The sequence below is a fragment of the Podarcis erhardii genome, assembly GCF_964252035.2.
Source record: "Podarcis erhardii genome assembly, chromosome: 5".
Classification (NCBI taxonomy): Eukaryota; Metazoa; Chordata; class Lepidosauria; order Squamata; family Lacertidae; genus Podarcis; species Podarcis erhardii.
The window spans coordinates 14,413,118-14,535,851 of record NC_138509.1 but is presented as its reverse complement, the minus strand read 5'-3'; the positions used below and the strand labels follow the sequence as shown (position 1 = coordinate 14,535,851).

Below are 122,734 nucleotides of genomic sequence, written 5' to 3'. Positions count from 1 at the left end.
GTCTGAGATGAACTACTGCATGGGAGGATTTTCACAGGATGGGAGGAACTGGGCCAGTAACACAGAAATAGCAGGGCCAGCCCACCCATGAGGCAAAGTGAGGAGACTGCCTTAGGCAGCAGGATCCACAGGGCAGGAATGCATCACCCTCTGGTGGTATGGTGGCAGTGACAGCTGTAGTATACTGCTTGAAGGCCACATCTTCTGCCTTCTCAGCTTCCCTGCAACATGTCGCCTCTACAACAGCCTTTTGGCAAACAGGAGGCGCTGCTGACTCCCACTCGTTCCCAATGTAGAAACCCACAGCGAAGCCTTACCAGTGTTCCCTCCCTTGATCCTGATGTAGCTCTTCATTTCACCCTTCTTCCCCGGGGCACCGTTTTGTCTTAGGCTGGCCCTGAGGATTGGAATAGAGATGGCGTAGGCTATCTCTGATGTTGGGAGATGGAGTAGGCTATTCCCTGATGTTGGGAAAGATGGAGGGCACAAGGAGAAGGGGATGACAGAGGACAAGATGGTTGGACAGTGTTCTCGAAGATACCAGCATGAGTTCGACCAAACTGCGGGAGGCAGTGGAAGACAGGAGTGCCTGGTGTGCTCTGGTCCATGGGGTCACGAAGAGTCGGACACGACTAAACAACAACAGGCTATCTTTGGCTGTCTCCTAAAATCAAACCTAGAAGTTAGAAGGACCTCTTCCTAGTGTTCCTTTCTAGGCTAGCCTGGGATGATGGGGGCACACACTTTCTTTACAAATGCACTGGGGGTCCTTATCTAAGGCACATTAAGCACGCACCACTCTAAGCAGCCATACTTCATTTCCTCTTCCATATGTATTTTCCTCCAGGAAATTTGCTATGAGAGATATTCTGCACAGTGGTGTTTTTTGTTTTGTTTTGTTAAACCTGATCTGAGGAGTTTGCTCAGACCCTGGAACAGACCCTGGAAAATAGTATCACCTGAGATGGTCAGGTCAAAGGGCTGGGAAAATAAAGATCTGCCTGCTGCAAGATCTTAGTCTTCTCTCACTTCTCCAGATGTGTTGTGCCTTCCCAGGGGAATAGTATCACCTGAGATGGTCAGGTGAGAATGCACATCTTAAACCTTTTAACTCTGATCTGCTGCTTGCCTTTACAGGCTGCCTCTGAAAAAAAGAATTCAGACTCTGTAAAAAGAACTATGTTAAACATCTGTGCATAAACTTTATTGATATTCATAAATTATACAGAACCCAGGTTCCTTAACATCCACAGTTTGCTGGGTGGCTTTTGATAACATCACCACAGAATTAATACACACCAAGGCATGGACGAAGATTCCACAGAGGTCCTGTGTTCTAAGGCACAGGACTTAAAGTGCAAAACAATGCTCAATGTTTCCCTGTTATCTGAAAAAGCTACTTTAGGCACCAATTTGGTAGTCTGAAATATAAAATAATCATAAAACCAGTAATCTGTCTGGGCAGATTTCGAAGGAGTTACTCCATTGTGTACCGTGGCTGAGCTTCCACTGTACTGTGAGTGGGATTCAACAAAGCTTTACTCGAAGTACACCCATTGAAATTTATGAAAATCGCTGAGTTAGGTCCATTAATGACAGTGGGTCTACTCTAAGTAATACTTAGTTGAATACAGACCTATGCCATCTCCAGTCTGCCTGCCTGAAAGCGTCATTTGTTACCTCATTTGTAGATAAACAGAGAAAAAGGTCCACTTGTAGGTATTCCATTTTCATGTTGAGGGATTGCCACCTTTGATCTGGTGCTATTAAGAAGGATGAATCGCATAATCCTGAAGAAGCTCAGTGTGTACTTTCCTCTGCCGTAACCAGTTTGTTATGAAAAGCCATGACTGCCAAGAGGACAGCCAAATTCTTGTTTTTTCCCTGTCCCCCTCGGTTTGGTTTTTCAAAGAAACCTGTGCCAAAATTATTCATCTGACGGGGCGGAGTGAGGAAAAAACCTTTGCCGGATATTCAATATTATTAAAAGTCAACCTTAAGAATAAACACCATGCATTTTCGTATTCAGCATCCTGAAGATTTAGCGCGGCATTTCACGACCTCTCGGAGGCACAGGGGGAGGAGGGCAGAAGTTGTCACTGCTAAAAAGCCTACAGAAAAACATTTGAAAAGCAGAGCATAAGCATAGCTTTGGAATATTACACATGCTGAACTTCAAAGGCAAGGAAACAACAGAATGTCTTTGCGGTTTTTATGTGAATCACCAACTCAAAATTGAAACAGAAAAGCTATTATTAATATTCTTACTAATGATGTCAGTCCACATTTATTTATAAAAATATTTATATTCTACTAGTCATATAAACTATCAGACCAGCTTACAACTGTTTTACATAAAGCCATGTAATTAAAACCATATAAATGTTTGTTTTTAATTGCCAGAAAAAAAGTTTGGCAACAGGGGCTTAAAGGTTAAAACAGAAGGAGGCTGGATCGGTTTCTTGTTGCTGTCAAATGAGTCTTGCCAACTTAGGAGACAACCAATGTGACTCTGGCAGATGATCTCAGTGATTCAGCTGGGATGTAAGTGGTTAGGCAGTCCCCAAGGACCTAAGTTGTTCAGGACATTGTAAATTAATACAAGGACCTTGAACCTGGGTCCGTATTATCTGGGTAGCCTGTTCAGATGTTTTAACCATGGGTTCGCATGTTCTCAACCAGAAGCTCTCATCTGGAGTCAGGCTGCAACATCCTGTACCAGCTGGAGCTTCCAAACGAAGCCCAAGGCAGGTCCACATATTGCTGTAATGCAGCCTCAAAGATACCAAGGCATGGGCCACAGTGGTCAGGCTCTCTCTGTCCAAGAACAGATGAAGCTGGATCACCAGACAGAGCTGGTAAAAGGCACTCTTAGCTTTTGGGCCTCTAACAGCAGAGATGAATCCAAGACCAGGAGTAACCCCAAGCTATACACTTTCTCCTTCAGAGGGAATGCGACCCCATTCAGAATGGGTAACTTGCCAATCTCCCAGACACGGGAACTACCCACCCAAAGAGCCTCTGTCTTCCCATGATTCAATTTATTGGTCCTCATCCAATCCACCACTACCTTCAGACACTGATCCTGAGCTTTCACCACCTCTCCAGTTTCAGATGTTAGAGATAAATAGAGCTGTGTGTCATCAGTATACAGATAATAATTTTATTATTTATACCCTGCCCACCTGGCTATTTAACATATCAATGTTAAGTAGTGCTAGGGAGACGATAGTACCCTTTGAAACTACATAGCATATGACACTCTATAGAGTAACACAAACAAAAGAAACAGGCCCCTGCCCTGAGGTGCTTACAGTGTTGACAGTGGGGGGGCAGAGAAAAGGGGAAGAATGAGGGAGCAAAGCATGGAAATATGAGCAAATCCACTTATGCATACATGCAACTTCGTTTCAAATTTCGATAAAACTAGAGGACTAGGTCAAAAGCTTTACAAAAAGAAGTGGTTCAAATATAAAACTGGCTTTTACCTCACTGTGCAATTGGAACAAAAGTGAAAGAAATACTGAAAGAGATCACTTTACAGCAGCTATTTATGACTTCCAACTCTTTTTATATCTGCATGCTATTTATAATCAGCACACTAAATATTTTTACTGACGATACGGAAATGGCAAAACAACTGGCTTCCACGAGCCTTTTACATAAGTCAAATGGTTGCTTTATTTCCCTGAAGTTTTGATAGGCTCTAAATTGGCGAAAGAAAAGGGGGAGGGCTGTGTTTTGTGTAAACATCCCTCCAATAGCTTCCTGTCTGCTCCTGGATCCAGCAGGACTTCATTGTCCTCCTTACCATCAAAAGCCTCTATGACCTTGCCCCACTTACTTCTCCACATGTCTTCCTGTGATCTTTGCTTGTCCAGGTATACCACCTCAGACATCTGATGGTTTCCTGCTTCCTTGAAAGAAACTCTGCCCTTGCTGTCACTTATGCCTAGAACTCCCTCCCATAACACCTTTGTATGATTATCTCCCCTACTTCCTTCAAATCTTTCCTCAAAAACCACCTTTCCCGCAAAGCCTCTGGCAGGACCCCCTAGTTCCTATGTCCTACCATACCTCCATCCGTATTAAGCCTAAGCAGCTGTAACTGGAACAAAATAATAATCGCATAGTCTCTTGTTTATATCTGCCACCATCGCATTTCGTCTCTCCGCCCCCCCCCCCCCGTTTCTATCTTAGATTGTAAGCCCCTTGGGGCAGAGACCTGCTCTTGAGGTAGATGACAGTAGAAAGGTAACTATCATGATATTAATAACAGCAACAACAACCTGCTGGTAACTCGAGGGGGTATCTTTGGAGGTCTTGCAGATGGTCTGTCTGGCGGCTGGGTCCCAGGGTTGAAATTTCTCTTTACTTCTGGTATTTCATTATCCTACATAAAGATGTGAAAGTAAGCTTTCCCCACAGCATTTCCTTGGAAAATACGCAGCCACATCATTTGTGTGTTTTTGGTTTTTTTTGTGTGTGTGTGTTTTTCCAAGCACAGTTCAAAGTGTTGGTTCTGACCTAAAAGGCTTTGGCCCTGTATACCTGAAAGAGCATCTCCACCCGCATCGTTCAGCCGGACACTGAGATCAAGCTCCGAGGGCCTTCCGGTGGTTCCCTCCATGCAAGAAGTGAGGTTACAGGGAACCAAGCAGAGGGCCTTCTCGGTAGTGGCGCCCGCCCTGTGGAATGGTCTCCCATCAGACATCAAGGAGATAAATAACTATCTGACTTTTAGAAGACATCTGAAGGCAGCCCTGTTTAGGGAAGTTTTAAATGTTTGATGTCTTACTGTGTTTTAATTTGTTGGAAGCTGCCCAGAGCGGCTGGGGAAACTCATAATAATAATAATAATAATAATAATAATAATAATACACGATACATGTTTGCATTGCCTAGGACTATGCTAGATCTGCCTTCAGGCCTTCTTCTGTGAATGAATCAGTGTGCTACACAACACAGAACGCTGCCTTAAACCAAGTACTTATAATTAAGTACTTTGGAACTACCATCTAACTAGTTCATTGATTCTGAAGTTTTATATACTGCCGATGGATATGCAAAGCATTAGCACAGTAATCTAAAACAGAACAAACGGGGGCAAGGGGAACCCTGTGGTTCTTAGTCCTCTGGTTGATGGCAAAGGCAAGAGTGGGTTTCTCTTCAACTTTGCAGCCCCAGAGCTCATGGCATTAGAAACAGTGTATTATTTCAGGCACGGTAGGGCGTATCATGGCCCCACACCCTGGTCCTTCTCATATGGATCTGCTGGCACAAGATCCCATTTCCCATAATATTGTCCCTGGGAGACAAGAGTGCTATTCTGCCAAAGCGGTCTTTTTCTTTCTCAGTTCCCCTCAGCGAAGCCTTCCAGTGTCACCACAGCATCAACAGTCCCGGCTTGGTGCCTCAAATTAACTCTTCCCGCTACTCCTTTATCAAGTTCTATGCCAGGGTTAGGGGACCTGTGGCCCTGCAGGTACAGTTGTTGGGCTCCAACTCCTATCAGCCCCAGCCAGATTGCCCAATGGGCAAGGATGGTGGGAGTTGTAGTCCCAATGCCTCATCACTGCTCTGTGCGGCCTGTTTGCCATGTATTCTAAGCCCCCAGTCAAGAGGCTACTGCTTGTACACTGAAACATGCATTTCTGTAGCTTTAGTGAGGGATCAGGCCAGAGCAGTTGTGCAAGTTTGTTAAGAGAAAATTTCCAGTGAGAAGTGTTACCTCGTTGTCTCCATCCATCCCACTGCTGGCACTCAGTATACTTCGTGTACTGGATCGATTGCTTGAACTACCTGGTTAGATGAGGAAACAAGCCCAGTTAGGGATTTTCAAGCATTTCATAAAGGGTCCACACATTCATGTTTTCTTGTGAGGAACCACCTTCCAATCCTTTCCCCTGGCCCTGAAACCACCATTCCGCTTATTCCTATAATTTCTGAATTAGGCAAGAGCTCTGTATGAAGTTATTTCTTCTTACCTCTCGGTTTCTTTTTCATTTTGTGTCATGTGTCTGTTAGATTGTGAACCTTTAGGCAGGGACTGAATTATCTTTCAATATGTGTACAGTGCTTAGAGAATTGCATGTACTGAGAAACAGGCTTTATACATGTTTATCTTACAGGTAAATGGATCAAAGAGGGAAGGCTTTTCCAATTCCCCTCGGAACAGCGTCAAGGAGGTGTGGAATTCTGCACCAGAAAATTAAATTATTGCTATTGGATGAAACTGCAGCATGATGAAACTCAAACTTTTGCCGATCAGCAAAAGGAAAACAAGGAAGGAAAACATGTTTTATGTTTGGTTATCTGAATCTGTGGTGTGTATAGCGAGGTTTGGGTACTAATTCCTCATGTTTGGATAAGTGAATTTTTGCATAGGAAACATTCATAAAGCGCATAAACAGACTGAGCAGTAAGTTCAGTGAGGGTAATATAGAGCAGTGTTTCCCACCCTTTGGCCTCCAGCTGTTTTTGGACTACAACTCCCATCATCCCTAGCTAGCAAGACCCAGTGGTCAGGGATGATGGGAATTGTAGTCCCTAAACAGCTGGATACCAAAGGTTGGGAAACACTGATATAGAGCATTGGCTGGGAAAGCAACAACTGCTAAGTGCTCCATCCCTAATGACTAGAAATCCAAAGCATCCTTGCCTCTCCCTAGATGGCTTCCTGGTTGTTTACTTACTAGTAGTACTTGAGGCGCTTTCTGTTTTCCAGTCCCCTCGCCTGATTTCTTTAATTGGTTGGTAGAGGTTTTTCCGAGGATGAGCTTCATAAATGCTACACTCTGGTTTCTTGGGGAATTTTTGAGAATGGCCAGCAGGGACAGTGATTTCCAAATCTAGGAAGAAAAAGTCAGGAGTCAAGGCAAGGCAACTTATTATTACTATTAAGGTAAAGGTAAAGGGACCCCTGACCATTAGGTCCAGTCGTGACCGCCTCTGGGGTTGCGGCGCTCATCTCGCTTTATTGGCCGAGGGAGCCGGCGTACAGCTTCCGGGTCATGTGGCCAACATGACTAAGCCACTTCTGGCGAACCAGAGCAGCACACGGAAACGCCGTTTACCTTCCCGCCGGAGTGGCACCTATTTATCTACTTGCACTTTGAGGTGCTTTCGAACTGCTAGGTTGGCAGGAGCAGGGACCGAGCAACGGGAGCTCATTATTAAAACACATTTATTCAAAAATTACACTTCAGCTTTGTCCCTTTGGCAGTGGGCAAAACTTTTTCAAACTGGAAGTTATGCCTCGTTGCTCATCTAGTACCTTCCTTGGCATCCGCAGCTAAAATTCTGATTCTGCCCCAAACAAGGTAATTCCTCCTGCACTTTGGAAATCTGTGCATAGTTTGTAACCAAATCTTGGAGGGGAAAAAGGCTCCCGAATCGTGGAAAGAAGCATTCATCTCACTTATACCGAAGACAGAAACTGAGAAACATCAAGTTAAGAACTACCGCCCTATATCACTCTTAAATGTGGATTATAAAATTTTTGCAGACATTTTAGCAAAAAGATTTTAAAAAGTGTTGCTAGAGGAGATTCATAAGGACCAAACAGGCTTTCTCCCAGGGAGACATATGTCAGACAATGTGAGGAACATTATAGACATTTTGGAACTATTGGAGACTGACATAAATAGAAAAGCAGTTTTGATTTTTGTGGATGCGGAGAAAGCCTTTGACAATATTTCTTGGAGCTTTATGAAGAGGAATCTCCAAGGGATGGGGGTAGGCCAAAACTTTGAAAACGGTATAGGTGCAATATACTCTGAGCAAAAAGCTAAATTAATCGTGAATGGTGTAGTTATGGATGAGATCCCAATAGAAAAAGGGACACGACAGGGATGCCCATTATCCCCTCTATTGTTTATATCGGTCCTGGAGGTGTTATTGAATATGATTAGAAGGGACCAGCTGGTTGAAGGAATACAGCTCGGAGCTAAACATTATAAGTTAAGAGCATTTGCAGATGACCTGGTTTTGACTCTGCAAAGGCCAGAAGCCAGTACAAAAAGAGTTTTAGAAATAATTGAAATATTTGGTCAAGTGGCAGGTTTTAAATTAAATAAACAGAAGACAAAGGTGCTGGAAAAAAACTTAACGATGGGGGAAAAAGATAGTTTCCAAAGGGAAACTGGTTTGGAAATAACAAAAAAAGTGAAATATCTGGGGGTGAATTTAACATCTAAGAATGTGAATTTATTTAAAGATAATTATGAGAAATGTTGGTTGGAAGTTAAGAAAGATCTTGACATATGGTCTAGGTTGAGACTCTCCTTGTTAGGCCGAATTGCTGTTATCAAGATGAATGTATTGCCGAGATTGTTGTTTTTATTTCAGACATTACAAATTCTGGATAGGATGGACTGTTTCAAGAAGTGGCAGAAAGATATATCCAAATTTGTCTGGCAGGGCAAAAAGCCCAGAATAAAATTTAAGATTTTGACTGATGCAAAAGATAGGGGGGGTTTTGCTCTGCCGGACTTAAGACTTTACTATGAAGCAGCAGCTTTCTGCTGGTTGAAGCAATGGCTACTTCTTGAGGATACAGACATTCTAGACCTGGAAGGGTATGATAATAATTTTGGCTGGCATGCATATTTATGGTATGACAAGGCAAAGGTTTATAAAGGCTTTAAAAATCATATTGTCAGGAAAGCTTTGTATAATGTTTGGAATCAATATAAGGATTTGTTGGAAAGTAAAACACCCAGATGGTTGTCACCAATGGAAGCTAGAGCGGTGAAAAAACTTAACATGGACTCTAATTGGCCAAAATATTGTGAAATTATAGAATATGATGGTGAAAAGGTTAAATTACAGAGCTTTGAGAAACTAAAATCCAAGGTTCAAGACTGGTTACATTATTATCAGATAAATGAGACTTTTAAGCAGGACAGGAAACTAGGATTTCAGAAGGAGAGGTCAAAATTGGAAACAGAATTGTTAGAGACCAATACTAAGAATCTGTCTAAAATGTATAACTTGTTGCTGAAATGGAATACACAGGATGAAACGGTTAAATCAGCTATGATCAAATGGGCACAAGACTTAGGTCATGATATTATGTTCGCTGACTGGGAACAGTTATGGACCACAGGCCTTAAATTTACGGCATGTAGTGCCTTGAAAGAAAACATAATGAAAATGATCTATAGGTGGTACATGACCCCAGTCAAGCTTGCAAAGATATACCATTTGCCCAATAATAAATGCTGGAAATGTAACGAATGTGAAGGAACCTTCTACCACCTTTGGTGGACCTGCCCAAAGATTAAGGCCTACTGGGAAATGATCTATAATGAAATTAAGAAAATCCTTAAGTGGACATTTGCAAAGAAACCGGAGGCTTTTCTCTTGGGCACGGTCGGCCAATTGGTACCAAAGAAAGATAGGACATTTTTTATGTATGCAACTACAGCAGCAAGAATCCTTTTGGCAAAGTATTGGAAGATGCAAGAATTACCTACTCTGGAAGAATGGCAGACGAAGGTGACTGAACTTATGGGACTGGCAGAGATGACCGGCAGAATCCGTGATCAGAGGAGAGAGACAGTGGAAGAGGACTGGGAAAAATTCAAAATATATCTTAAGAACTGTTGTAAAATTTCAGACTGATAAAATGTCAAGGGATAAGAAACAGAGAATTACAGCTGTAAATGTTTAAGTTAAGAAAACCTGAGGGAAGTTAAATATAAAAATGGAATGAAGGATTGCTAAAAAATTGGAAACAAGGGTGCAGTGAAGGGGAGGTATGGGGAAGTCATGTGTTGTTTGTGTATGTTTTTTTTGTGTTTTTGTTTGTGAAAATTAATAAAAATTATTTAAAAAAAAAAAAAATGGAAATCTGTGCATAGGGCTGCTTGGATTTTCCACTGATGTCTCTTCTCCGCCCTCACCGATTCTGTGCAAGTAAAGGATCCCTGGATGGTTAAGTCCAGTCAAAGGCAACTATGGGGTTGCGGCGCTCATCTTGCTTCAGGCCGAAGGAGCTGGCGTTTGTCCGCAGTTTTCCAGGTCATGTGGACAGCATGACTTAAACTGCTTCTGGCACAACAGAACACCGGGACGGAAGCCAGAGTGCACGGAAACGCCCTTTACCTTCCCACTGCAGTGGTACCTATTTATCTACTTGCACTGGAGTGCTTTTGAACTGCTAGGTTGGCAGAAGCTGGGACAGAGCAATGGGAGCTCACCCCGTTGCGAAGATTCGAACCATGGACCTTCTGATCAGCAAGCCCAAGAGGCTCAGTGGTTTAGACCACAGCGCCTCCCACGTCCCCTTCAGTAATACAACAGGCAAAATTGGCATCTAGTAGGCACATCCCTGTAGTTACAATAGCCACCGCTGCACCAGTCCAAACCATACATTTTCCACCAGTGTCTTGCTATCATAAATGATGGCATTTGACGAGCTACAACGCCAGTGAAAAGAACATAATGTTAACCAGTTGCTATTTGGGTAGTCTTGATATGCTTGTGCACATACAGCCTGAGATATTCCTGCCCTCTGTGTGTCAAATGACAGTAACCACAGAAGAAACGTTGTTTTGCCTTGAGTCTTTATCATACTCTCTTTATCCACAATCTTGTTTGCATCCCAGGACTTTCACAAAAATGTATACATCAACTTAGAATTTATGGGAGTTGTTTAGCCTTCTGAAATGTAAAGATTGTACTAAATTAACAAAAAATGAGTTATTGAGAGAACACCCATTTAGCAGTGATGCTTTCAGGTTTGCTCCCATATTTGAGGCTCTTAAGATTGCTGGGGCCTGTTTTGTTTTTGCCTCGAAAGCCTCTGTCTTACAATCAGACCCAAGTCAAAAGAGGTTAGAAAACCAACTAGAAAACCATTACAACAGAGTGCACCATGGGCTAACTAAATAAATGCACAAGTGGAACTGCTTCTGCTTTTGCATTGCGACTTCCCCCTGCCCTTGTGCAGGCTCCATAATGTCCCCAAATCTGCTGTGGAGGGTTGGGAAAAACCCCTAAGAGATTTAGGCAGAGCACAGGGGGAGGAGAGGGGGGGGGTGCCCTTAAAATATACTACAAGAGGAAGTTGTTCCGCTCATGCAAAGTAGCACTTAGCAAAATGTTGCGTACAACCCCTTAGCTCCACCACACTTGGCTACAGACCAGGAGTGGGAGACGTCCAACTGCTGCACTTTTCAGCATGGTCACCAATTAGTCAAGCCCTTTACCTGCATGTTTGCCAGCCTTTTGCTTCTCAATTTGCCGCCGAGTGATGCTGTCACGTAATCTTTTCAGGTTTTCCTGGAAACGCAAAATGTTATTTTCAAGGATCTGAACAAACATATACAACTATTCATAATGGTTTGCAAAACTGGCAAGATCTAACTGAATCCGAGGTAGATAATCCCATTTCTTCTTCTAATACGTGGGCCTCACTGTGTAAGATTTTAGGAAAGAGATTCTAGTGATCATGAACCAAGATTTAACTATTTATCAGCAATTCTCCATAGCCTCCAGTCCATGTTGTTCTGATCTTATAAACTGATTGCCCTGTCCATACCCTTTTTTGTGAGTCCTCCTAGCTATGATGTAATGGTTCTAGGGGGTTGCTCGTGCGTAAGTTGGCGCCACACCTGGCTGGGTTATCTGGGTGAACCCTTTCTGTCCGGACAGCCACCCATCCGTGGCTGTCTCAATCGCTGGCAGAATCCGTCAGTGGGTGTTTCTTAAACTTCTTCCAACAAAGAAGTTCTTTGACGCCCAGTCTCCTCCTACTCTCCCTGCGCGGAAGTCTTCTGCGCAGGGAGGGTGTGGGCAGCGGAGGACCCGTGCTCTCCCCGCTGGTTTCCGGCGAGGAGTCCTGGAGCCTTCTCTCTGATTGCCCCATCTGCCCCCCTTCTCCACTGGTGCTACGCTGATTTCCTTCCCCAGCAGATGGGCTGCCTCTCTCCCTACTGGGACCCTCTCCGGCATCCCTCTGGAGCCTTCCCTCCGCCTCTGGCTCCGATGGCAGTTCCCTGACATATGACTCCATAGGTGCCGAATGTATTTCAGGAGGGAACGCAGGAAATACTTGTGTAGCTGATGAAGTTTGACCCACGTTCAACACGCAATCAATAGCAAAATGAGTTTTGCAGCAATTTGGTGCGGTTAACCAAGATTGTGTTACATACTCCAAATATTCCCCCTTTCCAACCATTTCTGATTATTAGCAGACTCCAGTATGGGCACAACATCTGGCTTCTCTCTTAGCCTGTAGCTACTTGCATATTTTTTAAAACAAGACCACCCATCAGTGTGGGTTCAAAGACAAGGCTACAGTACAGCTGGGTACTATGGGCTTGTTTGTACAAGGGAGATGTTTGGGATGGTTAGGGATGGTGACATTTTCAAGGGCTTGAAATGCAGGCTCCATCCTCGCAGACTAGTTAGCTCTAATGCAAGTTGGACAATGTTCTCTTTGAGCTTGCTGTGAGTTTAATTGGGGCTCCTGCCCCAAATACCACATTTGCAAATGGAGCAGCAGAGCAGAAGCCCTCAGCTGTGAAGAGCTGTCATCCATTTGACAGGGGAGGGACAGGGAGGGGAAACCTACTAACCGGACTCTGCCAGGATTCCTTGCAAATCCCCTCAGGTTCTTGTGAGGAAAGCTTCCAAAACTCAAGATCGTTTTTGAGGTGGAGAGGCTCCGTCCATCCCTAGAGATTGTCCTCATTGTCCTTTTTGTTAAAGACACATTTGGGAATACTAAGACGTTTTAGCTTCCAGCTCCTACAAGCTGAAACCACTGCCCACTTGGCTCTGCATTCTGAATTCCACTCTGGTTTCTCTTCAGATCGTATAAATCTTTCGCCTTTCACTATGCCAACTTATGGAAAGGCGCAGAAGAGAAAACAGCAGCTTTTTACCTTTCCCAGCAATGACAACAGAAAGACAAAGAAAGAATTACCGTATTTTTTGCTCTATAAGACTCACTTTTTCCCTCCTAAAAAGTAAGGGGAAATGTGTGTGCGTCTTATGGAGCGAATGCAGGCTGCGCAGCTATCCCAGAAGCCAGAACAGCAAGAAGGATTGCTGCTTTCACTGCGGAGCAATCCCTCTTACTGTTCTGGCTTCTGAGATTCAGAATATTTTTTTTCTTGTTTTCCTCCTCCAAAAACTAGATGCATCTTATAGAGCGAAAAATACGGTATGTGTGGTATGTGGTAGGGTAGAATCAGTAATGCTGTTGCTTTTTATATTTCCCAATGAAAAGCACTTTTTGACACACACCTGCTGAAAGCGAAATGATTCCGACCGCTTTTTCTGATTCAGCTGCCACTCCTTGAAACAAAGGACAGCTTCATCTACAGTGAGCATCCCCAGTTTCACTTGCTCCTGTAAAGTGATGAGTTGCCTTTGGCCTGGGGTTTTCATCCCAGCAAACGGGTCATATATACTGGTTTGTGGCTGAGCCTTTGGATCTCTGTCTGCTTGCTCTGGAATGGAAACAAAGGAAACACTTGGAAAATATCATCAGAACTCCTATTAGAATAAACAAGTTCCGTTTTAAATACTGAAATACTAAATAAGGTGGGTAACAATGTGTAATAGAAAAAGAAGCATGAAATTAGGTTAAAGGCGTGTGAAAGAAAGTAATAGAAATGGAAAGAAATTGCAACTGAGTAGATTGGAAGTCTAACACAAAGGTGGGGTGAGGGGTGGTGGATGGTGATGGGAAAAGGAATTATCTGTGGGATTGAGTGTGGGTATGTTTGAATATTTTTAAGGATTGTATGAAATGTATGTTTGTATGCTTGTATATTCGCAATATGTGTGTATTAATGCTGAATTATTTTAGCAATAAAAACTTTTCCCAAAAAAGAGAGGAAAATATCATTTTTTTAAAAAGCAAAACACTGCTAGATGTGTCATGTGGTTCAGTTCAGGGATGGTGTTTGAAAAGGGCTGAGGGGCTGCCAGCTCTGCAGGCAAGGGGTGACATAACTGGGTTTGTGAGGCTCGGGGGTTGTTCCCCCACAGGGGAGCTGCACAAATAATGTTGTTGGTCAAGGGAGCCGTGGACTCAAAAAAGCTGAAAACTTCTGCTTCCAAAAGTATATTTTAAGGGAACACCTAGAGCACATCATTGCTTTTCTAATCCAAATGCTTTTGCTACTGCCAGCCCACTCACTTCTCTTATTTATTCCACTACAGCAATTTTCACAGCTCATCTACACTTAATATGGTAAATGATATTAAGCATGAATGGAAGTCATACCCAAGAATTAGCCTGTCAGGCAATGGGAAGAGTCGCTATAACTCCGACTTACCTTTCCTAATATTGCCTGTAGACACGTAAAGGTTCCCAGGTTTCTCCTGGTGCTTTCCTGCAAAAACTAAACAGTGGCAAGCTATTTAAGCCATGAGACAATACGGCAGATCCAGACCAAACTTCAGTCAATGCAACTATTAGGAGAAATCCCATTCTAAGCAAAAACAACAACAACAAACCCAAAACACTTGAGTTAGCTGATCGGCAGATCAGTGTGGGAATCAGCCTGCCAACTTCCATTGGTCTACAGACAACACAGTAAGACAGATGCTATACTCATCAACGTTGCCATCTGTTGCCAACACTCACTCAATAAAGAATACTATTGCAGTCTATGAAAATCTGAATGATAGAACATACTGAAGACTGCTATGTTTAAAGGAAAAGGAATGGGATGAGATGTACCAGCATTGTGATTTGCAGTTTGAAAATTACAGAAGCTGATTTAAAAATAATAATCAAAGGTTTCACATGAAAGAAGGCCATATTAGAAAGAAACGTAACTCCTGCCATTGCTGCTTGCTTCTCATTTTAGGGTGGTGCCCAAACGCTGCTATGGTGGCATCTTGCATTTCTATGGGGAGTTCCGATTTCTACCCAGGGAACATTTCAAAATTTAATTTGTGTTTGATTTTCATTTACTTTTTAGAATTAAAAAATAATAATCTGTAAACTGGACTACAAAACAGGATTTACACATTCTGAATAACTGAATGAATGAATGGCTTCTCCAATGAGAACACAGAAATCACCTAGCGAGGCAATGAGAAGATGGTTCTAGAGTAGGGATGCCATATTTCAAGAGGCGAAAATCCAGACACAAAAAGTTTTTAGCATTCTTTTTAGGGCAATCGTCCGATAGCCCCTCCTCCACCGCCACCAAGCCTGGGCCGCCCCCACCAGAGCCAAAGTCTGAACCAGAAACACCTGCACACAATTTGTTTTATATACCGCCCCCCCAAATCCAGGACATTGGCTTTAGATTGCAAAATTCCCTCCGGATGGGCATGTACGGGAATTGCTGGAATATTCTAGAGGAGAGCCTAGATCAGCACTTCAAATGCTGTTTCTGCTGTTCAAACACTACTTCTACTGGCTCTGGCAAATCTCACAAGACAAGATCTGGAAATCTCAAATAGATAAAAAGGAACTAGGTTCACACAACCAGGTTCGCCTCATTTTTTTTCAATCCGCAAGAATGGGCATGTTGCAGACTGGGTCACCCTCTCAGGCCCCAGCAAAGTGTCCTCATTCCTCTCACGCTTGGGCCCTGACACAAGGAGGTTCTGGATCATATAAACAGGTTTGTTCTCTCCACGAGTTCCTCCCAGGAATGAACCTAACTGTGGCCTTGAATGTTCCTGGAGGTGGTCGTATGTTGGCTGTTAGTTGCCTGGACAGGCCGAAATAATGGGAGCTCACTTCTGTTTCCCTTTTATTTTCATTCCTTTGGTATTTGGCAAATATGTTGTTGGGACCCGGAAGACTAGACAAAACCTCTTTTAAAAAATAAGAAGCATAATTCTTTGAACTCAACTATAAGCATACAAGCTGTGAGTTTTCCTATCCTAGGCTGTATAAAAGGTAAAGGTAAAGGTACCCCTGACCATTAGGTCCAGTCGCAGACGACTCTGGGGTTGCGGTGCTCATCTCGCTCTATAGGCCGAGGGAGCTGGCGTTTGTCCGCAGACAGCTTCCGGGTCATGTGGCCAGCATGACTAAGCTGCTTCTGGTGAACCAGAGCAGTGCACGGAAACACCGTTTACCTTCCCGCCAGAACGGTACCTATTTATCTACTTGCACTGTGATGTGCTTTCCAACTGCTAGGTGGCAGGAGCTGGAACCGAGCAACAGGAGCTCACTCCGTTGTGGGGATTCGATCCGCCGGCCTTCTGATCAGCAAGCCCTAGGCTCTGTGGTTTAAACCACAGTGCCACCTGTGTCCCTTCCTAGGCTGTACAGCCTACAGCAAAGATGGAGAATCTGTGGTCCTCTTGACGTTGCTCTGCAACTCCCATCATGGATGACCACTGACTTGGGATGATGGGAGCTGACGTCCAACAACATATGGGGGACCAGAGGTCCCTCATTCCCTCACTACAGGCTTTTGCAAAACAATGTTGAGATAATTCTGCTTCCTCAGTCACCTTTATAGATGTATGATTCTTTGTCCTGTGGTTTAGTGGAGGGATCAGGTCTCGGAACAGGGACAGGTGGCCTATTGACCAATTCCTGAGGAAAACTGTCCTGTTCCACCGTGTGATAGAGTTCTTCATCTTCACAATCATGGTATATATCCTCTTTCGGTTCTGGTACATCCATGCTCACACCTAGAAAACAAACTCATAATTAGAAAGAGGGAAACTCATGCAGAGTGAAGCAACTGTGTGCATTTAAGTTTTACATAACTTGTAGAGTGTGGGGTGGAGAGAGCTTTTATATATCTTATGTTAGTCTGAATATTTTTGTTTTGTTGGCTATAGAGTCATTGAGGGAATCTCTAATATTGGACCCGCTTTATTTGAACATATTTACCCCTGCATCACTCTGAACGAAAGCCAAGGATTGCCTTAGCGTGTCATTTGAACCCAGGTTCGTGTGTAAGCTATCTCCACGCTGATGATGAGTGTTATGTAGTGAAGTTTCACCCTGGGCCAGCAGGGGGATACTGTATATAGTTTTCACTCAGGTCTGTTGATAGTTTTCCCTCAGGTCCGCGTCAGTTATTTTAGGCGGGAACTCTGGGCTGTTGTTGTTACAATGTTGACAGCCGGCTGCCTATAAAAGCAGGCCGGCTGAGCTGTTTGCAGTCAGTTCTATTCCAGCTTACGAAATAAAGAGCTACTTGGAGAAATCGCTGTGTCGTCTGCTATGTCAACCCACAACATAACACTGGCGACGAGGATGGGATGGATGGACATCAGAGCACAGCCAGATGCGGCCAGCCTCTGAACTGAGCTGAATCACTGAGCTGAATCACAGAGCGAAATCACTGAGCGAAATCACTGGACAGAACCAATTCAGAGCTGACTGTTCTGGCTAGAGCACTGTGTTCCATCCATCGCCCTTCACGCCGGCATCGGAATCATGGCTTCACTTGTGCCTCTACCGCCGTTTGCGCCAGCCTCTGAATCATGGGATTCCTACCTCGCTCGGTTCGACTGCTACCTCCAAGCCAATGAGCTGACAGCAGTATCAAAGGATCGTAAGCGGGGCCTATTCCTCAGCCTCTGTGGGCCTGAGGTGTTTGAGACGGCCCGAGCATTGGTTGCGCCCGAAGCAGTCCAGGCAACACCATGGGACACGATCCAAGAGAAGCTCCGCAACCACTACGCACCAAAGCCGTCCAAGATTGCTGCCCGCCATGCGTTCTACCACCGGAACCAGGCAGAGGGGGAGTCAATCAACAACTACACCACCGCCCTGCGACAGGCTGCAATGCACTGTGAGTTCCGAGACTTAGACGATGCCCTGATGGATCGAATCGTCTGCGGGGTCCGGGACATCCATCTGCAACGGCGTCTCCTCGCCAAGCCAGACCTCACGCTGCAGAAAGCCTTTGAGGAGGCTGTGGCCTCAGAAGCTGCTGAACGCTCCGCCCAGGAGATCAGCAAGTGCAGCAGCCCGCTTCTTGCTAGGGAGCCAGTTCCGGTGCATCATGAAGAGGCCAGCAGTGATGAGGCATCCTCCAGTGAAGGCGATGACGTGCACCAGACAAAGCGGGAGCACAGGAAGTTCCAACAGAAGTCCAAGGGCCAACCGGAATGTGCCGGCTGCGGAGGCAACCATTCCCGTGCCAAGTGTCGATTCAGAGACGCCATCTGTAGGAAGTGTTCCAGAAGGGGCCACATCGCTAAGGTCTGCCGATCGGCTCCGTCTGACACCCCCCCTTCATCAACTCGCAAGTCCAAGCCTTCACTCCAGTCTGCCAAGGAAAGTTGTTTCGCTCTCACCAACTGCCGCTGCCCGTCTGGAACCACGATTGGCCAAACCGACTCGCCTACGCGACGCAAGCTGAACGTCACAGTGCTCACTGAAGGAGCTCCATGTGACATGGAGATCGACACCGGGTCTGCCCTGTCCATCGTGTTGTGGAGCACCATCAAAAGACTGGTACCCAGAGTGTCCAAAAGGCAACTCGACTCTCACCGCGTACACCTGAGAGACTACCAGGGAAACGACATTCCCGTGGTAGGCGTTGGCCGGTTCCGGATTGCCTTCAAGGATTTTTCGGGCCTGCTCCGGTTGGTGGTGGTCGAAGGTCAGCGGCCAAGCCTCCTAGGGCTAGACTGGTTTGATGCCCTCGGCCTGGAAGTCACCGGCATCAACTGCATCTCTAATGCAGAGACTGAGGGTCTGGTCAAAGACTTTGCCGAGGTTTTTGACGGCACCTTGGGGCAATATACAGGTACGCCCATCTCCTTTAGCCTTGATCCACAAGTCGCCCCCATCAAGCTAAAGCCACGCCGGGTTCCCTTTGCTCTCAAGGCTAAGGTGGACGAACAACTGGACAAACTGATCGCCCAAGGAGTTTTGGAGCCGGTTGACCACGCCAAGTGGGAAACCCCCATCGTCACGCCTGTCAAGCCAGATGGGTCGGTGAGAATCTGCGCTGACTACAAGTGCACGATCAACAAGGCACTTCAGCAGCACGCTTATCCGGTTCCTGTTGTCCAACACCTGCTGCATTCCCTGGGTGAGGGTAAGGTCTTCGCTAAGCTGGACCTTGCCCAAGCCTATCAACAACTGCCAGTCGATGATGCCACTGCTGAAGCCCAGACGATCGTCACCCACCGGGGGGCATTCCGTTGCCGCCGGTTGCAGTTCGGGGTGAGTGTGGCTCCTGGCATTTTCCAAAGCCTTATGGAGCGTCTCCTGCAAGGGCTTCCGGGCATGGTACCATATTTTGATGACGTCTTGGTGTCTGCAGACTCACACCAGCAGCTGTTCGAGCGCCTCCGTGCCGTGCTGACCAGGTTCCAAGAGGCCGGGCTCAAGGTAAAGAGGGAGAAGTGCCAGATCGCCGTTCCACAGGTAGAGTTCCTGGGCTATCTTATCGATGCCCCGGCCTTCACCCGACCACATCCAAGATCCGCGCTATCCAGCAGGCCCCCACCCCAAAGAACAAGACGGAGTTGCAGGCATTCCTGGGGCTGCTGAACTTTTATAACATGTTCCTGCCCCACAAAGCCACAGTGGCTGAGCCTCTTCACCGACTCCTTAGTACAAAGACGCCTTGGGCCTGGGGTCATCGGGAGACGGCGGCCTTCAACGCGGTTAAGGCTCTCCTTTCATCAGACAGTGTGCTGGTACAGTACAGTGAATCCAGGCCGCTGGTCCTTGCCTGCGACGCCTCACCTTTTGGCATCGGTGCTGTCCTTAGTCACCGTTTTCCAGATGGAAGAGAAGCACCACTCGCCTACTTTTCCAGGACACTATCTCTGACGGAACGGAATTACAGCCAGCTCGACAAGGAGGCATTGGCACTTGTGGCTGGAGTGAAGAGGTTCCATGAATACCTCTATGGCAGGACTTTTGACCTCATCACTGACCACAAGCCACTCCTGGGCCTCCTCGCCGGTGATCGTCCAACTCCACCGGTCCTCTCGCCACGCATGCTGCGATGGACTGTTTTCCTGGCTGCCTACCACTACCGGCTCGTCCATCGCCCGGGGAAATCGATGGGCCATGCTGACGCCCTCAGCCGTTGCCCTCTTCCAGCATTTGTGGAAGACCCGGCTCCAGCTTCATCGCTCCTCCTGATTGAGGATCTTCCGGCAGCGCCTGTATCGGCTGCCACTGTGGCCTCCGCGTCTGCCCAGGATCGCACCATCAGCCGGGTGCTCAACTGGGTGTGGAGGGGGTGGCCACAAGGGCCTTTTGCATCGGAGTTCCAGCCCTTCACAACCAGACAACATGAACTCTCAGCTCATCGCGGCTGTCTGCTGTGGGGAGACCGCGTCGTGATTCCCCAGGGACTCCGTCAGCGCGTCCTGGAGGCTCTGCACGTTGGCCACCCGGGAATTGTCAAAATGAAGGCGTTGGCTCGGTGTTACGTCTGGTGGCCTAATATGGACGATGCCATCACTGCCTGGGTGTCCGCCTGTCAAGCGTGCCAAGAGTCGAGGCCTGCACCACCGGCAGCTAAGGGACACACCTGGGAGACGCCAAAGACACCCTGGTCGAGGGTGCACATTGATCTGGCTGGCCCCTTTCACGGCCGGACCTTTATGGTAGTGGTGGACGCCTATTCCAAATGGCTGGAGGTCGCCCTGATGCCCTCCACCACTACCGAAGCTGTCATCCGGGTGCTGCGAGGCCTGTTTGCAACGCATGGGTGTCCTGATGTCCTTGTCTCTGACAACGGACCACAGTTCACGTCAGGCACGTTTGAGCGGTATCTTTTGGGACTGGGCATCCGCCATGCCCTAACGGCACCCTTTCATCCATCCAGCAACGGGCAAGCGGAAAGAATGGTGCGCTCAGCAAAAGAGGCACTGGCGCGCCTGGACCGGGGAGACTGGCATGAGCGGGTCGCCGAATACTTGTTCGTGCAACACATCACCCCTCATGCGGCCACAGGGAGGAGTCCTGCTGAACTGCTTATGGGCCGCCGCCTCAGGTCACCGCTCGACCGGCTACACCCGGACTTTGCCGTGGCTGAACCACCAGGCTGTGCCAACGCGCCACGGTCATTTGTCCCAGGAAACCAGGTCTTTGCCCGGAACTATGTGGGGGACATTCCTTGGGTGCCAGCCACAGTAGTGGGAGTCACTGGACCTCGCTCGTACCAGGTGGCACTCGAAGACGGACGCTTGTGGCGACGGCACATAGACCAGCTTAGGCGCAGGGTTGGGGACTTGGACACTACCGAGGTGCCCCCAACTGCGCTTGCGGCTCCAGAAGAGACACGTACAGATGGCGAGGCCCCACCTACACCTCCCTCGCAAACTGCCAGCGTGGAGCCGAACCAAGCCGCTTCAGAGGGTCTGCCAGACTTACCACAGACTCAGACCACTCCACTTGCGGAGGCTCCACCCACAGCAGCGGATCCAGGGGAGTTGGTTCCAACGCCATCTAGGGTCGCACCACAGCCTCAGCAAGAACTGTGTGGCCCCCCGGACTTGGCTACCAGTCCCCGGCGGTCTGGCAGAGTTCCCAAGCGCCCAACTTATTTAAAGGACTATGTTGTTGGACAGGTATCACTGTTGGTCTAAGTATGGGAAATGTAACCGATATGCTTTTGTGCCTAATTGAACCATTACGCGTAGTGCTGTATATAAGGAAACCATTACGATTGTAACTAACGCCTTATCTCGGTGGGGAGGGGTGTTATGTAGTGAAGTTTCACCCTGGGCCAGCAGGGGGATACTGTATATAGTTTTCACTCAGGTCTGTTGATAGTTTTCCCTCAGGTCCGCGTCAGTTATTTTAGGCGGGAACTCTGGGCTGTTGTTGTTACAATGTTGACAGCCGGCTGCCTATAAAAGCAGGCCGGCTGAGCTGTTTGCAGTCAGTTCTATTCCAGCTTACGAAATAAAGAGCTACTTGGAGAAATCGCTGTGTCGTCTGCTATGTCAACCCACAACATAACAATGAGCTTTGACCAAGAACAAGCCTTGGCTACAGCTCGCAGTTAGTGATAAAATTTGTTGTTGTTAATAAAATTTGTATATCCTCCTTCATCTGAAGATCCCAGGGCGGTTCACAACATAAAAATACAAAATATGAATACAAAATAGATTCTAAAATGAAAACAAAACAAAACAATAACCCCCTCCCACAAACATATTTAAAAGGCCATAGAATGCTAATCAGCAAAAGGCCTGGTTGAAGAGAATTGTTCTCGCCTGGCACCTAAAGACATGCAGAAGAGAAAGAAGAGTTTGGATTTGATATCCCGCTTTATCACTACCCTAAGGAGTCTCAAAGCGGCTAACATTACATTCTCCTTTCCCCTCCTCCCCCACAACAAACACTCTGTGAGGTGAGTGGGGCTGAGAGACTTCAGAGAAGTGTGACTGGCCCAAGGTCACCCAGCAGCTGCATGTGGAGGAGCGGGGAAGCGAACCCGGTTCACCAGATTACGAGACTACCGCTCTTAACCACTACACCAGCCTTCCTGGGGAGAGCCTTCCACAAACTGGGAGCTACTGTAGAAAAGGGTCTCTCTCATATTGCTATCCTCCAGATCTCTTCATAGGGAGATCTTAACTCTGAGCCTTCCTCTCTGCATATGCTCACCTTCTAAGAACTTGCGCATCATATAGGCCTTTGTTGTCCGTGCGGAGGAGCTGCTGGTCTCCGACTGAAGCATTTCTACGTCTGAAAACAACAACGGACAAACATCATCCACTGGGTTCTTGGAAAAGCTTCTCTCATCAGCATCTAAGAACAACTGAGACATGACTCCCATTGACAGCTGCTGAAAGGGGAAAGCTGCTCAAAAGGCTCCACGGCACTGCAAATTGAGGCTGAAATGGGTGAAACTGACTCCACCACTACCCATGTGAACGAACCCACGTTCCTGTTGCGGCACCACAGCTCTTGATTTTGTTTTGGATGGGGGAAAGCCAGGTTTGCAGTATGAGGGTTCTCCTGCATTCAGTGTTGCATCAGGATGCTGAGATAGTGGCTGTGCACATGCACTGCTGAGCTGTGCATGTTGCTGAAAAGTCAGGTCTGCCTATGATAGCACTGTTACAATATAGAAGCAATGCAGCTGCAAACTGCTAGCTTGAAAGCAAACATGATGGGAATGTTGGGACTGTCCGTGGGAAACAGAGGGACAGTCAATTCACAGTGCGAAGCACCGGAATTAGCTCAGAGTGTAATATGAGCTCTTCCATTTATTCCTGTCCAGGAACTGCAGGAAGTGTTTGTCACTAGACTGCTGGAGTTTGATGAGAGCAGTCATGTTTTTTGTAACGCTGCAAAGACAGAAATAAAGGCATGTAAATACGTTTCTGTCTATCTCTTTCCCCTGCCGGGGGGGGGGCAGGAAAGAGGGGGGGGGTGTTCTTCTCACGCTGAGAAGGATCGCCTATTGCGACCTAGCCTGGATCTTGCTGGGGAATGCAGCCAGGGAGGTCAACAGGAGATCAAGCCGGGTGCCTGGGAGAATTGCCAGTTTCTCCTGATATGGGCTTGATTTCCGATATCCACATGCCCTAGTGACACCCCGATCCAGATTGGATTATTATTGCAATGTGCTCTACATGGGGCTACTTGTGAAGAGTCTTTTGACATTCCCACTGGTCCAGAATGTGGTAGCAAGTGTCTTAGTCAGCACTGTCCACTCTCAAGGGATATAAATTTAATTAATATAGGCCTAGGACCCTTGTACCTACGGGACTGCCTCTCCTAGTATGCTCCATGGAGGACCTTAAGGTCCATGAATAGCAACACCCTAGTAGTCCTGGGCCCTAAGGAAGTTAGATTAGCTTCAACTAGAGCCAGGGCCTTTTCAACACTGGCTCCGGCCTGGTGGAACGCTCTGCCTCATGAGACCAGGGCCCTGCAGGATCTGATTTCTTTCCACAGGGCCTGTAAGACAGAGTTGTTCCACCTGGCCTTTGGCTTGAAGCCAATTGGATTCCCTCCCCCTCTTTCTTTTTCCTTTTTCCTTTCTCCTCCTGTGATGAGGATGCATTTTAATATTTTAATGTTTCAATATTTTAATGTTGTATTTTAATCTTGTTTTTAAGTTGTATTCATTCAACTTGTTTTTATTATTGCTTGTTAGCCGCCCTGAGCCTGGCCTTGGCTGGGGAGGGTGGGGTATAAATAAAAATTATTATTATTATTATTATTATTATTATTATGGTAAAAAAATTGCCCATGGGACCACCATATTACACTCATCCTGCAACGGCTGCATTGATTACCAATCTGTTTCCAACACAGTTAAAAGTGTTGGTGATAACCTCTGAAGCCCTAAATGGCCTGGGTCCAGGGTGTTTCACCCTGTTTCAGCTTGCCCATTCCCTAAGAGCTGGTAGCAAAGCCCTTCTCTGTGCCCCACCAATGATGGAGGTGCAGTTGGCTGGGATGATAAGAAGGACTTCCTTGATGGCTGCACCCAGACTGTAGAAAACCTTGCCCTGCTAGGTTTATCTGGCCCACTCCCTTGCCATTTCTGGCGAAAATGTGCTGAGCCTGCCTTGATATTGCTGTTTTATCCTGGAACGTAGTACTTTGACTGCTGCAAGTCACTCTGAGTAATGCAAATAAATAAATAATCCAGTGGTAAGGTGAGTCATTTCCTCATACCTACCAAACAAATTCATCCAGAGGCCACGATCTGAAAATTCTTTGTTTCTAATTTCCAATGTTGTGTGCATTTGGGCTTGAAACAAGGTTAGAACATTCTGTGTTTTGAGCTCCTCTGTGTGATACCCTGCCATGTTAGGTACAGCCAGACCCAGTTTATTTACTGATCTTTGCAATGCACTTCCTTTCAATCTGAGTAATTTACCAGTCCTAGAGAAGCTGTTAATTGACACTGGGCTTTGTTCAGATCTTTTTTGTTTCTTTGCTTTTTTGGATAATGCTTTCAAGGTATTTTTCATGGTACAGAAGATACATTTTGAGAAAACAATTGTTACAACAGTAAACAACTATTAACTTGTTCTGATAAAATGCTTTGTCTAGATCTTGATCAGGCATAGGAGGAAGGAGACGTTTCATTCTACTTACAGCAATACACGGTGGCAGCCATGACAAACTCTTTAGTCTGCCCTTTAATATCTAAATTTAGCTTAGTGGATAAGGAGTCCAAGTCCGATTTATTAAGCTCATGTAAACTGAAGGAATTCTGAATCTCCATAGGAATGGCTTGTTAAACCATGGAAATGTATATGAATTCTGTAGGTGATTCTGAACCATTTGTGGAATAGATACATTGATTATTACAGATATGTTGATACTAACTCTAAAGCCAGACGCACTTCTCTCACTAACTCTAAAGCCAGACGCAACATTCTCTAATTCAGGAGTGGCCAATGTGGTGCTGTAAGACTATAGCTGTTCTGAAAGCATCCCAAACAAATAAAAAACTGCCAGTGTCTGCTTTTAGTTAAAATAATATAAAAGGTCCGTATTGTTAAAGCTATGGTTTTCCCAGTAGTGATGTATGGAAGTGAGAGCTGGACCATAAAGAAGGCTGATCACCGAAGAATTGATGCTTTTGAATTCTGGTGCTGGAGGAGACTCTTGAGAGTCCCATGGACTGCAAGAAGATCAAACCTATCCATTCTTAAGGAAATCAGCCCTGAGTGATCACTGGAAGGACAGATTGTGAAGCTGAGGCTCCAATACTTCATGAGAAGAAAAGACTAACTGAAAAAGACCCTGAAGTTGGGAAAGATTGAGGGCACAAGGAGAAGGGGACAGCAGAGGACGAGATGGTTGGACAGTCTTCTCGAAGCTACCAACATGAGTTTGACCAAACTGCGGGAGGCAGTGGAAGACAGAAGTGCCTGGTGTGCTCTGGTCCATGGGGTCACGAAGAGTCGGACACAACTAAACAACAACAAAATATATAATGCCCTTACTGGTCCATGGCATTACAGCTGTATCTTTTAAAAGAATGCTGTTCAATTTCCAACATTCATATTAGGATTCCAGCCATGCCCTCAGCAACACCCATGAGCAGTCAGATCATATCTCTGGGACAATAATGGAACCTTGAGTTTATGAGATAAGGGAAACGGATTCCAGAATTAGATCAATCCTTTTGGAAATTAGAATAAGATGCACACTTACTTATCTTTCCACACACATGCTATTTAAGGCTCTCCAGGTGTCATTTAAGTTGATCCCTGGCTACACCTATTTAGCAACCTGCCTAAGTAACATCAGGGCTGCCCAAGAAATTTTGCTGCCTGAGGCAAAGGACAAGAAGGCACCTTGTCCCCTTTGGTGGAGGCAGTTAAGAGAAATTAAGAAGAGAACCAAGAGATTAAAAGGGATCAAGAAAGAATGAAAACACAGAAACTCAAGAGAATATACTTGATAATATTGCACTTCTGGAATTAAAACAAAAACGCTATGTCTGAGAGGCATTCCAGAGCATCAGAATGAACAAATCAGGGTCTTAATCATAGAACATCAAACTCTTGGAGATGGAGGAGGAAGAGCTGAATAAAGAGATAGATAAAGTTTTCAGATTAAAGTCTCCATATGTCAAGGCTAAAAAACTACCAGGGGACTGTTTAGTGATATTTAATACAAGAAGCATCAGAGACTACATTCTCCAAGCCCATTTCCAAAAATCATTACAAATAGAGGAACAAAGAATTATCATCTTAAAGGAGATCCCCAGAAGGCTATTGAAAAAGGGACCAACTACAGATTCTTGATGGAAGCACTGAATAAGTGTTCCATTCCACTGGGAATACCGTTCCCCTATAAGGGTAAAGAAACACAAAGATGTGTCGAGTCTATGTCTCAATTGCCTAACGGTAGGGTCGCAAGCTTATTTCTAACTTTCTCTTGTAGTATGTAATTTAAAAGTATGAAGCCCCCTGTTAAGATTACTCCCCCTGATCAAAAGGCTTTGAGGTCTTGGAAGTTTGAACTTGTTGCTAAGATTATAGTCACTTCTCTGTCAGAGATGAGCTATGGGCAACAGCCTGAGATGAGCCAAGAAAACAGAAAGCTGTCAGACCAGAGGGCAAACTGGGGGGCATTTTGACTCAGCGCTACTTTACAGATGCTGTTCTCTTACAGCATCATATAAACGTGGAGCTTAAGAGCAACAGGAAGACTATACATACACAAGTCCTCAGTAGTAGCACCAGGAACCAAGCCAGCCATGGATTCGTAGAGCTCCTCATCACAGCCAGGGTTCAGAGAGCATTTCATCAGCAGGTCACTGGAAAGGTGAGCCATGGACTCATAAACAGAGTCATCTTCCTCGCCCTGCATCAGCTGCTCCTTTATGTGGCTTTTCAGCAAGTCTGCTGTCTCCTAGAAGGTGAAGAAAGAAAATCAACAGACCCACCGAGCCAGTGGTGGTGGTGAATGCCATTGAATCAATCTAAGAACATGCCCATGTAACCAATCCGAAACATGACCCCTCCTACCACACCTGAGTCTTTATATGCAGTGGAGCGTTCATGGCAGGGCAGAACTTTAGGGTGGAAGTCAGCAGAATGAGCAGAAAGACCACCATAGAAGGGAGCAGTCTAATCTTACTGCATTTTGTTCACTAGCTGACGCCAACAACATTTCGCTACACAATCATCAGCTAGCCAATTTTGAAACACATATAAGCAAATTTACCCCTTTCCTTTGCAGTCACGCACCTCTAAACTTCATGAAACGGCAAGGTGGGTGGGTTGGTGTTAAATCATTATTTTACCGCATTTCACTTTCTGCACCTTCCACCCTCTAGGGCTGCCCCGATTCCGTAAAAACTGCAACCCCTCGATGGCTGTCTTTCCCACATTAAGGTACCTCACTGCCCATTATATGTGGAAAAGGAAAATGTCACAAGTGATGCTAAATCAGGAACTATCATGTCTATGCGGAGAATAACATTCAGAGAAGAGGGTGGGTCTCCTGCAAAGGCCTAAGCCATACATTAAATCTTTAAAGCATTCCTGTCTCAGAAATTCCAGAAAAGCAGAGCAAAAAGGTGCTGTTACCTTTCACCTCTGCCACTGATCCACAGAGACACCAACCTGCCTGTCTCCCACTGACAAATCCACACTGCTTCTGCTTGTGCTTTCTCTATCTACTTGAAGATTTGTTCAACATTGTTCACAGGTGTCATTTTTACTCCTACAAACACTGAAGTGTGCCAATATCTCCAGGCCCTAATTTCACAAGTATCATCTTCTCTAGATCAGGCATAGGCAAACTTGGCCCTCCAGATGTTTTGGGACTACAGCTGCCATCATCCCTAGCTTACAAGACCAGTGGTCGGGGATGATGGGAGTTGTAGCCCCAAAACATCTGGAGGGCCAAGTTTGCCTATGCCTGCTCTAGATTCTAAAGCAGTGTTTCGCAAACTTGGGTCTCCAGCTGCTTTTGGACTACAACTCCCATCATCCCTGACCACTGGTCTTGCTAGCTAGAGATGATGGGAGTTGTAGCCCCCCAAAACAGCTCGAGACCCATGTTTGGGAAACACTGTTCTAGAGTAATTTGTAGAAGGGGGTGTTGGGAGTTTTCTCCTTCAGGTTATTATTTTGTTGTCAGAAAGGAATCCTACATGTGAACTAGAGAACTTTAAGTAAAATGCATCTTCAACTTCTGGAGAATTGGGGAAGGGAACCCACATTCAATAAAACTGCAGCAATCGAATTCTTGCCCCTGCAGTGCAGTTTCTACGTGAAACACCACCCTAAGCAGTGTGAAGATTCAGGAGTCCCCGTACTAAGGTACCCCCCTCTCCACCATCCTGACAACAGGGAATAGAAGGGCAACAGCCCCTCTTACCACATATTCATCAATGAACTGCCGGAGATCTTTGAAGCCCTCATTCTCTGCAATGTTGTTGGGATAGTGACCATATTTGTTGGCAACACTGTAAGCCTGTAGGGCTCCTGGGCACGAAAGCAAGAGGGCAGTGAGGTTCTTTAGACCATATTTAGCAGAAAAGTGCAGCAGAGTTGGCAGCTCTTCATCCCTCTGGCCTGAAAAGAAAGAAGAAAACAGGCATGCAAGGTGAGTTACTTTTTTTAGTTTTACTCACGGGTGATAAATTCAGCAGTTCTCAGTCGTTATACTGTCTCGGAGCTAGTGTCGTGCCAAACCTCCAATTTCTCAGAAGGTTCCTTCCCAGGTGAAAGAAGCTTTTATTTTTTCTACCCTAATTGCAAGGTGCATTAGAACCTTGGACCTTTTGGACCAGCAGCCCAAATCATGATATACAGTCACCCCATGGGCCAACTTTCACAGATGAGTGGGGCACCCACCTGTTTATCATCTAACATCAAGGTGACATCAGGTGATGGACAGGAGGGTGGTCCTGTTCTCCTCAGCTGACCTGTAGGGGTGGAGGTGGGGATCTGCCTCCTCATTGGCTGCTCCCAGACTTTGGAACTCCTTTCCTAGAGAAATAAGATTGGTTCCCTCCTTGTTGCCCATCCACCCTGGTGAAAGCTTTCTTGTTCCAGCAGGCCTTTGGGAACTGACTGTTTTTAAGGAAAGAGATGGTGCTATGATTTTTATTGAAATGGGGTGTAAACAGTCGTACCTTGGTTCTCGAACACCTTGTGACTCGAACGTTTTGGCTCCCGAACGCCACAAACCCAGAAGTGAGTGTTCCAGTTTGCGGACGTTTTTTGGAAGCTGAACTTCCGACACGGCTTCTGTGGCTTCCAGCGGAGTGCAAGAAGCTCCTGCAGCCAATGAGAAGCCGTGCCTTGGTTTTAGAATGTTTTCAGAAGTTGAACGGACTTCCAGAACAGATTACGTTCAAGAACCAAGATACAACTCTATACTATTAGTGTTTAATTGTTTTTTCATGATTGCTTTCTTTTCTCTGTTTTTAGCTGTTTTTATTTTAGTTGCAAGCTGATCTAAGTTCATGCCAGGGGTAAAGGCAGGATTTAAATAAATATAATACAACAACATCATCATCAACAACAACATCCAGAACATTCCCTGCAGAGAAGGCACTGATTAGCAGGATTTAAAACACACACAGCAGCTGATGAGCCAGGGGGCTAAATTCTGATGTTTAACCCTTTCAGAGCACACTTGTCTCTAGAAGCAGATGTGTTACTCTCAAATGTTTGTGTTGAGCTGAGAACAAAAGTTTGTGTTGAGCTGAGACTAGGGCCCTGCGGGACTTGACATCTTTCCGCAGGGCCTGCAAGACAGAGCTGTTCCACCAGGCCTTTGGCCAGGGCACAGCCTGACCCCCTCCTTTGGCAATCCTCACACAACTCTAGCCCAATGGTTGCCATTAATCTGATTTGAATTAAATTTATAATGAAATGATTTTAGAATGTTGTATCATTTTACTGTTGTTAGCTGCTCTGAGCCCGGCTTCGGTTGGGGAGGGCAGAATATACCGTATTTTTCGCTGTATAAGACGCACCAGACCACAAGACGCACCTAGTTTTTGGAGGAGGAAAACAAGAAAAAAAATAATTCTGAATCTCAGAAGCCAGAACAGCAAGAGGGATTGCTGCGCAGTGAAAGCAGCAATTCCTCTTACTGTTCTGGCTTCTGGGTTAGCTGCGCAGCCTGCATTCGCACCATAAGACGCACACACATTTCCCCTTACTTTTTAGGAGGAAAAAAATGAGCAAAAAATACGGCAAATAAAATTTTCTTATTATTATTATTAAGACAGCTTGACCAAACCCTCTATCCTATACTACCTTGTACTGTGTGGGATGGTCAAACACGACAAACTGGCATTTCCTCTCTTTTTTTATTCCTACTTTTGTACTGTGCCTTTTCACAGAACACAATAACTTTCAAACCACCACCACACTTACATGCAACGTCTTCTTCCTCTAGCTGGTTGATCCCTAACAGGTGCAAACCACTCGCAGGAAGGTTCTTCTTCATTGACTCTGTCAGGATTTTGTCTAGCGCTTCTGTGTTGTAAGGGATTATTTTAAATGCCTGAATGCAAGGAAGGAACCCGTTCATATCAGATTATTTCAGCCAGACAGTATGTTTTAATATATCAAGAGTTCATCCATCACCTGTAAATCTCAAGAACAGAAGTCATCCCCTTCTGGGGAACTGTTTACCCACATTCAAAGGCACACCTGATATTTAAGCAAAGGTGCCACAATACTGATTGCACCATTGTCCATCTGGAGCAGCCTTTGCCAAACTGATGCTTTCCAGATGTATCAGGCTACAGCTCTTAACACAACTGTGCTGGATGAAGTTGATCAGAATTGTACTCTGATTTTAAAGTATATCTTCCAAAATATTGTAAAATTAAGGATTGCTAGAAAGATGTTGGAAAAAGAAAATTATGTGGTTTTGGTAGAAATGATACAAAGGATTAAGTAAAAATGAATTGGTGAATTGATGAAAGTGAGAACGTAAAATAACAATATATTAAAACAAATTATTAAGATAAAAATAAGGTTGGAAGGATTTGCTGAAATAACAATTTGAACTAGAATACAAAAATGGGAGGTGTGAGGAGTTCAAGGAAATAAGTAAAGGAAGAAAGTTATGTAAAGGTTTAATCTGTTCTTTTTCCTTTTTTAAATGATTGTATTTTTTATTTGTATTTTTTCTGTCTTTTGTATTTTTCTTTTTTCTTTTTTGTAATTCTTAAAATTCTGAATAAATATTATAAAAAAAACAAAAAACAGAATTGTACTCTGATATGTCTGGGAGGCCCCTGCACTGGCAAAAGCTGCTCTAGAGTCTCCCCATAGGAATCAACCCTGCGCTTAGCATGTGAGGCCTTTCTCTGTGTCCCCATTCCTTGAGAGGTTTGGAGAGTGACTATACGAGAACAGACCTTTTCTGTGGTAGTTCCCCATCTGTGGAATGCTCTCCCCAAAGAGGCTCACCTGGCCCCATGTCTTTAGACCCTGGGCAAAAACATTCCTCTCCACCCAGGCCAATGAACAGTATATGGCCTTTTAAAAGTGGGGGGGGTGGTGGTTATGACTTTTTCATGTGGTTTTATTGTCTTTTATTATTATGCTACGTAAATGTTGTTTCTAATGTTGTTCACTGACCTGGGATTGTTGGCAATATATAAACTGAATCAATAATAATAATAATAATAATAATAATAATAATAATAATAATAATATGCACACACTCACGAACTTACATTTAATGAGATTATAAAGGTAAAGGGACCCCTGACCGTTAGGTCCAGTAGAGGACAACTCTGGGGTTGCGGCGCTCATCTCACTTTACTGGCCGAGGGTGCCGGCGTACAGCTTCCAGGTCATGTGGCCAGCATGACTAAGCCACTTCTGGAGAACCAGAGCAGCACACGGAAACGCCATTTACCTTCCTACTGGAGTGGTACCTATTTATCTACTTGCACTGTGTGCTTTCGAACTGCTAGGTTGGCAGGAGCAGGGACCGAGCAATGGGAGCTCACCCCGATGCGGGGATTCAAACCGCCGACCTTCTGAGGTTACTCTTTTTATATCCCAAGGTGTCTTATCCAATTTCACACTGGAACTGAGAGGTAACAGGTTTGTGGGTGCTCCATCCTTTCTTTGAATTTAGAAACTTGAGCTACTAACTTTGCTTAATATGTAGAATAACATCCATTCAGCAGCAGCTGATGTCAGAGTCACTCAGCCTTTTCACAGTGTTCAGGTAGCCCCATCACCAACCCCATAGACCAGGGGTCAGCAAAGTTTTTGTGGCTTGCGACAGTTCACAGTCCCACAGACGCTGTGGTGGGCCAGAGTGCATGTGCAGGCATGCACAAATGCTACTTCTGGCACTCCTTCCAATCAGTGGCGTAGCGTGGGGGGTGCAGGGGGGGGCTGGCCGCACCGGGCGCAACATCTGGGGGTTAGGGTTAGGGGTAGGGATAGGGGGCGCAAATCCACGGGTTAGGGGCGCAAATTACTTGCCTTGCCCCGGGTGCTGACAACCCACGCTACGCCACTGCTTCCGATGCGGAGGAGGTGTGCGCAGCTTCCCATTGGCTGCAGAAGCTTCCTGCAGCCAATGGGAAGCTGACCAGTGTCATGGATGGTGGTCCCTGCTCTGCTCCACACCAGTTTAGCGCCGCGCACGGGAGCCGACCGAGTGGGCAGCGGGGGTCCCCGAGCGGCGGCGGGGGTCATGGGCCGGTTAAACATCCCCCATGGGCCTCTTGGAGCCCTTGGCCTTAAGTTGCCGGCCCCTGCCATAGACACCTGCTGAGGAACTAGACCTCATAATTGATTTTGTTGGTTTCTGGACTCCAACTTTCCCACTGTTACAGAGACTATCTAAGCACCTAGCCTCTTTTTTGCTTCACTGCAACAATGAGCAAGCCCTTCCTTTCATCACTGCTATTGCAAGCACCTTCCTCCACTGTTGCTCCCAAACAGAAAAAGTGAATGCTTAACTTGTGGAGCCATGGAGCAATTTTTTTCTGGCTACTGCTGCATCTAAAATATGTTTCCACATCACACAGTAGTAAACATGCTCCTTGTCCCTTCTTGAAATAGGAAATAAAATAGGAACCTAAATTTCCATTTAAATTCATAAATACCTCCATGGCTGAATTTTACATGGAAAGGTATATTGCAGTTGTTTGACAGATCTTTTTCAAGCTAATCATTTCTATTGCCACCCTGGATGTGAGTGAGTGACAGATTCTACCTTATTAGGCATACAGGGGCAGAGACGTGCATGCATTGGTACCCGCGTGAATTTGCCGTACAGCACTATGACCATCAGGCATAGCTTGTGTCTCTCAGGACTATAAGAATTATGCTGATATGCAGTTAGCTATTTTTCAAGGTTCCTCGCTGATTCAAGTTATCTCCTTTGCCTCATCTTTTAACATTTACCTGACACATAAATTCCACTGGATTTGCTGCAGTAGACAGCAAGTTGCTAATTTCTTCCATGTCAGTGTAATAGCAAATGCTCGCTTCAGCTATCATCAAATCCCCAGAAAACAATCGCAGGCATACAGCTCCAGGCGATAGGTCTGTGGGATAAGGCAAAGATTAATCAGTAACAGACAAGGTACAAAAGAAAACCCACTATGCTAGAAGAATCGATAAAGAACAATGCTCTGTGTGGCCTTCCTTTGAACACAGTTGGTACAGTTCAGCTTTCGAGGAATACTACAGAGGCTTACCTGTTGACAGGTAGTGTTTAGTTTCTTGGTGGATCTCTAAAAGCAACATCGGCTACTAATTCATTCCCTAACAGCCAATGTTACTAAGTACTAAGTACTACCTGTCAACAGGTGGGCCTCTGTTTTCCTCGAAAGCTGAACTGTACCAACCATGCCACCCAAAACCAATGGTGGAGCTGCTATTGCTATGCCTCTTTCACATGTATCTGAATGTGTGGAAGAACTTAACATGCCAAGAGAAACCTACAGGCTTCAGCAGTGGAAGCGATGACGTAAACCTAAAGTTATCGAAGAGAACAAAACTGGAAGGTCAAGAATCACCCAGCAGCACAATCAGTGCTTTCAACTTGCTTTAGCCATGATCATGTGATGAAACCAGAGAATGCAGGAAGTATTTACTCAGAACTCCTGGCCTAAACAAAGCCCAAGAAGCAGTCCTGAGTCCTTGCTATTTATTTATTTATTGGCGCTGGCCGGAGGGGGAAGCACAAGAAGGATTCAGCACTGCCACAGTCCTCTCTGGTGAGCAGTTTCAACGAAACCTGTTGCAGTTTATAGTCACCAACTCCCTTAAAAGAATCATGCATGAAAACTAAACAGGGTCCATGCCAGAGCCCCAAGCACAAGTAACTGCACTACTCAGCCCTTAGGAAAGTGAGAAAAAATTCCTACATATAGGAAGCAACTTGTTCCCGTTAAGGATTTTCATACTCTCCAGGCTGTCATTTGAATAAAAATTAACTTAGCTTCCACAACATAACCCTTCCTATTTTGAATGACAAATTTAAGTTCCGTTATGATTCTAAAATTACCACACAGCAAAAATTAAGTGCAGCTCTGGCCATTTGGCAGAATGTGGGGGAAAGAGGAAGCGCAAGACAGCTTCTGCTTCCTGTGGAGGCAGCCCTCTACACATCTGGAGCTCAGACGTCAACCAACCCATGATGATGAGACTTGCAAGCCCCCACTTCGGACGCAATGCAGCACGCTAACAGGAAGGATGGTCTAATCAGGCTGTTTTAGCTCTACTACGCTCTAGCAACTATCTATTTGCGGCTTCGTGTATACAGTTTTAGCTTCCAGTGCTCACTTTTTCGGAGCCTTCATAAGAGGACATAGTTTGTTTCACTTTCTGCTTACTTAGCTGGTGCTAAATTTGCCTCTGAGATAAGGTGAAATTCTGTTTAATGTTTTCTGCTGCAGAGAAGCGTTTTAGCAAAGCAATGCCAATTTTGGCACCTACCAGGTGCGGAAACCGAAACGGTGTACTCATTCTCTATCCTGGCCAGAACTCGCAGTGACTGGCAGCTCTCGGAGGAAAATTCCACTTCCATTTTTACGTGGCTATCCAGCTTACATTTTAGGACGATGTAAACTATTGTCTTCGCCTAGAAGTAGAGCAAAACATTTTAGAAACACAGTAATATCTGCTGGCTCTTGAATGCTGTACAGTCATTATTTATTTGTTTAGCAATACCCTTTCTCCACAAAATGTGCCCAAAGTGACTTGGAATAGTTTAAAGCGTTAAAATGTAGACATTATATATACATATACATATACACACGGACACACCCACACATATATATTCAACAACTTCTAGTTTTTTTGGCTGTAAAATCAATCCTTCTGCAGAGAAAGTAGCCCGGGATCTTGAGCAGAATCTTTAGTATTTTCTGTTTCATGCTGCACAGAGAGAAAGATGGGAGATAATGGCGGATTTCACAGAACTGCAATTGAGAAGAACTGTGTGGAGATTCTCCAATAGGTCTACAAGGTGGGATTGTAAATCTCGGCCCTTCATCTCCCTCCCTTCATTCCCTACCAACGGTGCCTGATGGGAGTTGTGGCCCAAAATACTGTGGGAGGGGAGGCAGTTGGTTGGCAAAGGCTGGTTTAAACCAGAGTTAAGCTTAACTGTGTTTCAAGGAAAATGAGGTGGGATGGTGCACAGGGCAAAAAAATCACAGCCACTTTGATCCTCTCCTCCTCCTCCCCTGCATGCTGGGAGCTAAGCCATGGTTCGGCTTAATGCTATGTCCAAAGCAGGGTTCATGGTTTGTCTGTATCTGAACAAACCACAAGTTGTTGCCAATATCAGTTCTTGGCTTTCCACTTAAGGGGGAAACAAGCCATAAGCTCAGGTCTGGAAGTAAAGCGAAAACAAGTCATGGTTGGCTTAGCTCCCAGCGTTGCAGCAGTAGCACGACTGAGGAAGAAGCAAAGCAGCCACACGCTCACCTTTAAACCATGGCAGGGCTCAGCTATGGTCTAAAATGATGTGTGAACACTTCTGCAGAGGGTCATTCTCTGTGGCTGCCCCACAGTTGTGGAACTCTCTTCCCGTATCCTAAAGGGTCATGAAAATCTAAGGCTAAAAACAAGGCTTGAACCAGAAATCAGCCAGGCTGAGCTCAAAAGCCATGGAGCTCAAAAGGACCCCTCACTAGCCTGAGGTCTGCCCCCTTATTACCTTCCTTGCAGGGCCCCTGGTTAGCCATTCTAGTGGGCAACAGTGCCACCTGCAGTGCCCGTGTACCATTTTGGATTGGCCAAAATGAAATTCAAGTTGAAAAGCAGCACTGAAAACCACTGACAGTAATCTAGTCTCGAGGTTACCGCTGCACGGATTACAGTGGTCAGGCATGGCTGCAGTTGGCAAACAAGACAAAGATGGAAAAAGGCATTCCTGGCCACAAAGGACACTTAGGTCTCCAGTGACAGAGATCTATCCAAGAGTACCCCCAAGCTACACACCTGCTCTTTCAGAGAGTGTGCAACCCCATCTGGAACAAGTAGCTTGCCAATTTCCCAAACATGGAAGCCACCACCCAAGGAACTTCCATCTCCCTTATTTATATATGCCACTACTGCGCCCCGTGTTTTGGTAGCCCAAAAATGGAAAACGAGCGAGGTCTCAACCAAAGAAGAGTGGTAACTTAAGTTGACAGAATATGTGTAGCTTGCAGACTTAACATGTAGAATAAGAGAACAAGAAGAACATATGTTTAGAGAAGACTGGAAAACGTTTATTGAATATATGGGAAATAATTGTGTACAGCTGAAAACGCTGGCAGCATTAAGATAAAGAAGTTATGTTGGATGCAATAATGGAATACTGAATAGTATAGTTTCTGTAAAAAATGCAGGGATTTATGATATGTAAAATGAACCATGGAAAGAGAAGAATGGAAGTCACTGATATTTTAAGGATGTAAAAATGAGCACTTTAAATTGTAAAAGAGAAAATTTAATAAAAATTATATACCAAAAAAAGAACCTCCATCTCCCCAGGGTCCAAACACAATTTATTGGCCCTCATCCTGTCCACCTCTGCATCCAGACCCGGATTCAAAGCTTTCACAGCCTTTCCTGATTCGGATGTTATGGAAGAGTAGAGCTGAGTGTCATCAGCATACTGATGGCACCTTGCTCCAAAACTCCTAATGATCGTTCCCAATGGCTTCATACAGGTATTAAATACCTTTAGGGAGAGAATGGTACCCTGCGGGATCCCACACCACAAATGCCAGGGGGTGCAAGGAAGACCCACTCAGTTCTACCCTCTGGAAATGACCCTGAACAGAACCACTATAATGCAGCCCCTAAGTATGTCCAGGAGGATACCATAGCCGATAGTATCAAAAGCCACTGGGAGAGCAAGCAGAGGTAACAGGACTGCACTCCCTTTCTCCCTCTTATGATAAAGCTCAGCAAGGCTGATTCAGTTTCAAAACCAGATCTGAACCCAAATTGTAGTGGATCTAGATAATCAGACATATCCAGGAATAACCACTGTTGCCCTGCAACCACCCTCTCCACCACCTTTGCCAAGAAACAGGTGTTGGTGTTTTTAATGTTCAGAGAAGTTTTTAATGTTTGATGTTTTGTCGTGTTTTCCATATTCTGTTGGGAGCCGCCCAGAGTGGCTGGGGAAACCCAGCCAGATGGGTGGGGTATAAATAATAAATTATAACTATTATTATTATTATGGTGACCGGTTTATATTTGTTACACTTTGCTGGGTCTAGAGTAGGATTTTTACGAAGTGAATGTACCACTGCCTCTTTAAAGGCAGTGGTTTTATTTAGCTTTCATTGTCGTTTTGCTTTGTTTGGTTTTTTTAAACTGTAACTGTAACACACCATGAGATTTTAACTATAAAGTTTAAAGCAATATGCAGTAAAAAAAAAAAAAAAATGCTTCACTGCAGGAAGACAAGGAAGCTGCCCCAGAAATCAAGGGTACCAAAGTGTAAATGTAGGTATGCAGCTAAATTCTGCAGCAGTCAAAAGTCCAAAGCTATTCGAGGTTCAGAGCAAAAGCTGCCTGGGTAGCTGTGGCAATACTGAAGATCAAGTCCCGAACATGAGTGTGCTACTTCAGTTGTTCCACAAGCAGGTAAAAGCAGGAACACCCTCAAAGCCAACAGAACTATTTGCAGGTGGGTTATAGCAGAACTGCGACGCCAAACACCCGCCAAATTCCTCATGTCCTCCCCATAACACAGAGAGAAATGCAATGCAATGTCCTCAGGTTGTATTACAGGCAGGCAAACACATGCAAACAATGCTGCAAATAATAATATTGGAGGTGGGAAAGGAAAATGCCCAAGAGGACGGTGTTGCTTCACATATTTCTCTAACGACACACTAGGGCAACCCTCATAGGATTGCTTATTTAGCCTAGTTATTTAGCAAGGCTCGGTTCTAGAGAATCGTAGCGTTCACAGCACAGTATCACACACACATTTCGCCCTTTCACAGCAACTTTGAAAGAATGGAGACATACCGTACCCCACAGCGAATGCGATCAGGCTGCACTGTAATTAGGCTTCCTAGTCTGGTCACCAAGTTCCCATGCTCTCGGCTCATTGCAATATTGCACGAGTGGTGTGCGTCTCTGTCGTCTTCCGCTTCTGCATCAGTCACTGAATCACAGCCAGAATCTAAGTGCAGGACAAAGGTTAGTGTTACTTCTCAATGCAGTCCAGCCAGAAGTTCGCTAATTAACTAAGAAAGTCCTTTAAAAAGAAGTCGAGTGGTTTAATGAAAGCTAGCGCTAGCAAAGGATGCACATTCTGCACACAGATGGGATTATCTTACATTGGCCTCAAGCATAAATTAGTTGGAATTAACTAATTAGTGGGCTCTTTAGCCCACTGGACTCATTTTAAGCTGCAGGTGCTAAGGCAGAATTAAGTATGGATGGATGAGTTTGTGACCGACTGGCTTCATTCACGTTCAGTTGGAAAAATGACACTTTGGGTTTTCAAAATGCCTGACATGGATGTGACGGAATCAATCTCTGATGCTTCCACTGTGCCTGCCATGTCACTCCCTCCAACTCAGGAGTGGTCAAGACACTGTGCCTGAATTTGTCTCTCCAGAGGGCGGAACACCACCCATTCCACCCACCTGTCAAGAGGCAGAAACACCTCCCCTGTCATCTAGGTCCCGGAGATGCCAGCAGGGGCATGAAAATGTGGTTCAGGCCTCCAGGCAGAGTTCCTCCCAAGTTCCTTAAGTGTCTGCCCAAGTACAGTCCAGGAAAAACAGTTTCCCCAACTTGATTCTGTATTGTTTGCACTAAGGATTAAGCATTTCACACGAGGGCTGAGCTACACATTCTCCACAGAAGACTTTTGATTTGAGAGGTGAATAGTGGGGATGGAGAACAGCAACCCCTGGCAAATTTTGAGCTGATGGTAAGTGAAACTTTGGGGTGGCTGAAACACTTAGCCTTATGAGGAACGGCTAAGGGAGCTGGGCATGTTTAGCCTGGAGAAGAGGAGGTTAAGGGGTGATATGATAGCCATGTTCAAATATATAAAAGGATGTCACATAGAGGAGGGAGAAAGGTTTTTTCTGCTGCTCCAGAGAAGCGGACACGGAGCAATGGATCCAAACTACAAGAAAGAAGATTCCACCTAAACATTAGGAAGAACTTCCTGACAGTAAGAGCTGTTTGACAGTGGAATTTGCTGCCAAGGAGTGTGGTGGAGTCTCCTTCTTTGGAAGTCTTTAAGCAGAGGCTTGACAACCATATGTCAGGAGTGCTCTGATGGTTTTCCTGCTTGGCAGGGGGTTGGACTCGATGGCCCTTGTGGTCTCTTCCAACTCTATGATTCTATGATTCTATGACTTCCCCGCCACTGCCAGGTCCTCCTGCCTGGCAGCAGCTGCCACCCCCTCCAAAAAAAGCCCCCTGCAGAGACGTTAAATAGCACCACTCTGACAGGGACTTCTGGAGGAAATGGTGGGCGTTAATATTTTTAAAGACATCTTCGTGAAATGATGCAGTAACATCACATAGTATTGCTTCAGGGAGTTTTGGCAGTGGGGGTAATAGCTAATAAAAACTCCAGTGGCAACAGCGAGTTTTAGCTACTGCATATCCACATCTACCATTCCACATCCTGAAAAATCACCTCTCCCCACCCCCTCAAATTTTGTAGCCCACGAATGAGACAGTGAAATGGAAGATTGCATTCTGACACTGCACGAACCCTATAGAACAGTGTTTGAGATTTGCTCCTTAAGGCGATAAAATCTGTGAAGTGCATGATCATCAAGTGTCACTGCTTGTGCAGGTACATTTGGACCAAATACGGAGTATTCACAAACACATAGTGTTTTTCCTTAGTTTCTCCCCCCCCCCCTTAAAGAAGATGTCTCTTTAAATATCAAGAGTACCAGTTCGAAAGAACAACTTTCCATTCATCCCAGGTCTTTGTGAGAGTGAAGTTGTTGGAGATTGTGCTTATCTCATCGAAATCGCGAGAGATCTTGCGGAATGCAAGAGGTCTCATCTGAAATCAGCGCTGATGCCTGCGCCACGTGGGCAATGCAGGTGTCATCGTCAGAGCGATGCTTTCCATTTCGCCTCAAGCGCTGAAACAGGACGCCTTGCCCCCAACAGGGGTGTCCAAACTTTTTTCAAAGAGGGTCAGATTTGATGAAGTGGACATGTTTGAGGGCTGACCAAAGTTGTTGAGGTTTTTTTAGGATCGCTGAGCTTTTTGCTTTTTTTTTTTTAGGATTTTGCCCCAGGACATATACAGTGGTACCTCGGGTTACGTACTTAATTCGTTCCGGAGGTCCGTTCTTAACCTGAAACAGTTCTTAACCTGAAGCACCACTTTAGCTAATGGGGCCTCCCGCTGCTGCCGTGCCACTGGAGCACAATTTCTGTTCTCATCCTGAAGCAAAGTTCTTAACCTGAGTTACTATTTCTGGGTTAGTGGAGTCTGTAACCTGAAGCATCTGTAACCCGAGGTACCACTGTACTGCCACGGGGACTAGATTAAATCAACCGGTGGGCCAAATTAGGCCGCTGAAACGGACTTTGGATATGTCTGCCCTAGGATGTCCAGATTGGCATTCACTGTGTCTGTGAAAACAAAGCCCTCAGTGAGGGCATCTGTTTAGTTCCTGTATCAAAGGTCCTTCGGAAACATATATTTAGATTCCTCTTTTTCATGTGCCTTCTACCGTGAAGATGTAACTATGAAAATGTGCACATGAACAGCACCAGTGACCTCAGTAGAACTTTACTGCTCCATCTGGGCTGTTTGAAAATGTGCTCTCCTGAGTGCGTTGCAAACTTCCACAGGCATATAACCTCCAACTGCAATAAGCAGGTACTAACTAGCAAGTTGTGAAACTTTGCACTAAACTACTGAACAACTGGACCAGATTACTGTGACTTTCAGACATTTTCAAATTCATGCAGTTCTTTTAATGAACCAAGCAATGTGATAAGAATCACCCACATGGTTGAACACTATGTAGTTTTCACCTCTGAAGTATCATTTTGGTTAAGTTTTTGCCTTTTTAAATCTCTGCCACAAAAGCCACAAATTCTTATAACGGGATATTTTTAGCACCGCTCTGCTTGTGGTTAAGATTCATTTTTAACTTCGTTGTGATGGTGGTTTGTATGATACCTTTAGCTCTTAGGCTTACAGACGCAGCCTAAACATGTTTGCTTGGAAATGGGTACTGCAATTTTCATTTTCTACTCAGGAAGCTTGGGGTTTGTAAACTCTTAAGATGCATGCGCTCAGAAGCAACACAATATGCTGAACTTGCAATTTACTTGTTCTCTAGGCATTCCCACTGACAAGGATCCTGTCACTTAAACTTTGGTTTGTAACAAAGCTTTCCCGCTAAATATTTTGGCAAATCGTTTGGATCATATTTGCAGCCTTAGGAATCAGCAGGGACGAGGCATCTCTTTGCAGATTTAGTAGCCTGGCTCTCTGGGCACAAGGGGCTGGGATGAATGCTAAGGTCAGTAGAATATAAACAGGAAGTAAGCATGCTTAGGCTTGAAGCCTCTGAAATGCATATGCTGAACATTCCTGCAGGCACACCTTAGCAACAATTCCTCAGCATCTTAACAACCGGAGCACAATGGCGAGTGGTGGAAATCTCACTCTGAATACAACCGAATATGTGTTAAGTCATATTTCTTCTTGTTGCTGCTGCTGTTAATTCAATTTATATACAGCCCACAGATCTCAGGGCGGTTCACAAGATAAAATCACAAAATAAAATCTCAAAATAAAAACAAAAGTAACCCAATAACCCCCCCAACACTTTTTTTTAAAGGGTATTGGATGGTTAAAGAAGAACATATTTGCCTGGCAGCTTAAGGTGCATAATGAAGGTACCAGGTGAACCTCCCAGGGAATAGCATTCCACAAACGGGGAACCACTGCAGAAAAGGCCCCGTTCTTGTGTTGCCACTCTCCGGACCTCACAAGGAGGAGGCACAGAAAGAAGGGCCTCAGAAGTTGATCTCAGGGTCCAGGTAGGTTCATATGGAAAGAGGCGGTCCTTGAGGTATACTTCTCTGCTGGTATCCTCAAGGAGTTGCCTGGTCGAGTTGTTCCATGTGGTCCAGTGTGAGATTAGTTAACCCAGATTTGGGCATGTTGAACTTTGTAGCACATGGTGACTATCTCTGAGCTGCTCTGACAAAGTCTCTTGACTTCGTAACAACTCATCAAATCTGGTTGCAGTGCCCAATGCTACATCTGGCCCAGTTTCAAGGGATCGTTTCCTGTTGGTGTGGCCCAGTGATGTGGACAGGATACTTGCAGCTGTGCACCTGAACACATGCCCTCTGGGGCTCCTCCTCTCCCTGGCTGCTTAAAGCTAGCCAGAGTGGGGTGACCAGGTGGGCCGAGGATATTGTGATTGATGCATCCTCAGAAAGAGTCCGCTCCTTAAACAGCCCACACAATGGTGTGTAGTAACTACCAGCCAACACTACTTTGGGGGGAAAGATGGTACAGAGGGTTGTGGTGGAGCAAATGCAAGTGTTCCTGGATGAAACGTCGTTCTGGGCTCAGGCCTGGAATCAGTTTTGGTCATCCTGTTGGATGGTTTTTTACTGAGAGACAGAGGACCTTGTTACTGTTACACAATCTCTCACTGGCTTTTGAGACCATTCAAAATGGTACCCACTTTGACCGAATGTTCGGGATGGGCATCGGAGGCATTATATTACAGTGCTTTTGTTCCCACCTGCATGGTCGAGTCCAAAGAGCAGCACTGGGGAAGTGCTCTTCAACTCCCTGGCACTTGGGCTATGGAGTACTGCAGGGAACACTGAGTTTTATTTCTGGGAAGGTGGAGGCTCCGTGGGTAGGCAGTTCTCATGTAGAGAAGACATGCCAATTGCCTGTTATGGAAATGCAATGACCCAGCAGTACTAAAGGGCTCTACTCTCAAGGCATGCAGATGTTTTAGCAGTTTAAGAATACCTATAGCTTCTGAAACTTCACACTTTGCTATAAGGACATTGTAATGAACGCGTGGCATTTAAGCAGCATAAATGGTATGCAGGATTGTATCACAACTGTAGTGGTAGGTAGGTTGTGCGCAAATTGCTCAATATTTGAAGTTTGGCTTTACCAAAACTTGACATTACTTTCACTAGCCCTCGTTTCTATGGTTATCAAATACTGGTATATAATAAGGTCAAATAGTGTTTTATTTTCCATTCATGCTCGCTTACTAAGGCTGGCATCACCTGTTTTCTGGCTCTTATTCTCTTGAACTTAGATGGCAGCAATACCAGAGAGTCTTCTCTGCAGTGGCCCCCAGGTTCTGGGTAATGACCTCCCCTTCAAGGTGCATTTTACACCACAGTTGCATTCTTTGCAACGATTGGTCGTGGCACACCTTTGGTCTTCTCTCCTCCTACACAGCTGTTTTGCACAGCTGTTTCGTTAACTTAATTAGTGGTTAGTTTTGTAGTTTTGTTTTATGTTATTAACGACGATTTGTACTTGCTTTTAATTGAGATGCTTTTGTAGCCAACCCTAGGACTATTCAGTGAAGGATGAGTTATATGTGCAAATAATAATTAGATAAACTGGAAGAAACACCATCCATATATGAAATGGTAATGGAGCTTCCCATAAACATTCTGAATTTATAATATTGGCAGCAATTTTCATAGGGTTTGTAAGGTACTGATGAGGTACCCATGACTGAGACAATGGAACAGGAGGCGGATGAGCGACTTAAAGCCACAGTCAAAATCCAAACATTTCCACAGGTATTACCAGGTTACCTCCTTCTGAAATAGCCTTCATGACAGCTTCGACATAGGCATCTGGGTCATCATCGTAGGTAAGCTGTTTCCACTGGGACCAGTCCTTGAAGAATTCTTGATAATTCCGACATTCTGATATTCCGCAGAACAGCTTCACCACTTTGTGGGGGGGCTGGAGAACCTTCTGCAGGCTCTGAAGGACGTCGGGGACATAGAAACTCTGCACCAGCTCAGAGGACAGCAGAATAATGATGCACTTGCTGCTCTTGAAGAGGTCCAGCTCCTCGGTGGAAATAGTAGTTCCGCTCTCCACTTGATAGCTCCAGACTTCTTGGCACGAGCGAAAGATGCTCTCAAGGTAGTTGCACCATTCACTGGCGTCGTTCCCATATAGAATCAGCACACTCTGCGCACTGGAGTGTCCTTCTGTGAGGGAATAAATAATGTAAACATTATACAAACGGAATCTTGTTTATTTGTTACATTGCTCAGTTGGTAGAGCATAATCCCACGGTTGTGAGTTTGAGCCCCATGTCAGATAAGAAGATTCCTGCAAGGCAGGAGGTTGAGTAGGGACTTGAACCCTGGTCTCCCAGGTCCTAGCCTAGCACTCGAACCACTACACCTGTGGCTCATCTTAACCTGCCCTAGTTAAATCACCAAGCTTCACAGCAGCGGGCTAGGTAAACAGGATTAGGACAGAAGTGTGTCAATAACGACTACGAACAAACCAGTGTTTGGAAACCATAGAAATGAGGTCTGGTGAAAGCAACGTCAAGCCTTGGTAAAACAAAACTTTTTAGCAATTTGAGCGCAACCAATGCAATTGAGATACAATCCTGCAAACCATTTAGGCTGCTTAAATATCCTAAAATTAAAATGACACATCTTCTGCATAATTTAGCATTCATCTCAGAATAAGTATATATCTTGATCTAGCAGTAGTTACCGTATTTTTCGCTCTATAAGACACACTTTTTCCCTCCTAAAAAGTAAGGGAAAATGTGTATGTGTCTTATGGAGCGAATGCAGGCTGCGCAGCTAAGCCAGAAGCCAGAACAGGGAGAGGGAGTGCTGCGCAGCGCTCCCTCTAGCTATTCTGGCTTTTGGATAGCCCCCGTGAAGCCTCCGTAGGGCAGCGGGACGAAGGCTCCCCGCTGCCCTGCGAAGGCTTCGCGCAGCTCTTGTGGGAAGTGGGGGGAAGGGACAGAGCGCACGGCTCTGTCCCTTCCCCCACCTCCCAGAAAAGCCCCCAAGAACCATGCTCCCTTTAAAGAGCGTGCAGTTCTTGTGGGAGATGGGGGGAGGTACAGAGGGCAGCTTACTTGCGCGTAGCCTCTTCCAGGCAGGGGGAGCCTTCATCCCCCTGACCGGGAGAGGCTTCAGCAGCTATCCCAGAAGCCAGAATAGCAAGAGGCTATCCCAGAAGCCAAATCCCTCTTGCTGTTCTGGCTTCTGGGATTCAGAATTTTTTCCCTCTTGTTTCCTCCCCCCCCCCCCCAACTAGGTGCGTCTGATCGTCTGGTGCGTCCTATAGAACGAAAAATATGGTATATCCTCTATCTTTACACTGTGCTGGAAATCGGTCAGTTACATGTGATAAATAGTTGTGAATCATCAGCCTCTAAGTAGTAGTAAATGTGGCGATTCTTTTGGTTCCGTAGACATACACAGTACATGCTCATGCACGACACATGAACTGATATTATTCTGCTCAAATCGTTGCTGTGTGTTACATGTAATCTACATTTCTTTAGAGCACAGAAAGCACTCTTCATGGAATTATTACTCCAAGAAGCTTTACACAAAAGCATCCACCAGTTTATGATGCAGAAAAAATATATGAGCCTCTCCTTTTGAACATAATATAGCAGGGATTCTCTTACCAGGCAACTGTTGGTTGAAGGAGCTATGTGATCAACAGTAGTGAGATCAACCACAGGAAGTGGTTTTCATTTCCCCATTTTTTGTTAAACTGAATTGTTCTTTTATACCTTTATGCATAGAGTCATGGGATTAACATATAATGTTGATACACTGCTAGAAAACTCAATGAAGCTCCCAGTGATTTCTGGAGCTAACAGCTCAAGCTCCTTCCTGCTGATTGCTAGATTTGGCATTAAAGATGTGCCAATTACTCACAAAATTTAACAAAAGCTTAGCCATGTGAACTTTAGCACAGCTGAAGTAAAAGAAAGGCTACCATTTGTTCAGCTGGCAATGCATAACAAAACATCTTGCAGTGCTAATAATTCACTGCAATTGTTGACAAAAGCTATCAAAGCTTCACGGCTTCTTCAGGAAACTGCACCTTGGAAGAGATCTTTGTGCAAGCTGGGAGAAAACAACTTACCTAGCTTGGAAATCCTGGAACAAACAGCAAGCTGTATAGGATTATACAACACAACAGTCCAACTATAAAACCTTGTTACCTGGTGGCCCTGGCACCTCTATACAAGAGGGAATAGGGTTGGGGTGACAGTCCTCACTTGCTAAAATGGTAAATCCTAGCACAAGCCAATTATGCCGGAAGCCTGCTGTGTGAAAAGCATGGCAGCTTAGATCAATATATTGAATTAACCTCCCAAGGCTTACTGTTTGGAGCTCTTTGTACCCCTTACAAATGCCAGGTGCTAACATGGCAGTGACAACATTCCTCATGCGACTGTCCTCTACACTTCTCAGAGCGTCCAGTCCTCCAACCCTTCCTTCTCTGCCAACTTTATTCCTTCCAATAATGGCATCCTGTCTTGAGACCTTGTGGGAGATTTTGCGGAGGTTCAACACGCTCAATGGCTCGTCTTTCTTTTCTTTCATTCCGTTTCTTCAGCAAGCATTGCTTCCTCAGGTCTCTGCTTTGCGGACAAATCTGTACTTTGTTCCCCCATCTGTTATCTACTCCGAATTGCGGCTCTGGACTTCTCCCCTCAATCTACTCCTATACCCTCCAAGTGTCCCTATTTTCCAGGGACAGTCCCGGAATTACAGAAGCCGTCCCGGTTTCTGATTTGATCTTAGAATGTCCCGATTTTCCTTTTTCCTCCCCTCCAGATCCCAGATTAAAAGTGATGTGTGTACGTAGGTGCAAAAATGGAGTCTTGTTTATACTGGGGGGGAAAATCCTGCACCAAATGAAGGAAATGGTGAAGCTGGCCGACGAAGCCCTTCCTATAATTTTTAAGGAAAAGGTCACCAATCCACTTTAAATTATTTAATTGCAGGCAACCATTTAAAAGAAAAAGAAAAAAGAAAATGCATTTAGTGCTTATTCCTTTATTGTTAATGGAACCTTGCACTGTCTACTGAGAAGTTAAGTCCCACTGAATTCAACAGAGTTTACTCACAGGTAACTGGGTAAAGACTGGGCAGCCTTACACTGCAATCCTAAGCATTTTTACTCAGAACTAAGTCCCACTGAGTTCAGTAGGATTTACTCTCTGGTATGTTCCTGATCATTCTCACAGTTTCGGTTGTTGTTGTTGTTGTTGACCCTGCCTTTCCACCTGACAGGGACACAAGGCAGCTTGCAGCTAAATTTTATTTCATTCCATATCTGTTGAAGCTGTTGTCCATAATCCCTTCCCTCACACATTTCTCTACAACAATTGTGCAAGGTAGGCTAGGCTGAGAGGTTGTCATTGGCTCAAGGCGGCAGATGAATATGTGTATATGATGTGTATGTTTGCGGCAAGGTCAAACGCGGGAGAAGCTTCCTGGTGCAGAATGTCTCTATTTTTATCGGAGAAATGTTGGAGGGAATGCACTCCCAGTCACGCCATAGCACATACCCTCTCTTGGCCTTATCAGGGGCCCTCTCTCATCAGCCCATTTTCACCTCACACCAACTTCCTTTCTCCAGCTCTTCCCTCAGCTATGTTGGCCCTGCACTCCTGCGACCTCAGCCTGCTCTATAACCCAACTTCTGTACCTAAGGCCTATGAGAGGTTCATAACCCCACCAAAGGGGGCATTTCCTCATTTTGAAAGATGCCAAACAGAAAGCGATGGGATAAGTTCCCCGTGAGCGGAAGCGGCCCCCGCAGGGAGCAAAAAGGCTTTTAAAAAGAACTTTCAGGAAGAAAAGTACACGTGGGGAAAGTTTATCTGCTCCCGGGAACCTGGTCCCATGGCGCTTTCAATCGCCCTTGACTCCTTTCTCATTTTGTAGGGATGTAGCACAGGGCTGGCCCAAAACCTTTTGCTTCCTGAGGTGAAAGACAAGATGGCGGCTCTCTTTAGTCAACATACAGAAGCTGACTGGACTGGGAAGTGATTCTTAATTCACTGCTGGCAGTGGGGTAGTATCCTTCACAATGAATGCAGTAGGTTAGCTTGCAGGGGCCAGAATATGTCACATAGGGTACATAGCTCTCTTCCCAGAGGGGAAATAAGAGAAACAGCAAGGCAGCTGCCACCACTGGCACCCAGCATCTGCTGCCTGAGGTGGTTGGTTCACTTTGCCTAATGGTAGGGCTACCCACAATGAAGCATGACTTGAGCTAGGCTATGGGTGCATTGTGTTCAGCCTTCAAAGAGGCTGTCCTGCAATTTGTGACACCTTTATTTCCCAAGCCTAATGGGTGGACCGGGCACTTCTGCAAGGTATTACAAGACTCTTAGCTGTCTATATTTTGCCATGGTTGCCTGTGTCCAGCTAATACTTCATATTGTCTTGGAAGTATAGGGTGAATAAGAACCTGACTGCATTTGATGTTGAAGATTTGTAATCAGATCTCCCAATATTTTTTATTGGCTTCAAAGCAGCAACAAGGGTCTCCTAAGTTGATCTGAGAAGTGAGTGCTGACATAGGCTTGACACTGCACTAAGTTGATACAGCATCAGTCATTCCAGCCATGATTCTTCCCATCATACATGTATAGTAGTTTGGTCCTATGTTGCTAGAACACAGCCATGATAGCTTGGGAAAGCAGGCAAGGTCTTCTCGTTGCATTAATTTATTTGAAATGTGAGCCGCCTTGAGGAATTTGATGCACTGAATGCCAAGATATGCATGCAATAAACAGGAATTAAAATAGCTATAATTTCACATACAGTTGCATTGTACTTCCTTTGTATGCACTTCTGGGTAATGTGGGTGTGATCCTCATGTGAGAATAGCTCATGCAGCTCGCCATAAGGGACATGCATGAGTTCCCCCTTTGTAAATTACTCTCACGGAAGCACACAGACAAAAAAGGAAGAGAAACTCACTTGTGCTTTCTGCCTCAGACTGCAGTCTTTAGTAGACTTGGGGATGCGCAGAAGACAATTGATTTAAATAAACCTAGTTGTGGCTGGCTTTGCACAGGGCACACATCCTATCCTGCTAATATGTGAAGCCGCCCTTGGAATGATGCTCAGTCCGATGCAAACTACCATTCTGCTGCTTACATCGGGCTACAACAACAAGCTCAGCAAGCCTGTCTAATGCCTTTTTTAAATTGGCAGCGCTCAGTCCCCAATTCAGCAGTGGAACTCGAGTGAACACAAGTGAAGCAAGCTGAGAAGTGCTGCCAAGCTTGATCACCAAAAACAATCCCTAACCACTAGTGTTACCCAATCCGCATATCCAAACAAGAAAGGACCTTGAACTGCTGATTCATAACTGTCAAGATTATTCTGAGTGTGAGTTTTAGAGGCCAGGATGGGGTAACTTCAACAGCCCAAACTTTTAACACCCTGACTACATATGACAGTCCAGGTAAAATTATACGAGAAATCTAACAATAAGAGATTAAGGCTGCAGTCCTCTAAACCCTACTGGAATCAGTGGGATTTGCTTCTAAACAGACATGTATAAAACAGATTGCGCTGTAAGACTGCAGTTCTCACTTGACAGCAAGCTTAATTTAGATGAGCGAAATTTATGAGCTAATTCCCTGAATAAATATGCACAGGATCAGGATGCTAAGTAGCAATCTTATGCAGAGACAGTCATTCTTAACGTCACTGAGCACAGGTGCGCCTAACTATGCATAGAACATGACTGTGTGCAGCACAGTTAGCTGGGAGGAAGCCCCACTGGATATACAGGGCTTGCTCTTGAGTAAACATGCATAGGATTGGGTTGCAATACAGTACTACAATCCTAAGCATCTGGTAGGACCTGAAGTCTTTGGGGCATTTCCTTCCGACTAAACATACTGCAACACTGGATCAGCAGGATGTATGAACCAACATACACATCTATATACAGTGGTACCTCGGGTTAAGTATTTAATTCGTTCTAGAGGTCCGTTCTTAACCTGAAACTGTTCTTAACCTGAAGCACCACTTTAGCTAATGGGGCCTCCTGCTGCGGCCACGACGCTGCGGCACGATTTCTGTTCTCATCCTGAAGCAAAGTTCTTAACCCGAGGTAATATTTCTGGGTTAGCGGAGTCTGTAACCTGAAGCGTATGTAACCCGAGGTACCACTGTAATAGTTGGGAAAGTGATCAAGCAGAATCACCTTTTCCACCCGTGAAACAGCCGGGGGTCTAATTCCCACCTGATCTGCATCGATTTGGTGAGATTGGTCAAAGCGCACTTTTAGGGCTTCTATTCCCGAGGTCAAACTGACCAAGCAGCCGGGTCTGGGCTGGAGAAAGGAAACACGGGGCCCGTCCAAGCCACCAAGGCTTTCCGAGGTCCTCGGGGTGGCCACCAGTTTTTTCGGTTAAGGAAGGCGCCTCAAACTTAAGATCGCAGAGCCCGACTCGTGCTTCTCCCCCCCTCCCTCTACAAGGCGGTCTGTAGGGCGGCGAAGGGAGCTTGTGAACCCCCAGGCGGCTCTGCCTAAGCCCCCTTCGCCGGGGTAGGGAGGCGTCCGGAGAGGCGCCTCCGGCTTTGCGCGCCACGGAAAGCGCACTTACCTGGAGCCGCCGCCGCCGCCGCCATGCCGGACTTCTTGGCCTCGGGGAAGCCGAGCTCCGGCCGGCAGCCAGAGGAGGAAAACCGACGGGGCTCCCGCTAATCGCGCGGGGCGCCTGGCCCCGTCGGCGCTGCGGGACAGAGAGAGGGAGAGAGAGAGAGAAGCGGAAGGGCTGGCTCCCTGCGCGCCTCTGCAAGAGTCTGGCTGAGGGCGGAGACCACTTCCCCCAGTTCCACTTTCTCCTGCACGAAAGTAAATGGGGGGGTGGGAGCCAACCGCTTCTCGGGGGGGGGGGTGGGAGATTCCCCGCTGTGGTATATCACCCTGACGTCCACTGAGAAGGATGGATTTTTAATTTAATTTAATTTTTTAAAACATAGCCCGGGGAAATAGACCCCTGCCTTGCGTTACCAGACACTAGTAATATGCAAAACAAAACTAGAACATCCTTCCCCCCCCCGGTGTGGAAAAGTCTGGGCTATGCTATTCTTGATGCGTGGGGGTTTCATACCTGACTTTATGAAGGAGGTGTTACAACACCCCTAATAAAAGGGACAGGTTATCCTATCAGACCGAACACACACCTTTACCTGTGGTTGATTTTGGTCTTGGAAAGGCAGTGCCCATCGTTGGCCATCTCTGAGCAATGCACTCAAAAGGGTGTTTATTTATTTGATTTATAGACCACCTTTTATCCAAAGTTGCCAGGGCAGTGTACAACATTATTCTAATTTATGGAGCCTAATAATAATAAAATAATAATGCAGAGCACGAGAATAACAGGCCATAGATTATTTAAGGGCCAAATGCCTGGGTAAAGAGGAGCGTTTTCACTTGGCATCTAAAGATATGTAGTGAATGTGCCAGAAGAGCCTCCCTAGGGGTAGCATTCCACAATCAGGGAGCCACCACTAAAAAGGCCCATTCTTGTGTTGCCGCCGCCCCCTCTCAGGGAGGAAGGACATAGAGAAAGGCCTTGGATGGCAAACACAGGGTCTGGGTTGATTTGTGTGAGAAAAGGAGGTCCTTAATGTATTGATGTTCAGAGCCATGTAAGGCTTTATAGGTCGGCACCAGCAGTTTTAATTGGGCCCGTTAAATAACTGGCAGGCAGTGCTGATTTTTGTTACAATTATATTCACTAAGCATTTAGAGGCAAACTGCTTTGATATTTTTTCTACAAACAAGAGATATATAAATTTTATGCAACAAATGAATTGAATTGAATTTGAAATTTCTGAAACAATATGAGAAATAAGGCATCCTTTGAAATTTACACTTATCCATATTTTGCATTGCGTTTCTCCAACCAACCAAAGTTTAAAAAATGGGATATAAAGTGAAAATAACATACAAAAAATGCACTATATAGGGGGGAATTGCTTGTAAAAATGTGCACATTAATCAAAACTTATGAATATTTAATCACAAATTGCAACAGAAATGTGAAGAACTGAATTTTAGATCAGAAAAATGAGAACCCAAGAGACCAAGATTGAAAAATCCTTCAATCCCCAGATCATTTGTGCTATGCTCCAGATCTCATGCCCTCTTGACATGACTTTTTTTTCTTTGCTTATTACACTTTTGGGCACAGTGCCAGGGAGACAGACCCCCTTCAAAGGTAAAGGTAAAGGTACCCCTGCCCGTACGGGCCAGTCTTGACAGACTCTAGGGTTGTGCGCTCATCTCACTCTAGAGGCCGGGAGCCAGCGCTGTCCGCAGACACTTCTGGGTCACGTGGCCAGCGTGACAAGCTGCATCTGGCGAGCCAGCGCAGCACATGGAACGCCGTTTACCTTCCCGCTAGTAAGCGGTCCCTATTTATCTACTTGCACCCGGGGGTGCTTTCGAACTGCTAGGTTGGCAGGTGCTGGGACCGAGCGACGGGAGCGCACCCCGCCGCGGGGATTCGAACCGCCGACCTTCCGATCGGCAAGTCCTAGGCGCTGAGGCTTTTACCCACAGCGCCACCCGCGTCCCCACCCCCTTCAAACTACCACCTTAATTTGCTCAGATACCTAGATTTGCATATATAGTGTATATACAAATTTGTTTCATGAGGCAGTGCTCCCAAGTCTTAAGTACCTAGCAATGTCCTTGATGTGAAACAGCCCATTGTATTCCTGCTTTAAAATGCTCTTATTTTCACAATCCTTGATGGGTGAGGAATACCTGTTTCTTCTGTAAATCCTTCTGTCTGATACTACTTTTCTTTCTTCCTTCCATGCTGGTCTGGTGCCCTATACTAACCCATAGGATAATAATAAGAGCTTGTTTTAGTGGTTCCCAGCCTAACCTAACAATTGGGCCAGTCTGTTACAATGCAGTGGTATACATGCTTACTTAGGAGTAAGTTCCCTATGATCCACCTACCATACTTCTGTAAACATGCACAGGGTTATGCTATGAGTCTTTTGCAGCCCAAGCATTACACAAATGAATTTCACGGAGTCCAGCAGGACTTACTATTATTATGTATTGTTAGATACAAAAAAATTGTTGCTTTATCTTGCCCACGGCAACACAAAGCAACTTACAATAAACAGACAGACAATATACCCCATATCGTTATGTTGAAAACAAGAGGAAAGAGAAATACAATAAAAACATCCCATCCATTTTCTCTCATATAAGCCTCAGTTGTTGTGAACAAAATTTCTAAGTCATATTAAGCGAAGAATTGTCAGACTAGAACCTGGGAGCTCTGGATTCAAATTCCAACTCAGTAACAAAGCCCGCTGGGTAGCCTTGGGCCAGTCACTGTCTCTCAGCCTAACCTACTTCATGGGGTTATTGTGAGACTAGTATGGAGACAGGGAGACATTACCCTAGGTTCCTTGGTGGATTATAAATACAGTGGTACCTCAGGTTACAGACGCTTCAGGTTACAGACTCTGCTAACCCAGAAATAGTACCTCGGGTTAAGAACTTTGCTTCAGGATGAGAACAGAAATCGTGTGGCGGCAGTGCAGCGGCAGCAGCAGGAGGCCCCAATAGCTAAAGTGGTGCTTCAGGTTAAGAACAATTTCAGGTTAAGAACAGACCTCCAGAACGAATTAAGTTCTTAACCTGAAGTACCTCTTTTCAGTCAGAACTCAGCAGAACTCAGTTCTGGCATCTCTCAGGTGGGCGCCATTGCCATTATAAGAGAACATGGAAGGCATTCATGGTGAGTTCCGGCACCTATTTTTCTAGAAAAATAGTGCTGAATAGAATATAAATAAGTAAATAATCTGCCATATGCACTTCTCAACATGGGTGTAGCCAGGGGGGGTGCAGTGAGGGGCAGCTGCCCCCCCCCCCAATCAAGTAAATAAATAGAAATACTTAACTAACTGACCAATTGTATCACAGATAACTCAGTTCTGCCCCCCTAACATAGTGCCTACCCCCTGTAAAATAAATCTTGGTTACACCCATGCTTCTCAACACATATAAGTGTTTAGTTCTGCCATCTCCCAACCTAATTTTGAGAATGATAAAGGCGCTTAGCATTATCTGCAGCCAATATTCCTTGGAATGTCTGTCGCTTTAAACCAGTTTAACTCTGGTTTTTGCTCTGGTTCGCGCATCAGTGTAAGAAAGAGCATTGCTAACCACATCAGAAGTCCTTCGAGTTAAGGACTCCCGCGGCACAGATTTTCCCTTTGGGCTACCATTGAAACCCTCACGGGAGCTCGCCACCTACCGCCTTTTCCAAGGTAAAGAAAGAAGTAGTCAACGTGTCGGCCGCCAGGTGTTCCTGGACTACATTTCCCATCATCCCTGGCGATATGAACTATGCTTGCTGAACATGCTATATCCATCTATGCACAAACAGTTCAATGGTCGTCTTATATTCTCGCGTAGCAAACAAATAACTAAATAAGTACCGTGGGCTCGACAACCGAAACATTCACTTCTGAAATCAAGACGCTTTGAACTTCCCAATCGTTTACGCGCTGCGTAAAAATCCCACCGCGTCGGCGCAAAAACCCCAAAGGTTGCGCCAAGCCGCTGGCGGAGCTGCTTTTTTTTATAAGTAATAATAATAAAAATAATGTGCCCAGTTAAAACCCCAAGATGCCAGACGTCTCCCAAAATAAGGGGACGCCAGCTCTCGCTTTGGTTAGAGTAACGGGGAGCGAGAGCGAAAAGTCGATTGAATTTTGCGCGGTGTCCCTTGATACTTTTTCCTATCTGTATGTTTTTTTTTTGGGGGGGGTTGTTGTTGTTGTTGTTGTTGTTAACGGGAGCCACTGCTTTTCAAATAAATAAAAAAAAACGAGAATGTGTGCTCTTGTGCACGCGCACGCTCGCGTGTCCGCGCGCGGCTTTTTTTTTTTGTTAAATATCCGGCGCCGGGCTCCCGCTTCCTTTTCCGGCGGCGACATGGCGAAGGCGCGCGTGGTGCCGAGCGACTTGTTCCCGCTGGTCTTCGCCTTCCTGCAAGAAAACCATTTCGAGGGGGCGGCGCGGGCTTTCGGGAAAGCTGCCGGCGTGGTGAGTGGAGGGGCAACGCGGGGGGGGGGGACTGTTGCTTTTCTTGGGGGGGGGGTTGGCGGCGCGTGCGCGAGTCTGTGCGCAACTGGAGGCGACAGGGATGCATGAAATCCCTGGAGAAGGGAGAGGGGTCTCGGGGGTCAAGCCTCTTTCCCCGCCAGCAGTGTGCCATAACCCCCAACATTTATCCGATGAAAATATGGAGGTCCCAAGGGGAGGTCTCCCCAGGTGAGGTGGGGGGGGACTCCATATTTGGAGGTCAGGGTTCAGATCCTGAACTGAAGGGGCTTTTTGGGGGGCGTGATGGCAGTTGCAAAGGGAAAACAGTTGGAGGGGAGCCTCCTCCCGTCTCAAGGCAGCAGATGTTTCTCCTCTCCGCGCACGTGGGGGCTAGGGGACGTTTGAGTTTTTGCAACTTCCGCCTTTCCAGAACGAGGGGCGCGAAACATTGTCACGTGGCTGGGGAAGCCAAAGGTGTGTTGGGGTTAAATTAAGAGAATTTAGTTGGCTTGGTCAGTAGAACGTGTGCAAAGTGGCGTAGAGTCGTTAAATCTGTTGCCAAGTACAGGGGTGCCTCGGGTTAAGTACTTAATTCGTTCTGGAGGTCCATTCTTAATCTGAAACTGTTCTTAACCTGAAGCACCACTTTAGCTAATGGGGCCTCCTGCTGCTGCCCTGCTGCCGGAGCACGATTTCTGTTCTCATCCTGAAGCAAAAAAATAATACCTGAGGTAATATTTCTGGGTTAGCGGAGTCTGTAACCTGAAGCATATGCAACCTGAAGCATATGTAACCCGAGGTACCACTGTACTTGGCAGTTCTATTCCATATTCATATTACTTTTATCATTCACCTGGCATTTTCAGAAGGTGAAATTAAAATTGTTTTTCTGAAAACAGTTATGTGCTTGGTAGACTTCCCAAGCTAGATGTTGTCCATTCACAAAAGCAATAGCAGATTTGAATCCCGCACAACCAGAAACATGCTTTTAAGGCCCCTCATTGAATAAATTCACAGAAATTAAGTTTCACCCCCTAAAATGACATGCCCTAATGTGGGATGGAGGTGATCTGTGGGCTTCTGTGGAAGTTAGATAATTGTTATTTATACATTAAATTTCTATACCACCCTTCATCTGAGTACCACAAAGTTTTACAAAGCAATCTTTAAGGCACCATGTATATGAGGGAGTGGTAAGTAATTGATAAAGGAGGAAGGAAATGTGCTGATGGACTGGGGCAAAGTGCATTTACTTTGAGGGGCTGTTGGGTTTGTGGGTGGGGGTAGGGAGAGTGGATTATTGAGGATGGGCGAAAGCGCCTGAAGAGCCCAAGGTGTTGGCAGCAGGAGGCTCCAAAATTCACAGCACATGGTGCTTGCTTGCAAGGAGGGCAGACTGGTCCCCCCCCCAAAAGCATCACAACTTACTGTCAAAAAGGTCCCCCCCCCCCGTATTTTATTATTTTTGCATTGTTTTCATTTCAGACAAAACAAGACCCCAATGCCGCTTCTCTCCTTGATGTCTTCAACTACTGGCTGAAGTAAGTAGTGTAGTTTTTCAGAGAGACTTGCTGCCTGTTGGTTCCAAGCAATTTTTCATTGGTTACCTGTTTGTTTGTTTTAGTAAAGCTGTTCATTGTCAGTCTCTCTCTCCCTCACTGGATGCCAAACTAGGAATATGAGTGTGGGTAGCTGAGGCAAGTCCAGAGTCTGGTGAATCAGACTCAGGACTTGCCTATAAAAAATGCTTCACAAATTGGAATAACACCAAGTAAATGGGATGGTAATGAAGGAGTATGAATTCTTTGACATCATCAGTGCCTCAAAGGAAGTCCTAACATAGGTCTAGCCTATGTTTGATTGGTTTCATCGTGTGGTTTTCTAAAGCTGTTCTAACTTGTCTCCATTGCTCCTAATGCATTGCTAAGCTTAAGCAGCCACACAGGCCCTGCTATAAAGCAGGAATTCAGGGGAGGGGGCGGAATGCCATATTTATAGCAATGCCAGAATGCAGATGGAAATTTGCAGACTGGCTGTGGGTGATCCACAAAGCACACATGGTGAGGTAATAAATATTAAAAGTCAACGGGACTACTTAAGAATAAATGTGCACAGCTGGATGTTTATGGTAAAATATCATACATGAAATGTTTATCAAACGTATTATTTTCCCCAAGAAATGTTTGCTACACCAGTTGATTCACTGGTGCCATTAATCTCATAGGAGATACTTTTCAAAGGCACATTATTCTTTGCCATCTTTATCCACATGAAGACAGGGGATGAATATGTATGTATGGATGGATTGATTGATTGATTGATTGATTGCATTTGTATGCATCTATCATGGATCATCAGGAGGTCTCCTATTCAGACAATGACCAGATCCAGCTGCTGCATATGTCTTCAGATCCTGCCCTGGGATCAGAGGAGAACCACATGTTCTTCTTTTAAACTGGTTCTGTTGACCTTGGCAAATCTAAATCCAACTGCCGAGGGATGAGAGCCACCAAAGAAAATGTAGTGTGTACATCACCTCTCAATATTGGGACAAATATATATGCCCATGCATTCTCTTTATTTGTCCTGGGTTGCTTTGTGAGAAAACTTCGTTGCAAAAGTAAGCTAAGTGTACCAATTCTCAAGCATTGGGGTGGGGTGGGGGGGGTTTTCACATTGCGCCTGTGCAAATGGATGTGGTTCTGCACATCCTGTTATTTGTGTGTGCCTGATGCACGTGTTTTTATCACGCAGCAGTGTAGCAGGGAGTGTTAATTTTTTTTAATTATTTTTTTAAATGATATTTATTAAATTTTCAACAATTACAAAAAAATATGAACATACCACGTTGAACAAAAACCAAGCAACACACCACAATATAAAAAAGAAGAAAAAACCCCAGAAAAATAAAACCCATTAAACAAAAACAAAATTAGAAAAAAAGAAAAAGCATCATATCTCCTTTCTATTCTTTCATTAGCTTGTTTCCTTGACCTCCTCACACCTCCCTTTTTTGTATTCTAGATCAGTTATCCATTTCAGCAAATCCTTTCCCTCTTTTTTAAAATTTTAGTCCTGTAATTTATCTTAATATAATGTAACTTTACTTTTCCTCCTTTCACCAATTAACAGTCAGTTATTCCCAACTCCTTTATATCATTCCTGCTAAAATAATATAATCATATAAAATCATATAATAATCATTCCAACATCCTTCTAACAATTATTAATTTTACAATGTTTCTGCTAAAAAATTGCGTTACTTTATTTAACCTTATCTTACCGTAAAACACCTTGAGGCTTAAAACTTAATGCTTATTTATACATAATTCCTTATATCATTTCTACTGAAGCCAGACAGTTTCATTCCAACATTTTCCCTAATATTTTAATCGTTAGCATGGACCAGTTTAAAATGCAGTTTCCCCTCCCCCCAAAACGTGCAGTTCCTGTTTGTGCATACTTGAGAAATCAGGAGTAACACCCGCCCACCCATGTGGATATGGAGTTACCACTACAGTGGTACCTCAGGTTACATACGCTTCAGGTTACGGACTCCGCTAACCCCGAAATATTACCTCGGGTTAAGAACTTTGCTTCAGGATGAGAACTGAAATCGTGCTCCGGCAGCACAGCAGCAGCAGGAAGCGCCATTAGCTAAAGTGGTGCTTCAGGTTAAGAACAGTTTCAGGTTAAGAACAGACCTCCGGAACGAATTAAGTTCTTAACCTGAGGTACCACTGTATTTGCGAGGGGAGGGAAGTCTGTTCAGCACTGATGCGAAGACACCCACCCTGATATCCAGGGAGTTCTGCGGTGCTCAGAAGACGGTAACAGGACCTTCTTGGTTATTCTAGATGTTGAACCAAAGCCAAGAATGAAAGGATTCCTCTCTCTCAGACAAAGTAGGTACACTGTGGTAGCCAACAATGCAGTCCTACCCATGCCTACAAGGAAGTAAACCAAATTCAGTTCAACAGATCTTGCTGGATCCTAAAACGACTATAGTTATACCTCATCCCATCTTCCTTCAGCCAGTCCTGCATTCCTTTTTGGCTGCTGTTTCTTCTTGCCTATCTTTCCCCCCACAAGATGGAGCTTTTGATTCATTAGTGAAGGAGCTAGGAGAGAGGATTTAAAAACTAAATACCGGTTGTGAGAAACCACACGAGGGGGCAGTGCTGTTGTGCTTGAATCCTGCTTGCAGGTTTCCCCACAGACACTTGGTTGGCCATTGTCAGAAGTGGGTGCTGGACTAGACGGGCCATTGGCCTAAGTAATCCAGCAGCTTCGGCTTGTGTTCTTAGGGACAGAAAACTTAATACTGTTGCCTTTCTACCAGCACCTGAGGTCACAGACGAACCTCACAGACAGCTCAGTTACACAGTAGTGACTGTGATGTTTTCTTTTAGGTCGCCTGAAGCCAAAAAAAGACAAGCTGTTCCCAATGGCCCACCAGCGAAGAAGGCAAAGAAAGAATCTTCATCCAGTTCTGACAGCTCCAGTGAAGATGAGAAGCCTCCAGCTAAAAAACTAGGTAAATTAAGCTAGTTTCCTCCAGTATACAGATACAGTGGTGCCTCGCAAGACGAAATTAATCCGTTCCGTGAGGCTCTTCGTATAGCGGTTTTTTCGTCTTGCGAAGCAAGCCCATTGACAGCGGATTAGCGCTATTAGTGGTTTAGCGGCTTTTAGCGGATCAGCTGATAAGCAGCTTAGCGGCTTAGGGAAAGGGGGGAAAAACCCGCAGGAACTCGCAAGACATTTTCGTCTTGCGAAGCAAGCCCATAGGGAAATTCGTTTTGCGAAGCGCCTCCAAAACGGAAAACCCTTTCGTCTAGGGGGTTTTCCGTCTTGCGAGGCGTTCGTCTTGCGGGGCACCACTGTAAGGTGCTTCATTCTTGGGTGTTGATTTTGCTTCTGTAAGGAGTAGCCCAGTTGCATCACTTGTGTGTGGAAACGCCTTTCTCCTCCCATTACTTCTGTCCACATTTGGATACGGGTCACTGGCTCCTTGAACAATCCAGAGCAAATAAGTTATTCAGCGCCCTTGAGTAAAGGTTCCATCAGCCACTATACCGTAATGTTTATCATAAACATAACTCAAAGCAGTTGGAAGTCCATGGCCAAAGAATATAGGTAAGGGGGGCTATAGTAGCTTTAAGGAGTCCTACTCAGCAAGTGGGGGAAAATATGGAAATCACGTAAATGCACGTGAAGGTTTTTTGGGGGGAGAAAACAAAATGCAACCCAAACTGAGGGGTGTGTTTTACACGACTGATATTAAAACTAACACATGCAGATGTTTGCAAGCATAGCTTTGTTTTAGGGTTAAAGTAATCTGTTCATAGGGTGGGAAGAAGTGGTGGTGGGGTTTTTGTGTGGTTTTTTTTTTTGATGGGGTGCTCTTTGCAATAGCAACTTTTGCTGACTGCTGTCTGCCATTAAGATAAAAAAGATGGGGCTATATTCCTTTCTAAATAACTCAGTGTTTTCTTTTTCTCCCCACCCCAAATCTAGCAGCCAAGGCTGCTGCTGTAACCAAAGTGCCGGCAAAGGCAGCTCCTGAGAGCAGCAGTGATGATTCCAGCGACTCTTCCGATTCAGAGCAAGAGAAGAAGTCGCCAGCAAAGGTGAGATTCTTGCCCTTGCTCCTCCTCTACGTCTGGAAAAGTCCTAAAGATGCCCTGAAAGCTACAAAACATGGAAACTCATATGTCTCTGTGAGCTGGCCAGCCCTGGTTTTTTTATTATTAGTGTTCTTAATAACAATGACATTCTTGTTTAGGAAAGAAAATAACGTGAAGGCGAAAAATGATTACCATGCCCCTAAGATTTATGCTTGGTCGCTTACAAAGAACTCTCAACCTTTATCCAAAACATTTAAAACATGGTGGCAGATAATTTTGGATATTGGGTGGAAGTAAAGGCCAGGACACGACGTCAGTGGAAATGAGGGTCATTCTGGAAAGGGTTTGCTAAAAAAAAAAATTGTGCTGTAAGAAATGGTTTTTAAAGGAATCGAGGGGAACCAACCGAAGTTGTGATGCCCTGTTCTCCTCCAGGGAAACTTTACTGAACAGACTATTTCCAAAGGTATTCTAGGGAACCCTGTGATTCCTCCGTAAAATCAGTAATGGTGGCAATCTTCTCTGAAAGGCAGTGAGGCCACCATTGTTCATCTTAACCTGCAATGCATAGGGGCAGAAATATGTGCTGTATATTCTAAACTGCCCTCTTGGTTCATATGGAACAGTGGTGGGGTCCAATAGTGGCCAGCGCTCTACATAAAATAAGCATGCACACTAGAACTTTTCCTGGAATCCTCTGCTATGGGTCTCCTGGTTGTTCCAAGTGTCTAGGAGTCCCTTGGTGGGTATGGATTTATTGAATCTATAATTCTGAAAGTGCTGGTTTTGAATATACTCTGTACATAGTTTGAGGGTGGAATGTTTTAAAATATGAACATGGAATAATAGAGGCGTTAAATCAGGGTTTCCCAAAGTTGGGCCTCCAGCAGTTTTTGGACTACAATTCCCATCATCCATGACGACTGGTCCCGCTAGCGAGGGATGATGGGAGTTGTAGTCTAGAAACAGCTGGGGACCCAGCTTTGGTAAACTGTGTTAAATGGTGGCCATGGGCTCTTATGAAAGCGTATTGGACTCCATCCTCCAGGCTTCTGACATGTATTTGTAACTTATTCATGAAGTTGCCAGCAAATGTACCATAGAGCAGAGAAGGGTGGAGCGCTCCTCTGCTATGACACTGGACTGGTAACATTCACATGCTTTGCTTCCCTGGGAAAACATAGAATGGGTTGATGTTGTGTGAAAAGCAGAATGGGCATTTGAGCATTTAGGCCAAGCAAGGCTGCACTCCAACTGTGCTGGTCCTGTGGGATAACCGAGAGGCGAGGTCCAAGTCCAGTCCGAGGTCGAAGGTGCAACATGGAGGTAGTCCATAAAAGCTGAAGCTGGGAGCAGGGCAGGGAGTCGGGTGAGGTCAGGAACTCTGGCAGAAAAGCAGGACAGGGTGCAGGCAGGAACTGGCTACCAACAACGTTGCTCCCGCAACTTGGGACTGGGGCTGGCTAGCTTTTATCTGCCCCAAGGCACAGGGTGGCCCCGATCCTCAGGTGACTCGCCTCTCCTGGCCTGGAGGCAAGCACTCCTCCTGCGGGAACTTAGTTCCCTCCGCCTCTCTGCCCTGAGCCTCTGCAGCTCAGGAGAGGCTGGAGGGTTACCGGACCCAGAGGCAACCTCAGCTTCCTCTGACGGGGCTGAGAGTGGAGCACCTGCAGGCAATGGGTTCTTCATCACCTCAGGAGCCAGAGCAGACTTAGCTGGTGCCTGCACCTGAGGATCCAGCACAGGTGAGGACCCTTCAGGCTCAAGCCCCAGCCACGGCTCAGCTGGTTCTGGAGGCGGGGAATCCTATGCAGGCTGGGATTCCTCAGGTTCAGCATCCGAGTCCGAATCCCAGGCCATCACACCAACTTTTGCTGAAGACAGGGTTATAGTCAACTAAATATTACGTAAAATATTACTAAAGTAATGTGACTTGTGGTGTTTACTGACTTCTCTCGTTAGAAGGGAACAGGTCTCCCGGTTAAGAAAGCTATCGTGAAAACAAAACCGCAGAAGAAACCCAGCAGTTCTAGTTCAGATTCAAGTAGCTCAGAAGATGAAGCTCCCAAAAAGCAGCAGCCAAAGCCAGCTTCTAAACCAGGTAACTCACCTGCGTTAGTGCAGAAAACCAAAATGCAGTTAACAAGTTCTCACAGGGGAGCTCTGAAAGGATTTTGTGGCTCTTGAGTTCATTGAATTACGTGTAAAACCAGAGTTTTGTTCTGTAGACGCAGCTGACTTTTTTCTGTTGCTTCTAAGTTTAGATCGTTTCACAGACGAGAGATACATAGGGCTGTCTTTGAAATGGTTTAGGAGTTCCACCTGGTCCAAGGGAGAGCTGCAAGTTTAACTGGGAGGGTGAATCAATCATGTTATGCCAGGATCATACCAACTCAGCTGCCCCAGCTCCCATTGTGTTTCTGGGCCCAATCCAGAGTGCTAGTTTTAACCTTTAGAGCCCTTAATGGCTTGGAATCGGGATACCTGAAATACCACGTTCTGTGTCACACATACTTGCCGAAACAGTGAGATCTTCACAGGCCCTACCACAGATGCCTCAGCCAGGTGATGGGCGAATATTGGGAACAGTGCCTACTAAGTGGTGGCACCATAGTTGCGGAATGCCCTTGCCCACAGAGGCTTATCTGGCGCCGACTTTATGGTAATTTTTGCATCAGGCGAAGACTTAACTCTTTTTTGTTCTCTCGGGCTTTTAAAAAAATCTCATTTTAACAAAGAGCTCATGTTCCGAACCACGGTTTATGTGCTGTGTGTTTTTGAGACTGGCTTTTATTTTCTCTGCTGGAAATGTTTCTGCTGCACCTGTTCTAGGTTACTGTGTTGTTGTAGAAAAGTAAAAGTTACAAAAGTTTTTTAAAAAGCCATTCATATCCAAAACACTGAAAACAGGGATAAAGCCTGGACAATATGAATTTCCTTTTCTAGACCTCAGGCCTGATGCAATACTGAAGACCCTCCCTCCTTTATGATAGCTCAGTTGGTAGAGAATTAGACTCTTAATCTCAGGGTCATGGGTTTCAGCAAAAGATTTCTGCATTGCGGGAAGTTGGACTAGATGATTCCTATTGTCCCTCCCATGTATCTGATTCTATGAATATATAATACTTAACGTGCTCAGAACAACAGTGGGGGTTTTTAACGGCATGATACCAACTCGTTAAGCCAAGTACAAAGAAATATGAATCCTCTTTAAAGTAAACTAAACTAATCTTGCTGAAAACAATAGAAAATGATGTTCACTGTTTTGGATCGTTAAACATATCATACCGTACAGGCCAACAAATTGAACTTGGGAAAGGGGGGGTAAAAATTATTGTAGCGCTATGCATATGCAATAGCTGGATTCGAGCTTTCTAATTTCCTCCGTGCATCAAATATTATTTGCTTTCGCAATCAGCAGCAAAAGTCACCAAAGTGACGCCCAAAATTAAAATTACCAATGGCAAAGCGGAAAGTAGCAGTGGCAGCAGCAGCAGCAGTGAGGATTCTGATGCAGAAAAGGGTCCACCTGCGAAGGTAAGCAATAGATCTTTGTATGGTGGCTAGAATTGCTAAGGCTTGTCTTTTCTGTATTTCTTGTTTGGAGGGAACTCAGTTACACTAAAGCATGGGAACTAGGCAAGCATACTTGGGGTGGAGCCTTCAGATGAGTTCTGCGGCCTATTTACACTCGGAGCACTCAAGACTTCATATGCTATTTTCGCAATCCTCTACTCAAGTCTGTCTTAGACTTGTGGCGCACATGTCCGCTCCAAAATTCAACTTAGGAACTCCTCTGAGTTCAGACAGACTTACTCTCAGATTAAGCGTGCAAAGGATTGCAGACGTAATCTTCCAGCTGTTCCCCGTGAACATGGAGAAAGTCAAAAATTTCTCTTGACTTTTATATTTTCTCCTTGCGCCCCAGAATTTCTCAGCTGATACTGTGCCTCTACTGTATTTGTATTGTGACTCCCCCAAAAATATTTTTTTGAATAAATTTTGTTAGGATTTATAAAAAGAAATCCAAAGCTTAACATCAAATGTCTCTTTTTAATCCAAAACTAAAACATTGATTTAAATGCAATAAAAAGATAGGGGGGAAAGAGAGAAGAAGGAAAACAGGGAAAGTAGAAAGAGAAAGGAAGAAGAAGAAGAAAATAGTTCAGATGTGGCTGCCCTTATTTTTATACGTTCCTCAATGCTTGCTCTGTTCTATATCATAATTCCCATAGATAGGAGTGTTGCAGTAAACCATAGCTTTGACTTTCAATGGGGTTTTGATGAAGTTCCTCACAGAAGGCTTTTAAGAGAACCTAGTTGATATGTGGCAAAAAGATAGATCCTTTTTATAGGTAACTGTTTAAAAATAGGAAACAAGAAGTAGGAATGATTGATTGACCATTCTAGGGAAGTGATTGGAAGAGCCCTCTGCCCCGCCCCAGTTTTCTATATTTAAATTGGTGCTATTTAGCAAACCATGCAAACAACAAGGTAGCAATGTTTTCAGATTACACCAAATTATTACGTTTTTGTATACGCTGGAAGCCGCCCAGAGTGGCTGGGGCAACCCAGTCAGATGGGCAGGGTAGAAATAATAAAATAATTGTTGTTGGTGCTGTTGTTATTGCTGAAGGAATCTCAAGCAGAGTTTGATGAGCTCCAAAAGCATCAAAACTGAAAACAGGATGACAGTTGAGAGAGTGCAAAGTAACGTACTCTGGGACAAAAATAACTAACTTCTGATACTGATTGATTAGCTGCGTCTATCCAGAGACATTCTCATGCTCTATTGGCCAGTTAAAGAGTAATGAGTAAGTTCACTGGGAGAGGAGAGAGATTCAGTATTCCATTCGCAGCAGAAAAGGCAAGTTCCATGTTGGGAAATGGACTGAAAATCACAGGGCAAGCTTCCTAAATTAATATAGAAATCGGATGCAGTCAGATTTAGATTACTATGGCAAGACCTTTTTCTTTTTTTTTAAGTTATGGATATAAAGGGCAGCCAGTGATCCAGTTCTATGTGTTTTCACTAGGAATGACCTGCTGAGATCAGTGAGGCTTCCAAGTAACTGGAGGACAGTAACCTCAAACTTGGCATTTGTAGCACTTATTCCTTTTTGCATGAGATCTAAGTCTGCAGCTCTTAAGCACAGTCCTTGCTATAATCAAAATGATTGATCCGTATGGTGGGAAAGGAACCGTTTCACAGGGTTATCTCCTCATCTGCAACATGGAAAATGGTCTATTATGCATTCATATAGTTCAGGAAGTATTTCTGGTGTGATTCAGTAATGCTAGCCTGGTGTAAATAGTAAGCAGGTGATGCTGTTAAGAAGAACATACATGTAGAAGCAGCTGGAGCGCTTCAAAGCTTGTGGCAGCTTAAAAGTATTAGCGGTAAGATAATGCCACATTATTCTGCCTCTTGCATTGCTGCGTCATTTTACATTGCTTACGAAGAAAGAGAGAAAAGGAATGAGCTGGTTTTCATTTTCCATCCTCTTTTGACTCCTGGTATGTAGTCCAGTCCTCCTAGACAGCTACTTTATTCATCTGACAAATTAGACTCTAGCCCCACAAAACTTATGAAACAATACGTTTGTTGGCCTTTAAAGAATATCCGTATGACTTCTTCCTGCAAGAGTCTTTAACTATCCCTCTGGAATAAATTCTCTTTTAATAGCCTTTCATGTCTCCGGCTTGTATTTGAGTTGTGTGCCTGGTAGGGTAGCAAATGGTTAGCTTTGGATTGTAATTGCTCTTCAAACTTCACCCTTAATGAATGGGCAACGGTGGGTCATCTTCTCCCCTGTAATAAGAGCGAGCCAAAGAAAACTCCGCAGTCCAAACCTGAAGGTGCTCGTCTACCCACAAAGAAGCAAAGCAGCAGCAGCAGCAGCAGCAGTGATGATTCTTCTGACAGTTCGGCAAGTGGGAAGCCAGTGTCAAAGCCCAAGGCAGGTGAGTTGCTGGCGGATGCTTAAAATCCACCCTGAAGCTCCAGTTAATTCCAGAGCAGCGCCACAAGATTATTAAATGGGACGGGGCATTTTGACCAGGTTATTATGCCAATGCTAACATACCCATCAGGGAGAGAGGACCCTGGTAACAGAATAGCATTTCCAGGGAAGTTTACCCTCCTTGTGTTCTTTTGAAGACCTTTCTCAATAGTTTTTGTAATTTTAAATCATGTGTAATTATAAATCACCCAGGGAGTGCACCATGTTTTGTGAGTGCTGTGTCGCTGTTGGTATTTTGACTTAATGGCTTTATATCTCATTTCGTATTTTATAATTCTTTTTGGGGGGGAATAAATATTATTAGGATTTCTAAAGAGAAATATAAAGCTTAATATCAAATATCCCCTAAATATTGATCTAAAACATTGATCTAAATACAGTAAGAACATAGAAAAAGAGTGAAAAAGAAAAGCAGGAAAAATTATTATTGTCCATGCCGGGTCGGTCAACCTTTGCTACTGTGTCCTTTCTTTTAGCAGATCAAGATGGTCAGCAAAAACTGTGAGGTTTTTAGCGGGGGCAATTAGAATAGGATCTATTGTTTGATTATTGGTCTAAACCCCCAAAATGTACCGTATTTTTCCCTCTATAACACGCAGATTTTTTCTCCTAAAAAGGAAGGGGAAATGTCTGTGCGTGTTATAGAGCGAATGTGTGGTCCCTGGAGCCGAAAAAGCAGGCAAAAATCAAATCGCGAAGTGGCTGCTTTCCTGCATTCTGCCTCAGGGTCTTACTGCCCACCCTCCTCTGTTTCGTTGCTGTGTTTGCTGAAACGGAACAAAGAGCAGGGAAAGCCCCTCCCCTCCAGGCAAGCTCCGGTGCTGCTGGGGGAGAGGGAGAGAGAGGGGGGAGGGAGAGAGAGGGAGGGAGGGAGAGAGACAGAGACAGAGACAGAGACAGAGACAGAGACAGAGACAGAGACAGAGACAGAGACAGAGATGGCTGGCTTGGGTGGGGGGAAACTTTTGCCTTTCTTTCCTCCAACCCGTTAAATCCCTCTCCTGCATTCTTAGCCAGCTGCTTCTCTGCACACCCCTCTAATGTCCCTTCTTTGTTTTTCCTTCGCTCCCCACTTAAAATGTGGTTACAAAGCATAGATCCACATGGATCCTCAGGATCTTTGCATTGGGTCACCCCAAATTCACCATCAGATCACATAGCATGTCCATGGCTACAGCCTGCACCAAAAAAATCACGCACCCACTGTTGCCTGGGGCTGCAATGGTGCAAAAATGTGGTTACAAAGCATGGATCCACAGGGATTCTCAGGATCTTTGCATTGGGTCACCCCAAATTCACCATCAGATCACATAGCATGTCCATGGCTACAGCCTGCACCAAAAAAATCACGCACCCACTGTTGCCTGGGGCTGCAATGGTGCAAAAACGTGGTTACAAAGCATGGATCCACAGGGATTCTCAGGATCTTTGCATTGGGTCACCCCAAATTCACCATCAGATCACATAGCATGTCCATGGCTACAGCCTGCACCAAAAAAATCACGCACCCACTGTTGCCTGGGGCTGCAATGGTGCAAAAACGTGGTTACAAAGCATGGATCCACAGGAATTCTCAGGATTTTGGCATTGGGTCACCCCAAATTCACCATCAGATCACATGTCTGTGGCCACAGCATGAAGCCCAAAAATGATACATCCACTGTTTCATTCAGAATGTTTTTTCCCTTGTTTTCCTCCTCTAAAAACGATGTGCGTGTTATGGTCAGGTGCGTGTTATAGAGCGAAAAATACGGTATTTTCTACAGTTTTTACCTCTATCTTCAGTATATTTTATTTTATTTTATTGCTATGGCTAGTGGCTAATGCAAATAAAGATTCTTCTTCTCTTCTCTAGAAAGAGAAATAAAGAAGTAATAGACAAGAGATTTTAAAAAAGAGAGAGAGAATAAAGTTCCGAAATTAATTATTTTTCGTGCTTGTTTATTGTAAAGTGCCCAATCTGTGCCTTCCTGGAATCTGTGTTAGATGTAACATGTAACATACGGGGTTTACTAGTCTGGAGGTGGGGTGAATTATAGCCCCAGCCCTCTTTCCTTCCCCAGAGTTTGCCTGAAGCCAGAGTTGGCCCTGCTGTACACAAACCACAACTGTCCCCTGCCTGCTGTCTCTTAAAGCTTGAGTAGAACATAGGCTTGCTTTCCCACCTGACAGAGCCAGAGGAAACACATGTCCTTCAAGCTCAGAGCTCGAGGGACGATGAGGAAACATGCGGCTTTCGCTGTAGCAGCTGATGGAAGGTCCAAGACTTCCATAGGCTGTGTGTCGAAGCAGAGCAGTTACAAATCTTTGTAAAAGAGGAAAAGGAGAGGCATGTGGGCCTAAGGTAAAGGCCCCTGACCATTAGGTCCAGTTGTGACCGACTCTGGGGTTGCGGCACTTTATTGGCCAAGGGAGCTGGGGTCTTGTGGCCAGCATGACTAAGCCGCTTCTGGCGAACCAGAGCAACGCATGGAAACGCCGTTTACCTTCCCGCTGGAGTGGTACCTATTTATCTACTTGCACGTTGATGTGCTTTTGAACTGCTAGGTGGGCAGGAGCAGAGAACGAGCAACGGGAGCTCACCCCATTGCGGGGATTCGAGCCGCCAACCTTCTGATCAGCAAGCCCTAGGCTCTGTGGCTAAACCCACAGCGCCACCCGCGGGCCTAGTCTGTGCCTAATAGGCACTGAGGCAGACCAAATGCCTGTCCCCTCTCCAGCTCTGAGCTGTTGGCAGACAGGGGCTTGTTTTCCGGCCCAATTCCAAGCTTAGAGCTGGAGAGCGGAGCAGGATATTCTCCCCCCCCCCCCCAAAAAAAAACAACCCCACAACTTTATGTTGTATTTCAGAGACATAGCACAAGGTTAGAGACAAGACCCTGCCACTTGGGTCTGAGAGAACTACCAGCAAGATTGACCATAAATGGTTGACTTCTTGCGGTATCACTTTGAGAAGCATATGCTCCACAGATCCTCTTGGCTAGATGATTTCACACACACACACACACACACACACACACTCACTGCAATGTGACTAGCTTCATATTTGTCTCTCGTGTTTTGGTTGTTGGCAGATCTCATTCCACCAGATTCTCTTTTGTCCCTTCTTCGCAGGCCAGTACAGCGCTGTGCCACCTCCTTCGTCCATAGAGTCAAGGAAGGGCAAAGCACAATCTCTGCCTGTAAAGACTTCTAAGAAAAAGGTGGAAAACCATGACGAAAAGGAGCAGGTGCCCAAGAAGAAAACAGCAAGTATGTATTTGTGGAGTGGAATTAAACATTAAGGTGACAGCGTCCATATCTGATGGAGGGGACTTGAGAGACAGTCCTTGTTTTGTTGCATTTTGGGCAGGGAGTTTATGCGCATGTATAAAATAGGCTCTCTGTCGGATACTGCCTAATGACTTGTTAAAACTTCCGGAAAACTAAGGAACTTTCCAAGGTTGGCCTTGGTTCTGTGTATTCCATAATTCCTGGCTTCTCTGGCGGGCACAAGGCTTTGTACCACAAAGAGAGAGGCCTCTACCAGTTGAACAAAGCCTTTCTCTGTCATGAAACATGTAAGCTTACAAGTCCCCGCAATCACTGGCTGAACGCACGTTAACACACACCTTTTGCACATCAGTTTAAAGTGCCTTGTCTGCAAAATGCTAGGTGTCTTTTTTGGTAGCCTGAGATCAGGATGCTAGTAAGTACCCCAACTCCAGAAACCTTCGTAGTTAAAGGGACTGTTCTGATTTGTGCTGGGCTGGCTCCTTTTAAAAAGTCTTCTTGTACATACATCTCGGTATGAGCGTTTGTTAGACTGGAATTGTTTGGGGGCCCTTGAAGAGAAAGTTCAGTGAAAGCAGCCTGTTTTTCTTTGTAGCTAAAGGACCTGCGGCTAAGCCATCACCTGCTCCCAAATCTGCTGCTGTTTCCACCCAAAAAGAAGAGACTAGTTCAGACAGTGACTCAGGTGAGTACCACAAACAAGCAAGTTCTCTGGATTCTTTATCACTGTGTCTTTTACTGAGGAAATGTTTGGATTTACATACTATGGAGGCAGTGAGTGAGACAGAAGTACCCTCTGTTTGAAGCTACCTGTCGGGTTACTTTTGATGTATACAACTGGTGCAGAATTACTTTGCACAGGGGACATCTCACACATGGGCAAATGTAATCACTTGATGAAGAATCGTGCTTAGGAGTGGATTGGGGGATTCTCTTGGACGTTTTATGTCCAGAGGCTTGAGGCAGAATAGCAGAATGAATGGCCTTCTCTGTAGTAACTCCCCGTTTGTGGAATGCCGTCCCCAGGGAGGTTCGCTTGGCGTCTTCATTATATATATTTTAGGTGCCAGGCAAATGCGTTCCTCTTCAACCATGCCTTTAGTTGATTAATATTCTACAGCCTTTTAAATGTATGTGGGAAGACAGGGGTTACTGTTTTGCTATTTGGTTTTACCTATTTACTTGTTTTTATCCTGTATTTTATTCCGTGAACCATCCTGAGATCTTACGATGAATGGTGGTATATAAATCTTAATACATAAATAAAGTCGTACCTTGGATCTCAAATACCTTGGCTCCCGAACAAATCGGCTCCTGAACGACTGAAACCCGGAAGTCAGTGTTCCGGTTTTTGAACGATTTTCAGAAGCCAAACATCCAGGGCAGCTTCCAATTAACTGCAGGACGCTCCTGCAGCCAATTGGAAGCCGCGCCTTGGATTTCAAGAACCAAGGTACGAATGTAAATAAAATACCTGACAATAATGATGCTGATTTATTACTTATACCCCCGTCCATCTGACTGGGTCACCCCAGCTACTTGGGGCAGCTTTCAACAGAATATTAAAAAAACCCATAATGAAACATCAGACATTAAAAACAATCATGCCCCATAAGTCTTACAAGCTGCTCTTGTATATTCCTGAAGCTGAACTGTTGGTGAAAAGTGCTACCTTACAGTTCCATCACCAAAGTTTATCTTTGTATACTCTTGCGCATATTGCGGGGCAACAGAGCGATATTGTATGCCTCTCTGTTAGAGGCTTCTTATACAGTCATACCTCGGGTTACAGCTGTTTCGGGTTGCGGATTGCCAAAATCCAGAAGGGGTTACTTCCTGGTTTCGGCGGTCACACATGCGCAGAAGCACCGAATTGCAGCACGCAGACGCGGGTTGCAAACATGCATCCCACATGGATCACGCTCGCAACCTGAGCGTCCACTGTACTGCTGGTAGGATGTGGGTGGCGCTGTAGTCTAAACCACTGAGCCTCTTGGGCTTGTCGATCAGGAGGTCGACGGTTCGAATCCATGCAACGGGGCGAGCTGCTATTGTTCTGTCCCTGCTCCTGCCAGCCTAGCAGTTCAGCAGCACGCCAGTGCAAGTAGATAAATAGGTCCCGCTGCAGCTGGAAGGCAAAGGGCGTTTCCGTGCGCTCTGGTTTCCGTTACGGTGTTCCCTTGCACCAGAAGTTTAGTCCTGCTGGCCACATGACCCAGAAAGCTGTCTCTGGACAAACGCCGGCTCCCTTGGCCTGAAAGCGAGATGAGCGCCGCAACCCCATAGTCAACCTTTGTCTGGACTTAACTGTCCAGGGGTCCTGGTAGAGTAGGATAGGTTGCTTGTTTAGCCTCCATTGATTCAGTGGTGTTTTTTTTACTTGTACCACTCCTGAGGTCAGCGTAAGGCTGTAAGGGAGCAGAGGGTTTGGTGTATGTCCACTCCTTGCCTATCATACTTGTCAGGGGTTCAGGGAGAGAGGCGCAGATGAGGGAGAGAGACGCAGAGTGAGGGGGAAGGATTCCAGGGTGACGAGGAAGAGGACGACAATGACCCAAGATTGTCCATGAGTCCGTCCAGTGAATCGGAGGACTCCCAAAAGGGAGCCCCTCTGGTCAAGCCAAGGGGAGCTAGAGGGGGAAGCAGTCAGGAGCAGGGAAACGAAGGGGGAACCCCCAGTGGGAGTTGGAGAGCGAGACCGGCTGCTCCGCTGGAACGGAGTGAGGGGGGAGGAGTGACCAGTGTGTCAGAAGGAGCAGAACAGGAAGCAGAGAGGGGAAGGAGATCAGGGCAAGACGTCCTGCCGGAAGGGGAGGAAAGTAGTATCGAGGGCAGTGTAACTGTCGAAGGCAAGGTCAGGAGCAACGTACGCGCGCCAAGTTCAAAATGGGAGGCGCGCGGAAATGAAGAGAGTCCTGGGGAGGAGCCTGGTCCCAAAGCCCGAAGGAGGGGGGAGGAGGCGGCAGAGGACTCAGCCTCTGGAGAGTCCCGAAGGGAGAGAACACAGGGGGGCAGAAAGACCCTGCGGAAAAGGAAAGAGAGAAAGAGGTGGACCAGTACAAGCCTCTTAAACTGGTGTAGAGGCGGGACTGACTCAGAGGGGACTTCAGCGGTCTAAGCGTAACAGACGTAGAGTCACGGAGCTCGGCTGCGAAGCTAAGAATGCTCTTCAATAAAAGCTTTTGTACATAAGCCGGACTGGACTTTGGTCTCTTGTGAGCTGGGACCATGGGTGACTCTGACAATACTCTAGCCTCTACCCAGTGTTAGGCTTCCTGCTGGACATTGTTACATCAGCATATCTGTAATGTTGCACCACGTGATCTCCACTGACAGAGGCCTATCTCGAGAGATGCTGGCACAACAGGGCTTTTGCAACGCTTTGAAAACCCCACCTGGCATATCTTGAGCACAGGACTGTAAAGCTATCATTAGCACTTCTGTTTGTTTTCGTTTAAAGCACATACCCCGCTTGGAATCTCTGCGGTGCGAGGTTAAAATGTGCTGGGACTTAAAACCACTGTCTTGTTTGGATTTTGTGCATAGATAGTAGCTCTGAAGAAGACAAGAAGCTTCCTGCCAAATCGTCTGCAACAAAGGTTGCTGCTAAACCCGCTCCGTCAAAGGCAGAGACCAGCTCTTCTGATAGCTCAGGTACCTGGGGTTACAAGCAAACAAGCTCCATGTTGATCATTACTGTTCCCATATTACGAAAACTTCTGGCCACAGTTACACAGATCCCTGGACGTGTTCCTTGCCATATCTAAAACAAGTAAAAGCCACAACGCTGCAAGTACAGTGGTGCCTCGGGTTACAGACGCTTCAGGTTACAGACTCCGCTAACCCAGAAATAGTACCTTGGGTTAAGAACTTTGCTTCAGGATGAGAACAGAAATTGTGCGGTGGCGGCAGCAGGAGGCCCCATTAGCTAAAGTGGTGCTTCAGGTTAAGAACAGTTTCAGGTTAAAAACGGACCTCCGGAACGAATTAAGTTCTTAACCCGAGGGTACCACTGTACTTTGCTTAATTTTCTTCTACCACTCCTTGTGCCCTTTAGGCTTTCAGTGTGGCCCTGCCAATGAGCTTTAGGCTATAAATCAGGGCTGCATGTGACCCTTGAGACCTTTTTGGGCGGCCCTCAGCAACATTTTACGTCCCCACTTCCCCAGCCCTCACACTGCCTTCCCAAATCCCAAATTTCGGGCTTGTCCCCACCCCATGCGGCAAGGCAGTGTGTGGCCTGTGGGTTTTCTTCCAGCTCACAAGAGACTGTCTTGATGTAGATGTTCCATAGAAAAGATAACCTTCCACCGTTTAAGTAGCCATTGTTTTTTATAAGGACTTATAATCACATAACCGAGCCTATTCCCTATGTTTATTTATGCTCCAGTTAGCCACAGAAGAGGTGCCTGTCTGTTTAAAAACCGGCAAGTATCCTTGCTCTGTTTAAATTGTCTCAGTTGATCAATGAGTAAATATTCCAATAACTGCACATGAAATGTGTACACATATATATCTCGTGTGCCAATCTGTCTGATAATTAGTATGGGCAGGGACCCTATAATTAATCTCACACCCTCCTAAGTCAGCTTTCCTAACAAAATTCTTTCCCCTCCTACTCTTCCTTGAATAGTGAAAACACTGGTATTTGGATTCGTCCTGTGGGTGTACAACTCGCCCCATCTGAAACTGAACTGTGAAAATAGTGTTTGCAGAACCTGCAGTGCTTTTGTCGTTGAAATTTCTCCTTTAAAATTTGCAATGCCCTTCCCTAGATTCTGACAGCTCTGAGGATGAAACTCCTGCAAATGCTGCAGTTAAACCAGCTGCAAAGGCGGCAAAGAAGATTCCTGTGATGGTTGGAAAGAAGGCGGATGCTGGCTCTGGGGATAAGAGAGTTGCTCCCCCCAAAACTGCTGCAAAGAGTCCCAAGTCAGGATCCAAACCTAGCCTCTCTGCCTCCCAAGCAAGCAGTTCTTCAGACTCCAGCAGCAGCAGCTCAAGTAGCGAAGAGGAGCAGAGCAAGCCTGCCCAGAAGTCGGCTAAGAAGTCGCAGGCCAAACCCGTTCAGAAGCCGGCTAGCAAACTGGCCAGCAGCAAGAGCACAGCGGCTTCAAAGCAAGCGGAGTCCGAAAGCAGCAGCTCTTCCGACAGCTGCAGCGATGACGAGCCCAAAGCGGCAGGGGAAGGGCTAAAGAATAAAGCCAAGAAAAACAGCAAGCCGTCGAAGAAAAAGGCATCGAAAGCTTCATCTGCGCCTGCAGGCAAAACGCCGTCTTCCAAGACTCTTTCATCTGAAGCAGCTAGCGATGGGGAGAGCAGCAGTTCTGATGATGACGACAATGACGATGGGGCTGTAAATGGAGGTACGTCACTGCTAGCCAGGAATGAAGTAGGGAATGCTGAATATGAAAGAAAGTTAATACTGTATGCAGGGTGGATTTGATTTAAATCACAATTTAAATCACTAGTCCGTAAGGCTTGATTTAAATCATTTATTTTTTTTGCAGAAAGACTCATTCTTGCTGTGCTGGCATAATCTTAATATTTACAACCAAAGGAAGGTTTCATTTTTGGAATAATAAATTTTCAGAGTAGTTTTTACAGTTATATCAAAAATTACTGATTTGGTTATACTATTTCAAATACATAGATAATTATGAAATTATTGTGAGGTTTAATAAGTTAACTTTATGTTTGGACAACTTTTCTGCTGTACTTTATTGGAAGGGGAAAAAACCAATAATTTCCTTAATAACAATTTAAACAATTTATTTAGCTAAAACGGTAACATTATAGCATATGTATCCACGTTTGTTAACCGATGTGGTTAAACAATAATAAAAAAAACCCCTTAGACTATGTTTTAGCACACATGAAAAACTTAAATCCTTATTTCCTGATAAATAGCCTTTGGACTATAATGTAACTTAAACAGGAAACTATCTTTAGACAGATTTTTCCTCCAAAAGCATTTTATTTCAAAAATCCAATTTAAATTTTAAAAAATTCCAAATTTAATTTTTTTTAAAAAATTCATTTTATTTTTAAAAATAAAAAAAAAGATTTTTATCCACCCTGACCGCATACATGAATGCCGTATGTGCAATCTTTCCCCAGTAACTGCAGTGAATCTTATCTTCAGTGGGCAGTCAAAAAGAATATGGGTCATTAAAGTAGCACTGGATGTGGGTTGCAACAAAACATTTCTTACTTTTACTCCCACCCCACCTGACTGCTTATTCTATGGGCTGTTCTCTTATATTGAGTAAGATGTGATTGTGTTAGGGACGCAGGTGGCGCTGTGGTCTAAACCACTGAGCCTAGGGCTTGGCGATCGGAAGGTCAGCGGTTCGAATCCCCGCAACGGGGTGAGCTCCCGTTGCTCGGTCCCTGCTCCTGCCCACCTAGCAGTTCAAAAGCACGTCAAAGTGCAAGTAGATAAATAGGTACCGCTCCGGCGGGAAGGTAAACAGCGTTTTCGTGCGCTGCTCTGGTTCGCCAGAAGCGGCTTAGTCATGCTGGCCACATGACCTGGAAGCTGTCTGTGGACAAACGCCGGCTCCCTCGGCCTATAGAGCAAGATGAGCGCGCAACCCCAGAGTTGTCCGCAACTGGACCTACATTTACCTTTTACCTTTATGATTGTGTTGAAACACGGCAGGCCAATCCAAGAAGAAACGAAAAAGGGAGGACAGCCAGGGGCAGGAGACACCAAATGCGGGGAAGAACAAGAAACCCAAAACGCCACATACGTTCCCCAAGATGAAGCGGGTAAGAATCATGGCATTGTAGAGTCGGGAGGGACCCCGAGGGTCATCTAGTCGCGGGAATCTCAGCTAAAGCATTCCTAGAGATAAAGAATTACCTGACATTCAGAAGACATCTTAAGGCAGCCCTGTTCAGGGATGTTTTTAATATGTAATGCTGTATTGTTTTTAATACTGATTGGGAGCCGCCCAGAGTGGCTGGGGAAACTCAGCCAGATGGGCGGGGTATAAATAATAAATTATTATTATTATTATTATTACTAGCAGATGGCCACCCAACCTTTGCTTAAAAACCTCCAAGGAAGGAGAGGCCTACAACCTACTGAGGGAGACTGTTCCACCGTCGAACAGCTCTTACTGTCGGAAAGTTCTTCCTGGTGCTTAGTCGGAATCTCCTTTCTTGTAACTCGAAGCCATTGGTTCGAGTTCTGCCCTCCAGAGCAGGAGAAAACAAACTTGCTCCCTCCTTCATGTGGCAGCCCTTGAGATATTTGAAGATGGCCACCATCTCTCCAACTCCACCTGTCTCTGGGTTTTGGACTTTTTGTCAGAACGTTCTCAGAGGGTTAGAGTAGGGTCACATATGTCCACAGCCCTTAGCCTTAACACCGGCTCACCACAGGGTTGTGTGTTGAGTCCCCTGCTCTATACTCTCTATACGTATGATTGTACAGCCATTTATTCCAGCAACAAAATCATCAAGTTTGCTGATGACACTACGGTGGTGGGGCTCATTTCAGGAGGGGATGAGTCCGCCTATCGGGACGAGGTGGAGCGGCTTTGTGCTTGGTGTGGAGAGAACAATCTGGCTCTTAATACGGCTAAGACCAAGGAATTGGTGGTGGATTACAGGAAAAAAAAGGCGGACATTCAGCCCTTGTATATCAACGGGGAGAGGGTGGCGGAATTCAGGTTTTTGGGAGTGACTATCGATCAGGGCATGACTTGGAGCGCAAATACCACTGCTCTGGTGAAGAAGGCCCAGCAGAGAATTTATTTCCTCAGACTTTTAAAGAAGAACAATCTGAGTGAGAGACTGCTGGTGTCCTTCTACCGAGGCTCCATAGAGAGCATTCTCACATACTGTATTTGTGCCTGGTTCTCCAGCTGTACAGCTAGGAAGAGGAAGGTGCTCCAGAAGGTCATAACCACAGCCCAAAGGATTATTGGTCATCCCCTCCCATCTTTGGAAGAACTGTACGGTTCCCGTTGTCTTAGGAAAGCAAACAATATCCTGCAGGATGCATCTCACCCGGGACACAGTCTGTTTGTACTACTGCCTTCTGGCAGGAGATACAGAAACATCAAGTCAAGGACAAATAGACTGAAAAATAGTTTCTATCCAAGAGCTGTGGCCTTCTTAAATGCAGTAACTCGATAGTGTGACCTGGGAGTTTGATGGGTGTGGGTGTGGGTGTGGCTGGAATGTGGTTTGTTTGGTTGTTGTTGTTGTTTTGCTTTTGTTGTTTTTAAGGGATGGCATCCAATTTCGTTGCACTTGTGCAATGTTGCACTTGTGTAATGACAATAAAGAATCTATCTATCTATCTATCTATCTATCTATCTATATCTCTTCTCAGTCTCTTGGAGAAGACTGAGAGGATCTCGGGAGAAGGGGTGGAATTGCCTTCTTGACAAGAGCTGCGAAAAGCTTTCATCTCTGTTGGTTGTCTCCTTTTACCCTGAGAAACCTTGTTGAGGTGCTATAAATTTGCCAGGAGCAGCCAGGCATCTGTGCATAGCTGTCAACCGTCCCTTATTTGGTGGGAAAGTCCCTTATCCCAGCGCCGTGTCCCGCAGCTGTCCCTTATTGATGATGTCCCTTTAATTTCCCGGGTTTCAAAGGAAGCAGCTCCTCTCCCCTCCCTCCCTGCCAGCCACGGAGGAGGGAGGCTCCAACTGTGTTGCTTGGCTGCGTTGCTCATCCAATAAGGAGTTTAAGAACAACTGGGTGGTGGAGCTTGCTTGCCTTGTGCCGATCCAATCGGCCGCGTTGCCTGGGGACTCGTCTTTGCTCAGCGCTTCGCTGCGGAGAGGTGTCGGTGGTTTTCCTTGCTGCATCCCCTTTGCCGGGTTGCTGCGCTGTGGGAATCACCGCTTGAGGCTTCGTTTGGCTGTTGGCTGGGCTTTCTGCCTTTGGCTGGGAGGGGCTCAGAAGTTGAACATAGCTGTGCTCTGAAAATCCCTTATTTTGGCTGCTGATCCCTTATTTTTGGGGCTGCTGGTACCTTATTTTCAAATCTGTAAATTGACAGCAATGCATCTGTGGTTCTAGTCCAGGGGTCAGTTCCTCCGCACCAGAAATAGCATTTGCGCATCACGGCCCAAACCACAAAAACTTTGCTGGAGCTTCCTGCAGCCAGTGGGAAGCTGGCCAATGTCGCAAAAGGTAGTCCCTGCTCTGCTCCGCGCTGGTTTAGCGCAGCGCACGGGAGCCAACCCAGCGGGCGGCGGGGGTCCATGGGCCAGTTAAACGACCCGCATGGGCCGCTTGTGGCCCATGAGCCTTAGGTTGCCGGCCCTTGTTCTACTCATTCGGGCATCATGAAGCATTTATGTCCCAGGAAGATTCTTAACTTTACTGTTTTGGTGCATACCGCCATAAATCCAATGTAGTTTGGGGCTCATTGCTTTAAATTAGCACGACGGCTACTTCAAGAAAATACCAAAATACCAATTTTCTTTCAACAGCAGTCCAGTCCTTTCCGCAGAGTAAAAGCAGAAGAGATTGAGGTGGATGCACGAGTAGCAAACAATTCATTTGATGCCAAGGTAAGAGGAAGATAAAAGTTGCATTCCTCCAGACTGTAGTTTGTGCAAAACTGTGGAATTTTTGCACAGTCTAGGACCTGTTTGCTTTAGGGAGCATTGCCTCTTCAGTAACTACTCGGTGTTCCTTTGCTGACTGGTGGTCACTGACTCGCTATCTCTTCCAGAGAGGAGCTGCGGGTGACTGGGGCGAAAAGGCCAACGAAGTCCTGAAATTTACAAAAGGGAAATCCTTCCGACACGAGAAAACAAAGAAGAAAAGGGGAAGTTACTGCGGCGGCGCGATCTCCACGCAGATAAACTCCATCAAATTTGAAAGCGACTAAACTTCAGTTGCCGCTGCAGAATCCAAGGCCTGAGCATGTGAAAAGATGCGAAGTGTAGTGGGATATCTCTTCCACAAAGCATCAACTCTTGTATTGGTAACATGGGAAGATGGTTGCTCTTTTGCGTAATGACAAAACTTAGCCGTGTCTGTGACTGTCTCTTGAGGACTTCCCAGACTTTCTTAATTAAGTACAAACTTATTTTTAGATGACACAAGTTCAGTTCTAGCAGACCTCATGAAGCAATATGTATGTTGTTCTTGTTTTGCTAAACGCCCTTTTTTAATCTTCCAACAAATCTAACATTAAGGATGTACCGAAAGTGACATGCCTCTCTATTGCTCCGCTCCTTGGTAGGGAATCTGGTCTTGCCTGCTGTCAAAAGGGTGATCCCACCTTCGCAATCTTGCCTATCATTTTCCCCCTCTTCATTTGGGGCATTCATAAAACATTTCCATAATCTCTTAAGAGCTGGGCAACTTGGTTAAATCCAGGTAAATCTCCCTTTTCCTATAAATGGATTGGCTAGAACTACTTGAAAATCAAGTTAATTTTTTGGGCCATTGTTTTTGTAGATGAGGCAACAAAAATGTCTGCCTGTTTCCTTTCGGTTTCTCCAAAAGCCAGGAAAATACCCAAGGGTTGAAAAAGCTCCAGAGTGCAGGGCCACTCATTGTTATCTACGTTTTGGCAATCATGTAATACCTTCAAGGGGACGTGAGAGTTCTTGCATGGTGGCTCTGCCAACTAATATGTCGCTCGCAAAGGCCGTTCTTATTTGGATAGTGTGCAGTTGGGCCCGTTGAAGCCTTTGTCCATATGCTTTTGTTTTGCTTTTGGGGAATGTGATGACTTTTTATTTCCCAGAGATGGCCAGGTCCAGTTAAGGCTCTTACGTGAGAAGCTTGCAACCTCAGGCATGTTAATCCTTGCTGATGTGCTTCAGTGTGGCCAGAGAAGCCACAATGCCTCTTTAGGGTGCAGCCTAGACGCCTGACCTAGAACCCAGCTGCTAAAAGAAACCGGACCTGTTCAAGAAGTACCATCTGGTAATGGAAAGATGGGAGAAGTGGTTGTTGGGAGCTCTCACCCCACCCCACCCCACCCCACCCCCAAAGAGAAAACCTTCAACCATGTTTCATCCACTTGGAGCATAAAAGTAATAACTGCGTGGGAAGCTGGCTGTCAAGAGAGAGCATTTTAGATGTTTCCCTGTTGTGGATATCGCTGTACTTCAGAATCCGTCCACAGTAAATGCTATGCCAGCAATGTCTGCGGGTTAAAGACAAAACAGCCAAGGTTATAATGTGTCTTAATGCCCCAAAGGGCTATTCTTTTCACAGCCTTGGCCCCTTGCCTTTTGATGTCTACAGATTCCATTGGCATGGTACAAGAAACTGGCAAGACTCAACTCCTTAATGGTGTTGGGACGGTTGGATATTTTATTTGAATAGACAAACATTTAGTATAATAAAAATGTTTTTAAAATGTTGATAAGGGTTGTTGTTGTTGTTTAATCCAGACCTAAGGGTGTTTGAATTGAGGTGGACAGAAATTGCTTTATTAAGTCCCTAATGTATTGGCATTTAACAGGGCAGCTTTTCAGCCCAGTTGGGAATGGTAGAGCTGTGCTCATTCCATATATACAAAGAGTTGTCTGATGGGGTGGGCAAGGTAGGCTGAGAGGCCCTGATTTGTCAAGAGACAGTTCTGGGTGACTAATTGCTTCTGCCTAACACGGGTGGCACTGTGGGTTAAACCACAGAGCTTAGGACTTGCAGATCAGAAGGTTGGCGGTTCAAATCCCCGCAACAGGGTGAGCTCCCGTTGCTCGGTCCCTGCTCCTGCCAACCTAGCAGTTCGAAAGCACGCCAATGAAAGTAGATAAATAGGTACCTCTCCGGTGGGAAGGTAAATGGCGTGTCTGTGCGCTGCTCTGGTTTGCCAGAAGCTGCTTAGTCATGCTGGCCACATGACCCGGAAGCTGTACGCCAGCTCCCTCGGCCAATAAAGCGAGATGAGCGTCGCAACCCCAGAGTCGGCCACAACTGGACCTAATGGTCAGGGCTCCCTTTAGCTTTAGTAAGGTCTAGGAGTTCTCCTGGATCTGCCAAGGTGGCAGCTAGCACACAGCCTTATATCCGGCTCTGACTGATTTGGGAACTCCACGCTGTGCTGGGCAAGGAAGTATCTTTCACCACCGCCAGTGTGGTGTAGTGGTTAAGAGCGGTAGTCTTGTAATCTGGGGAACCGGGTTCGAGTCTCCGCTCCTCCACATGCAGCTGCTGGGTGACCTTGGGCCAGTCACACTTCTTTGAAGTCTCTCAGCCCCTCTCACCTCACAGAGTGTTTGTTGTGGGGGAGGAAGGGAAAGGAGAATGTTAGCCGCTTTGAGACTCCTGAAGGGGAGTGAAAGGCGGGATATCAAATCCAAACTCTTCTTCTTCTTCTTCTCAGACGCACCATTGTTCTGTCCAGATTTCCTGAAAAGGGGTGTTTGTCTGGCCGTGGTAAGAGATCTTTCCTGCCCAGGAGAGCACGCAGCTTCTGCGTTTTGTGCCAGCTCCCACCTAGGCAGCCAGGAGCAGGGCAAGATCTGGAACAATCCTCAGATAGCCTTAAAAGCCACCCTGATCTTTAAAGCAGAGGATGAGGCACAGGGGACCAGAAGCTCTTCTCCATCTACCCTACAGTGCCTTCTCCCACCACCCTGCTGCAGTTAGGTTTTTAAAACCTCCCAGAGCCAGTAAGTGTTCTTCTCCAACCAGAAATACAGCATAGGCCCAAGCTTGTTTGGTTGTTGGGGTTCCCTGCCACTCACCCTTCTCTTGAAAATGCCAGCAACTGGTTTCCAAACCAAGCATTTTCCAAAGTATAATTGCCCTGTGTCTGTAATTAATTGCAGGACTACCTTGACTCTTCCCACTGTCTGGCTCACACCCCACTCATTTTTGGAATGTGGCTTGCAACAAGAGAGTGAGGGTGACTCTTGACCCAAATAAAATGTCCAGCACCCACTTTTAAAGAACAACCTACCTCGTGGTTAATTGGGTCTCTTCCCCCCGCCCCAATACAAATCGTAACTGGAGTGCTAACTAGTTTTATTAGCTCTCATCTAGCCAAAATTAAGGACACCCGCTGCCCTAGCTGACACAGATGAAAGGGGAAAGTAGAACATTAAAAAAAAGAACATGGAACACTTTCTTCATATGGCTGGTTTCCAGTGCAACAGCGCCTGGCCTACGAAATGGAAAGTTGTGGGAACTTCACGCCAAAGGAACTGCAGTCCTCTTATCGCTAGTTGAAGCCTGCTGAGGTCTGCATTGTATCGGCTATAAAGCCATGCGTCTATTTCCTACCCAACACATGTGATCCAGGATCAGGCCTGTGTAGCGTGTCAATTACATAGGTGCAAAAGGAGCGACTTGAAGGGTGCTACTTAAATGTTATGCCATCTAGTATCCTCCAGCAACTGTTTAGTTGTGAACGGCTCCTTGAGCAAGAAGGCTCACTTTGAGCCCGTTTATTTTCTGATATCCTTCATTAGTCTGCCCAATCCTTTATTTTTATTTTTTTTATTAAAAAAGTCATCTCTGTTAATGGCCAGTTCCATAACTAGAGGCGGCACATTTCCTGCCCAGATACAGATGGGCTTATAGGTGCAATTGAGACGGGGGGGGGGGGAGTGTGCATAGTATCAGTTTAAAGTTGCAGGTTCTCTGAGCCTTTATTACTGGACACAGCGTTTCCCAAATCTCCAATGTCCTGGAGCCATGTGGCAAACTCAAAAGTCAGCCGATCTTAGGCAGCATCTGACAGGCAACTGCACATGTTCACTTAGGAGCAAGTTGGGTTGGATTCAGAGGGATTTGGTTCTCCGGAAATGTGAATAGCCTCATTCTGCAGCCCTAAGTATTTCCCGTTCTGCTACTATCCAAAAAAGTCATGGGCATCAGAGCATCTGAATTGTGTTTGCTACTCGCCTTCAGTTTATTCCTATTCATTTTCCCCTTCCGCCCCTTTATGATGTCTGTTTGGGATCTGCATTACAGTGGTACCTCGGGTTAAGTACTCAATTCATTCTGGAGGTCCGTTCTTAACCTGAAACTGTTCTTAACCTGAAGCACCACTTTAGCTAATGGGGCCTCCTGCTGCCGCTGCACCGCCAGAGCACGATCTCTGTTCTCATCCTGAAGCAAAGTTCTTAACTTGAAGCACTATTTCTGGGTTAGCGGGGTCTGTAACCTGAAGCGTCTGTAACCTGAGGTACCACTGTATTTAGATGAGATACCTCTCTTATAACACCAGAGAACAGCAAACCAACAGGCCAGAAAGGAGTTGTTTTTTTTGAGAGGGGCTGCAGCATCAACCTACCACATGTCCAAAGTGGGCATAGCTAGAAGTCTAGTGCATTGCAATTGCCACAACAGGCAGAATAACAATTGGGTGGTCTACCTGTTTTCAAGCAGTCCATGTGGCCGTGGGCTGTTTGGAAACAGCTGGTCTGCACTTTGGCTGGAAGTGGCTTTCCTTAAGTTCAGATAGGGCTCTCTCAGCCCTACCTGGAAATGGCAGGACCTGAACCTGGGACTTGCTGCGTGCAAAACATGACCTGCCACTGAGCCCTTCCTCTATTTTACGGTAACCACTCATAAGAAAAATGACAACCCACGCTTGGTTCCAAGAGGGATTTAGAGCGGATCAGTCTGCTAGGGTTAGGAACCTAGGATTCTGGAATAAAAGAAGCACCTTGCTATGTAAGAGTAGGAAAACAAACATTCTGGCTGGTAAATACACCATTACTCTCCTTAATTATTATTATTTTTAAATCATTGTGTTGTCACAACTAATGACGGCAGCCAAATGTAGAGCTGCATCTTTGTGTGGGGCGTCTCCAAGGGCTAAGTGTGCTCTGTCCCCAGTATCAAATCAGGTTCTCTTTCTCTTGCCTCGGTTAGGCAACAGGGTGAGCACAGCACACAAATTAAAGGGGAATGAACCTGTTCCTAGCGTGCAGCTTTAGTTACAGGCATACAATGCAGTTTTAATAGGGTGGGACACCGGAGGAGAAGAATGGAATCCTTGTTGACAAGAGAGCATCACACACATGCGTCAGGGTGGAGTGTGCACCTGTTTGCTCTTCCACTCAGCCATGGCTTTCCATTTCTCTCTAACATCAGTATTTCGCAGCCACTGCGCCCGACAGTCCCCCATTGGCCTGGTTTGGTAAGCTTCTCCTTCAGAATTTTCTTCTTCGGCAAACTTTGGGGTTTCTCCAGATCTGCTGCTACCTCATGCAGGGGTGGGGGGCTATTTGAACACCAGAAACCATTAATGAAGATTGTTTATTTTGCTGCTTGAAGTTGCCCCAATATTGTGCCTCATTCAGCCTACTATCAATAAGACTGTCTCAAGGCAAATCTAAAAACGTAGTATAAACACCGACAAATGGGAAACACTTGCTTGCGAGCGCTCCAATTGGTGAACAGCCTTTTCTAAAGGTGTCATGGGCTCAGGATGCAAGGGAGAAACGTGCTAAGAGGAAGGCACGCTTGGCAAACCCTCACCGTGATCAACTCCCGCCCAGAAACCAATGTCCGCACTGTGGAAGGACGTGTGGATCCAGAACTGGCCTCCACAGTCACTTACGGACTCATTGTTAAAGCCGTGTTTATGGAAGACACTCTTACTCTGCTATGAGTGATCATCAAAGAAAAGGAAGATGATTAATAATAATAATAATAAATAATAATGTTCGATGGCAGCTTAGCCTCACAGGGTGGTTGCAATCCATAGCTTGTTTTTAGAGTCTGCTAGCCTGGTTTCAGTAACTCATAATAATATGTTTTTAATAATAATAAATAATAAATTACAGATTGCAACAGCCCCGTGAGAGGCTGTGCCACTGAGCAGTAGTAGGTGTGGGATTGTTAATAATAATAATAATTTATTTTTATGCTGACCACCCGACTAGGTTGCCCCAGCCATTCTGGGCTGCCTCTAACAATTAAAACATTAAGCACAGTAAAACATGAAACATTAAAAACTTCCCTCTGGGCTGTCCCTTCCAACCCTATAATTCTATGCTTCTATGAATAAAGGGAGGCAGGGAGAGAAGGGTTTCAGTCCTTTGCCCAGTGCCACTCTGCAAGCAGCAGAGAAGGCGCCAGGTTTTTCCCCCCAGCCTGCAGGAGGGCATCCACTTTGATGCTGATCCCAAATGTGAAACTTACTGGAGCAGCAGAAGTCAGCCTGCCCGCCCGCCCGCCCTCCCCATAAAATTGAAACTGGGTGTTGTGGCAAATTGGTACCTTGGTTGCCACAGTTGATGAGAGGGAAACAAAGTCCGCCCCCTTCTCCCTTTGGCGAGGCTTTTCCTTCCGTGAATTTGGCAACAGGCAGCGAAAGATCCGGCTGAGCTTTGATGGCGTGGGCTTCGAAGAAGGTGTTCCAGCTTCTTCCTCGCAATGAGAAACAGGTGCCTGCCCATCTTGTGTAGGCTGAATGGCAGCTTGCTGGCGTGTCTGTTCCTGTCTAGTTGCACCTGCCAAACAGCTGCCTCTCCTTAAAAGAGAGAGAGAGAGAGAGAGAAGGGGGGGGGGTGTGTGAAATGAGACAGGCACACACCAGACGGGTGGGTTGCTTGCTTGAAGCATCCCCATGTTGCCTTTTGGGTCAGATTGCGCGGTGGGGGGGTGCCTTTTCAAATCGCTCTCTGCGTTGTAACATTTACCTCCCAGCTCTCCTGCAAGGAGCTACAGGTGGCCCGTGGTTCCCCCATTTTATCCTCGCAGCAGCTCTGCCGGTTGGTTAACGGGCGAGCACCCAGCGAGATGCGCGGGGATGCTAGCTAGCCTTGCTCTCCCCCAGGCCCGTCGGTGCAACACCTTCAGCCGCTATTACGCCACCCTGGGCCACCGGGGCCTTAGCTTCCATCTCCTCCTCCTAGAAATTGAACCAACCAGCCGAGCCCAGGACTTACTGGCTTTAAAAAAAAGTAGTGGGAGGAGAGAAATCCCACCACGGTCTTGTGCTTTAAGTCTGTTAGACGGCGAGGATCCAACCACGCGCGGCGCTGTGCGTCTTGCGCACCCCTTGGAGACTGGAGAGGTATCCAAAGCGGTGCAATTTTACGCGCGTACCCGGAAGCAAGCCCCACGGGACCCTGACCCGCCAATTCCCTCAGAGGGCCGCAAACTCTTAGGGGGCAAGGTCCAAGCCCCTCAATAAAATATTCGAGGGGGCTGGGCCTCCCCAAAATTGATGGATATTGCCATTCAAAAATAATGTGTGCGTCCTGGTCTTGCGATCCATTATGTAGGGCAGAGCTTACCTGGACACCCCCCCCCCCCATATGTTATTCAATTGGCACTCCTGGAGAGGGCCCCCCCCCGATGGGCCAGAGGGACCCCATCTTGGCTTCTGGGCTTAGGCGGAGAGCAGGCAGGGCCGCCTCGGAAAGGCGGCGAGGCCTGGCCTCCCGCTGCCGGTAGGAGTGCCTCCCGTGGGCCGATCCCCGCCCCGCCTGTCCTCCCCGCCGCCCGGGGCGGGAAGCGCAAGGCAAGAGATGGGACAGGAGCAAAGCCAGCCCAGCCACCAGACGAGGCACCGGAGAGCACCAGACGGACGCCAGGGACCCCGCTTCCGCGGGCGGGCAAGGTGGGCAAAGAGAGTCCCGGGTGGATGGGGGTGGGTTGTGGGCTTTTCTCCTTGGGGTTTTCCCTGCTGCGTTGTCCTCCCGCCACCTCCATCCTCCGTCTCTAAGGGACGCGTTTACGCATTAGCACCCTCTTCCCCCTTCGCTTCAATGTTAACTCATCTCCCAGGGGCACTTCCAGGCCGAGCAGGTGAGGGGGGGCTGGGCTCAATGTTTGTTGTTGTTTAGTCGTGTCCGACTCCACGCCAGGCACTCCTGTCTTCCACTGCCTCCCGCAATTTGTTCATAGCTTCGAGAACACTGTCCAACCATCTCGTCCTCTGTCATCCCCTTCTCCTTGTGGCCTCCATCTTTCCCAACATCAGGGTCTTTTCCAGGGAGTCTTTTCTTCTCATGAGGTGGCCAAAGTACTGGAGTCTCAGCTTCAGGATCTGTCCTTCCAGTGAGCACTCAGGGTTGATTTCCTTCAGAATGGAGAGGTTTGATCTTCTTGCAGTCCATGGGACTCTCAAGAGTCTCCTCCATCACCATAATTCAAAAGCGTGCTTTGCAATATTTCAGCGATCGCAAACAGGACCTTGGCGGCAGTTTTGGCTTTTTTTAGTTCTTGTGACCGGTGTGTGCGGAGGTTGTATGACGCCGCTATCAAGCGATGCTCCTTTCTGGCTTGCTTGCGCCCTGGAAGGCTCTGTGACCTCTCCTCCAGCAGTTGACACCCCATCTTTCCCTTTCCCCTCGCTTCCCACCAAGGGCGCTTCCTTGGTAGGATCTAATCACTGCCTGGCAAATGTAGCTACGAGTCTTTTAATCGTTTGTCGTGGGTTCGAGCCCTGCATTGGGCGAAAGGTCCCTGCGTTGCAGGGGGTTGCTCTAGATGACTCTTGGGGTCCCTGGAGACTCTGCAGTGCTATGATTCTAAATTCTGGTTGTGCAACTGCCCTTGATGCGCAGGCCTTGTGCAATAAATAAACCAGTTGCCCCGAAAGATTTGGTGATTACAACAGGGATGTGGAAATGCGCTGGGTAATGCAATGGAGATGACTGTTGCTTGGCTCAGCTTCTTTACCTAATCTCCTGGCAAACAAAGAAAGGATGGATGCTCTACCATCCGGTCTTTGGGAAGCTGAAAAATTGTGCAACCCTGCTCTTGTGCTACCCAGGAGAAGGAGATGAACATGGAGGCAGCAGACACTGCTCCTGCAGCAGCCACCTCTGCTCCTTGCTTGCCTGCGCAGCACAGGCAGGGCTAGAGAGGCAGTGTGGTGCAGTGGTTAAAATGTTGGACCCAGGACCTGGGAGGCAAAGGTCCAAATTCCTACTCAGCCGTGAAATCCACTGGGTGACCTTGGGCTGTCTCTCGGTCCAAACTACCTTACAGGGTTGTTTTGAGCATCAGTGGCGTAGCGTGGGGGTGCAGGGGGGCGGGCTGCACTGGGTGCAACATCGGGGGGGGGCACGCTCGCTGCCTCCGGAGTCGCCGAAGAGCCTCGGGCGCAGGCTGTAGCACAGCCCCATGTCTCATGGAACCGACGAGCTGTGCGCGCTTCCGGGCTGAAGGCGTCCGGCAGGCAGCGGCTCTCAGGGCCGCGGAGGGCACATCAGGCAGCCCCAGCTCACAGCCCCACCGCCGCCGCCGCTGCTGCAGCTGCTGGGCCATGTTGCATTGTCCTCGCCTCTCTGCCCTCCTCCTCCTCCGGGCAAGCGGCGTCGTTTGAGCGGCAGCGCCAGCGGCAACTTGCCTCAGATCACCTGACACGGACCCACCGCCGCCACCGTGGCTACCTTACCGTAAATACCCCAGCCCAGGCAGCAGCAAGAAGAAGTTGGCAGCGGCGGCAGGTTAGGGGCGCAAATTACTTGCCTTGCCCCGGGTGCTGACAACCCACGCTACGCCGCTGTTGAGCATAAAACTGGGGAGGGGAAGAAGAGTTTGGATTTGATATCCGGCTTTATCACTACCCGAAGGAGTCTCAAAGCGGCTAACATTCTCCTTTCCCTTCCTCCCCCACAACAAACACTCTGTGAGGTGAGTGGGGCTGAGATACTTCAGAGAAGTGTGACTAGCCCAAGGTCACCCAGCAGCTGCATGTGGAGGAGCGGGGAATCGAACCTGGTTCACCAGATTACGAGTCTACCGCTCTTAACCACTACACCACACTGTCTCTCCAGAAGATCTGTGTAAGGTGCCCTGAGCTCCTTGGAGGAAAGGCAGCATAAAAATGTGAGGATAATTATAAGAAAGGCCTAGCTGGGAGCTGGAACAGCAGCAGCAGCAGCAGCAGCTGTGCTCACCTGTCAGCTCCCTCCGGCCAGGAACGCTGGGTCCATCTCATTCTGAGAGTCTGTGGCGGAGAGAGTGGAGGCAGGTGCTTCTTTGAACAGCCACTTACCTGCTTAGGGTAGCAGATGGCGCTGCTGGTTTGCTGGGAGGGAGGGCGCAGTGACCCAGCGGCAACTAGGCAAGATTTGGTGCCAGCAGTTGCCAGTCTGACAGGGACAACCGCTAATCCTGTCCCTGCCCCATAGGGCAACCTCAGGTAAAGGAGGCTACCTGAGCCTGAAATGACTGTACAGAAGAAGGAACATCGTGCAAGGCAGGGGGGGGAGCCTGTAGCCTTCAGCGTGAGTTTGGGGGTCTTAAGCCTGGCTTTGGCCGTTCAGACCTCTGGCAGGAGAAACCTGCCTTTCCTCCTGTGGCCTGCTAGACAGGAAGGTGATGGGTAATAAGACAGAGGAGGTGGCAGATTGATGGGTGTTTTCCCCCCGCCCCCACAACAGATGATCCCTGAGGGAACGTGGCCCCTAACAGATGGAGATTGCTCATCCCTGGCCTAGCAGTGGTTGGATCAATTTAAAAATCACAAGGAAGCAAATTAGCTCAGTTGGTTAGAGCACGGTGCTGATAATGTCAAGGTTGCAGGTTTGATCCCTGCACGGGACAGCTGAATATTCCCGCATTGCGTGGGGTTGGACTAGATGATCCTCAGGGTCCCTTCCAACTTCTACAAACCTATGATTCTAAATTTAATATAGGAGCGACTGCCCTTTGCTTTTGTTTTAAAAGGCATTGTAGGAAAATGTGCCGCTGGTACAGGACAGGGTAGGAGACCCGTCTTCAATACAGCTGCAGTCTTAAGATGGGGCCGGCCCTGTCATGAGGCAGAGGGAGGTAGCTGCCTCAGGAGGCAAAAGCTGACAGGTGAGGAGAAGGCAGAGCTCTGTGTGTGTAAGCTGGTCTGCCTTGCACCCCCTGAGATAGCCTGCTGCCTTCAGAGGCAGTGGTGGATGTTGTAGTGCTGCCAGGAAAGTAAGATTCAGCAGCTAGTCTGCTTGGCTCTTGTCCACAGAGTGGGAGGGACTGCCATCTTGCCCTTTGCCTCAGGCGGCAAAAGTTCTTGGATTAGGCCCGCAGCAGCCCTGCATGTACTTACCAGGCAGTCGGCCCTTTTGAACGCAATGGGACTGTTATAGAAACCCACAGTTACTTGTTGTGAGGGAGATATTGTGAGTGGATGAAAGCTCTTTTCAACGATGGTACCACTTTATGAAATCCTTTCCCCAAGTTTTTCAGACACTGTCTTTCTGCTTCTTATTTTCGGTGCCAGGTGAAAACCATTAAATTTGCCAAAGGTGTTTTTTTTAAAAAAATCTGTCTTCAGTGCAATTTTTTGGGGGGCAGCGGGATGATCAGTGAGTATGTTGAGGCTGTAGGTGAGAGCCAGTATGGTGTAGTGGTTAAGAGCGGTAGACTCGTAATCTGGTGAACCGGGTTCGATTCCCCGCTCCTCCACATGCAGCTGCTGGGTGACCTTGGGCTAGTCACACTTCTCTCTGAAGTCTCTCAGCCCCACTCACCCCACAGAGTGTTTGTTGTGGGGGAGGAAGGGAAAGGAGAATGTTAGCCGCTTTGAGACTCCTTTGGGTAGCGATAAAGCGGGATATCAAATCCAAACTCCTCTTCTTCTTAGGGTAGTGATAAAGCGGGATATCAAATCCAAACTCCTCTTCTTCTTCTTCAGCTTTAAAAAAAATTCTGTGCTGAGTTCCTCCCCACCATGTTCTACTGTTTTCATTATTGTAAACCTCCCTAAAATCCCTAGAGCTGTAGAGTTGGAAGGGACCCTGAGAGTCATCTAGTCCAACCCTCCGGCAAGGCGTAGCTCCCTGAGAGCTTTGGGGAGAAGAGCAGCCGGTACTCTTTTAAGCTAACCTTAAAAAAGAAGACGAAAGAAATAGATAAAAACATGCAATAACATTGGGGACACATAAACTGTTGAGTGACGTTGCATGTTCTGTAGAAAAGACTGGAAGCTGCCCAAAACCTTGTTGGAACAAAGCCACAGCAGCCGCTTCTGCTAATCTGGCTCCAGCACCAACTCAGGGATAGGGAAATTCATGCCATTCCATACCCTCCAACATTTCTCCAATGAAAATAGGGGCATCCTAAGGAAAAGCAGGATGAAATTACTGGATGAAATCAGAAACCGGGACGGTTTCTCTAAATCAGGGATGTCCCTGGAAAACAGGGACACTTGGAGGGTCTTCCATCCCAATATTGTTGGACTCCAGTTCCCATCAGGTTCAGCTAGCAAGGCCAATTGATGGTAAGGGAAGATGGTGAGCAACATCTGCGGAAGGGACACAGGCTCCCTATCTGTGCGCTAATTGGACAGACGAATCTTTGGGTGCCCCTAGACTGCTATTCTGGGGTGGGATTCAGTCACATAGCCATAAGCGCAGGTTGTTCATTTACAGTTCATTGGGATCAAAAGACCAGACTCATGGGCATAGCCAGGATTTACCTTGGGCAACACCCTCCCATCAAATGTCAAACAGATAAAACAACTATTTGACTTTGAGAAGACATATGAAGGCAGCCCTCTTACAGGAAGTTGTTAATAGTTGATGTTTTATTGTGTTTTTAATGTTTTGTTGGGAGCTGCCAAGAGTGGCTGGGGAAACCCATAATATTGTTATGATTATGATTATTTTATTTAGAGGGTGTCCCCCGCCCGCGACTGGGAAGGCAACACAGTACCTGACTTCTGTTAGCTTGGCTGTCAAAACCTGTGGCTGCCAGTATTAATCAAGATAGTAGAAAACACTGGAGGAATATTGCTTCATCAGTGTATGTGGTCATATTCCACTATCTCTTGGGAGCGGGATTATTATATTCTCAGGAGTATTCTGAAAAAGTGACGCCTTTCTTGCTCTGACTAAATAATCTTGGTGTGGAAGTGTGTCAAAAGCCTGTTTAAACGATGAAATGTCTTAATCAGCTTTCTCACTGCTGGTTATAATTACCTAAGTAGGTGTCACAACTCTGCATTGGATTGGGTGTGCCTAATGGAGTTCTTATACCTACCTTTCGTCTGCTTGGCTCAAAACCTGCCAAAATCTGAGCTGGCATTGTCTCTGCTCTTTGCATAACAGGCCGGAGAGAAAGTAATTCAAAAGAAAGCTCTTCGCCTGGAGGCTGCTAGCCTGCACCTTCCCAATTTTTGAACTGGGCAAAACCCTATTCTTACTCTGGAACCTCAGGCTGGTGAGGCAAATGTGCCACTCTGTACCTCTCTCAGCTTGGCCCTCACAACACTACACAACTCACAATTCCTTCACCAGCTGCTCCCACTCTCCCCAGGACACATTCCTTGCCAGCCCTGCTTTGCACCCTCCTGGCTGAAATGTGTCTTTGAACTCTGATAATGCCTGCCTGCAAGTTTCTGTAGAAACTAGCCTGCCATACAAAATTAACATTTACGTTTGCTGTTCCACCCACTTTTGCCTGTGGCCCCCGGAAAGTTGCCCAGAAGCAAAGGTGGCCCTTGAGATTCCAAAGTGTTCCTCACACAACCTCTGGAGAGATGCTTTTCCTTAGCATTTTTCTCATGCCGAACTCTGCCCACTGTGGCTTTTGTCGTCAGTTAAAAACTGCCATCTTGATCAGGAGCAGTTGGAAAGCAATCAATGCTCCCCTTTTGGTTTCAGATAGTACAGGGTTTCCCAAACTTGGGTCTCCAGCTGTTTTTGGACTACAGTTCCCTCATCCCTGACCACTGGTCTTGATAGCTAGGGATGATGGGAGTTGTAGTCCATCGACAGTTGGAGACCCAAGTTTGGGAAATTCTGACATAGTACATGGGTAGATAAGTTTGAAAAAGCCCCAGACACAAATTTTCACAGCCCTCTAGCAGGTATGAAGACTTTCATTTGCCAGAAGTAATGTATTTAGCGTTAACTCTGGAAATGTATACTCAATTCTGACCAAACTAAGCCTCCTGATGTATATTTTGTTCTCAGCAGTTTAGTTTGGTCTCCACCACCTTGGATCTGGACTGTTTTCACACACTAGCAACACATCCTGTGGAATTCTATCTGTGATACTTTATCTGCACAATCAGAATGGATTTCAGGAACCAAAAGGTCATATCGGCCGCAAAATGGACACTAGGGGTTCTGTTTTGGCAACTGTAACCCTGGTTTAAGGAGCCATTTGGCACCTACCGTATTTTTCGCCCTATAGGACGCACCATCCCATAAGGCGCACCTAGTTTTTTGGGGGGGAAATAAAGTGGGGGAAAATTATTTACCCCCCAGGCGCAGGGCTGGGGCGGGGGAAGCCCAAGCTTCCTTACCCCAGCCCCCAGAACAGGCAACTCTCCGCAAGCCGTGGGAGCTCAGCACAGGGCTCCTGTGCCTTGCGGAGAGCTGCGCGAAGTCTGGGCGCGCTGAGCTCAGCGTGCCCAGCCTTCGGCATGCCGGCAACTCTCCGCAAGCCGCGGGAGCCCATCGCAGGGCTCCCGCACCTTGCGGAGAGCTGCGTGAAGCCTGGAGAGTGAGAGGGGTCGGTGCACAAATATATTAGGATGGTTTGGAGGACATCCTCAGAGCATGCACACACTACGTTGTCATCAGCATACTGAAGCTCTATGATGGAAGTTATAGTAACCTTACTCTTAACTTTCAGCCTCCTCAGATTGAAGAGCTTTCCATCTATTCGATATATGATTTCTACGCCGGTGGGGAGTTTCCCTTCGACAAAGTGTAGGATCATGGCAATGAAAATAATGAATAGAGTCGGGGCAATAACACAACCCTGTTTAACACCTGATCCCACTGTGAATGGTTCACTTTGAGAGCCATTGTTATCTGCGATTGTTGCTGTCATATTATCATGGAGGAGTCAAATGATGTTTACAAATTTATCTGGGCAGCCAATTTTCAGAAGGACAGACCACAGGGCATTACGATTTACAGTGTCGAAAGCTTTATTCAGGTGAATAAACGCCATGTACAGGGGTTGGTTTTGCTCTCTGCATTTTTCTTGAAGCTGTCGAGCGGTGAAAATCATGTCCACTGTCCCCCTAGAAGACCGAAAACCATTTTGGGATTCAGGAAGGGTCACCTCGGATATTGTTAAGAGATGGTTTGCTAAGATCCTTGCAAGGATCTTAGTTTCCACAAACAGTTCTGTCACCTTTTTAAAAGAGATTGATAATTTTGGCATTCCTAAAGTCTGCTGGGATCTCTTCTCTTTCCCAGATTTTTTGGATGAGCTTGTGAAGTTGTTGTGTAAGTTCAATTCCGCCCACTCTGAAGATTTCGGTAGGTATCCCATCAGGTCCACTGGCTTTGTTGTTTTTCATTTGGTTAATAGCTGTCAGATTTGTACTCTCCCAGATTTGGAGATACTGCAAGCTCATCTCTAACTTGTTTTTGCGGAATTTGAGAGAGGATCTCAGCCGCTACGGGGGAGTTGTGGTTAAGGAGATGTTGGTAATGTTCTTTCCAGCTCAGTGCAATAGCTTCTTTATCTTTTAGAAGTGTGATATCGTCTGCTGAGCATAAGGGGCATATGCCATGATTTATTGGCCCATAGATGGTCTTTGCGGCTTTAAAGAGTGTCGGCTAAGTGCTGGATCTCTTGAGCTTTTTTTATCCACCAGGCAGTTTTTAGTTCTCTGGTTCTTCTTTGAACCTCAGCCTTAGCGTTGGCATAGTTTTTAGTGGCACAGTTTCTATCTCTTTGCCAAATCTAATGGCCTTCCTTTTCTTGTCAATCATGCGTTCAATCTCACTGTCATTCTCATCAAGCCAGCCCTGGTGTTTCTTGGTTTGGAATCCAATAGTTTGTTCACAGGCTGCAATAATGGATGTTTTTAGCTTGGTCCAGTGTTCCTCGACGTTATCAGGGAATTCTGAAAGCAGATGGTCCTTAAGAGTCGTTTGGAAGCAATCCCCCTTAAGGGGATCTTGAAGGGCTTGAGTGTTCATTTTGAGCCGTGGTTCACTAGGTATTGATAAGCATATAGTAATATCAGTTATGTCACCTTCTAATGTGCACATGCACTCAATAACCCCTCGCTTCCTAGCTCTCGCCCAGGATCCCACCCAAGCACCCTAGAGGAGGAGTTTGGATTTGACATCCCGCTTTATCACTACCCTAAGGAGTCTCAAAGCGGCTAACATTCTCCTTTCCCTTCCTCCCCCACAACAAACACTCTGTGAGTTGAGTGAGGCTGAGAGACTTCAGAGAGGTGTGACTAGCCCAAGGTCACCCAGCAGCTGCATGTGGAGGAGCAGGGAATCGAACCTGGTTCACCAGATTACGAGTCTACTGCTCTTAACCACTACACCACACTGGCTCTCACCTACAGCCTCAACAAACTCACTGATCATCCCGCTGCCCCCCAAAAAAACGCACCGAAGAAGGTGCACTCTAGGCTTCCCTTTACAACAGGCACCGAGGTTCATGGAGTTTCTGCAAACTGCCCATTCAGTACTGAACCAGCTGCACACCCAGTTGTTCCAGGTTGCAGCAGGCTGGGTTGGGTGACTTTCCCAGGGAGTCCAGAAGATGGCAAATAGGACACCCCTCCACTCACAGCTCTTTCTCTGCACACAGCTCCTCTTCCAGCCCCCTTCCTCTGTTTCTCTTATCGCTCTCTTATCGCTCTTCTCTTCTGCAACAACTAAACGATTGCCTGTAGCTGCTCCAGAGACCGCAGCAGAGAAGGACTCCTTATTCAGGCTAATGATGCACAAATGCCTGTGTTTTGTCATGTTCTCTGGAGTCACGTTTTTCATCTACCTTTCCAGGTAGATGCTGCTGGAACGAACACCAGAACGGCAAGTGGGTGGGAGCAAAAAGAGGCAGGTATAATTCAGTGGCTTGGCTTGAAATCTGGAGGAGAACGCAGGGTGGAAACGTCTCATATTGAGAGCAAGCTTGGTGATTTCAAGCCTGATGTCTGTTGACTTTAATGGCATCTCTTGTTCGGTCTGGGACTTGCAGTGTTTGAATTAATGATAAGATATTGGAAATGTGGGATTGGAGGAAGAGGAGAGGACCTCTGCAAGTGTATGTTTACATGTTTAGTAGAGTTGGCACCGATTGCACTAAAAGCAGTTGCATAGCTTCCTTAAATATGTAGATTACCTTGTGCTGAATGCACAACAGGTTCCTGTTTTAAAATAACTGCTTACTATGGAATCAGGTTAGACTTGGTTAGACCTTATTTTGCATGTTAACAAAATGCATAATGATATTCCACCACCATCACAATATGCTGATCTTTGGAACTGATAACAGTGCTTCTGAACTGTTGCAGTAGCTTTGCATATTTAATATATGTGCTGTTATACGAAACAAATAATTGAAAAAGAAAAGAGTGAATGAAGGTGACACAAAGTGGGCATAAACATGGGGGCACCTTCACCAAATCCTGGGGAGGACCAACTGCCATAATTTCCCAAGTCCTTTATAAAAGGCTGTTGAAATATACTCGGAGTCGAGTGTGGATTTCATGCTCTTTATTCAGCTCCTGGTAGTGAGGAATGAAAGTTTCCCCAAAATATCTGCTTTATATACATTATTTACACAATGGGTCGCACGTGATTGGCTAATTCTGGGATTCTCCTGTAGGCCAATCCAGTTGCGGATTCACTTCCACCTGGAGCTGGATTGGGTAGCTCCTGCGGACCAATCATACCGCTGCATTGTTCTAGGACCAATCAGACTGCTGCGTTCTGGACCCTATTGTTCTAGAACCAATCAGACTGCTGCACTCTGAATCCTATTGTTCTAGGACCAATCAGACTGCTGCTTTTTGGATCCTATTCAATTCAGTACATAACACCCGTATAACTTTACTATGGGAAAATGTATTTCTGATCTTCCCAAGCTGAGGAACATTTAGTTTTCTTTAGTTGATATATCTTTCCTGGTCAAACAGGAAGGTTTCTTCAGGCTTTCCTGTGGAGGCATCGCCTCAGAGCTACTCTGCAAAGGTGCACAAGCAAATGCTCCAGTACTTGTAGTTTGCACCGAACCTTCTCAGACCTGAAATCATGCCTGTAACCAAGCCTAAGCCTGTGGAACTGGGATAACTACATATCCTATCCATGTCTACCATAACTTTGGTAACTCCCATCACTCCAGGGCTGGGATCCAGGCTGGCTGGGGGTTGATGGGAGATGCAGTTGACAACCTGAGGGAGGGCGCCATGTTGGCTGTCCCCACCTCCTCTTCATTCTTGCCCCCCTTTTTTCCTTGTCTCAACTTTTACATGGAAAGCCCATTAGGGTTTGAAATTCACCAGGCACATTTTGCACCTGGCTATCGTTGGATCTGGACTGTTTTCACGCACTAATACCCCATCCTGTAGAATTAATAATAATACAGTTGTACCTCAGGTTAAGTACTTTATTCGTTCCGGAGGTCCGTACTTAACCTGAAACTGTTCTTAACCTGAAGCACCACTTTAGCTAATGGGGCCTCCCCCTGCTGTGCCGCCACCACTGCACGATTTCTGTTCTCATCCTGAAGCAAAGTTCTTAACCTGAAGCACTATTTCTGGGTTAGCAGAGTCTGCAACCTGAAGTGTATGTAACCTGAAGCGTATGTAACCTGAGGTACCACTGTAATAATAAATTTTATTTATATCCCGCCCTCCCCCGAGGTACCACTGTAATAATAAATTTTATTTATATCCCGCCCTCCCCAGCCAAGACTGGGCTCAGGGCGACTAACACCAGATATAAAACAATTGATTAAAATACAATGGTGCCCCGCAAGACGAATGCCTTGCAAGACGAAAAACCCGCTAGACGAAAGGGTTTTCCGTTTTTCGAGGCACTTCGCAAGACGAATTTCCCTATGGGCTTGCTTTGCAAGACGAAAACGTCTTGCAAGTCTTTCCCCTTTTTTCCCCTTTTTCTAAGCCGCTAATAGCCGCTAAGCCGCTAATAGCGCTAATCCGCTAATAGGGGTGCTTCGCAAGACGAAAAAACCGCAAGACGAAGAGACTCGCGGAACGAATTATTTTCGTCTTGCGAGGCACCACTGTACAACTTACAAACAAGATTAAAATACAACATTAAAATGCAGACTCATTTCAGTAGAAACTCAAATCAAAACTTTTGGGGGATAAAAACATCAAATCTTCACCAAGGCCAACTATCCAGACTGGTCCTATGTGGGACAGAAAAAAAAGCCAGGGAAGTCCCCACAGAAGGAGAAAGGAAAGAGGGGGAGGGAGAGGGGATCAAGCCAAACGCCAGGTGGAACAACTCTGTCTTACAGGCCCTGTGGAAAGAAATCAGATCCTGCAGGGCCCTGGTCTCATGAGACAGAGCGTTCCACCAGGCTGGGGCCAGTGTTGAAAATTCTATCAGTTATATTTTACCTGCCCAATCAGAAGCAATTTCAGGAACTAAAATGCTTTTTCTGTGCAGCCTGAGCAGGAGCAGTGAACGACGTTACGGTTCATTGTTGTCGCTTGTCTTTCTTTACCCTGCCCTAGTGCCCTGCTCAAAGTTGTGGAGAATATTCTTACGTTATGAATGGTCCATGTCGTCATTAGGAAAAAGAGGTTGGAATAGGCTCCTATGACCCTGGTTCAAGTGACTTTTCTTCTTTAAGTTCTCAGAGCTCTTAACCTCGCTCAAGGTGGTCCTCTGAACTAGCCAGGTGTTTAACTGAGAATCAATCACAGTCAGTCCATCATTTGAAAAATAAGGCATTGGGGCCATCTTACCCCAAAATGGCAACTAGACTTTCTGTTTTGGCAGCTGAAACTCTGGTTCCAGGAGCCCTTTGGCGCCTAGCCTATGTATCTGAGTTTCTAACAGATTGTTGTACAGATCTGTCGTCATGTGCACCCTGTAAAATGCCAGGCACACTGTTGGTGCTGCACATCTGTATGTATATATAAAAAAAATGCACAGAACTGCAGGTTCTGCGATCAAACACTTTGATTTGCATTACACTAAGTAGGGTAGAGAGGGGCGCAGGTGCCGCTGTGGGTTAAACCACAGAGCTTAGGACTTGCCAATCAGAAGGTCGGCGGTTCGAATCCCTGCGACGGGGTGAGCTCCCGTTGCTCGGTCCCAGGTCCTGCCAACCTAGCAGTTCGAAAGCATGTCAAAGTGCAAGTAGATAAATAGGGAAGGTAAACGGCGTTTCCGTGCGCTGCTCTGGTTCGCCAGAAGCAGCTTAGTCAAGCTGGTCACATGACCCGGAAGCTGTATGCCGGCTCCCTCGGCCAATAAAGCGAGATGAGCGCCGCATCCCCAGAGTCGGTCACGACTGGACCTAATGGTCAGGGGTCCCTTTACCTTTACCTAAGTAAGGTAGAAATGCATTTAATTTGCTCTGCTTCCTCCACACCTGGCCCGCACTGTGAGCCCTTCCCAACTTGCATTGCTAAAGGAAAAACCCTTTTTCTCTTTCTCTGCAGCAGTTGACATGAAGCATTGCCTACATCTTGTGGCCGCCCTCTTTGCTGCAGTAGCCATTTGCGTACTTCCTTGCCACAGTGCCAAAGTCCTGCTGGTGCCCACCATCGTCTTCGACAGCCACCTGCATAACTTTGTACGGGTAGCGGAAGCGTTAAGCAGCCGGGGACACGATGCCGTCCTCCTCCTCCACGAAGGTCGAGTCGTGGAGCCTTTTCCCCGGGGCTACAGAGTGCAAGATTACCAAGGGGTCTTCAGCACGGAAAGCGCCGATGACTGGCTGCAGGAGTTGCTGAAGCAAGTGTTTGAGGGGAAGATGACCTCCATGCAGCTCTTTTCCATCCTGGAGAAGTACCTGGAGAACTGCGACTTGATACTGGGAAATAAAATCCTCCTGCAGCAACTTCAGAGTGAGGACTTCGACTTGGTCTTGGTCGATCCCAACGAAATGTGTGGCTTCATTGTTGCCCACGTCCTAGGTGTAAATTATGTGGCCCTCTCCACTGGCTTTTGGTTTCCTGCTGAGATTGGAGCCACTTCACCTGTGGCCTACGTCCCCGAATTTAACTCCCTGATGACTGATCAGATGGGCTTTTTCGGCCGGACTTGGAACATCGTGGTTTTCATCATCTCTCGTGTAGCCACCAGGCTGTTCATCATGCCTAAATTTGACCACCTAATGGCGAAACATGGGGTGGAGCCCCAGAAATCCATGCTGGAGCTTATCCAGGGCTCCAGCCTCTTTTTCCTGTGCAACGAAGTGGTGCTTGACTTCCCGCGACCTTTGCTTCCCCATGTGATTTTCACTGGGGGGATTCTCACAGAGCCTGCCAAGCCTCTCCCAGAGGTAAGTAAATGGAACGCAATACACCCAGTGGCAGATTTATGGTATGTGGGTGGGTGGATGTGGGGCATTCGTTCACCTAAATAAATGTGAATTCCTGCAATAAGAGGGGTTTATGCCTGGAACAGTCCCTGTGGTGGGTCATACAGAGGGAAAAGGTGATGGTGATAATCATGCCCTGCAATGGGTGTCCCATCCCTCCAAAAAAGTGATAATAATTATGATGGTGATAAGGACTCTGTACTCTGCAAACAATTGGGGAGCAATCTGGGGAAAGCTGATAATATCGACAATGCCTTTGCACTGGCATCTTCCCCCACCCCCCCAAAAAGAACCCAACAAATTGAGAACAATCAGGAAATAAATGATGGTGCGACCTCAGCACTGAGCTCCCCCCACCTCCAAAAAAACCAAAACTTGGGAACAATCAGAGGAAGTGTGATGCTGATAATGAAGCCTTTGCCCTGGGCTGCATGCACACATACAGATATGCGCCAACAACTTAGGAATAACTGCTGCCGTGCGGCAGGCATCTGAAACAAGAAGAGGATGCCACATCCTCCCATCACCCTCATATTCAGCTGTGTGTTGTTGGGATGTGGAGGGAATTGCAGGAATCGCCCATCACACATTTTGCTGCCTGCCACATGGCCGGCAGGCAGCAAAATGAGTGATGGGTGATTCCCGCAATTCCCTCCACATCCCAACATACACATTTTTTTAAAAAAGTACCATCTTGTGGATGGATGGTAGTGAAACAAAACAAGTGGAGCAGATCCTGAGCATCTTCTTCCACTGCTCCACACACACATTCCCCCAAAACACTTCCATGACCAGAGCAGCTGCTCCCTGTTTGCTCCACGAAGCCACTGAGCAGCAAAGCAAAGAGAAGGCACACAGGCCCCAGCATTCCATCTCTGGTATAGACAGCTCCCTGCACATTAAACTTTGAAATTCTCTTTCTAGAAGGGCTAAAGACTTCCTTTTTAAAAAATAAAATAAAAAGCTCAGAGTCTGAAGCCCCTGCTGGCATGTGTCCTGGTGCAAGGTGCTCTACATGGGGCTACCTTTGAAGGTGACTCGGAAATGACAACTAATCCAGAATGCGGCAGCTAGACTGGTGACTCGGCGTGACCACCGAGACCACATAACACATAACCTGGGCTGCATGCACACTAAAGGATCTTCACTGGCTCCCAGTACATTTCCAGGCACAATTCAAAGTGTTGGTGCTGACCTTAAAAACCCTAAACGACCTCGGCCCAGTATTCCTGAAGGAGCGTCTCCGCCCCCATCATTCAGCCAGGACACTGAGGTCCTCCTAAGGGTCTTCTGCTTGTTCCCTGACTGTGAGAAGCAAAGTTACAGGGAACCAGGCAGAGGACCTTCTTGATAGTGGCACCCTCCCTGTGGACCACCCTCCCTTCAGATATCAAGGAGATAAAGAACTACGCAAGTTTTAGAAGACACCTGAAGGCAGCCCTGTATTGGGAAGTTTTTAATGTTTAATGTCTTATTATGTTTTCATATATGCTGTAAGCTGCCCAGAGTGGCTGAGGAAACCCAGGCAGTTGGCGGGGTATAATTAATAATTATTAATTATTACTCCAATTGCACCATTACAAATATAGGCCTGTTAGGTTTAGGGTTACTTGTCCCTCACAGCTCTGTCTTCATTCATTGCTTAAATCACTGGCAGGTGACTCATTTAACAAAGAATTGCTTAGACATTGCACATTATAGAACCATAGAACTTGGAAGGGACCTCGAGGGTCTCTGAGTCCAACCCACTGCAATGCAGGAATCCGCGGTGTGCAGTGAAATTTTTCTTAGAGAAACAGTTAGGGCCAGAGGCGCTAGCTTGCCAGGGCGATTGGGGAGGAGGAATGTCCCAACATTGCACAGGTGAGCATCGCACCTCCCTAAGCTTGGGAGAAGCTTCCCGGGCTTTGGGAAGGAGGCGCCAGGCTTTAATTGAAATGTAAAGCAGTGCACAGGGATGAGTAATAAAACCATAGAACTGTAGAGTTGGAAAGGAACCCTGAGGACCTTCTGTTCCAACCCCCTGCAGGAATATGCAGCTGTCCCATATGGGGATCAAACCTGCAACCTTGGCATTATCAACACCATGCTCTAACCAATGAGTGCAGTAGTTGAATTTTCTGTCACCGTTCAGGTCACTTTCCAGTTTATGGATGGTGACTTTCTGCAGCAAGGGAAACTCCTGTCCCCCCTGCAAGTACCTCTGAGCCTTTGAGGAACCTGATTTTCCAGAGTTACGCAATGTGTCAGAGCATCAGACTCCCAACTTCAGGCCTTCCTAGAGTTGTGACGTTGACCTGAATTGCAGCAGGAATGGAGCTAGCACATTCATCCCCACAACCCCCCCCCACACCATCAAATATTAAGTAAACATTCTTTCAAACACTTGCATAGTGCCATTGCTTTCAATCCTTTCTGTCCGCTTTCTATCCAGGGTGTTGACCCGCTAAGCTCAGAGGCCAGTTTGCCACGACACGGATGCTTTGTGTGAGCAAGGGAGACACGGGTAACAAGTGGTTTTAAATAAGAATTGTCCCGTGATTCCTTTCCTCTGATTTTCTTTCAGTGCAGAGAGATTTCTGAGTTTGATTTCAGAGCCCTGGCGAAGAGGAAGCTAGTTTTGTGACCTTCTGCTGTCTGCAAGGATGCGGATCCCACGGGAGGAGGGCAGAGAAGTCCAACTGCATTGCCAGAATTCCTGGCAGGCCACCATGTATGGTCTTACCTGGGCTTCTATTCTCAGCTGAACGGTTTGAAGTCTCCCATCCAAACACTAACCAGGCCTGACCCTGCTTAGCTTCCGAGATCAGGCACGTTCAGGGTAGTACAGCCATAGACCTGAAGGGCTTGAAGCGAGAAAGCTTGATATTGCTCTGATGTGAAAATCTGGGGGTGTTTTTATACGTGCAGGGTCTGCGTCTCTGGATGGAAGCCGCGGATGCTGGTGTCGTCGTGGTCTCCTTTGGAATCGGTATACGAGTCCTGCCCAAAGACCTGGTGGAAAAGATGGCCGGGGCGTTTGCTCGCCTTCCCCAGAAAGTTGTGTGGAGGTAACACCCGTTATTTCGTGATCCGTAACTGCATTGTGCTTGCGGACAGCCACAAAGCAGAGGAGGGATGGCTCTGCACTGCCGTGGATTCGTGGAATCTGCCCCAGATCCCAAATAAACGGGGGCCATGTTCTAGAGGGGCAGAACCGATCTGGACACCCCATCAGGCTGCCTTTCCCCCCTTTTTTATCTGCCTTTGGCATTTTGCTGCCTCGGGGAAAGGTCAAGATGATGCTGCGCATACAGAAGCCAATTGGACCATCAGTTGGACCTTAACACCAAAGCTATTAATGGGATAGTGTCCACCATTGCACCTGAATAGGGTGGCAGAATAGTTATGGGGGTACAGGGTGGGCTCACACAGCTCCATCTGCCACCAGCAGGGGCCTCAGGAGGAACAGCTGTGGGGGGCTGTCACAACTGCTTCCTAGCATCTGCCCCCCCCCAGGAGGTCATCTCACTCTGCCAAAGGTCCAGCCCTTCAGATGAGAGTTTTCATAGACATCAAGGACCAGGCTGTTTGAGAATGCACCCAGACGCAGTAACTGCCCCTTCCACCTGCCAAAGAGCACCCTCACGTGATTCTATGCACGTTTACTCAGAAGCAAGTCCCGCTGGGTTCAGGCAGATTTGCTCTAAGGGAAGTGTTTATCTTCTTTCCTATACAGTGGTACCTCGGAAGTCAAACGGAACCCGTTCCGGAAGTCCGTTCAACTTCCAGAACGTTCAGAAACCAAGGCGCAGCTTCTGATTGGCTGCAGGAAGTTCCTGCAGCCAATCAGAAGCCGAGGCGGACGTTTGGGCTCCAAAGAACGTTCACAAACCAAAACACTCACTTTGCAGTGTTCGGGAGCCAAAACGTTCGACTCGCAAGGCGTTCGTCAACCAAGGTAGAACTGTACCTGTTTGGCACACTCCTGCCACCACCGGTGTTCCCAGGAAAGCTGCTCTAAGTGGGATTCTCCTCCCCACATTTAGCACAGCTGGGTTGCTTTCTCAAGCAGCTGGAGGGATGGTGTTCTTTGCCGTTGGAGTGGAGCAAACAAGAGAAATTGTTTGTGTGTGCACTCTGGCCAGAGAGACCAAGAGGTAGCATTAGGTCTGACCATTAGGTCCAGTTGTGACCAACTCTGGGGTTGTGGCGCTCATCTCGCTTTATTGGCCGAGGGAGCCGGCGTACAGCTTCCGGGTCATGTGGCCAGCATGACTAAGCCGCTTCTGGCGAACCAGAGCAGTGCACGGAAACGCCATTTACCTTCCTGCTGGAGCAGTGCCTATTTATCTACTTGCACTTTGACGTGCTTTCCAACTGCTAGGTTGGCAGGAGCGGGGACTGAGCAATGGGAGCTCACCCCATTGCGGGGATTTAAACCGCAAATTGAGACCAAGAGGTAGCATATAGCTGGTTGCAATTTACCCCTAAATCTTTAGTTGAAGTCAACTGGTATTTACTAATCTTGTCGGTACCCACGTTTGAGATATCTTCTTCCTGGCAAGTGTAAAAGCAGCTAGGGTAAGGTCGTGGTACGGGACAAGGGAGAAGGGTTAAGTGGTTATTATATTTTAGACAGCATTTTTTTTTAATGCAGAACCTGCACATAATTGGCACTTTCACCCTATGAATTATTACATCACACGCTGTGTATTGTTAAACGTTTATCGTTTCCTCTCATTCTCCCCTGAGTCAGGTGGGAAGGAACTTATTTTAAGTGACGGATCTTTTGCTGTCCCCCTCCCACTGTCCTTTGGCAGATACTCTGGTCAGAAGCCACATAACTTGGGTGAAAACACACTGATGATGGATTGGCTGCCTCAGAACGATCTGCTGGGTAAGTGAAAAGGGATAGGCCAAACGAGGGGGTTGGACTAGATGGCCCTTGGGAGTCCCTTTCAACTCTACCATTCTATGATTCTATGAGAGCAAGTTACTTTTCCTTGCCCGGAAGGAGAGAGCAAACCATGCCCTTCTCCCTCCACACTCTGTGTGAATAAATGAATAAATGAACTGCTTCAATGTCTTTTCCAGTCCTGGATAACTGGCAAAGCTAATGGGTTTTTGTTTTTGTTTTCTCCTATAACATTGCTGGTCCAGGATACAGTGGTACCTTGGGTTAAATACTTAATTCGTTCCAGAGGTCTGTTCTTAACCTGAAGCACCACTTTAGCTAATGGGACCTCCTGCTGTTGCCGCGCCGCCGGAGCACGATTTCTGTTCTCATCCTGAAGCAAAGTTCTTAACCTGAAGCACTATTTCTGGGTTAGCGGAGTCTGTAACCTAAAGCCTATGTAACCTGAAGCGTATGTAACCCAAGGTACCACTGTACCTGAATTGATTTAGGACCAGAGTTGAGCATAAATCTCCCCTCCTTTCAGCCAAGTGCCAGCGATTTGTGCTTTAAAAAAACTTATGCGCTTAAGGGGACAGATAGCGGAGCAGCTGATGTTTATTTAATTTGACCTTTGGGTGTTGCGGTGCCCTCTTCAGATTTTGGAAACCACCTTCCTCCTCCTCCTCCTCCTCTTCTTCTTCTGTTTGGCCCTGTATAGTGTGTTTTCTTTGTAACCCAAATAGATCTATTTATTTTTTCATAAAAGTATTTTTATACTTCCTTTTTGACCCTAACAAGGATTACATGAAAGCTCACCAGTTTGCTGCTCAAACATTCAGGTATTGCCGTACAGTGGTACCTCGAGTTAAGTACTTAATTCATTCTGGAGGTCCGTTCTTAACCTGAAACTGTTCTTAACCTGAAGCACCACTTTAGCTAATGGGGCCTCCTCCTGCTGCGCCGCCACCGGAGCACAATTTCTGTTCTCATCTTGAAGCAAAGTTTTTAACCTGAAGCACTATTTCTGGGTTAGCAGGGTATGTAACCTGAAGCGTATGTAACCTGAAGCGTATGTAACCTGAGGTACCACTGTATGCCTATAGCAGTCACCAGCCTGTATCACCAGATATTAGGAGAGCTTACATAAATAATAATCTGATTGAAGAGCCTTTTAATAAGGATGTGCCAGTGATTTTAGGACCTCCCTATGATGGGATGGATGCATGGTTTGAGTTACTGTCTTCAGAGCTTCTGCAGCCTTATTCAGCTTCCGATCAGCCATGCATAGATATCAATACCATTTTTAAAAGTATCTAGTTACATAGTGTAAATCAGATGTGTCCACACCATCATTCGCCAACTCAGGGCTCTCTGGATAGTTTGGACTACAACTTCCATCAGCCCCAGCCAACATGGTTAATGGCCAGGGATGATGGGAATTGTAGTATAGCAACATCCAGCAAGGCGCCAGTTCCAAAGATTGTTCTACACTTACAGCAGTGGAATGGCTTGATTGGGGGGCAGGGCAGGCAGGGAATTCAAGGCAGCTGCTAGTAAGGTAAAATAAGGACACAAAACCGGCCGTGCAAACTTTTGTTAATCTTCACAGGGAGCACAATACTTTAATCAGGACTGAAAAGCACTGGTCGTGGTTGAGTTTAAGCGCTGGAATTAACAAGACTGCATTGTGGCCAATGCTTTTTGGGAAAAGAGGGAGAGCTGTGGGGGGAAGGTGTCAACCCTTGTGTGGAAAAACTTCAACTTGCGTAACTTGGGATGCAACAAAATGTTGCCTGTAAACATATTGATAGGATAAGTTCAACTGTCAATAACGCAAGTGGTTAAGATTTAAGCGTTATATTTCCAATCAGTACAAAGGGCGATAGCAATCTTCCTTCAAATTACAAATTAGTCTGTGGGCTGTTGTAACGAAGCCATACGACAGAGAACCATAGAATATGATGTCAGTCCTTTGTAAAATTGAGGCCCGTGCATCAATCGCTTAGATTTTTCAGAGGAACGTCCTAGTTTTGGAATTGACTGTTCCTCCTTAGTCAAATGTTTGGCTCCCTTTCATGTAATTAATTATAAAACTAGACCGCATCTGTCAATCCAATTTCAGCACAATTTGCAGAAAACATTTAATGGCAAATTTCTACAGTCCTAATCTCAGTGGATGGTTGTCAGCTAAGTTCTCCTCAGAGAAGACCATTGAAATTAATAGTATTAAGATAGTTGTGCCTCTTAATTTCAACGGGTCTACTCCTCTGAATAGCTTGAGTGCCTCATAGTGAGTCAGAAAACTACATAATAATTGGTGTTTAGCAGATTTGGTAATTCAAGTAGATATTATGGATGCGAGCTTTTAACATTGCTCGATTTCTGTTGCAGGCCACCCCAGTGTGAAAGTCCTTGTGAGTCACTGTGGCATGAACAGTATATTTGAAGCCATTTACCACGGGATTCCAGTTGTGGGCTTCCCTTTCTACGGCGACCAGTTTGATATTATGACGCGAATTCAGGCGAAAGGGATGGGTATCCTCGTGGACTGGGGCCGGGTGACGGAAGACAGCCTCTACCAAACTCTGTCCACAGTAACGACTGACCCAAGGTAAGTTAGCCTAATAGTAGCCTTATTCAAAGATATTCAAAGGCTCTATAGATAAGTTACTTTCTGTTTTAGCCCCGCCCCCTTTACCTGCTCCCAAAGAACCCTGGGAAGTGTGGTCTGTTAAGAGTGCAGAGTTGTAAAGAGACCCCTATTCCCTTCACACAACTACAGTTCCCAGACTGGTTTAACAGTCAATCCCTCCCCAAATGGTACTCTGAAAATTATAGCTGCAAGGTGAATTGGGGCCTCCTAACAACTCTGACTTTTAGGAGACTACATTTCCCATGGTTGTTGGTTTTTTGCGGGGTTGGGGGGGGTAGTCATGGCTGTTCAAAATGGTATGATATTGTTTTTACATACCAGTAGTGGTGATGAGGCCTATGGTTCTGTGACAGTGAATGAACCATGCACTTTATTTCTCCAGGTAACGTATTTTTTGCACCATAACACTCACTTTTTTCCTCCTAGAAAGTAAGGGGAAATGTCTGTGTGTGTTATGGAGGGAATGCCTACGGGTGGCGGGGGGGGGGAATCTGCTGCAGTCGTGAGCAGAGGATCCATGGTTCCCCTTCCTTCCCTCCTCCGTGGCTCGCTTTGAAAGAGCAAAGCGGGAGAAGAGCCGCTGAGTGGGGAGGAGAGAGGGACAGAGAGCCTGCTTCTTTAAAGGAGCAAAGCTCCTTCTTTAAAGGAGTAAGCGGCTCCTGTCCGGTTGGTTCCTTTAAAGCAAGCAGGCGCTCTGTCCCTCTCTCCTCCCCACTCAACTCGCTACATAGCAGCAAAGTTTTTCAGCTCGCTAAGCCGGGGATGAGCGGGGAGGAGGGAGAAAAGCAGAGCCTGCTTGCTTTAAAGGAGCAAAGTGGGAGAGGAGAGGAGCCTTCTCCCCTTATACCCCTCTTCTTCATTATTAGCAGCATCCTTCACCCGCCCCATGCGTGCTTCTTCTCCCCTTAAACCCCTCTTCTTCATTATTAGCAGCATCCTTCTCCACCCACCCCACGCGTGCTCCTTGTCCCTTGAGTGCTTTTCCTTCCCTCCCCACTTAAAACGTGGTTACAAAGCATGGATCCACATGGATCCTCAGGATTTTTGCATTGGGCTACTCCAAACTCACTGTCAGATCACATGTCTGTGGCCACAGCATGAACCACAAAAATCATACATCCACTGTTTAGTTAAGAATATTTTTTTTCTTGTTTTCCTCCTCTAAAAACTATGTGCGTGTTATGGTCGGGTGTGTGTTATAGAGCGAAAAATACGGTATATGGAGCACTACTCAGAGAGACACACACCCAACTCAGTTAACTGTTTTTGAGAGAGGCATTCAGTTTGCATGTTTGCTTCTCCATCTCATGGATTCAGATGATCTAGACAGATTATTCTGTGGGTGGGTGCAGGCAACCGGAGAGCCTGTAGCTCTGTGGTGAATTGGCCAGGTACCAGTAGATGCTTCTGCTGAAGAGATACAAGTTTGTCACGGAGGAATCTGGGAAATATGCCGATGAATTATATGGTGTCCTGTCCCGGTCCTCAGGAGGAGCCCGTGGGATGCAGCAAACCAGGCCACTTGCTGCAGCCACAGCACTATGGAGAGCTCCGAGTGAGCCTCGTGCTCCAAGGAGGGCCTGAGGTGAGCTGAGGCCATTTGAGCCTCTGCTTCCAGTCCACCTCTCCTGGGCTTTGCCTCCTTTGTTCGACAACATTGCTAATACTCTGGCTTGAAGATGGACACTTGACCTTCGCCCTCGGGCCTCCTGTCTGGTGTGCTTCTTGCACCACTGGACCACAAAGCTCTTCACACCCAGGGGAAGGTCTCTGTGAAAGTCCAGGCCACAGTTCTATGGGCGCCGGGGCTGTGGAACCAAATTCCTGCCTCGGTTTCAGTGGGCTCCTAAACAGCATCAGCTGGTGGTCCTGTAGCTTCTGATTTAGTGTCCTGGTCCTTGGACTCCAGGATTTAGTGTCCTGGTCCTGGACTCCAGGATAATGACTGATGGATCCTTTGTGCCGTTGATTTGGTAACGTAGCAATCAGTGGGGGACACGTCATTCTCCTAGCATTATTGTTGATGTTCCTCTTTTGCAGTTTCTCCAAGGTTGCCAAGAAGATCTCAGAAATCCACCTGGACAAGCCCATTCCTCCCCTCAACCGGACAGTCTACTGGCTGGAGTACGTCCTTCGCCACGATGGAGCTCCATTCCTCCGCCCGGCCCTCTACAAACTTTCCTTTTACGAGTATTACTGCTTGGATATTTTGGCAGTGCTGCTGCTGTTTGTGGGAGCCATCATCTACGTGGTCTTCAGGCTGAGCTGGCGGTACAGAAGGTCCGACGTCAACCCAGCACACCTGAATGGCCACGTTTTGAATGGGCACGTCTTGGAAGGGAAGAAAGTGCAGTAGGACTTGGCTCTGATCTGAGTAGACTGTGCCTCTCTGAATAGAATAGATAAGGGCGGTGATAAGGCCAAAAATGGATAGGGCTGGACTTTGTGGGAGCTTTGAGATGGGATCTAAGTCTGTGAAATGCTGGAGAGGACAACATCCTCTTTGCCATTCTCCCATGCTATGTAAGATGGTGAGGAGAGAGCACAGATTATGCTTTTTAGAGTGAGTGAGTGAGTAGCTGTGGAATGCCACTGCCCCATATTGTGTAAGGATAGAGGGAGGTCCTTTATTATTATTGCAAGGAATCTGAAAAGTGGTGCTTTAAAAGTTTGTTTCAAACGGCTGGTACTCATCGGCTTTCATTGGCACACCGCACTCTTGCCTTTGTGTGATACTGCATCGTTTTTTAAAAAAAATATATAAAATAAACCGCAAATTGCTTCCCTCCAAGCAGAGTGTGAATGTGAATTTGAAGGCAGAAGCAGATATTTCAGGTTCTTGTTGGGATTGAGGTGTAACCGAAGGCAATCTGCCCCATCCTTGGCTTCAAGGGAGGATCCCTCATTCCTCAACGAGAATGATCTAAATGATTGGGAGACGTTGAGCAAGCAAGGTTCTGCGCCACTAGAGCCTTTCAAATAACTGAAGGAACGCTGCCCTTTCCTCCTACATATTATACCTGCCCTGATTTCCCCCTCTTTTGCTGTTCCTTCCCCAAGAACTGCTCTCCTAGGTCTTTCCTGTCCCCACTTGGAATGCCCCTGCATTGCAAACCTGAAGAGAAAAGGATGAAAACAGGGAATGGTCAAGGAAGGAGAGAGAGAGGGACAGGATGGGTGCTTCTGACCACGTGGGCTCCTTTCTCCCTCTCTAGGCCTCCTCATTCTCCCTGCAGGGAGTTGCAAGAATAGCGAAGAGCCTCGCAGTAACTCGCAAGACTTGAAGGTGCCACAAGTCTGCTTGTTGGTTTTGCACAGCGTGCTAATGCAGCAGTTGTGGTTGTGTTTTGGGACATCCTCCTGGTTCCTTCTCAAGTTTTAGAAGCTTCCCATCTGCAGGGTTATGGTTCAAAAAGATAGCAATCACTGTTTTTCCTGCCTCCATCTCCAAACCCAGGCACTATTGTGTGCCCTGCTCTCCAAGACTGTCTTTTGAAGATTCCCCCCAAAAATCTCCTGCAGATGCTTACTGTTGGAAGGCATCCCAAGGGTTATCTAGTCCAACCCCCGGCAATGCAGGGATCTGAGCTAAAGCATCCATGACAGATGACCATCTAACTTCTGCTTAAAAACCTCAAAGGAAGGAGAGTCCACAAGCTCCCTAGGGAGACCGTTCCACTGTTGAACTTTCTTAGTGTCAGAAAGTTCTTCCTGATGTTTAGTCGGGATCTCCTTTCTTGTAACTCGAAGCCTTTGGTTCGAGTTTACCTTCCAGAGCAGGAGAAAACAAACTTGCTCCCTTTTCCATGGGACAGCCCTTGAGATATTTGAAGATGGCGGTCATATCTCCTCTCAGCTCCTCTTTTCCAGGCTAAAGATACTCAGCTCCTTCAACCGCTCCTCATAAGGCTTGGTTTCCAAACCTTTGATGATCTTGGTTACCCTCATTTGCACACATTCCAGCTTGCCAACATCCTTCCTAAATTGTGGCGCCCGGAATTGGACACAGTATTCCAGGTGTCGTCTAACCAGGCAGAACAGAGTGGGACTATTATTTCCCTTGATCTGGACGCTAGACTTCTGTTGATGCAGCCTAGAATAGCATTAGGGTTTTTTTGCTGCTGCATCACACTGTTGACTCATGTTAAGTTTGTTGTCCACTAAGAGGCCTAGATCCTTTTCACATGTACTACTAGTAAGCCAGGTGTCCCCAATCATCTTATATTTGTGCATCTGGTTTTTCCTGCCTAAGTGCAGAACCTAACATTTGTCCCTGTTGAAATCAGTTTTGTTAGCTTGAGCACGGTTCTCCAATCTGTTCAGGTCATTTTGAATTACGATTCTGTCTTCTGCGGCATTCGTTACCCCTCCCAGTTTGGTGTCATCTACACATTTGATGGGACACGAGTGGCACTGTGGGTTAAACCACAGAGCCAAGAACTTGCTGATCAGAAGGTCAGCAGTTCGAATCCCCGCGACAGGGTGAACTCCCGTTGCACGGTCCCTGCTCCTGCCAACCTAGCAGTTCAAAAGCATGTCAAAGTGCAAGTAGATAAATAGGTACCACTCCGGCGGGAAGGTAAACGGCGTTTCTGTGCGCTGCTCTGGTTCACCAGAAGTGGCTTAGTCATGCTGGCCACATGACCCGGAAGCTGTATGCCGGCTCCCTTGGCCAATAAAGCGAGATGAGCGCCGCAACCCCAGAGTTGGCCATGACTGGACCTAATGGTCAGGGGTCCCTTTACCTTTACCTTACACATTTGATGAGCATCCCCTCAATTCCTTCCACGAGATATTGCTTGAAGCTGGCACCATGTTACTCCAGTAAGTGTTGAAACAGGACTGGCCGCCCCTGATTACAAGCTCATCGTTTTAATCATGAGCGAAGCGGACAGTGATGAATGGAGAGGAGCATAGCAGCAGTGTAACGGGTGACCACCACAAATGCGGTGATAACAGGGCTTTCAAGTTTCACCCTTCTTTGTGACAGATTAGCACAGTGAAAATCGTATTCTGTGACTGTCAGTCCATCCCAATAAATTGGACATCATGTTACATGCTGATGCTGTGTGTGTGTGTGTGTGTGTGTGTGTGTGTGTAGGATATATCGGAATCAATACAGCGCTCTGTATTTGGGGCTTCCCTCAAGGGTGTGTCTATGGGTGCTATCACAAAAGTGTGAAAGTTTGAAAGAGATGGTAACATGACCGCTCTCTTGAGCGTTCTGAAATGAAATTTCAGAAATCTGCCTGATAAAAAGGTAAAGGGTCCCCTGACCATTAGGTCCAGTCGTGACCGACTCTGGGGTTGCGGCGCTCATCTCACTCTATTGGCCAAGGGAGCTGGCGTACAGCTTCCGGGTCATGTGGCCAGCATGACTAAGCCGCTTCTGGCAAACCAGAGCAGCGTACGGAAACACCGTTTACCTTCTCACCGGAGCGGTACCTATTTATCTACTTGCACTTTGATGTGCTTTTGAACTGCTAGGTTGGCAGGAGCAGGGACCGAGCAACGGGAGCTCACCCCGTCACGGGGATTCAAACCGCTGACCTTCTGATCGGCAAGTCCTAGGCTCTGTGGTTTAACCCGCAGCGCCACATAGCTAGTGTTAAATTCGAACTTCAGCTTAGTCCCTGCGCTTCTGGTGTGGTGGGAGGACAAAAATGCAAAAAACCCAAACCTCCAGTGCCTTTTTTTAATGCATTTTGCCTTACATGTATGTTGAAGCTGCTCCCAGTTTGACTCTTTTGTTTTTACTGTTTTCGTAGAATCATAGAATTGTAGAGTTGGAAGGGACTGTGAGGGTCATCTAGCCCAACCCCTTGCAATGCAGGAATCTTCTTTGCCCAGCATGGGACTCGAATCCACAACCCTGACTTTAAGAGTCATATGCTGTACGGACTGAGCTATCCACTATCTGCTATTGTCCTGTGAGTTTTCCCTTCCTAGACATTGGGGGGGGGGGCGGAGGAAGAAATAAACTTGCATATCTGAAAAGTTTGTCCCATTTAACCTCTTGTTCTTTTTCTCTCTTTCTTTATTTCTCTCTTTCTCTTTGTTTAACCCCCTCCCTTCTCTTCATGCTTATATGGTATTTAGATGAAAGTCTTGGTTTGTACAAAAAAATAGGAAAATATATTTAATATTAACTTTTGTAATTCTCTATACAAACCCTAATAAAATGTATTCAGTTTGTGTGTGTGTGTGTGTGAAAAGTTTGCCACAGGGCCCACAGCACTGAGACTAACCCCATTGGTTTGTAAGTATTTATTTACCGTATCTTTTGCTCCATAAGATGCACTTTTCCCCTCCTAAAAAGTAAGGGGAAATGTGTGTGCATCTTATGGAGCGAATGCAGGGGGGAGGCAGGCAGGCAGCAAAAGCCCCCAAGAGCCACACACAAAGCTCTGCGCAGCTCTTGCAGGCTTTTCCCCAGGAGGGAGAAGGGACTGACGCGGCCAGTCAGTCCCTTCTCCCTCCTTGTAGAAAAGCCCACAGGAGCAGTGTGCTGCTTAAAGGGTGCGCAGCTCCTGTGGGCTTTTGCGGGAGGTGGGGGTATTGCTGGCTGTCTTGGCTTCTTTAGCCCCGCGCAGCCTCTCCCGGCTGGAGAGGTTGCGCTCGGCTAAAGAGGAAGCCAAGACAACCAGCGGGATGGATCCCGCTGGCTGTCTTGGCTTCTTTGCTCTTTGGGGCTGGAGGGGGGGGGGACACAAGCTTCCCCTGTCAGCCCTGAGCAGCTCTGGGAGAGCTCTTTGGGACTGGGGGGGGGGGAATAATATTTCTTTTCTTGATTTCCCACTCTAAAAACTAGGTGCGCCTTATGGTCCGGTGCGCCTTATGGAGCAAAAAATACAGTACTTGCCTTTGTTGCCCAAGATGAAGGGCAGTTGTACGGAAGCCAAGCAGACCAGCAGTTGACAGAATAGAATCCTCAATCGTGTCTGAAAGCAAGGAAAGTCACAAGGCACACACTATTCTGTCTCCTGACACTTTCCACCGCTGCCTCCTTCGCAGTATCTGCTGCCTGAGGTGTCTGTCTCCCTCCAAGCGGAGGCAGCTGAGGGCCAGTCTTGTTCACAGCCCTCCCTCCTTTCAGCAGGGCACCCAACCCCAAACACCAACCAGACCCAGGCCTGCTTAGCTAACACTGCAAGGGACAGGGCGCAGATAGCTTTATGAATTGCGGCTTCTACGAGGTGTGAATGAACTTGCTGTTCCTGTTTGCCTTCCCCTCCCAATCAGGTTATTAAGAACCTCACCTAGTCATGAGGAAAAACTGCTTGCGGTGGCAGATGGCACCAGAGATAATTGTGGTTACAGGAATGAAGAAACAAATGTGTTTGCATTTGGGTGGATAGTGGAACCTAAATATTAGTAGGGTTGTGTGCCAGTTCTGGAAGTGTGTGTACCTTATTAAGAGGAGTCTCTTTTGTATTGTGGCCGGAACGTGATTTATGGGCTTCCTCCTTTCTGCTTTCCATTAGATGCTTTTGAAAATAAACAGCTGAGGTTTCTCCATGGAAATAAGTTGGGCTTTTTGGGGGTTGTTGTTTTTTTAATTTAGATTTTCAGATTTACAAACAATCATCAAGCAAACAAATAAAACCATTTCCACAAGTTCCCTTGGACTTCCCTCCTCCCTGTCTGTGGGTAATTTTGTTAACTTTTTCTCCCACATCTTCTCTGTCAATCCAGTTCTATTAAATCTCCAATAAAACCACAGTCCAACTTTTAACTACAAGCGTCATTCCAATCCTACTAATAACCTTAATTGTGTGTGTATATATATATATATATATATATATATATATATATATATATATATATAAAATTTTTTTCCAATTCCTTATTAAAATTTTGGTCTTCCTGATTCCTAATCCCTCCGATCAGTTTTGCCATTTCCACATAGTCCACCAGTTTAATCTGCCATTCTTCTCTGGTAGGTGTGGTGGCTTACAACATAGGGAATGTGCCATAGTTGTGGTTTTGGAAAGAAAGGCAAGGTGTAACTATGTTAAAGAAATGAGGTTCATGGGAAACTTGGGACGAAGCGGGCAAGGCTTAGAAATTTGCATAATTTACCATCTTGCTGAAACTATTACTTGTCGATGTCTGATAGCGTGTGCAGAATTCTGGGAATATTTTCGAGGAAGCACTTTACAGCGTTGATGAAAGCATTTTTAATGTTTCAATTGGGAAGCACTAAATGCATGTTCAGAGGCTATTCTGAAATAAGCAAAAGTGAGACTTGCATAGATTTCAAACTGTGTATGTAAATGTAATATAGCACCTTACCAAATTGCTATATTCTGTAACGTCTCTGATGCATTTGCAACTTTCCAGTATCTCTTTCTCATTCCTGCTGGAAGATCAGGATCTTTGCCATTGAGTCTTCCTCCATGTAAGGCACTCCCAACTGTACATGAAGCAGGTTGCTGCATCCAGGTTTTTTTCCTGATACATGCAGTAAATTCATTGCAGTGATAATTTCTGTTCGTGTAGAAATCAAATTGCAATGTATTCAAGTTCTGTGCCTTCAGATTCCCCTCATATATAGGCATATCAGTGTTTTCAGTGCCGGATTTAGGTTTGATAAGGCCCTAAGCTACTGAAGGTAATTGGGCCCTTTATATGTCCAGCTGTCCTTTGTCAACAACACTGTTGCTGTTTTTTGTGTTGAATATAAGCTATATGGTAATTTTGAGGGACACGGCTGGCGCTGTGGGTTAAACCACAGAGCCTAGGGCTTGCTGATCAGAGGGTCGGCGGTTCGAATCCCTACAACGGGGTGAGCTCCCGTTGCACGGTCCCAGCTCCTGCCCACCTAGCAGTTCGAAAGCACATCAAAGTGCAAGTAGATAAATAGGTACCGCTCCAGCGGGAAGGCAAACGGTGTTTCCGTGCACTGCTCTGGTTCGCCAGAAGCGGCTTAGTCATGCTGGCCACATGACCTGGAAGCTGTACGCCGGCTCCCTCGGCCAATAAAGCGAGATGAGCGCCGCAACCCCAGAGTCGGTCACGACTGGACCTAATGGTCAGGGGTCCCTTTACCTTTACCTATATGGTAATTTATGGACCTAACAGGTATCTAAAGCCATTTGCACATAACAAAAATGTATTTTATAAAAGTAAATGTTGAACTGAAATACAGTTAAGAAGAAGTATATTAACAGTGAAATACAATTAAGAAGAAATATATTAATGATGAAATAATTATTAAGCTCTAACTTAAAAAGATTGGGGGCCCATTAGTACATCATAGGAGCCTACACAACACAAAACACTGTTGCTGTATGTATTTTATTTGGTTTTTTCTTATATATTAGAAATGTACATTCAGTTTGGTTTTTTCCTTTAATTTTTTTGGGGTCCCCCCAAGAGAGTGGGGCCCTAAGCTATAGCTTGTTTAGCTTATACGTAAATCCAGCACTGGGTGTTTTGCATCCCAAGACTATCATTCTTTTAGGACTCACATTTTCTTGTGATTCAAGCTGAGATGCCCAAATTAGTAATATTTCAGTTTCCAGAAGTGTCAAGATGGTGTCAATTGTCGTTGTCAAACAAAACATTACTGGTGCAATACCCAGTAACCGTGCGTGCAAAGATTGTAATCTTGTACCTTTCTTTTCCTATTGATTCTTGCCAGGAATCATAGTCAGGAAGACGGCTGTCACCCAGGCATATAGTCCCAGCCTACAAAAGGAGTGTCTTTAACACCCCCAGGGGCTAAGCTTATCAGGACAGGAGCTGAGAAAGTCATGGATTTCACTAGAGCATGGATCCTGCCAAAATTCCAGGAATAAATTTTCAGGCCCATAGACCTCTCAGTCTATGAGAAAGTACAGATTGTCACGGATCTTTCTAGAATCTTAGAGGTGCTGTACATTATATTCTTAATGGCCTGGAACTTGTACTATCTGTCTGTGGTAGAAAGGTCTTTCGAAGATCACCCTAGGAAGTGTGATATGAGCTGCTTAGAGCATTGCTCAGTGCAGTAATAATCTTTGTGCTATGTGATTCTTTGTGAGCCTTGCTGGAATATATGTGTTGCAATTGTAATCATATTTTGTCTAGTCTGTTGTAATAATACTTTGTCTATTGCCTTGTAACTTCTTATCGGATGAGGTTGTTACGGTTGTGACCTTCAGCATTTTTGGGGGTTGTTATATAGAGACATCACCTTGCCAACAAAGGTCCGTATAGTAAAAGCTATGGTTTTCCCAGTAGTGATGTACGGAAGTGAGAGCTGGACCATAAAGAAGGCTGATTGCTGAAGAATTGATGCTTTTGAATTATGGTGCTGGAGGGGACTCTTGAGAGTCCCATGGACTGCAAGAAGATCAAACCTCTCCATTCTTAAGCAAATCAGCCCTGAGTGCTCACTGGAAGGACAGATCCTGATGCTGAGGCTCCAATACTTTGGCTACCTCATGAGAAGAGAAGACTCCCTTGGAAAAGACCCTGATGTTGGGAAAGATGGAGGGCACAAGGAGAAGGGGACAACAGAGGACGAGATGGTTGGATAGTGTTCTCGAGGCTACCGGCATGGGTTTGACCAAGCTGCAGGAGGCAGTAGAGGACAGAAGTGCCTGGCGTGCTCTGGTCCATGGGGTCACGAAGAGTCGGACACGACTAAATGACTAAACAACAACAACATATAGCACTGTGCCTGTGATTTTGTACCTGACTGTATGCAGACATAGATACAAACCTCGTCCTTGATCTCAGGAACAATAATGCAGAATTTGGCTATGATAGCCAAAGGCATAGCAAACAAATGACTCTCAGAAATGTATAGTATACCAGCAGCCTTGGTCCCAGCATTGATTCTTAATTCTAAGAAACTAAAAAATCAGTGCATTTTTAAAAGGTTCAGTTCACCGTCTTGATTCAAAATGGCATCCACTTGTATCCAAGCGTAGATGAAAACCCACTCCTTGATCCCAGGAATCATAATGCAAAATTTGGTTATGATAGCTTAACAGGTGTTCAAATGTATAGTGATCAGACAAACGACCTCCCATTGACTACTATTGGCATGGGGTGGTATTAAGTGTCACAATGTCATGTGCTCAAATAAATTACTGGGACAGATGCAACGCTACGGTGTTTTGTAGAGGATACACACCTGATTGTGTTGGTGCATGATTTGTGGTGACTCGAAGCTTATTGTGCAGTACACTGAACACCCCCACTTCCTTATTTGTAAGTATTGCCTGAGGTCGTTGCAAGTTAAAGGGAATTGTACAAAAAAAAGTGTTTTGATTGGAGATCTTGTGGATCTTCAAGGGCATGGTTTCTCAATCACATTAGCAGTTGGCACAAAGGATAAGAACTACAGCTCATTTCGCAGTGTGTTCATTCAGCTTTGTTGCAAATTTCTGCTGGAAGTACAGTGGTACCTCTGGTTACGAACTTAATTCATTCTTAACCTGAAACCGTTCTTAACCCAAAGTACCACTTTAGCTAATGGGGCCTCCCGCGCCGCCGCTGCACGATTTCTGTTCTCATCCTGAGATAAATTTCTTAACCCGAGGTACTACTTCCAGGTTAGCAGAGTCTGTAACCCATAGTGTTTGTAACCCTAGGTGTTTGTAACCGGAGGTACCACTGCTGTAATAAAGAAATGGGGACCCCCCCCCCAAGCTGAAACACAACAGCTAATTTTGAGGTTGATGAAATGGCTTGAGAAAGAGTCGCTGTCAAGTTCAGCCCCATAAAACATTAAGAAATCGCTGTAAAACGGAGAGAAACAGAAATTCTCTATTCCTGGGAGTTTCCTTTCCATTTCCATTTTACACAAATATAGCAATGCAGAGAAACTCCTTTATCAAAGGAGGCTGTCAGCACTTATGAGATTTTGATCTGTGTATCCTTGACAAAATAGTCAAACTAGCCAAGACCAGAATTGGCTAGTCAGAAGAATTGATGCTTTTGAATTCTGGTGCTGGAGGAGACTCTTGAGAGTCCCATGGACTGCAAGAAGATCAAACCTCTCCATTCTGAAGGAAATCAGCCCTGAGTGCTCACTGGAAGGACAGATCATGAAGCTGAGACTCCAGTACTTTGGCCACCTGATGAGAAGAGAAGACTCCCTGGAAAAGACCCTGATGTTGGGAAAGATGGAGGGCACAAGGAGAAGGGGACGACAGAGGACGAGATGGTTGGATAGTGTTCTTGAAGCTACCAGCATGAGTTTGACCAAACTGCGGGAGGCAGTGGAAGACAGGAGTGCCTGGCGTGCTCTGGTCCATGGGGTCACAAAGAGTCGGACACGACTAAACAACAACAGCCAAGACCAAGACAACACCGCCTGCCCCCCAGCCCCCCGCATTGGATGGAACTTAAGAGCAAACATAGACTTGAACTCGCCACAGTTAAAAGGGGGAAGGTGGACCACATTGTTTTATTAATCTGTTCCAATATTTCTTTGTCGGTGGCTTTTGAGATGCAATTCACTCCATTCATGTGAATTCAGCGGCCACTTGTAATGCTCTGCTGCCACCTTCTGGCCAAATATATATTGCATGGCCACCCTCTGAGCAGATGCACCCCTCACTGGGTTGTTGTTCATGGGTGTAGCCTGGATTTTTTGTTGGGAGGGGCAGGCTTTTGTTAGGGAGCAGCAGAACCTCGGATTTGCATTGAGCTGTATTGATTTGTATTGACTGGAAGGACAGCTGCCCCCCTTCCCCCCTTGGCTATGTCCATGTTGTTGTTGGCATCCGTCTGCCTCAAGAGACAATGGAGTGCCCCTCCAGGGGTGAAGTAAAACTGTTGTGTTGCCAGCACTGAAGCCATCTCCCCAAGGCACAAGCCTGGGCAGTGTGTCTGGAGGTTCTGGGCTGCCTAGATAACAAGACCCCACCGCCTTGGCCTCACTGATGTGGTCCAAAGGAAAGCAGAGCAATATGTTTGGCTAGCTCTGCCTTTAAGGAGCTAGGAGCCTTGGAGCAGGGGGAGATCCCCACTGATGTCAATAGGGACTACCCCGCCCTGCACAAAGTCTCCTAGCTGTGGGGAATAGTAGTGGGAGGGTCTCCCTTGCCAACATGGCCTTCTCAGTAAGAGAGATGTGGGTGGCACTGTGGTCTAAACAACTGAGCCTCTTGGGCTTGCCGATCGGAAGGTCAGCGGTTCGAATCTGTC

At 46.2% G+C, this 122,734-nt stretch overlaps 3 protein-coding genes and 1 long non-coding RNA gene across 9 annotated transcripts; 3 read left to right on the top strand and 1 right to left on the bottom strand.

Moving 5' to 3' along the window:
* Positions 1–1,178: 1,178 nt before the first annotated feature.
* Positions 1,179–55,491, bottom strand: PIK3AP1 (phosphoinositide-3-kinase adaptor protein 1). 4 transcript variants are annotated; one of them, XM_081864262.1, is made up of 17 exons: positions 55,188–55,491; positions 44,662–45,069; positions 38,868–39,019; positions 35,317–35,461; positions 33,778–33,920; positions 30,766–30,895; positions 28,751–28,947; positions 27,082–27,274; positions 22,547–22,627; positions 16,450–16,632; positions 14,301–14,366; positions 13,261–13,466; positions 11,217–11,289; positions 6,696–6,851; positions 5,732–5,802; positions 4,290–4,393; positions 1,179–2,111 (listed from the first exon to the last, which is right to left on the bottom strand). In XM_081864262.1, the coding sequence occupies exons 1-17, from the start codon at positions 55,303–55,305 to the stop codon at positions 2,042–2,044; spliced, it is 2,496 nt and encodes an 831-aa protein (XP_081720388.1). In that variant the 5' UTR covers positions 55,306–55,491; the 3' UTR covers positions 1,179–2,041. The 4 variants fall into 4 exon arrangements, with proteins under 4 accessions (XP_081720388.1, XP_081720389.1, XP_081720390.1 ...); XM_081864263.1 differs by lacking the exon at positions 55,188–55,491 and adding an exon at positions 51,498–51,633; XM_081864264.1 differs by lacking the exon at positions 55,188–55,491 and adding an exon at positions 51,498–51,573 and having other exon boundaries at positions 44,662–45,066.
* A 335-nt stretch (positions 55,492–55,826) lies between these two features.
* NOLC1 (nucleolar and coiled-body phosphoprotein 1) lies at positions 55,827–82,263 on the top strand. 3 transcript variants are annotated; one of them, XM_081864291.1, is made up of 14 exons: positions 55,827–55,981; positions 57,467–57,522; positions 60,394–60,518; positions 61,505–61,614; positions 63,574–63,712; positions 65,030–65,148; positions 67,434–67,575; positions 70,749–70,886; positions 71,503–71,592; positions 74,454–74,561; positions 75,683–76,273; positions 77,572–77,681; positions 80,369–80,449; positions 80,614–82,263. In XM_081864291.1, exons 1-14 carry the CDS (start codon positions 55,871–55,873, stop codon positions 80,770–80,772), a joined length of 2,079 nt encoding a protein of 692 aa, XP_081720417.1. In that variant the 5' UTR covers positions 55,827–55,870; the 3' UTR covers positions 80,773–82,263. The 3 variants fall into 3 exon arrangements, with proteins under 3 accessions (XP_081720417.1, XP_081720416.1, XP_081720415.1); XM_081864290.1 differs by having other exon boundaries at positions 61,502–61,614; positions 65,033–65,148; XM_081864289.1 differs by having other exon boundaries at positions 61,502–61,614.
* Positions 69,852–70,442, top strand: LOC309343193. The gene is made up of 2 exons (XR_014157170.1): positions 69,852–69,978; positions 70,305–70,442. It is a non-coding gene; the product is annotated as an uncharacterized lncRNA (long non-coding RNA).
* Positions 82,264–88,296: 6,033 nt separating the features above from the next.
* On the top strand, positions 88,297–112,376 carry LOC309343090 (2-hydroxyacylsphingosine 1-beta-galactosyltransferase-like). The gene is made up of 6 exons (XM_081864344.1): positions 88,297–88,431; positions 101,170–102,014; positions 104,964–105,103; positions 106,856–106,932; positions 109,324–109,543; positions 111,626–112,376. Exons 2-6 carry the CDS (start codon positions 101,178–101,180, stop codon positions 111,939–111,941), a joined length of 1,590 nt encoding a protein of 529 aa, XP_081720470.1. The 5' UTR covers positions 88,297–88,431; positions 101,170–101,177; the 3' UTR covers positions 111,942–112,376.
* The last annotated feature ends 10,358 nt before the right edge of the window (positions 112,377–122,734 follow it).

Bases quoted from the DNA above. Each gene is read 5' to 3' on its own strand.
- NOLC1 (XM_081864289.1), top strand. From the start codon at position 55,871: ATGGCGAAGGCGCGCGTGGTGCCGAGCGACTTGTTCCCGCTGGTCTTC. The intron at 55,982-57,466 runs GTGAGTGGAGGG...TTTTCATTTCAG, and splicing joins TCGGGAAAGCTGCCGGCGTG to ACAAAACAAGACCCCAATGC. The intron at 65,149-67,433 runs GTAAGCAATAGA...CCCTGTAATAAG, and splicing joins AAAAGGGTCCACCTGCGAAG to AGCGAGCCAAAGAAAACTCC.
- LOC309343090 (XM_081864344.1), top strand. From the start codon at position 101,178: ATGAAGCATTGCCTACATCTTGTGGCCGCCCTCTTTGCTGCAGTAGCC. The intron at 102,015-104,963 runs GTAAGTAAATGG...TTATACGTGCAG, and splicing joins CTGCCAAGCCTCTCCCAGAG to GGTCTGCGTCTCTGGATGGA. The intron at 106,933-109,323 runs GTAAGTGAAAAG...TTTCTGTTGCAG, and splicing joins GCCTCAGAACGATCTGCTGG to GCCACCCCAGTGTGAAAGTC.
- PIK3AP1 (XM_081864261.1), bottom strand. From the start codon at position 47,460: ATGAAAGAAAAGAAAGACGAGCCATTGAGCGTGTTGAACCTCCGCAAA. The intron at 27,275-28,750 runs GTAAGAGGGGCT...TTCACCTTCTAG, and splicing joins AGTTCATTGATGAATATGTG to GAGACAGCAGACTTGCTGAA. The intron at 6,852-11,216 runs GTAAAGGGCTTG...TTTTCTTCCTAG, and splicing joins AAAGGCTGGCAAACATGCAG to ATTTGGAAATCACTGTCCCT.